We start from the raw sequence: 144,179 nt of genomic DNA, 5'->3' as shown, positions 1-144,179 counted from the left end.
ATTCATGTACATTCCCCCGGTTCCTATCTTCACGGTTAGAGCTCGACCTATAAAACAGGTTATTACATTACAGGGGGCAACCCTGAGTGCTTGAAAGGGAGAGCTTCCCCCGCCCTTCCCCCCTAGCCCCTCCTGTGCCACCAGGGAACCTCAAGTTTGTCAGATGGAAACGAAAACGCGAATGGGGTTGGGGAGTGGGGGGCTGGGGGAGGGTGGTGGCGGGCAGGGCTGCGTAGAAAAATATTTAGCCAATCCCATATGTGCTACCGCTATCTGGGCTGTTTTGGAGGCCCAGAGTTCTCAGTGGCTCTGAAAAAACCTAGTACAGTGTGCAAAGACTGCGGGCAACCTGGGAACGCGAGTGGAGGGCGGGAGCAAGCCGCAGCACCCCCTCCCCAAGCTCCTGGGAGGCGGGAGCCTCCACCCAGCGGTGTGGAAGGGGGTGCTTAAGGGTGGAGGACAGGGGTGACCGCAGGCGGATCCGCCGGCGTGGCGCGCTTCCCAGAGATGCGGGAGGGCGTCTGCCCTCAGGGCGTGCCTCCGGGCAGGGCCGGGGAGTTCGGGGTTGGCGAGATCCCAGTGGTCAGTGGGAGGTTCGCGATCCAAGGGGTTGCGGGGATGGGGGCAGGAAGGTGGTGGTGGTTGGGTAGCCCCCAAAGTCCCTATCCTAGAATAAAAGGAAGCGGGGGCAGGGGGGCAGGGGGGCAATGTTCCAGAAGGCATTCCTTGCGCTTCGGGCTGGGGAGCTCAGGAAACCAAGTGGTGTCAAAGCCCGAGTAAGTTGTAGGGCGCGCCTGGAGGAGGCGAGCGCGGCCTGCCCTTGGCGCGCAGTGGGCGACTCCCAGGACGGCGCGGCCAGGACGCCGCGAGCCGTGGGGCGTCCGGTGGGATCAAAGGAGCCAAAGGAGGCCAGCCGGCGCGTCTGGGATTGTGGGATAAGGGGCGGGAAAGAGAAGATTGGTATAGGCGGGGAGATCGTGGCCTGGCCTGTGTCCCCAGGAGAGGGTGTGTTCGTGTGCGGGTCAGCACGCTCCTGTACAAGGCCGAGCCCTGGGTGGATCCGAGTGTGGGTGGAAAGGCTCCCGGGTGGGTGACCCAAAGAGAAGGGGAGAGAGTGAGCGAGATCAAGGGCATAGAGGTCTGCGGGTTCCTCTGTGTGTGTCTCAGGCCCTGTGGCTCAGCACTGGAGCCGCCTGGCACCCACAGGAATGCGGCTTCTCTCGGCTGCCCAGGCCGCCCCCTGTTCCACTAGGAGGTGGCCGCCAGGAAAAAGGGGGGGGGCAGAAATCTGCTTAGCCCAACAGGAGCCTCAAACAAAGGCTAATTTATCTGATCTTTTACAGGAGGGCCCAGGAAGGCCAGCATATTCTGAGCCTCTTGGGCTTGGTGAGGGGGTCTGAAGATGGGGGTGGGGAGTTGGGAGTGTGAGGGTGTGTGAAGAGGCCCACGGAAAAAGAAAATGAACTCTTTGAGTGGGCTTGACATATTGGGAGCACTAGACTAAGAGCTAGGCAAGTGGGGGCCGAAGAGGGGGGTCAGGCAGACCAAGGAATGTGCTGGGGAGTGGTATACGTTTTATTAGATATAGGAATAAACAATGGAGAGAAAAGGGAGGGTGGGAGGGAGTGCAAGGGAGAGGAACATCACACAGATATGTATTTTTAGACTTTGCTGAGGATCTGTTATTTTTACATCCTTGGGCGCAGGGCTGCAGGGAGTTAAATTCCCTGGGGAGAATCCCCATGGTGCCAGGGAAAACCCGCTGCAGACTGGTTTGGCAGAATATTTTTGTCCAAGGCTCCCAGACCAAGTTAAAAAAAAAAACACAACAAAACAAAAAACCGCGCGAGAGAAGAGGCCATTGCGAGTGGAAGAAGTTAGGTTAGCACAAGGGAAGGAATCCTGACACCAAGTCTGCACGCGGCGTTCTGCCTGTCCGCGGGGCAACGGGGCTTGAGTGTCCTTAACAACAGGCAGAGTCGAGGCTGGGGGGTGGAGGGGTGAAAGAGTGGTCTTTAAAGAAGACTTCCCCTCTCCTTTCCTGGGAAGAATTCACATTCACCCTTCCCTCAGCTTGACCGCACCGGGTGATTCGAGGTGATAGTGAAGGAGGATCCCCTTTCCAAAGCCAGGAATGAAGGTGGGGAGACGACAAGACGGCTGGAAATTGCCTGCTCTAAGTGCAGAAAGGGAGAGAGCCTGTTCCAGGTACATTCTTCCCACTCTCAGGCAGCCAGTGGGTAGGAAGTGTTTGAGGTGTGCAATGGGTGCGCCCCCTCCAAATTTCCCACACCCCACCCACCCACCCAGGGGCGGAGAGAGGCACCCGGAGCAGGGGGGACGCTGACGCTGGCAAACCGCGGGCGCGGGGTTTCTCCCAGCCCGATTCCCTAGATAGAAAACTCTGCCTGTCGGTGTAATGGGAACTCCCGAAATTCTTACAGGCAAAGAAAGAAAAGCAGGAAACAGATCCCTCCACTTCTTCCCCTCATCCTACTAGTCTCTGCCAGCGCAGAAAACAAAGTGAGGTTTCAGATGGACTCACCCCCCAGCGCGTAGCCACCCAGAACTTCTTCCGAGAAAGGAGAGCTGGAGAGAAATGAAGAGGGGGACAGCTTCAGAAAAGAAGTGGCTGCCCAGGCTTTAGAGGTGGGAGGGAAGGAGGGGGTCCACAGCCCTGGCTGCTTTCGGCGAGTTGCCCTGGGACCAGGTAAGGTGTTGCCTAAGGACTCGCCAAAACTCTGAATCCCCTTAAGGCCCAAGCCGCCCAAACTGGCAGGCTGGAAAGGGGAAGAAAGGAAGGAATCGAGGAAATGGAGAAAGGAGGGAAGGAGAGGGGGAGAAAAGGGGGGGAAGAGAGCGAGAGAGCGAGAGGAAGAGAGAGAGGTAAATTCCCCCGCGGGGCACGCAGCGTGCCTTTTCAGGTCTCTCCTCCTAACCCTGGAAGAATGGTCTCAGAAATCCTCACATGACAGGATGTAATTTTTATGTTCTAATCTCCAACCGCTCCCCCCTTTAAGAAGACTCTTTTGTCACATTTATTGCTGCCGACTTCCTAGCTGTAAAATATATCTCCTGCATCTTGTAATTTCCAACATACGATTTCCCTTGGTATCCCAAGGAAACAGAGGCAGGCGGACTAAATGACAGTTTAAAAAAAAAAACCCGCCTTCAATCCAGGCCGGGGAGAACAGCTGTAGACCGGGCTGAGCTCTGGTCCCACTGTTGATGTCTGTGCGCAGGGGTGCAGGGAGAAGGACGGGACTCAGGCCAAGGTTGCAGCAAGTCCTTCCTCTCCGCCCCAAAGAAGGCTTCACAAAGGAGAAATCCCTGCAAACAGATTCAATTTCCCATCGTTTGAAATCTGCTTTGCCACTGTTTTATGTAAAAGCAAAGCAGAAGGAGCTCCTTCCTGAAAAAAACCAGAGAGTGGTAAAGGGAATGGAAAGAAAAGATTTATATTTAGAGTACTATCTCGCACGAAATGAAATCAACATGGGGCCACGATGCTTTCACTCCTTTCCTCCACCCCACAATTCCCTCTTGGCAGAAGAAGAATGCCCCCCACATTCGTTGCTTGGCCTGCTGATTCAAGACCATCATTGTCTTCAAATCCTGTGATCCTTTCCTTTCTCTGAAAGAGCTCAGATAAATTTATAATCATACACTAAGGAGTCCAAGGCACTACTGTTTGCCATGCTGCAAACATTTCAGATTTTTAAAAAATGTAATATGAGGGAAAGTCCCCTCTCCTTTTTTTTTTTTCTTCTAATTTCTGGAAGCTCCTTTTGAAAGGAGTGTAATTTGTCTAATTGCTCTGGCAATACACAGAGGCTGATGGTGGGGTGGGGGTGGGGGGGGGGTCAGCTCGCCACCATAATTGCTTTGAGCGTAGAATCAGAGTGGTTATTGAGGGATTTCAGCTCCTTTCTTACTTACACCCTGGGTAGGAGGGCCCTATTTAGATTCCAGCATTATTTCTACCTGAAAAAAATTGGGGGTTAAATTTAAAATTATCTAAACATTTTTGTGGTTAAGCAAAACAAAAACAAAAACAAAACAAACAAATGAAAACCCTCCCAACACCTAAATATATATTATACAGCAGTACTATAAACAGGCCACATATGCATATAGACAAATAAAGCAGCATCCAACATATAACATGTAAAGTTCTGCATCCATGCAGCTCCCAATTTCTATTTTCTCTTTTGCCTTATTGGATCTCTGCAGACCTTTTTTTTTTTTAACTGCCTGCGTAAAACATCAGTAGCCCATTATAAGGGTAGGGCAAAGAAGTATTTTTTTTAGAAACATTTTGCTTTCATGGTCGAAATAATTTTATTTATCCAGAATATACAGTTTAACTCCTCTATCTACACTTATTTACATGGTTAAAACAACATTGAAAAAAGTCTTTTGAAAAGTTGAGGTCATAGATTGCAAGGCACCATTGATAGTGTCCACAGTTGCGCAAAAAAGTGTCTGTAAAAAAAGGGGGTTACAGGGGTCCTTTGAAATGCAATAACTTACATGCAAAAAAAAAAAAAGCTTTACACATTAATCTTTTTTGTTTCCGTTTTCCAAACTTCCCCATATGAATTCCTTTCTTTATGATTTTCTAAAACAGCAAAACACAGTAGTCCCAAAAAAGAGAGCAAGAGAAAGCGGCTGGTCTAATAGAGTGTCCCGGAGGCCAGCGCCAGCGGGTGCTGTAAGGAGCCAGGCGGCGGCAGGTGGGAATTGATTGAGCTGGCTGCGCTCGGGTACCAGGAAGCTGAGTTCTCCAGGTAGCTGGACGCAGGGGACTGGTTGGAGGTCGGAGGGTGGGCATGAGGGTGGTGGCTGAGCGAGCGGGACGAGCCCTGAGGCTCCCACACCGCTGGAGATTGCGGCGAATTACACGCCATGGGGTCGCTGGAGCTGGGGCTGTGCTCCGGGGGCATCTCCCCGTTTTTCATGATCTTCTTGATCTTGGATCTTTTGTTCTGAAACCAGATTTTCACCTGGGTGGGGGAACAAAGGCACAGGTTACCGGAACACTCAGAGGCATCTTCGGCCCCCCGCGGCTCGGCCCTGGCGTCTCCCTGCAGCTCGCGGCCTAAGGTCCAGAGACTGAGGCAGAACCTGGAATTCAGGCCCCAGAGGGCGCCCGGGCGAGGCCACGACCCCGAGGCTGTTGTCTTTTGTTTGGGCTGGAGGGTAGGGGCAGGGGGGCGAGCATCCCAAGCGGCGTGCACACAAGGGTAGGCCCACGCAGCACACACGGAACGCGGCGCTGCCGAGGTCTGCAAAACAATGGCGGGGCCCCGCACGCGCGGGCAGTGGGGCCGACACCGCGAACGAGAGTCATGCAGGTCGAGCAGTGATCCCCCCAATCCGCCGCTCCCTTCCCTTCACTCCCTCCTCAGCTCCGAGAAAGGTCAGAATCTGCCTGCAGCTCTGGGCGGTGACTCAGACATTCTTTACTTCCATAGGGGTTGGAGTGGGAGCGAAGGGAATGGGACCTTCCAGGGAAGATTTCCCCTTACAACAGCGCCCCCGTCTCGCGACCCTCAGGCTGCTGTGGCCCGGCCGCTGCAGCAGGGAGTGACCCGCTCAGCTTCTCGGGCCCGAGGAGACGTCCTCGGCCTTCCCTCGGCCTGAGACCACCGCGAGGCCGACGGGCCCTGCTGGCCCGAGAGGTGCAGCATTGTGCACAACAATAGACAATTTCTCCAGGCTGCGAGCGCGTCCTACAAGTAACCCTCCCCTTGTTTCCACTCCTAGATGTTGGCCCCTCGCCCCCGGAGGCCTGAAGCGGGGACATCCCGGGATAAGCGACGTCTCCATCCCGACCCCACGGTCGCAGGGCGGCGACACCAGATCTGACATATGGAGGGAAGGACGCGAGGTGGTTGTCTGTCTGTGAGTGTCCCGCAGGTGCTATCCGATCGGTTCCAGCCCGCGGGGACGGAACCGCGTGGCCCAGCCAGGCATGCAGCCGAGGCGGGGCTCTTGCCCGGCCGAGGCCGGAATTTACCTGTGTTTGCGTCAGTCCCAGCGAGGCGGCCAGCTCGGCGCGTTCGGGCAGGGCGAGGTACTGAGTCTTCTGAAACCTTCTCTGTAACGCGGCCAGCTGAAAGCTGGAATAAATAGTCCTGGGTTTACGAACTTTCTTTGGTTTGCCATTCACCATCCTCACCTCGGGCTCGGCCACTTCTTTCTCTAAATAATCAAAACAGAACCGGTTAGAGCTTGTCGGCAGACAATGGCGCTTTGGCAGAACTCTCTAATACAGTCCTGGGGTTTCTTACCAGGCAGTCTTCACTGTTTCCCCATATCACCACCTTTGCTTCACAAGACCCAAAGACATGTGCCCCTCTCCATAATCATGGGAAGGCCAGGTAGCCAGTTTCAGATTAATTCCCTAATCTGTTCATTCAGGTTCTCGAGGGCTTGTGTAAATAAAGCGCGTTGGATATCACAGCTCCTTTCTTGGCGTCTTGGATCTTGCCCTTGTAGCGGTTTCTGCTTCACCCGGATTTGTTTTTACGCCCACCATGTGCTCACGCGCCATTTCTGGGGTGGTCATGGCCAGCCCCTCCCTGGGCTTCAAGGGCCGTGACCCCCCTTCTGTCAGCGTCTGTTCAGGCGCCTGCAGAGACCAGACCCACGGGCAGGGAAGACGCTAGCCAAGGTCTCCAAAGTTCAAAGACCCACAAGCAAACTATGGTACTTCAATTCAGCAGCAAGCGGTCCGGGCGGCCGCAGACAGAGGACCGATTATGCAGCCCCCATAATCTCTCTGCAGATCTGTGAGGGCACAGATGTGTCTGGTTTCCTTTACAAATAGACTTAATAAGTTCTTGGCCAAAAGAAAAAAATCTTTCACTTATGCAGGAAATACAGAGACACTGAAAGGAACGAAGACATCCCACCCCCCGGGCTCTCTTTTAAAAAGTTTAACAAGAGTCACACATTGAAAAGGAATCCGTGGTTGGGGGGTTTCGTAGGAAAGGGGCGGCAGGTCAGGACGAATTTCTCAAAATCCTGAGTATAGACGGGGGGGAAAAGACTTTCTGAACGCGCGTTTTGCAAAGGTGCCCTGGAGCCACAAGTCCCCTTTCCCACCTTATCAAAAGTGCCCATCTCTGGAAGGGGCGGAGAACTTCTCCTTGGGCTGTGTGTGTGTGTGTGTGTGTGTGTGTGTGTGTGGCGAGCTTCTGTGAGAGGAAGGGTGGAGGATGAGGGCTGTGGTCTGGATTCTGCCAGAGTATGGGGATGCTAATATTAGCAGGATTATTAATGTGCTGGTGGGAAGAGATCAAACCTAACCAGCAAAACCTCTCCAAGGACCTCATGCCTCTCTCTTACCGCCCAAACTCACGAACCCTCTTAAACTCTCCATCTAACTTTTCAGGCAGTTGAAAAAGGAGGAGGTGGGGAGGAAGAAGACAAATTTTAGGCACCCACGGATGAAAAAACAAACAAACAAAAAAACCCTTTGCTCCAATAATGTGACCCATCAGCAACCCTCCTCCACGTTTAAACGGCTTTTTGTTTTTTGGCAATGCCTTGGATAAACCGCAAGGCTCTGGTTGCGCTCTTCCTCTGGCGGGCTGCAGCTCCCCAGCCCCCACTCCGCCCAGAGCGCTCGGAGCTCCGACGCGACGCTGGCTCGTGGCTGCTCTCAGACTAATCCCGACAGCGCCTTTGAGGCAGCCCTGCACTCCCACTCGCACCAACCAAACACGCTTACCAAAAATTCCAACTAACCTACCCTTTATTACGCAAACGCCCCTGGGGCTGCTAGGTTCTTTCTTCTCTCCACCCCTATCCCCTCTCCAGCCTAGCTGGCTTCCTGACTAGGCAAGCTGGGGGTCCAGCGACAGAGCCCCCCATCCCCCACACCCGCCCCGAGGTGCCGGAGAGGAGAGCCGCTGGTCCGAACTCCCGCAGGCTTCTCCTACTTGAATCCCTCAAGTGCTGGCCCGGGTAACCTCTCCTGGTTGTACAGTCCAGGACCCCACTCCCTTCTGCCAGATGCGCCCCCAGTGCAATGGACGGCGGAGCCCCAATCTCCCACCTCATCTCGCCTCTCCGGAACCCTGGCTCCCCCTGGATCTGGCCCCCGCCCTCATACCTGGCTGGCTGGTCGCGCTCGGGACGCGGTTGTAGGCGCCGCCGTACTGGTGGTAGGGACTGGCGTAGCTGTAGTCGGCGTAAGCTTTGGCGGGGTAGCTGCCGGCAGAACTGTTCACGCCGTGGTACTGGTACTGGTAGGGGTTGAGCGCTTTGCCATAGGAAGCCGAGGTAGGAGAGCAGTAGCCATGCGGGGCTGCCCCCGTGGGGCTGTAGTAGTCGGAATCGGTGGCCGACGACTCCGGCAAAGTTGGCGATTCCTGAGACGGATGGTGCATGGCTGCGGACGTCTGGAACGGAGCTTGGAAGTCGCCGGATCGGATGCTAGGGACCCTTCTGTCAAACACTCCTGTCATCGCTCCCAGGCTGCTGCTGCTGTCCTTGCTGCTGAGGCGGCTGCTGCCCGAGTTTGGCTGTGGAGCTGCCCTGGTCTAAGCAGACATGGCTGTGGGAGCGAGGGAGGAGGAGGAAGAGGAGGAGGAGAGAAGGAGGAGGAGGCGGCGGCGGCGAGGAGGAGGCTGGGAGTCGTGGAGGCTCTGTCTCCGGCAGGCTGACTGCTGACTGAGGCGCAGCACAGCCTTGGTTAAATCCTTAATTGCGCGCTTACGCACAGCGGGGTGGATCGGGTTCCATTGGCCAGGGCCTCGGGAGCAGCAGCAACACCCTAACTCGTCCAACTAGTTTTAACACAACAAAGCATTGCTTAAAAAAAGAGGGAGAAAAATGGAGAGATGAGGGAAGTATGTGTGTGTGTGTGTGTGTGTGTGTGTGTGTGTGTGTGTACACGCTTGCGTGTATGTCTTTTCCTTGTTGGGGGAGGGGGGTGTCTCAGTTAATATGTTTTCAGTGAATACCAAAGAAACGCAGAAGCCCCAACACCAGCTTTGTGATGTCTGGAGACAATGTGTTCCAATCAGCAGCTTCGGAAAGTGCACATGTTTTGGGGATGAGGTCGGCGACCGTCTTTCCTTGCTCCCCACCTCCCCGCCCCCGTGGGCTTCATAAGGGGCGAATGTGAAATTGAACAGTGATATTGAAATGAGGAATCAGGGTTGTGGAGCGATGGCGAAAAGGAACTGAGAACACTTTTTATTGGGGTTCTGGGAGTCAAGTTGTAATTTACATGTGTTGAAAATGTGCAATTTGGGGAAAGACAAATTTGCAGCAAGCGCTTCCTTTGCATGAGATGACTATTTCTCAGAAAAGGGCTGGATATGGATGCTAATGAATGCATGCTGTCCATTCAGAGGTTGGTGGCAGAGAGAGAGTCCTGAACCCTAAATCCCTACAATGAATTAAAAATATTACTGTTGTAAGCACAAATAACTTAATGATATCCAAATTGCTGGTCCCAAAGAAGAACCAGCAGCCCCACATTTTGTTCAATATTCCTGTCTGTTTGATTGTCATTAGAATAGAGGGTCTGTAACTCGACGTTCAATAGTTAAAAGACTCCTGCATCGCAACAGACCAAATGGGAACCCCAAGAAGACTGAGAAATAGACGGAAATAAAAGCCCTTTTGGGAGGTTGGGTGAAGCCCACCGATTCCCCCCTCCTGGCTTTATAGATGTGGCACCTGAAGGCCTGTCTTTCCATTCCACAGGTCTGGGTTCCTGTACCTTATGTCCCCTTATTTTCTGCCTCGAAGACATCTTAGGTCATATGCAAAGGGACAAAAGGCTCAGGAACCAACCACTGTGTATTCACGTCCCTGAGAGATTGCTTTCATGACGTGTCACTCTTGCTCTAGTGGTGATCCAGCTGGGGGCACAGATTTAACGTAAGTCAATCTACTCCTCATTTCCACTCCGCGAAATGGGCAACTCCAGAAGCTGGATCTTGATTTGGGCCTTTTCAGCATCTTCCTCCAGAGTGTCTGAGGTCAGGAACCTGGGAGCTCCCCGAGACATCCAGGCTGGGGCGGTCTGGCCTCTCTTCATTCCCTCCACCCCAACCAAAAAGGGGGGAGTCTGCATTAGTTGTGTCTAGTGTTAGATTAGCCTTACTTTGGTTGTGCGGCTACTCCAGCCCAAAACAGGCCGGCAGGGAGAGTTGGGGGTCTGGAACTCGGGGCAGGGTGCCAGCCTCGTTTCGGAACACCAAAGCAGAGCCGCCACACGTGCACCAGCTCCCCGCCTCTGCCTTCTGGGCGCCGTAAAACCACGGCAATCCTCGCATTGCCTTTGGGGACAACATCAGCGCGAAGGCGTATAGGGCAAAGGGAGGGTTGTGTCACAGGGTCCCTCAGCGCTCACCCCTACCCCGCCCGACTCTTCTGCTTGAGGCCTGCGCCGCCCTCGACTTCTCTTGAGACTGACTCCAGGAAAACAGAGCCTTGGCTGCCCGCCCGTCCTTATCCGACGCTGTCGACTTTGACACTGCTGTTCACCCCCTAGATTTAGAGCTACAGGGCATTGGGCAGCCCTGACAATCCCGTCGAGCGTGCAGTTCTCGATGCCCTTGGAGCCACCTTCCGCACGTCCTGCTATTTAATTACACGAATCGCATCCCTAAGGCAATGCCGGGGAGAGTTCAAAGCGCCCCCAGGCAAAGGCGAGCGGCGCGGGGAGCCGGGCGATCTTCCGCTGGTCCCTCCACCTCTGGAACTTTTTATTTCTTACCGATTTAAAAGTGACTATGAAGGGACTAACTAGGGTGTTCCTAGCAATGTGTTTAGACCTTGCTGAGAAGGCAGATTCCAACCACGGTGAGATTGGAAGCTGCAGACTTTGGGCAAAATTGAGAAGTTTGGGTTGTGGTGGAGTCCACAGTGTTACAATGTTCAGTTAGTCTCCACTCTGCTAAATTTCACTTTTGCCCCCGTCAATAAAAGATATTCTCCCCCACGTTTTGCACAGGACAGAAAGGAGTGGGACGGAGGCGAAGGATTTAGTCAGCTTCTTTGTTTCCATTCCTGAAGTGCTGGCCCTCAAGCCAGACGAGCCACTTGTGCGAAGGCCGCTGCTGGGTGAGACTTTCAAATCTGGATGTGTCTCTGAAGGCCCAGAGCCTCGGCTTTCTCGACTTAGTTCTGCTTCATTACTAAGTCGACCCCACTTTCCCGTACACCTTCCTTAAAGGAGAGCGCTAAGTTAAAAGGAGCTGGAGTCTGATCACAATACAGTCCCATTTCATTTCACCTTACAGTCACCCCGGCCTGCCGGCCGCTGCGGACCCCGCTCTGGGCGCACGCGCGCTGGGTGTCGTGGCTCTCAGGGTAGCGACTTTTGCTGGTACTGTGGGTGGTTCTGACACCAAGGCCTGGAACTTTGTCTTAAGGCCAGTGGGCCGCACGCTGCTACCACTTTCAAAGCCCACTGAAGGGCTCAACCGTGGAGAAACAGCCCCACGGCATCGAACTTCTCCAGGAGTGCGCTCCCCACCGCGACACGTAGGAAGAATGTGAGTAATTTCATCTCCTAGCAGTCGAAATTTGCAAGGGGCGGGGATGGGGTGGGTGGTGGGGGTGGTGGAGAAACGGACCCTAAGAGAAGCGCAAGTCTTTACTACGAGCGCCACCTAGTGTCCGCGAGGAACAGCGCGCAAATGGCAAACGTTTCCCAAGCTCGGAGTCACTGGCGTGACGACACCCGCAGAACCTCGAAGTTTGAGTCCACTACTGCGTGGTTTTCCTTCTCTCTGCTTCCAGCAGATCGTTCTCTCCACTCCCATGCCCTTTTCTTCCTTTCGCTTACTCCTTATCTATTGATATTCTTCCTCCCCCGCCCACGAGATCACCTTTTTCTTGGTCTCAGCTGAAATCCAGCGATTTGGGCGAGTCACGCGCGCTGTTCAATCTCTTGTGGTGACTGGAAACAGCCTAGGGTGACTCTTCAGGGAGAATACCTTGGAAAGTGGTGAGGGGAGATAATTTTAATAACTGCATTAACTCAGTTTGCTCCCTCATAGGTGTGCCAAAAGTAGAACAGCCTTTCCTTTGGGCTTGAAGCTCAGACAAATCAGTGCACCTGAAAATATTTAATTTATGAGCTTCAGATCTTTTTGATATGGAAACTATCCCTTTGTTTATTTAAAACACTGTACACATCAATTCTATGCACATAAGTTAGATAAAGGACCCCACAACATGATTCTAGTATTATATATGCAAACCTGATATAAATAATGCTTCTTGGCTTTAGATTTCTAAAAAAAAAAAAAAAAAAAAAATTATTTAAAGAGGGAAGCAGGGAGAAAGAGAGAGGGAAAAACATTTGTGTGTGAGAGAAACATCCATCAGTTACCTCCAGTGTGCTACTCAACAGGGGATCTAAATAGCAACCTAGGTATGTGCCCTTTTGGGAATTGAACCCTGGACCTCTCAGTGCATCGGACATGGCTCCAGCCAACTGAGCTACACCAGCCAGGGCTTAGCTTTAGAATTTTTATCACTGGGCTACCTTTCTTTTAAAAGTCCTGTTCTTGGGCTAAGGTTTACTTTACTTTTTACTTGCAGTGCTTTATTCATTTCTTTTCCTTATCTATCCAATGAAAAAATGCTCTCAGAGCACTTTGCTGTTATTATGTCCTTATTGATCACGATCCATTTAGAGCCCTTTTTTTTTTTTAATCCTCACCCAAGGACATTTTTCCATTTTTTGTTCAGATAGAGTGGGAGGGAGAGAGAGAGAGAGAAACATCGACGTGAAAGGGACACATCGAGTGGTTGCCACCCGCACGACCCAACCAGGGCCGGGGACAAACTGCAACCAAGTTACATGCCCTTAGCGGGAACTGAACCCAGGTCTCTCCGGACCGCAGGCTAACGCTCTAACCGCTGAGCCAAACCGGCCAGGGCTAGAGCCCTTTTCATCCTAGAGCTCAAACACTCACAAAGTGGGTTTTGTCATACAGTTTGTGGATATAAAGCTTAGTAATTATTTTATTTACAATAAAACTTCATTTTTCTTTGAGCTAGGGCACTAAGACCATTTAATAACTTAAGGTAACAGCCCTGAAATATTCAATTTTATGTTTTTCTAGAAGAAACACATTTTCGTGAATTGGGATGAGATGAAAAGATAGGAGTGATGATTACAAAAAGTGGTGAAGGCTTTCAAAAATATCACACATTGTTGGTTCATTGGTTTTGGCAACTCAGCTGAATGGCCTTTGATATCTTCCAACAGAGAGGAAGGTGCACTGGCTTGGAACTGATATTCAGAGGTGGGTTCATCTACTGATCACACAATTCTTTAATTCCTCACCTAGGTTTAAAGTTCTCCCCGTGCACTTGAGGCTGAACTAACTTAGGCCCAAGTCAGATGTTTTGGAGCCCATATAAACTGACAATGAGCTCACCCAGGGAGGGAGGTAAAGGAAAGGGTAAGTAGAAAGAAGGATTCCTTCCATGCTGAAATTAATGGCAGTGCCCTCTTGCCCTCAAGAAATATGTGTTTGGAGTTAAAGAGCTTCGCCAATAAAATAATCTCAAAAGATTCACTAGCGGGCAATTATATCTATATATTCTGAATAAATTAAAAATCCCCAGAGGGGGAAACTATTTTCCACTTCATTCCAACCTAACAGGATTTTTCAATTCATTTCCAAATGATAGAGTAGATTATAGACTTCTGCACATTTTGTTTTCATAATTAAAACATTGAAATGTGTTTATTCATTTAACTTAAACATAACTGGCTAGGAAAAAGCCTAAAGTATCCACTCAAATCTATTCTCTATGAGACGAATTTAGTATGCCACAGCTGAAAACACTTCAAGTTCATGTAAGTAGGAAGTAATAGGAATATATTATTATATGTCTTTGCAAACTGAAATTGAGGCATATTCTTCATCCTAAACTCAGATTTCATCTTCTTCTTCTTTTTTTTTTAATTTTTTTTTTTTTTTATTGATTTTAGAGAGAGAGGAAGGGAGAGGGAGAGAGAGATAGAAACGTCGATGAGAAAGAACATCGATTGTCCTCCTCCTGCATGCCCCCACTGGGGATTTGGCCCACAACCTGGGCATATGCTCTGACCGGGAATCAAACTGGTGACCTCTTGGTGCGTGGGTTGACGCTCAACCAGTGAGCCACACCGGCTGGGAGATTTCATCTTCTTGAAAGGAAAGTTTGGCTGTGATACTATTTAAAAAACCTTTATTCTTCTTAAATATATATAAATATTCCAATTAAAAAATACCCCTTATGGAGTTAAAAGAAAAGTAATCAGTAGACAGGAATTCAGAGCAGTGATTCAACTCTGGCCAGGAAATAGCAAGAGCAAAGCTTAAATCATCTTTAGCAACATCCTAGTTACAAGATCAATTTAGAATTTTAAAATTCATTGATCCTAGTCCACTCCATTTTTATGATCTGACAACACTGTATGCAAGGATGTAAACAACACTTCTAAAGTCAAATCCATTCAGATTATTCAAATACTGTGAGCTGAGTGAAACTTGGCCCACAACATAAATGCACACAGTCAGTTAGTATAATTGTATAGACATGTATGCATTCTGCCTTAATTATATTATTTTATTTTATTTATTTATTTATTTATCCTCACCCAAGGACATTTTTCCATTTTTTGTTCAGATAGAGGGGGCAAGGGGGAGAGAGGAAGAGAGAGAGAGAGAGAGAGAGAGAAACATTGATGTGAAAAGGACACATCGAGTGGCTGCCATCTGCACGACCCAACCAGGGCCGAGACAAACTGCAACGGAGGTACATGCCCTTAGCGGAAACCGAACCAGGGTCTCTCTGGATCGCAGGCCGACACTCTCCAACTGCTGAGCCAAATCGGCCAAGGCCATTTATTTACTTTTTAAATCCTCATCCGAGGATATTTTTCCATTGATTTTTTTTTAGATAGAGTGGGAGGGTGTGAGGGGGAGAGAGAGAGAGAAACATGGATGAGAGAGAGACACATTGATTGGTTGCCTCCTGCGTAACCCCACTGGACCTGGGATTGAACTTGCAACTGAGTTACATGCTCTTGACTGGGAATCGAACCCGAGACTCTTCAGTCTTCGGGCCAATGCTCTAACAGCAGAGCTAAATCGGCCAGAGCAATTATATCTTTTTTTTTTTTTTTAATCCTCACCCGAGGACATTTTTCCATTTTTTTGTTCAGGTAGAGTGGGAGGGAGAGAGAGGAACAGAGAGAGAGAGAGAGAAACATCGATGTGAAAGGGACACATCGAGTGGCTGCCACCCGCACGACCGACCAGGGCCGGGGACAAGCTGCAACCGAGGTACGTGCCCTTAGCGGGAACCGAACCCGGGTCTCTCAGGACCGCAGGTCGACGCTCTAATCGCTGAGCCAAACCGGCCAGGGCAGCAATTATATCATTTTAATAGATTAAAACAAACGCAAGAAAATACAAAACCTTTTCTATACCTGTTTACTACCTTATATCTTTTATAAAGAAAATGATTCTTAAGCAGGCAACCCCAGCCTGAGATAAGAGGTTCCCTGCTGTGTCGCACAGAGTGATCAGTCAAAGGCACAGTGCCCACCTGAACTCACAGCCCTCTGTGCTCCTGCAGAAGAAAATTAAGGCAACAGAAAGGAGAAGTCAACAGCTTTCCAAGTGAAGTGTAGCTGACATGGCCATGGAGTCACTTTTTAAAATCATGGGCAGCAAATATTCACGACTCTGCTTGCACCCAGGATCTTCCTAGTAGTCAATTTATATAGCCCATGGGCAGTTATGGCAAATATTGCTTCTGCAACATGAAATCTTTGGTTTTACTTCACTGTCTCAACATAGCAGGCTCTTGGAGAGTGTCTTTAGCAAAGTATTATACATATGTACATTCATATAATTTATTACTGCATCCTGGTTTACAATTTTGGGTATTGACTACATGTCCCCAGGGTTTGAGTGCATTATCACAGTTTTACAACTGAATCTGTACATTTTGATTGGTTACTTAGGAAATCAAGAAACACTGGTTGCCGCTGCAACTTTGCAACAGACCTCCCTGTGCAGGCAACATACTATGTGTCTACACACACTGTTGTTCATCTAAAATGGGCTTGGGGGTGCGGGTGTGGATGAAATGATGAAGGGGATCAAAAGGTACAAAGTTCTGGTTTTAAAAAAAATAAGTCACGGAGGCCTGGCTGGTGTGGCTCAGTGGTTGAGCATCAGCCCATGCACCAAGAGGTCGCTGGTTTGATTCCCAGACGGGACACATACCAGGTTGTGGGCCAAATCCCCAGTGGGGGATATGCAGGAGGCGGCCAACCATGTTCTCTCTCATCGATGTTTCTATCTCTCCCTCTCACTTCCTCTCTCTCTCTGCAATCAATAAAGGAAAAAAAATTACAAAAAAAAAAAAAAAAAAATTAAGTCATGGAGATGTAATGTATAGCATGGTGACTATAGTTAATACTGTATTGCATATTTGAAAGTTGTAAGAGAGTAGATCTTTAAAGTTATCACAAGAAAAAAATTGATAACTATGTGTGGTGATAGATGTTAACTAGACTTGTGAATTATCACTGCACACTATATAATAATATCAAATGATTATGTTGTACATCTGAAACTAATAAAATACTTTATATCAGTTGTACCTCAATAGAAACACTAAAATAAAATGGGTTTAAGGGATATCTGGAATTTTTCTTACAACTTTCAGGAATCCTTAGTACTATAGAGGTAAAAGATACTTCTTTTTTATGAAACACTGGCCTTCAGCTAGCCACAGAATATATACAAACATCACATTGAATCCTCTCAAAGGGAAAAAAAAAGCAAACATGGAAAGTAGCAAACTAAGTAAATGATGATAGAGGCAAGAGTAGCTGTATTCATACATGGAAAACTTCGAATGCTCTATGGATGCACTGTTCTCTCCCCATCGTCTCCACTGTCTCCCTTGTCATTTGAGCCTCTCACTGCTTCAGGGTGTACTGTTTTACAGCCTTTTCACACTTGCTGTTTAAGAGTCTCAGACACTTTCAGAGTCATGTTACAGAGTGACTGTGCCAGGTCACTGGTAGTTAACCTGCACAGTAAACTCAGAGGAGATAGAGATAATTTTTTAACATTGGGAAAAAGAGATGAACCAAAAAGATCATCTTTGCTACAGTGATCATATTTTTTTCTCTATTGATTTTAGAGAGAGAGGAAGGGACAGGGAGAGAGAGAGAGAAACATTGATGAAAGAGAACATCGATTGGCCGCCTCCTGCATGCCCCCCACTGGAGATTTGGCTCACAACCTGGGCATGTGCCCTGACTGGGAATCAAACTGGCGACCTCTTGGTGCATGGGTCGACGTTCAACCACTGAGCCACACAAGCTGGGCCAGTGATAATATTTTTAATTGAATTATTCCTGAAGTCAGTCAGTTCAGTGTAAAACAGGGCGGGGGGTTATCTAGTAATTAAAATCACCTGGTAAAATGTCCCTAACTTACAAGAATAATGGAAGAGATTAGAAGAGCAATAGAAGAATGGAAAGAAACAGATAGAAACAACCAGGCATGAATAACTGCCCTACTCTTCAAGTTAGAATAATCACTGGGGTGGCATTTAGGAAAAAGCACTTGTCCACCCAGGGAATGTGTTTTGGGGAGCAGTTCCCAGAGACGTTGGAATGAATGGGGTAGAGGTGCTGATGACAGTTCTCTTCCCTGTGACTTTCTTTTACTGGGATCATTAAAATCCAACGTGGCCCTAACTATCCCAGTTCAGGGGGAAAATGTTCTCTAAGTTTTTCTAATATGTTGTTGGGCTCCATTCCATTGCACAGTCTCACGGTGAACATTTGGCATGTCTTTTGCAAAGTTTATAGACCTTTTAAATGTTTTTTTCCCAAAGGGATTTCGTATATAATTCACTTCTACTTTCACAGTAGCCTTGAGAAGTGGCTATGTCAGGCTGTCATGGGTGGTCTTCAACTTTTATATATCTGCTCTTTATTTAATTTGAACTTGCTCATATTCCACATTGGCCCTCCTACCCCACCCTCTATTGGAGGTTTGTGAGGCATGCTGTGCCAGCCAGCCACTACTGTTTGGAGGAAAGCACCTGACCTTTGAGGGCTGGTGTGAACAGTGCCCAGGGAGTGTCCCTTCATCCTGCACTATGCCTAGGAGTATCCAGGCATGGAATTGCTGGCTTATGCAGAGTTGCCATCTCTCCCTGTCTGGCTGACTCCTTCTTTCCCTGCTAACGGCCATCCTTACCATCTTTATTCTCTCCATGGGCATGGCAGGCTGAACGCTGGCTTGTCTGAGCTCTGCCCCAGTCCCTGCAGGTCACTGGGCACCTGAGAGAGGGAGATGCCTGGCTCAGCTCTCCCGCGCCCACGGAAGACCAGCTGCCGCCTCCTTGGCACTCCAGGTGGTCCAACCAGAGGAAGGCAGCACTGGGAGGAACCACAGTTAGCGACTATGTTTAGATCTTTAGAAATAATATCCACTTTCAAACACATTTATTTTGAATCCAAGGTACTCCTTGAATAGCTATATGATACACTGATGCTCAGAGAGTCCACTTTCATGATAATAATACCTTGAATTTGCTTAGAGTTTTAAACTTTTTCAAAAATCCCAAAGTGTTCTCATATAATTTAATGCATCCCCTCGCAATATTCTTGAGAGGTAGGAAGGCAGTGAGAAACCCGACTTCCCACCTTCCTGTTTGACATACACTGCATAACGCTGTACCGTTACCTAAGCATCGTCGAAATTTCCCATAGCTGAAGTGCTGTCAGTATGCACACACACCAACGTTGGTCAGAGACTTGAAACAAATTTGCTACTCTTTTAAAATAAAAAAATACCATTTATTAGCCATTTACTATGTGCTAATTGTTCTGTGTATATTATTTATTTTCATCTTTACAACAGCCTGTGTGTGGAGGTACCATTGTTATCCCATTTACTCTGAGGACTGTGAGACAGAGCGGTTAGAATGGTAATTATGTGGCTAGTCGGTTTATTGCGTGGGGAAGCTCCAAAAACTGGAAATTCTGTGCCCCGTGGAAAATAAAAGCAAAGAATTGTGGCTTTGTAGATACCAGAATAACATTCATTTGGCTCCTCTCCTTTTCTTTGTATTCTGAGACCTAAAGACACGTGCAATACAGCTTTTCCTTGCAAGGGTTAATCTTCCTTCCCTTTAGTGAATCTCACTTTTCTTTGGGATCCAGTTGCTGGATATTAGCATTTACAACTTAGGAAAGTTCATTAAGATGTGATGTATATCTAGGGGATCCTTGGCATTGGAGCTGAGAAAATTCAAGGGAAGTTGTTCTTTAAAAAAAGCTTAATTTAATAATTGATGTTAAAATGAACAAGTGGGCCCTGAAACTAACTAATGACCAAATCACATAAAACTGAGCCAGAGATCCTATTCCACCATTTCCACTTGCCCCCACACTCCACCCCACTTTTACATTCACATATGTATCTCACACATGTATCTATAGACTATTCGGCAGCATTTTCAGTTTCTTATCGAGGGTATGTATAGGATGACCATACACTGTGTCATTTAAACCGGGACACTTTGAAACCGAGATACGTGCCCTTTGTGGGAACCGAACCTGGGTCTCTCTGGACCGCAGGCCGACGCTCTAACCGCTGAACCAAACCAGCCAGGGCTTGACTCTATATCGCTTATTTCATTTTGATTATTATCTTTTTAATAGTATTGGCAGAAATCACGCCTCTATATTTTTTAAATGATTGAATCTGAATCCCCCACATAACAGAAAACCTCAGAGAACTGAGATCCAAGGCTCCCAAATGCACAAAAGTATACTGAAAGGTTTGTTTTCTTTTTAGCTTGGACCTTCCTAAAACTTTTCAAAATCTGGTACATGGAGAGGACAATTGCTTGTGCCTACTGACTGTGCGTTAAAGGGCTGTATTTTTTTCTTCTGTGCCATGTGCCATGTGTAACAGAGATATCACTCTTATTGCCAAGGTTTCTTCAAAGAGTGAAACTTCGAGAACCATTACCATTTACAAAACTTGTTAAATGTACTCCCCATCCCTGCAAAAGAAAAGGCTCTCAGGTGCAATTAATGTTGGACCATAGACCCACAGAACAATGACTATTGCAAACACAAATTACTTTTGCAAATCATAGTCCTATACTGGGCTTGAAGACATTTACGTAGGAAATTAACAGAGAATTTTAATAAAAAGTCTCTGGATAAAAATTGGATGAGGAGTGCCAGTTTGTCTTATAAGTTGCTTGAGCACATTTGTCATAATAGATGTTGCCCCAGATTGTGGAACCTTCCCTTCTAACATCTTTTAATGGTAGTAGAACTCACAGTGCCATATTTTCTTTCATTTTTGACAGTGTTATACTATCTTTATAGACTTACACTGACAGCATTTCATCTTGACATCATTAGATCATCTCTCCTGACTTTTGCATGGTGCACATCATTACATTATGATGGTGCTATACAATTACCAGTGAAATGAATAGGATATTAGCATGATTATTGAAAAAAAAAGTTAGCGCATACAGACATAGAATTCTGCATTTGAAAGCATTTTCTAACTATTAGTCTGCCTAATGCTCTTGGGACCCAGTGAAACTTAGTATCCTTTTTTTTTTTTTTTTTTTTTACCAAGTAGGATAGCAAAAGAGTGACTTAGACAATGTTATAGGGCCAGACAGTGGCTGAACTTTTCTTAAGTTCTTTGACTTTTTTAAGCTTAAAAAATTTGGGTATAAAGATTAATAGTAACTAATCACTGTCTTGGGAGGACAGACACGTAAGAAAATTCCACTTCTCCTTTTTTTATTTACATAATTATGATGGCAATTAATAAGAATCAACTCTTCTATGTTTGTTGATACATAATCTGGAGTTCTTTAAAGCCTCCATCTTTAAAAAGTGGAAGTGATTTGGTCTAAGGACAATTACCTAATTTTTAATCAGGAAGTCATGTGATCAAAGGATGAGAAATAAACAACTTTAGGACTATACAAATCTTGATACTTGAAAAGCCTTGATATTTCCCCCATATTTTTTCTAAAACATCTCATAAAGATAATGCCTTACCAATGACATCCCAAACTTGGGAGAGTCCATGCTGTCTGGGTAGGAGAAGATGAGCCAATTGTCTTCTCTTAAATTCCACAATTCACCCTGATTTCCAGTTTTAAGGGAGGAAATTCATTGGTTTTATGAATAGGTCAAATTTTTTGTAAGGTTTCTGAACCTCAATTTGCTCACATGTGTAGTTATGGAGAAAATATGTATTCCAGAGATGATCCGAACGGTAAAATGAGACGACAGATGTAACTATCTCGGCTCAGTGCGTGGGCATAGAAGACACTCAATAAAGAGGGACAGACAATTCCTCGGACTTGAGAGATCGTGACTGGCCTGGGAACTAGGGCAGAGACTTTGGTGGCTTGGGAGCGGGACTTCTCAGGGGACGTTTCTTCACTCTTGGCCTTTCTTCTGTGAGGTTTATATTGCCAGGAGAGGGCAAAATTCCAGAATCTCAGGGATTAATATTTTACTTGGACACTCTCTGCAGTGATTCAGCAGTGAAAGCGAGCAGTGTCAGCGGACAGAGCCTGTAGATGGATCAAAAACAGTTTGTCTAACTTTGACTAATATTATTTCACCAGATCTTCCCCACCCGTCTGTAAGAGGAAGAAACCAGAGGAGAATACAGATTTTCACTTTTATGGAATAAAGTCAGAAGTCCTGGAATCATCCATGTGTTCATAAATATTGACCTATTTACAGCCACCTGTTTTGTAACAAAGTAGTATTTTTAATCAACTGAGCTCTGGAGGTCAGGAATATTGCATCTTTTGCACAACTTTCAGTCTTTCCTCATATCCTTGTATTAAATTTTCCTTCTCACTCCCAGCTGCTCTGCCTTATTCTAGAGCCTCCTCATCTCGGGCCCTCCAATGAGTCTTCCTATTTCCAGTCTCTCCATGTTCCACTCGGTCATTCTGCCTCACCAGCGATAGCTACGCCCTGGGAGATGGAGTCTGAACTCCACACTGTGGCCTGAAAGCCTTCCAGAATCTGTCTCTGACCCATTAACCCAGTACATCTCCATCTCCACGAGCTCCCAAAATAGTCCCATTTCTTCAGTCAAGCTAAATTCCTCCTTGTTCCCTGATCATACCAAACGGGTTTCCACCTCTGCATCTTTGACTATTCTGCCCCTAGTCTGAGGTTCAGTGTGGAAAACAGAAGTCACTCTAGATGTTTTAGGCAGCAAGGGATTTGATCCAGGCAGCTGGGAGTTTACAATAGCGTCAGAAGGGCTGGATGAAGGATCCAGGTGAGCCTCCAAGGACAACTCCCGGGATGCTGCTAACAGACAGGTTTAATTAAAAAAATATATTGTGACAATCCAGGGATCAGAAGATGCTGCTATGAATGCTGCTGTAATTAATTTCCTCTCAACCAAAGAAGTTGGAGGAAAAAACACCAGAATGTGATTGACTGGGGGGAGGGGGGAGGGGGTAGAGGGGCAAAAATATTTATATATCCTGTAGCTAGCAGTAAGAAGCCAAAAGGGGTATGAAATTGCATCCAGAATCCTAGTTGCAAAGAAGTCTTGGTATACATGAAGACAACTAGAAAGGAGGTGAATGGAGGTTGAGAGAGCTGGGCCGTGGGTTTTTTTTTTTTTTTTTTTTTATCCTCAGAAACATCGACATGAAAGGGACACATCAAGTGGCTGCCACCCGCACAACCCAACCAGGGCCGGGGACAAACCGCAACCAAGGTATATGCCCTTAGCAGGAACCGAACCTGGGTCTCTCTGGACTGCAGGCCAATGCTCTAACCATTGAGCCAAACTGGCCAGGGCTGGGCTGTGGTTTTAACACCAGTCCTTGCTCATCTCTCCTATACATTTACCATATGTATGTAATAGGGTCTGCTTTCTTCCTTCTCTACCAAAATGTATCCATTTCAAAGCTCTGTTCAAAGGACATACAAATGGCCTCCAGGAAATGGCTAGCAATGTCAATGGTAAATCTTCTACCTCCTCGTCATTCTTACCCCACATTGCAGAGATGGTACATATGTGGTTCACATAGCCACACCCCGCCTCCTTAACCCCTGACAGTCACTTGAATAGCAATATTAAAACACAAGATTTAGCCTGAAATTAGCCTCAGAATCCTTCTTTTTAAGAAAAAAAATTTTTCTTTATTGATTTGAGAGAGAGAGGAAGGGAGAGGTAGAGAGAAAGAGAAACATCGATGAGAGAGAACATCGATTGGCCGCCTGCTGCATGCCTCCCACTGGGGATTTGGCCCACAACGGGCATGTGCCCTGACCGGGAATCGAACCGGCAACCTCTTGGTGCATGGGTTGATGCTCAGCCACTGAGCCCTCTCAGAATCCTTCTTATCACAGTACTCCAGTCAGCCGCAATCTACTGACAATGCCAACTTTGACAAGTGACAGTGATGCTTCGGGTGAACCCTGTTTGCTTGCTATCTCTAATGTCTGGGCTGCAGGCATCTGAACAGCCTTTGATTATATTGGATTGCAATTCTGACTTAATTGTTCCCTAATCTCGAAGTAGGATGGCCTGCAGTAAGATCCCTGTGGATGTGTTGGGAAAAGTAACAGTCATAGATTTTTTTTTTTAATCCTCACCTGAGGATATTTTTCCATTGATTTTTTTAGATAGAGTAGAAGGGAGAGAGGAAGAGAGTGAAAGAGAAAAAGAGAGAGAGAGAGAGAGAGGGAGGGAGAAAAACATTGATGTGAGAGAGACGTATTGATTAGTTGCCTCCTGCACAACCCTGACCAGGACTGGGGATCGAACCTGAAATCCAGGTATGTGCTCTTGACTAGGAATCAAACCTGTGACCCTTCTGTCCAAGGACCAAAGCTCTAACCCATGAGCCAAACCGGCCAGGGCTGAATCATAGATTTTTGACCTGACAAAAAGCTTCGAGAAATAATCTGGTGTAGCTCTTTGTCTAAAAGCAGGAAAGGTATTATATCTCGTTTATAAAAATGAGTAAACTGAGGCCCAGAAAAATTTAGTTTCTAAGATTATACAGATAAGTTATATAGTGTATCTGATCACAAAACATCATGCTTCAAGATGGAATTATAAATGAATCGCTTCTCCCGATTTTTATACTTCTTATTATTTATAATTCATTATCATGTATAAAATATAACCTTAGTAACTGAAGCAGCACAATTTACCTTACAGTTCTGTAGGAAAGAAGTCTGGTGCCAGCTTCACCAGACTAAAATTAAGGTGTCTGCAGACTGCATTCTTTTCTGGAGACTCTAGGGGAGAATTCATTTCCTGTTTGTGGGGTTGGTGGTTGGTTGACCAACAGTTCCTTGTGGTTGTGCGGCTGAGGTCCAAGCTTTCCTGCAGGCTATAGCAACAGTGAATGGAGTCCTTCTCAAGCTCTGTCTCTCTGATCCACTCTTCTACTTTAAAGGGCTCATGTCATTAGACTGGACTCACTCAGGTAATCCAGGATAATCTTCACGTTGCTGAGTTGTAACCTTTGTCCCTTTTCCCATGTAAGGTGACACATTTGTAGGTTTCAGGGACTAAGACATGGACATCTTTGGGTGGCATTATTTTGTCGGCCACACCTGGCTTTCATGGCAATACCCTGTCTTGATCCAGTCTTCCCTCTTTGTTTCCTGCCTGCCTTCCTTTTTCCCATTCATTCTTTCTTCTAAACACACGATTGGGCATCTACTACATGGTAGGTACTTATAGGCATTAGCAATACAAAGATGAGAAAGACAGGGCCCCTGCCCTCAGGTTACTATCTGGTGGTTCTTCTGTTATTCTTCTGATGGCTGCTTTTTATTTATTTTTATTTTTTTAATCCTCACCTGAGCATCTCTTTCTATTTATCTTCAGATAGAGTGGGAGGGAGGGAGGGAGAGAGACATATCTATATGAAAGAGATACATTGACTGGTTGCCTCCTGCAGGACCCCGACCAGGGCGGGGGACAAACTGCAACCTCGGACCCGAGACTCCTTGGTCTGTGGGCCAATGCTCTAACTACTGAGCCAAACCAGCCTGGGCTGATGGCTGCTTTTTAAAAATCATCCATCTCTCTGACCTCCCCACACGTGGAGCCTGTCTGGGTCCTATTTCTGGGACATCCCATTCAGTGCTGAGCTTTTCTGCACATGAGCCCCGAGTCTACTTCTTCTTTTTCAAACCTCTCCCATAAATTCTACTCTCACGTGAACATTTCCATTGACTTCATCGTTACCTCCAACTTAGACAGGATAGACTCCCAAACTCTCCCAGTCTTTGTGGTAGAACACTTTGGAATCAACCTTAATTACCCGTTTATCTTATTTTTAAATTTGGGGGGGGGGCGCTATTAAACAGATGTCTTTCATTTGTGACAATCCCCAATTCCTAGTCATCCAGCAACTCTCACAACCAAGTCTGGCCAACTTATACATAAGAGTTTTCTCCATGGTATGAAGAAAATTTACCCTCTGGCTTTGAAATTCTATCCTGGGGTAGAAAAGAGATACAATATAGAAGAGTTTGAACTGAGAGAGAGAGGAAAAGCTCTTTAAAAAAAAATTTTTTTTTTCTTAATTGATTTTTAGAGAGAGGGAGAGAAAGAGAAACATTGATGAGAGAGAACATCAATTGGCCGCCTCCTGCATGCTCCCCACTGGGGATTTGGCCCACAACCTGGGCATGTGTCCTGACCAGGAATTGAACCTGTGACCTCTTAGAGCATGGATCAATGCTCAACTGCTGAGCCACACCAGCCGGGCAAAAAGCTCTTGTTAAAGGCAGAATAATATTACATTGTGTGTGTGTGTGTGTGTACCACATTTCTTTATTCATTCGTCAATGACATATAGGTTGTTTCCACAGCTTGACTCTAAGTCTTCTCTACCCCATTGCCGTGATGTCACCTGAGCCTTGCTAACAATGAGATGCCACTTTGAGGAGGAGCAGGGAGAGAGACTCTGAAGGATGAAGCAGCTTTCAAAATGAGAGTGAGTTACTGCAAAGTGACTTTGAAACAGGGAGACTAAGACATTTGAAATTTAAGTTTTCTTGACCCTAGATTTATACTTAAGGCAGGAGTCTCATGGGGAAGATAAGATGGGTTATAAAACATGAAGAAGCACAGTTTTTTTCCTTGCACATATAATTTGCAAATTTGAAGCCTTGCTACATTTCTCCTGTGGAAAATAGCTCGCAAAGATGGCTCAAATTTTCCATTCCTCTTTGTATTCACTTCCTTTGTAATGTAAACTTGCCGCTCCTTCCGTCAAGAAGTAGAGTCTATTTTTTGAATGTGGGCTGGACTTGTGCCTTTCTTTGTCCATAAGAACATGGTAGAAATCATGACATGCCAGTTTCAAGCCTAGGCCTCAAGAAACCTTTCATTGCTTCTGTTTACTCTCCTGGACCTCTGTCACCATGAGACAACACTGACTAGCTTGCTAGAGAGAAAACCACATGTAGACCCGAGTCATCTCAGAAGATGTCATCCTACATCAGCCAGCCCCCAGCTGACGTAATAAATGGCTCATAAGCGAGCCCAGCTGAGATCAGCCAAGCCTGGCCCAGCTGAGCAGAATCCCCCAGCCAACTCATACATTCACAAGAAATAATATATTGCTATTTTATGCCACTAAATTTTGGGCTGGTTTGTTATGCAGCAGTAGCTAACTGATACACCTATATAAGTAATAATATGTCCTATTGCCTCTTTTCTTTCCATCACCATGTCACAATAATCACCTTATCTTCTTGGAAGTCTAAGCTGGGTCAAGCCTTCTGCATGCTTCTTTTGTCCCTCTTGAGACCTAGGGATCAAAGTAATAGTGGTATTTGACACCACATCACTCCCTGATTTTATTTCCAGGGATACGATTCCTTCTCCTTGTTGCAACCCTGAGTACTTCTTGGCCTTCCTCAGTCATTGCAGTAGCTGCTCCCCTGCAGCTCTTCTGGGAGCAGCTTCTCCACCTGAATCCAGGGGTGCAGTTTTCCGGTCTGGCATGCTTTCTGTGCTCTGCTCTGAAAGGGAGTTTTCTTGACAGTCTGTACATCCACCCTTGTTAGAGGATCTTCTCAGTGACCATAGCTCAACCTGGAGTAATCTGGTCTCGCCGTGACTATAGTATTCTAAGGCCTTTGAAAGTAGGCCTGTCTTTACTTTTAGTCTCTCAGCTTCAGTTATCAAGAAAGTTGGAACAAGAAGCAAGGGCTTGATACAATGGAATATCATTCAGCCTTAAAAAGCAGTGAATTTCTGACACATGCTACAACATGGATGAACCTTGAAGACATGATACTGAATGAAATAAGCTAGACACAAATATTGCATGATTCCACTTGTATGAGGTGCCTAAAACAGTCAAATACGTGGAGGCAATGAGGAGCAGTGGTTAGCAGGGTTTGGGAGAAGGGGGAAGGGCCAGTTATTATTGTATGGGTAGAGTGTTTCGGTATGGAGATGGATGGTTGGAATGGTGGCACAACAATGTAAATGCACAGAATGCCGATGAACTGCACTTTTAAAAATGAGTAGAATGGTAAATTTTATATTGTGTATATTTTACTAAATAAAAAATGTCAAAAAAACAACACACACACCCGGCTGGTGTGGTTCAGTGGTTGAGCGTCGACCTATGCACCAAGAGGTTGCTGGTTTGATTCCCAGTCAGGGCACACGCCCAGGTTGTGGGCTTGATCCCTGGTAGAAGGTGTCCAGAAGGTGTCCAGGAGGCGGCCGATTGATGCTGATGCTTCTCTCTCTCATCAATGTTTCTCTTTCTCTCTCCCTCTCCCTTCCTCTCTCTCTCTCTAAAAAATCAATAAAAAACCCAAGATGCCACTTCACATGCACTAAGATTGCTATCATAAAATTTTTTAATGGAAAAAAAAGAGAAGAAGGTCCCAATGCAACCATCAAACTGCAAAAACTTGGCATAGGTCTCTAAACTCTCTCCTCGATCCTTTGAGACTTTATTTCTCATTCTGTGCTTCAAAGTCTTACTCTGTGCTCTGATGTAAGTCCTCAGGCCCAAAGCCACTTTCTTGTTTGGGTATTTTTCCATCTCTTCTCTATTGAGTCAAACCCTTCCCATCTTTTAGGGTTCCGCTCAAATCCCATTTGCTGTATGAAACCCTCCCTGATCACCACCCTAATCTTCCTTGTCTTTGACTTTATAGTTTGTACAACTGTTTAGCCCTTTTCATAAACTGCTTCACACTATTAAAATACTATTTTAAAGAGTTCTTTGTATATTCAGATGTTGCTGTCCATGTCAGCAACTATTTATTCTGTGTGAGATTCTCTTTATTCAACTAATCTATATACATACTTCAAAAGAAGGAACCACATCTTGTATCCCTTTGGTCCTCTGATAGTAGCTGGCATAGAATGCTGCGTAATCTGTTGCTCAGTCATTTGATTCTGTGTTGTTACTGACAGTATAATCTTGATAGAGCTTTTCTGAGGAAAATGCCTGAATCTGATGTTTTTTATTATTGTACCCCCCAACCCTTCTCCCAGGAACCTTTACAGACAACTTTTCCTAGTCTCCTTCCCCCATGGAATTTTTTTTTTTTTTTTTTTTATCCTCACCCGAGGATATTTTTCCATTTTTTGTTCAGATAGAGTGGGAGGGAGGGAGAGGAAGGGAGAGAGAGAGACAGAAACATCAATGTGAAGGGACACATCGAGTGGCTGCCACCCGCACGACCAACCAGGGCCGGGGACAAACTGCAACCAAAGTTACGTGCCCTTAGCGGGAACCGAACCCGGGTCTCTCCGGACCGCAGGCCGACGCTCTAACCGCTGAGCCAAACCGGCCAGGGCCCCCCATGGGATGTTAATACCATAATCCACAGACTACTTCTTTATGGAATAGATACCTGTATAGTACATAGTGATTTTTATTTTCTGTCCCCATGACCTAGTGTTTGCTCTCTTGGGGGCAGTGGCACTTACATTGAGAATGTAGGTCTTAGCCCGGGGGGAGGTGGACTCCTAATGCTGTGCATTGAGGCAGCGGAGACGTTCATTCAGGCCTTCCAGGGTCCTCCGAGCCCAGCTTCACGGAGTTCTCCTCCCCCAGCCCCTGAGAGCTTAAGAGCCCAGCCCTTTCTGGCCTCTGTGATCCTCGCCTTGATCCTCGTCAACCTGCATGCACAGTGGAGGACCGGGCCTGACACTATCCTCTCCAGAGTGTGCAGATTTCTCTATCTCCCAGAGTTGTTCAATGACTAACTTATTCACTTAGAAGTATAATTTAATAAATTATCGACTTGCTCATTCCGCCAAATGTCTGATTTGGGGGGAAATAAGTTTTTGGAGTTTACACAAGGAAATATGCAACGTTGCCTCCCCTCTTGCGGCGCGCGGGCCGAATGAGAAGGGACGGAGCAGCCAGGGCTGGACGGCTGCCACCCGCACACAGAGCGCCGTCTTTGAATGGGAGCGAGGAGCCCCTTCCGCCAGGGCCCACAGCCTGCTCACACTTGAGCACACTTGTCTGGGTATCTTTACGGAGGGGAACCACCTGCACACCCTCCAGTAACACCTGAAAGGATAAACAGATGTAAATGTAGCAGTTAATATATTTAAAACATGTTTTAAATGCCGTGACACAGTTTATGAGACGTGCTTTGTGTAGCCACCAGCTCCTTCTCCCCTCCTACGGACAGTGCAGAGCGTGGAAAGCCAAGCCAAGCCAAGCTCTCGATTTCACATCCCTTCTCTGCTCGGATGTGGTGCGCAGCTGGCGCAGGGCCCACAGTGGAGTGTGGGAGCATCCGGAGAGAGAGCATTTCCAAAGGGAACTCCAGACAAGTCATCGTGAGGAGCACGTATCTCCCCAGACGCCTTGCCCAGAGTTTTACTTGCTTTTCGCCCTTCAGTCTGAGCTTCGCATCTGAACTGTTATATTTTAGTTTAGGTGAAGACATTCTGTCAACTTCATTACCAATAAAAAATTGCTAATTGGCAAAGACATTTTAATATAACTAAACACAAAGTTTGGGGTTTCTTTTCCAAGTTACCAGTGATCAAAAAGTTCTTCTGTTTCTTTAAGCTTAACCCTGGGATTTCCGCCAAATGTTGAATTTTCTATTGTTACCACATTTTGACCTCAAGTGGAAATAACCATCTACATTACAAATATTATTGCATCATATAAATTAGGAAAAATTTGCATGGCTTCTGACAGAATAGAGGACTACAAGTAGTTTCTTTTGGTTGCTCTGAAGTAGCCTTTGTAGAATTAACAAACTCCTGAAAGTATTGCTAACATGATTCCTAATGGAAAATATGTAAACTCTCTTTGTAAGTAAACATTTTACTTTATAAAAATTATAGACTCCACAGTATCAGTGGATAGATATTTTATTTTTTAAAATATAGATCCCACAATATCAATTATTTTTTAGATTGCTTAATGTTTCTGGCTTGTTGCTACAAAAGAAATGATGAAAATAACTGAATTATTATAAGCTTATTTCGAGATTTATAACTCATTGATTTATGGACAGCTACATGCAAAAAAATGAAGCTAGACCACCAATTTACACCCTACTCATGAATAATCTCACAATGGATAACAGACTTAAATGTGACTCACGAATCCATAAAAATCCTAGAAGAAAATGCAGGCAACAAAATTTCAGACATAATATGCAGCAGAATTTTCACTGATACTACGCCTAAGGCAAGAGGAACAAAGGAAAAAGGAACACATGGGACTACATCAAACTAAAAAGCTTCTGCACAACAAAAGAAACAAGCATCAAAATGGAAAGGGAACCCACTATATGGGAGAGCATAACTGCCAACAATACATCAGATAAGGGGCTAGTTTCCAAAATATATAAAGTACTCATACAACTCAATCAAAGGAAGACAAAGAACCCAACTGAAAAATGGGCAGAGGACCTAAATAGAAACCTCTCCAAAAAGGACATACAAATGGCCAAAAGACATATGAAAAAATGCTCAATGTCACTAATCATCAGAGAGATGCAAATTAAAACAACTGTGAGGTATCACCTCACACCTGCCAGAATGGCTGCCATCAACAAATCATCAAACAACAAGTGTTGGCGAGGGTATGGAGAAAAGGGGACTCTAGTACACTATTGGTGGGAATGCAGACAGGTACAGCCACTATGGAAAACAATATGGTGTTTCCTTAAAAAATTAAAACTTGAACTTCCATTTGACCCAATGATCCCACTTCTAGGAATATACTCTAAGAAGCCTGAAACGCCAATCAGAAAGAACATATGCACCACTATATTCATAGCAGCACTATCTACAATAGCTAAGATCTGGAAACAGCCCAAGTATCCATCAATAGATGAGTGGATAGTCCAGCTGGTATGGCTCAGTGGTTGAGCATCGACTCATGCACTAAGAGGTTGCCGGTTCGATTCCTGGTCAGTCAACATGCCCAGGTTATGGGCCTGATCCCCAGTGGGGGGCATGCAGGAGGTGGCCAATCAATGTTCTCTCTCATCGATGTTTCTATTTCTCCCTCTCCCTCTAAAATCAATAAAGAAAAAAAAAATTTTTAAGTTAAAAAAAAAAAGAAAGATCTCTTATCCTTTGAGATGACATGGATGGACCTGGAGAGTATTGCCCTGAGCGAAATAAGCCAATCAGAGAAAGAAAAATATCATATGATCTTACTTATTTATGGAATATAATGAACAAAACAAGCTGAGGAACAAAATAGACCCAGAGACATGGAAATGGAGTGTGGACTGACAAACTTCTGAAGAAGTGGACGTGGGGGGAGGGAAGAGATAAACCACAGAACTTATACTCATGTATGTGCAACCAAGTATATAGACAATAATGCTGGGGTGGTGGTGTGAGATTGGAAGGAGGGTGTCAATGGGGGAAAAAGCAGAAACATCTGTAACAAAAATAAATGAATAAACATTAAAAAAAAGCAGCATTTATCAAATTTAAAATCAAAATGAGCATTTTGTGCCCTAGGTTTAGAAAATACTTTAAGTGCAACTTGACCGTGGGTTCTACTAATTCACTTCTTTGACTGTTCTGAATTCAGATTGTAGACAACACAGGCCAAAAATATTGTCTTGTTAATAAATTATTCAGAAACTAAAAAAAAAAAACAAAAAAAACTCATTGATATCTATATAATTCATGACAACCAGAATAATCTTATTTTTCCTTCAGTATCAAAAGTTATTTTTAAGTTATTCATCTTGCTTCCAAGTTTCATTTTATTTCACCTATATAAATACTTCTTTCTTTACTTCTTGAATGTCCATTTTTACTTACAAAAAGAAATATATGTTCAAGCTTTGAAATTAAACCAATGTATAAAAATCTGAAGATAGCCCTGGCCAGTTTGGCTCAGCGGTTAAAGCGTCGACCTGCGGTCCGGAGAGACCCGGGTTCGGTTCCCGCTAAGGGCACGTACTTTGGTTGCAGTTTGTCCCCGGCCCTGGTTGGTCGTGCGGGTGGCAGCCACTCGATGTGTCCCTTCACATCGATGTTTCTCTCTCTCTCTCTCCCTTCCTCCCTCTCCCTCCCACTCTATCTGAACAAAAAATGGAAAAATGTCCTCGGAAGATTAAAAAAAAAAAAATCTGAACATAAAAATCAAACGAGAACTCATCACAGTGCAAACAGAGTGTTTCGGAGCAGTATACTTCTGTAAGGCATTTAACACAGACACTGAGTACTTCTGCACATTTTCTTGGTACGGACAGAGAGGTACATTTTTTTGCTCATTTGGTTCCCTGTTGCACGGATGCTGCTCAAGAAATTTGTCAGCCTGAATCCGCCCTTGTGGCGAGTTAGATCAGATGGAAAGAAAAGAAGGTTTTCTTTGGAGGGCATGAGGGGAGGAGAAAGAATATCTTCCTCTTGTATATCACAGGCTGGCTGCTTGCGTCCTGCTCAGCTGGCACATCATGTCTGGACCTGTGCAGGTCTTTGCCCGAGAATCTTCTGAATTCCCGACATTGTTCTGCCCCCGGAATGTCCAGTGTGCTGAAATCACAGTACGAGATGGGTTCGAGCAGGCTGTGAGGTCAGGCTCTGCCTGTGCACCTAGGAGTGCAGCTGAGGATGTGACCACGTAGTTCTCCAGAGATTCGTATGCCTGGAAAAACAGATACTTTTTTCTACGGCTTGGAGACCTGGCTGCATATGCCTTCCAAAGTTCCAAAAAAAAAAAAAAAAAAAATCAGGTTTGGAAGCATCAAAAAACAAACAAAAAACAATACAACTTTCTGGTAAAAAATATCTATACTTACTCTCATGAATTTGAAGAAAAATTATTCATCTCTATCTTTAATCACCTGAGTTCAATGAAACTGGAGTTTGGGATATCCCATCTTTAGCTTCTTTATGGAATTACAGTCAGAGATAGAAACAGGAGCTGAAATCACACGTATCAGCCCCAAGAAAACAGGAGATGACAAAAAATCCAGACACTTAAGACGGCTTCCACTTCAGGGTACGGCTGGCGTCCCACCACCTTAATTTAAATAGTATCTTTGAAGGGTAGAAAAGACCCCAAGAATTTGGGTTTAAATACAATTCATTAACATAGGGGATGGTCATTAAATATTTCATAAGGTATTTAATGTAGAATCTATTTACAAAAAGTACATACAGTGCTACTTAAGGGCCTTTATTATGTACACAAAACATATTGTTAAATTGTTCAGAACATAAGCTGCAGCCTAAATATGTAGAACAATTTAAATATCCCAAAATATTGTTAAAGTTCAGTAGTGAGGACTATGTAAACCAGGAGGACGTGTACTTGGAGCTTCCAAATTGCCCACTGTAGCAAACAAAAGCCACAGTATAAAACAGTGACCCAGAGACCTCTGGGGTTCAGCAGTAGCAATGAACCTGAGGCACATGCAATGAAACGGAACATTCCAAGTCGGATATTAAGTGATTAAAATTTTAAAAATCACTTGAAAAAGAACTAATCCACGAAGTCACTATGGCTGGTCACTATGCTGCTTTAAAAATGACAGCCCAGCCCTACACACAACACTGCGGAGTACCCCGTGCTAAGGAAGGAAGCTGTATTAAACGTAAGTGCAACAATTGCAGCCACTTTATTGTAGAATTTATAATATGCCTTCAGATGGATAGTATCAATTTGCCTCTTGGGCAGAAGATTGTATGTGGGGGAGAGCTGGGTTGGGGAGTATTTTGTCTGTGAGTATTACGATTTACAATTTTTCTCTTGCCTTGAACTCTGTTGAAGCCCCCTGAGGTAGGTTACCAAGAGTGACATCTAGTGGTCACAGCTCCCTCTGCCTCGGCCTCTCCCTCTCTCTGTCCCTCTCTCTCCTCCCCACCCCAGCCCCTTTTCTCGCTCTCTCCAAAGAAAGAGTGTTATCAGAGTCAAGCATTTAAAGTTGAATCTCTATTAATATCCACACTTTAATGGTCTCTCTGGGTCTCTAAGTTGCTTCAAATACATGTGTTGATGGATTAAGACTGAAATGTTTAACTCCGACTATTTTTCTGACTTGAATGAAAGTCACCTAGCAGTACAGCAAAGGGAGAATAATTGGGCTCAAATATTTAACAGGACAGATTTGACAGCCCCAAGCGCCTGGTGATGGATAGAATGCTCACAGGTGCTCCCTTTGCTTCAGCACGGCCCCCGCCCGCTTCGTCCCATCCGCACAGGAGGCTGCCACCAGACCAGTCTTCCCCAAGAGGGCCGCTCATCAATCCTTCAGCGGCCCCAGCTGTCCACCACGCTGAATTCAGACGCCCATCCGAATCGTCCACTTCACTTATTTCTCACCGTCTCTCAACTCACTTCTCTATGCCAGTCAAGTCAGTTTCCTCTTTGTCCTCTGGACCCATCATATTATTTTCTCTCCTCCTGCCTGTTTCTCCTCTTCTGTCTCCCTTTCTTTTCTGCTGCCCATTTTTCAAGGTCCACTGTAAGCCCCCCTCTTCATAAAGCCATCTCTTCTTCATTCTTTCAGTCTACACTGACCTTTCTGTCCTCTGAATTACTGTTTTATTTATACTTAGAACCACGCAGTGAAGCATTAAACTGCTTTCTAGTACTTTGTGCTTCTTTGTCTAGTCTCATCTGCTAGAGTCAAATCCTACGAAGCAAGGGTTGATGCCTTATATGTCTTTTTGTATCTTCCTTAGAGTTTTTCTTTCTTTCTTTACTCTTTTCTTTTTTTTTTTGATGGAGTTACTAAATCACATAATTTGATGGAATGGTACAAATGAAACAACGTAAGTGGATATTTTGGTACAATCTTAGTTTTTTAATGGTGTACAAATGTGATTCTAAACGCTTCCTTAATCCTTTCTCATGTTTTCGTGGAAAAGTTCTGTCTCCTTTTGTCCAACCAGCTGATGGACTATAGTTTTTGGTAACTATTAGTATAACCTGAAGCTGTGATGCAAATCAACAAAGTTGTGATACGAATCAATCAGCTTGAGGTATGAGGGTTTACTTACTCTTGGGGGATTCCCCAGCAGCATAAACGTAGAATACAGTCTTCTACAAACATTTGATCCTACACGACAGAGCCGAATGACAGACTTTTGTGGAAATCTTTCTTCGTATTTGAAAAGCTCTATTTGTTTTCCTTTAGGAAGCTCATCGCCTCTAAAAATGTAATCTTGTATCTCTAACTCAAGTTTTACTCACTGTTGTTTGATATCTCATGGCTTTTCAAATACTGGGGGTGTACTATTATGCGGGCTATTTAAAGAACACTGAGTGTCAAATTAACTTTTCTATTACTGTTTAAGCAAAGGGAACGTCCATACCAGAATTTGGATAAATAATATTTAAGATTCTATTACACATTCATGAAGCATTGGCCAGGTTAATACCATATCAGTTAAGATTCATCTGAAGGATTGAATTCTCTCCTGGGCACCACGTTTTGAAAGAGACAGACAAATTGGAGAGAGTTCAGAGGGGAAGAACAAAAATGATCAAAGGTTTGGAAAATCAGCCCTGTGAGGAAAGGTTAAGAGAATCAGGCCTGTTCTGCCTAGAGAAGAGAGGGCTGAAAAGGGCCATAATAACTCTCCAAAATACATAAAAGGATGTTTTCAGGAGGAAAGGGACCAATTATCCTCATTAGTCAACAAGGACAGGACCAGGAGTAATGGGACTTAAGCTACAGCAAAGAAAGAAAAAAAAGATTAAATATTATGAAAACCTTCATTTCAAGGCTAGGCCTAATGCTTTTTCTGAGTTAGGAATAAAGAAATCAGCCCTGCTATGATGGTAGGGGAATATTAGAAAATTGCCAGAGAAAACCTTGACAACTCAATAATTCTAAGTGGGGGGAGGGGAGATTTTGATGTTACTTTTAAAATTTGCATAATGTCCAACAGATTACCCCAATGAGGGAGTTTTATTAACCAAAAGTCATACAAACATGCACATATATACACACAAAGATAAATTGAAACACAAATCACAGAAGAGAGAAGACAATTTATTACCCATTCCTGTACCATCTTGGCTCATTCTATCTCAAAATTAACACATTAAAAATAGGTTATATCTAAAAATCATATACTTTAATGCCCAGTGTTCCTGGGCATTGTTTCTGTATTACATAATTTTGTAACCATATTAAGTGATGTCAGGACTGATAGTACAGATACATCACGTATGAATACAATGAAAAGAGATCGAAAGGAAACACAACAGATCTGAAAAGAGTCAAAATGTGTTTGTCTGCAATCCATTTTTATTGTTTGTCATTTCCTCTCCTCACTGTGTCCTTGACCTCCTACTTCACTGAGAAAGTAAGGGTCCGCCAGCTTGAGTGCTTTATATTTATTTCACTCTACTTGCTGTTCAACTCTGATTCCACACCTCCCTTTCTTCATGCCTTCCTTCTCTCAACACATATATATTGTATCTGCTTTACAAGAACTAAGAACTAGGGCAGTGCTTTTACACAGTTGTATTCAATCTCTCACTCGACTGCTTATTCAACAAATGTCTATTGAACACCTTCCATATCCTGGGCACTACGCTAAATACTCTGGCTGTAGCCAAGGGCAGGACATATTTTGTCCTTGCACTCATGGAGTGTACAGTCTAGGCAGAAACACATATCTGTCATGTGTGGGGAGTCTTGAGAAGGGAGTATAGCGGCTGTGAGAGCACAGAGAGCAGGAAAACCAAAATTAGTCTGCCTTTCAAAGACAGCGAGATCTGAAATACAAATAAAAGTCAGCAGGTGCCCTGGCCGGTTTGGCTCAGCGGTCGTTTGGAGCGTCGGCCCACAGACCCAAGAGTCCAGGGTTCGGTTCCCGCTGGGGGCGTGCACCTCGGTGGCAGTGTGTCCCCTGCACCGGTTGGGGTTGTGTGGGTGGCGACCGGTCGATGTGTCTCTCTCACATTGATGTTTCTCTCTCTCTCTCTCTTTCTCCCTCCCCACTCTATCTGAGGATAAATGCAAAAAAATAAAAAATAAAATAAATAAATAAATAAATAAATAAAAGTCAGCAGGTAAGTGTAGGAGGCAGGGCTGGGAGTGGGGGTTGGAGAAGACCAGGCAAGTATTTCAAGTAGAGCGAATAGCATGTGCAGAATTTCAGAAAAAGGACAGTGATGAATTTATATATTTTATGAAACTGCCTTAATGGGCCTTTTAAAAAAGAATTAGGAAGTAACTGCTTCTATACTTTTTACCATTTGTAAGAGTCGCCCCATAGACATTTGTGGACTTCCAAAAGAGAGATACTTACCTCCACAGAAAAAAACTCATCTTTACACTCACCCACAAGCTTCATCTACTTGTCTTTTTAAAAACCTTTTATTATTGTATTACATCTATAAATGTAGAGAGATTAGCCTTATGAATTTATCACCTCGTGTAGTGATTATCGACCCTTGTCCGATCTGTTTCATCTACACAGCCCGCTCTCCCAAGTCTTTCAGCCATGTCATACTTGTTTTGAAGTAAATAAATGGCTTTATTTTTTTGATATGAAATAATGTGAGTCTGCCACGGAGCAAAGGGTATTCTGCAACGCATTTTAGAAATGCTGAGTTTTCTTCTAGCAACTAGGGAGAGAGGCTTAAGGTGCCCCCTCAGACCTGAAAGATAAGAAACTGGAAAGAGATGTGTGCATCACAGAGAAATAGATCCTCCAAAACATGGGGGACAGGGGAGCCCAGGGAGGAAACCGCCATGGAGAAGTTCCCTAGGACTGGGATGGCAAAGAATAGCCATTAATAAATTTATAAAATTCTGTTAAATGTTATTTACTATTTTGTGCTGACCTATAATGTCTTTGTTTCCCTCAAATTCTAGTAAGAGTGTGAATTTCTGCAAAGCTTTGTGTTAACGATGTTTTGAAATGAAGACAGTTAACAGAGCAGAAGCACCTGAAGTACAGAAAGAAGGGCGAGATGGTGAATGTAGGTTGAAAATAGCCAGAGCTAAGTGTCCATGATAGACAGACAGATAAAGATGATGTGGTGTGTATATTCAATGGAATATTACTCAGCCATTAAAAAAGTGAAATGTTACCATTTATGACAAAATGGATGGACCTAGAGGGTATTATGCTAAGTGAAATAAGTTGGAGAAAGACAGATACCATATGATTTCACTTACATGTAGAATCTAAAAAGAAAAGCGAACAGCCTGGCCAATGTAGCTCAGTGGTTGAGCATCAACCCATGCACCAAGAGGTCACCAGTTTGATTCCTGGTCAGGGCACATGCCCAGGTTGTGGGTCCAATCCCCAGTGGGGGGCATGCAGGCAGCAGCCAGTCGATGTTCTCTTTCATCTATGTTTCTATCTCTTTCTCCTTCTCCCTTCCTCTCTCTCTAAAATCAATAAAGAAAAAGAATTTAAAAAAAAGAACAACCAAAATGAAAACAAGTGAACAAACAAAATAGAAAAAAAACTCACAGAAACGGAGAACAAATTGGGGGTCCCCAGATGGAAGGTGGGTTGAGGGGATGGGTGAAAAGATGAAAGGGATTATGAAGTATAAATTGCCAGTTACAAAAACAGTCACAGAGATGTAAAGTACAGCACAGTCAATAATATTTTAATAACTATGTATGGTGTCAGATGGGTACTAGACTATCGAGATGATTGCTTCATAAGGTATATAAATGTCTAAACACTGTGTTGTACACCTGAAACTAGTATAATATTGTATGTCAACTGTAATTCAAAAATAAAAGTTTAAAAATAGCTGGAGCTCCCCAGAAGAGGGGAAGGTGCGGGAGAGATAAACCACAGAACTTTTATGCATGTGTGCATGAACAGTGGACATGGATAACAAAGCTGGGGACAGGGCGGGGAGGGAGGGTAGGGGGTATCAGTGGGGGAAAAAGGAGAAACATCTGTCACAAAAATAAATTAATTAAAAAAAATGGCTGGAGCAGCTATTAAGACCGAGAGATAATGACATGGGCCCTAAGGAATCTTAGGACATTTTGAAATGGGTGCTAGATACTACAGAAATTGGATAGAAATTTGAGTCACTTGATTTGATATTCATAGCAAGGAATATTAAAGTAGGATGGACAACTTGTGGACATTTGGACTATCTATAATATTTTTCATTTCTCAGATACCAATAATTGTATGATGAACAATGATTTTATTTTATTGTTTATTTATTTTATTTTTTTAAATCATTTTTTTATTTTTCTATTACAGTTGACATACAATACTATATTAGTGTCAGGTGTATATCCCAGTGATTAGACATTATAAAACTTAGGTGATCATCCCCCAAAATCTCATATCCATCTGGCATCATAAATAGTTATTAGAATATTATTGACTATACTCCTTATGCTATACTTTACACCCCTATGACTCTACACTATAACTTCTTAACTACTGATTTGTACTTCTAAATCCCTTCACCTTTTTCTTTTCTTTTTTAAAAAAAGATTTTTTTAAAAAAATTGATTTTAGAGAAAGAGGAAGGGAGAAGGAGAGAGAGATAGAAACATCATTGAGAGAGAACATCAGTTGGCCACCTCCTGCATGCCCCCAATGGGGATCGGGCTCACAACCTGGGCATGTACCCTGACTGGGAATCGAACTGGCAACCTCTTGGTGCATGGGTCAATGCTCAACCACTGAGCCATACTGGCCAGGCTCCCTTTACCTTTTTCACCCATGCCCCCAAATTCCTCCCATCTGGCTACCATCAAAATGTTCTCTGTATCTATGAGTCTGTTCTGTTCTGACTTGTTTATTTTGATTTTTAGATTTAATTGTTGATAGATATGTATTTGTTGACATTTTAGTGTTTGTATTTTTTATCTTTTTTTCCTTCTTCTTCTAAAAGGAGACCCTTTGACATTTCATGTAATACTGGTTTGGTAGTGAACCATGATTTTAATAATAGCTTTTGGAAATGAAAAATGCTACATTAAAATGGGAAAATAAATGTGTCTTGAGCATATTTGTATTTGTTTTTGTAAAATGAGATCTTACTAAACATGTTGCTCTGCAATTTTGGCTATTCTTTGTAAAATGACCATATTTTCGTTCTTTGGGGGTAAACTTGATTTTCAGATATAAAAAAAAATAATATGGCACTATGTATTTTGATGGTCAAAAAAATAATGAGCCCTGGCTGGTTTGGCTCAGCGGTTGGAGCATCGGCCTGTGGACCAGAGAGTCCTGGGTTTGGTTCCCGCTAGAGGCACATACCAAAAAATAAATAAATAAATAAATAATAATAATAATGAGACTGATTTTAACACAGGTTTTACAAAAACATATTTTTGTCTGTTCACAAAATGTATAGCATCTTAAAATGCCTACTTAAATAGTATTGTTTTGGATCTATGCATTTGTTATTGCTTACTTTTCAAAGCCTCATTATGTTATGAAAAGACAGTTGATTGAGTAGCAGCTGAGCTTAACTATGGCCACTGTTTTATTACCCCAAGTCTCTCCTGCCCCTCTCCATCTGAAGGCCTTGTGGTGACTTGGCGGGAGGCATTCAGACACTTACTTATGGGAAGAGTTGTAAGGTGAAATCTTAGCACACTGAAACTACTGGAGAGTAGCCAGGAAGCCTTGGTTGTAGATATTCTTTTTTTATATATAATTTTTTTTTATTTATTGGTTTTAGAGAGAGAGGAAGGGAGAGAGAGAGAGAAACATCCATGAGCGAGAACATTAATTGGCTGCCTCCTGCATGCCCCCCAGTGGGGATTTGGTCTACAACTTGAGCATTTGCCTTGACCGGGAATCGAACCGGTGACCTTCTGGTGCATGGGTCGATGCTCAACCACTGAGCAACACTGGCTGGGCTAGATATTCTTAATATCAGAGAGAAATGTGTTTGAGCTGCCTCACTTTGGACTAATAGCAAGTTCAATGACTACTCAAATGATATGTGTGTGTGTGTTTAAAAGAAACTTGGAATATTCTTAGTACCATTTGCTATCTAAAAACACATAACTTGAAGCCTATAAAATTTTAACCAATGTCACCCCAATAAATTTAATAAAAAATAAAAAAAGACAAAAAGAAAGAAGTGACCAGGACTACATGTGTTACAGATTTTCTCTTTTTAAATTACATTATTTTATAACTTTGTTATGAAGTTAAGGTCACAGTACTATTTAGGTATTATGTAGGTAAACTAGCTTAGTGTTTAGACGAAAAAGTGTGGCAGCTGTATTAAGTAGAGTTCTCTGGGTGCAAGTAGCAAACAAAAACCAACTCTGGCTAATTTAAACAAAAAAAGGAAATTAGTGGAAGGGTATTATTGCCAGAACTCAAAGAACCTAGCCTCCAAAGAATGGGAATTAAAGTATCCCCAGGAATACAGGTAGCAAGAATCAATAGACAGCTCTTAAGATCACTGCCATCAGGATGAATAAATTTGAGTTTATTTTAGTCGTTGTCACTTGCTCAAGGTTCAGATTCCAGGAAGAGAGCTTCTGATTGGTGTAGCCTGGATCACATGCTCATTTCCTTAAGTTCTCTCAATGGCATCTCCAATGGGTGAGGCTTGGTCCCCAAGAACAGTCAGTGGATGCTGAGTGGGCAAAAACAACAGATGTGTGCTTTTCAAAAGCATTTTCTCTTGCAAAAATATCAAGTGCCACATAAGTTGCATTTCCGCTGTATTGTGCACAGCGATTCTTGAACTTGAAATTTTGATTAAGATTTATGACTGTGAAACTATGGTCTTCATGGCTTTTTTACTCATCAGAACTTAGTTCTAGATTCTAATTGACATGCTCCAGAATGCAGACACCTGCACACAGAGACACTGTTGTATTAAACAATAGTCTTATGTAAATATAAGTCACTTTATTTATTTATTTATTTATTTATTTTTAATCGTCACCCAAGGACATTTTTCCATTTTTTGTTCAGGTAGAGTGGGAGGGAGAGAGAGAGAGAGAAACATCGATGTGAAAGGGACACATCGAGTGGTTGCCACCTGCACGACCCAATCAGAGCCAGGGACAAACTGCAACCGAGGTACGTGCCCTTAGCGAGAACCGAACCTGGGTCTCTCTGGACCATAGGCCGATGCTCTAACTGCTGAGCCAAACGGGCCAGGGCTATAAGTCACATTCTTACCTTGAAGACCAGAGTCATAAGAAAGGAGGCAGGGATAAGAGTGGGAAGAAGGCTGAAGCAGTCTTGATAGGAGATCCTGTGATTTTACATTAGGGTAATGATGACAGAAATAAAGACAAATATGTAGATTCAAGAGATTTTTACAAAAGTGGGATTTATATGGTTCCATACTGTAAATAATTTTACAAGTGAGAATCTTGTATTAATACTACTAAGTATTTGCCTTTAAAATTCTCTTTCCCAGTAACCATAAAATGTCCCTGAGTCTGAGTAGCATTAATAGTATTCCAACTTTGCAAATACAAAGACTGTCTGTACATATTTAGTGATTTATCCAAGATGAAAAGCGAATCCTGTTACCTTGTTGATTCTCAACTTGTTTTATATTATATTATAGCACAGGTGGCATCTCATTTTCCTGCATTTTTCTTAACTATAGGTTTTCAAGGGACTTCCAGGTACCCTGCTATTTTCAAAATCAAGAGATATGTGTTCAGCCATCTGTCTACCGCCCCCCCCCCCCCATTTTTATGTTGTTCATGTTGGGATGGGCGGTAACTGGATATGCATTTTAAATGAGGAAACGGACAGCATACCCCAGAAATCAGGACTTTTTCAGAAACCTACTTGGAAATTCTACTCCTTTTTATCTATTTTGTTCGTTCTGACAGTAGTTAAGATGCTGACAATTTTCATAAAAAATGTTTGTCAGGGAAGAAAACAATCATGGTTCCTTTTACCACATCTACTGCGTGGAGACTGCAATTGCAAAAAAGACAGATGGCAAGAACCTCGTCTGCTCCACTAAAAACATGAGGTTTCTTAGCATTTGTTTAATTAACTACGGCTGCTTCCACAGCTTCTGAACCGATGTTTTGGAGAAATAAACTCTCTTAAAAGAAAAACTTATTCATTTCACTTTATTTGCACAGTTGCTGCCAAGTTTTCCAACCAACTCTCTTTCCAGAGCTATAATAATATCCAGGAGAACTCAGGAAAATATGTGAAAAATGGACTGACTGCAGAGCGTTCAGGGTAAGGACTTGGGTTCAGCTCTGGGTGCGCACTAGTTCATATTTAGTGCCTGCCGGTGGCATGTACAGTTTGCCTGGTTTTTAGCCATTGGAATGCACACCCAGAAAATCCAATTGCTGAGGTTTATGATGCTTCTTGGAGGGATTTAGTGGATTAGGCTAGAGGAAACAGGATTTGGGTTTTTGGCTCTGTTAGTAGCGGTGTGACTTCAGACAAGTTACTTAGCTTCTTTGTGCATCCCCTGCCCCCCCACTTTTTATTTTTATTTATTGTTAGCAATGAAAAGGAGCAGTGAAAAATATAATAATAACATACATTTCAGGGCTGACATAAGTAAATGCGGATTGATGTTTTGTGACATGGTCTCTTTGTAATCAAAATATAAGTGAAAAAGAGTGTGATTAAGAAGACCAAATAACTAAGATATAATCTTATGTAATGTTGTCCTTTCGTTTACACCTTCAGAGAAGTCTTTTATTGTATACTTCTCCGCAGTGTTGAACTTTAAGATTTCAAAATTCATTTCATTCAGCTTCTCATGGTTTATATCCATCTGAACCCTATAAGCCAAAAGTGTATCTCTTTAAAGAGATACTTTTCCTTTATTATTTTTTTACAAAGGTTTTTATTGTTCTATTTCACTCCACACAAACTTCACTCAGAAGAAAAAAATCATAATGACTAAAATGTCAAGAGAAGGTTTGTTTGGACATGCATTAAGGATACAAGTTGATGTTTTCATAAAATACTGTGTACAGTACATCTAGTCCAATCCTTGTAGCAGATGTTTGGTTCTAAAAGGGAGTATTCATTTCTGTCTATGGAAAGTTAAGTACTTAATCATTGATCCCTTGCAAGTACTTTCTGCTTTTCACTTTGTGATTGTTTGTTCCTCAATTCCCTTTAGCCCAGCAGCATCTACACTGAACAGAAGGTGTGGAAATACACTTATACCATGCCATCCTGTCTAAAGTTAGAGACTGTATTGTTTTCCTTGGTCCGTCTCGGAGACTTATACTGAACAATGATGTTTGATGCTCTCAGCACAGCTGAGCTGACTCCATGCCCTCACAGATGAAGGTACTGCCCTGTCCTTTACCTGTGGTGACTGGTTCAGGTGTGTGTGTTATCCTACCCAGACCAGGTATAGTTAGTGTGAGAAAGAGAATTTCTTTTTCCTGGCATTGCCTTGCTGGTAGGATGTAAGCCCAGAGCTAATATTGCCCATCTTTGCCATCATAGCCTTTTTATTCTTGAAGACGGACATAAAGACAGTCTGTCAAAGAGGTATTAAGCATGACTAATAAATATTCACTTATTAGTAGCAAAGCAATGCAAATTAAAACAATGAGGTTATGATTTACTTTTAAATTGGAAAATGACTAATGAATTGATGAATTAGATGATAAATCTAAGTGTTGGAAAGAATGCTGTAAAATGCTCAAGTTTGTAGAAGTAGGAATTTCTATAACGTTTTTCAAAAGCAATTTGAAAATATTTATCAATATTCTATTTTTTATCTCAACAATTGGGAATCTATTCTACAGAACTAAATCCAGAAGAGTTTTGGGCACAAAACAAGAAACAAATCATATCCAAAGCAAAGAAAATATCAAGTAAATTAGAGCAGATACAGTTGACATTGTAAGGTCAGGTGAAGAAAGCAGAATACAAAATTGTCAGCTCATAGTCCCTTAACATGATCTCTAGATAACGTAATTATAATTGATTTATTGAATATAATCTGTCTTTACACATTTTTCTTTAAAAGTATATATTAAACAATGACTATTGTGCTTATTTTAGTCTTTTCCCCGCATGCCCAGGGCGATGCCACTGTCTCAGCCAGGGTGACCTGGGCTCAGCTCTCCGCATTGGGTGTCTCGCCTCAGTTCCTGCCATTTAGCTGATACTTAGTGAGTAGTTTCACCTCAAAATGACTGATAAACATGTGCAAATAGTGGTGGAGCAACTGTTTCCAAGCCTCGGATTTTAAAACTCAAGTTTACTGGAAGTTTGAAGAGTCTTCAAGGAAATAGCAGAGGCAATAATAAATCAAAATCAAATAAAATAAATAAGAGGATCAGGAGAGTAGGGATTGGGGGAATCCTTTAACCTTCTGAATGTACATACATGTGACTACAACTCAGTAAACATTTTTAGGCTGGGATTCCTCTTTCTGTTTGCAGGAAAACAACTCTGTGACTACACAATTTGTAACACATAATAAAAAACTCCACACAATACATTCATCGTGTATTACACTCTACATGATACAAGCCCTTCCTGAGTACACACTCTGCAAGGCCCAGTGCTGAACAAGCATGCGGAGCCCTGGTTTAAACAGCGGGGGAAGTGCACTCAAAGGTACCCTGGCAGCTCTCTCCTTTGGCCCGTGGTCTTTCTCTTGACCTTGTCATAGTGTTTTCTTATTTGCTACTTAATGTAATTTTAAATAAAATAAAATTGAGATATTGAATGTTTAGCATGAACTTTCTCATTTATTTTTATATTGTGCTATGCCGATTTTAAATGCAAACGTTCATTTGCATTTAAAAATAAAGGGGAAGTTTCCTACCTCCAGGGGACCAGAAAGGGCAAATATAAGCCTACTCAGGCAGGGTGGGAGGAGGAAGAGAGGACCCCCTCCTAATCCTTCCCCATCCCCCATGCTCCCCACCCCTGCTCACAGGGGCAGGTACAAGGCAGACCCTCCCAGCTGCCCAAGGGCCTAGGTGCTGGTGGCCAGACAGTTGCTGTCTCTGCTCCTGCCAACCACTGAGCCCAGGCAAGGTGCCTCCGTGGGGGGCACCGCCCCAATCTACCGCAGATGGGTGACTCCCAAGAATTTTTCAACTTCTGGGCCAGAATGTGTTCAGGGTCTGGATGGGAGGTGGGAGAGACGCTCCCCCCTCTCAGATGAATGCAACGTGGTGCTGTCAGCCCAGGGCTGGGTGGTGGCTCCGGCTCATTCCTCCTCTCCCACCCCAGCGGAGGGGGAGACGGGCTGGTGTGTGGAGAGCTGGAGAGTGGGGGAGCAAGCCACTGAGCACCAACCTGGGGGATGGAGGAAGACAGGGAAGGAAGAACTACGTGGGAGCTGAGGGCCACGATCCTGGCTCATGTTCCATTGCCCGATTCCACTTCACTCACAACATTTAAATCCAATGATAATATTATAAAGCATTCTAAGACAGCAACCACAGAGCACCAAACCCCAACTGTGGGGCCCGTCTGAGCACCGGGCCCTGACCACACTGGTTTCACTGGCTTTGTCTGTCTGAAGGAGACACCTAGGCTGGTTGAATTGTAGCAGTCTTCCAGTTTCAGGATATGTGGTTCTAGTCTAGGTCACATTTCTCTCTCTCTGCCCGAATATGGAGTTTGAGGTTATATAACTCAATGTAGTGCTTATTAAAAACTATCACCCAAATAAAACCAACTGGACACCAATCAGATCCTCAACATAGACAAGATCCATGTGAAATTACTTGTCTTATGAGGGTTCTGTCTCCCCACCTGGTTTGTTAAAGCCTTCCAGGTGGGGAGACAGATCCCTGTTTTATATTTCTGTAATCCTGATGCCCCCCATCATCACCTTTTCATTGCCCAGCATGTGACTTGAGTCTTCTATCTGTGATGGTGATAACATGGTATGTTAAGCCTGCTCTCTCCAAATGAGGTGGTCACCTTCTTCAGAACAATACACATGGTACTGACCAATATTTACGTGTGAATTCATTAAGAAGGGAACTGAGGCATGATGTTAAAGCTGGAATGAAGGTGGGAATCATCAGCGGGGTTGCAGAACTGGTCTGAAGTCACACAGCTTATTTATTATTATTATTTTTTTAAAGTACCTTCGCTTTATTTTATTTATTTATTTATTTTTTATCCTCACCTGAGGACATTTTTCCATTTTTTTTTTTTGTTCAGATAGAGTGGGAGGGAGACAGAGAGAGAGAGAGAGAGAGAGAGAGAGAGAAACATCGACATGAAGGGACACATCGAGTGGCTGCCACCTGCACAACCCAACCAGGGCCGGGGACAAACTGCAACCCAGTTATGTGCCCTTAGCGGGAACCGAACCCAGGTCTCTCTGGACCGCAGGCCGAAGCTCTAACTGCTGAGCCAAACTGGCCAGAGCCACACAGCTTATTACTGACAAGTCCAGGGCTACACCACCCCTCCAAATTCTCAGTTCTAACGCTCTATAACCCACGATACTCCTACTGCTAACATTCTAATCAGCACCAGTTTTGAATCCTCATCAGCTCAGAGCTAGTTGTAATCCACACTTTGGGGAGAAGACTTAAGTTGTAGCTGAGACAGAAGAACATTGTGAGAGAGTTATACATGTTAGAATACCACTCATTAGCAACTTGAGGATAATGAGAAAAAGAAATGACTAATTCCCATAATATAAATAATACTGCTATTTGTATTTTCCTGTTAAGTCTGTACTGACTCGGTGTAATCTATTATTTGTGGCATAGACATGGAAAATGTAAATTCCAGACTGGCTTCCCCCACCATGCCCCGCTGGCCGGCAGTCTCCTTTCCCTGTCCATATGCTCACAGGGACGTCGATCTGCTGCTCCCCTACAGACAGACCAGGGAGCTCCCCCTGGATTCAGTGCGTTTAACTCAACACCTTCCTCCTGAAAACCTACACTGTGTTAAATACTGCAGAGGATATAAAGATAATTAAATAAGCAACAAAACAAAACAACCTCGTTTTCAAGGAGCCCAGGCACAGGGAAAGGGGACACCATGTTTATTTGCTGTTTTGTTTAATCCAGGTCATGGCTGCCTCTTATTATGACTAATCAAAAGTTGAGGTGTAATAGAAAAAACAAACACCAGATGGGGAAGCTGGAGACTGGAATCTAGTTCTTACTCAGCTTTTAATTAGCTGTATGACCTTGGGCAGGTCACTTAATCACACTGAATCTTCATTTTTTTTTTTTTTTTTCCATCTCTAAAATGAGAGGTTTAGATGGGAAATAATTTCAAACCCCCCTTCAAAGTCTAAAATCCCAATTTATGATTATAATATATTTATGTGAACGAAGCAATCATGTAATTCTTTCCAGATTATGCCAAAATTAACTTATAATTAACTGATAGTACCCCCCACTTTAATTCAGAGCACTGAATAGAATTGAAATTGCAAATTGAAATAAAAATGAAACAAAGCTTTTAGTGTTTGATGATGTTGGCAAGAAAGTCAGTAGTTCAGGTTCAGATGACTACTCTGTATTCTTTTTGTTCAGCTCTTACCTGATCCATAGTGGCTGAGGTATGTCCTTTTATCCTGTTTAAGGTATAAAGCACGCATGCATGCATGCATGCACACATGTGCACGGGCATGGGCGTGCTCAGGTAAACACACACACACACACACACACACACACACACACACACACATTCTATTTAAGGAAGGAGGAAGGTAAAAGAAGGTATTTTGACCCAGGGCTCACAATTCACCTATTCTTTGCACCAAACGAGGGTTTCCTCTTTCAGCTGTGGTTAGTCTTGATTTCTGTGTGGAGCACAGGGCAGGCGGGTCCATATGTGTATACAACTTAGCCACAGATCATGCCCACAAGCCCCAACAGCAAAAACCTGTGCATTGGTGGTCCTGACCCTTAGCACCCGATTTGACAGGGTGCAGTATAGGAGAACTCACATTCTTGTAAGTGTCCTTAAGGTGGTTGTTGTTGTTGTTGTTTTTCCTCTTTAACATTTCAGCATATCTTTGCTTTCCTTTGATTCTTCTGAGGTTTAAGGGTGGTCACTGGCAGAATTATACAAATAGAGTGTTCACAGCTCAGCAGTCCTTGGATCCACATTTGGAGTTCTACGTGGGTGGCACAGGAATAAATGCCAATAAGGAGCCAGGGCAGATCTGTTAACAAATTAAATGGCTTAGGATGCAGCTCTGAAAGCTTCCATTAAAAGGCCCGAATCACTTAAAAATTATAATAGTAGAAAAGAGTAATTTCAAAGTTGTTAATAGTTTGACTCTATTAATCTTTTGAAAAATGTATCTTTTTATATGTTCAACAATTTGTGTTTTTAATACGTCTAAAACTAGAGGCAAAGTAGCCTTTAGAACTGAGTTTTGTTTTACATTAGATTTTTAAAAATTGAAGCCAGAAACAAAATTTCTTTGTGTTCCCACTCTGGCTTGGGGTTGTGGAAACAGATCGGAAGATGAAATATCACACAGAACACAGCCTAGGAAATACAACCTATTCTTCTAAATTTATATCTTTCTGTTATCTTGATGCAATCAAAACCAGTTTCACTGAATTCAGCATCTCAATGTAATTACATTTCCAGAATCTAACTAGTGCAATATCAATGATCAGTGCCCATCTTTCTTTTTTCCCAAAACATTGAGATTGGCTGGTCTTACTATTAATGAGTAGCTTGCTGAAGATTTTCACTCAAAACAATGATTGAACAATTCATATTGCATATATGTAAAAGTATAGACATATTTTTACAGAAAATAGTCTTAATTAGAGCTCTTAGGTAGCAGCTATTTCAGATTCCGCTTCTGTCTGGTTAGAGGCTACATAAATATCGGAATATACAGTAAAAGAATAAATTTTCAGTATTTTCCTTTAACCATTGAACATTAGCAGTAACCTAGGTTAAGAACTGCCCCACCTGGTCGCCAGGCCACCCAGGCTGAGCAGCCGCAGGGCCCGATCTCTACAGCAAAGCAATGTTTCTCTTCGTACCCTCCCAGGATCCCTCCCAGGATTGGCATTAAATGATGGCCTCAGACAAGGCTCTCCTGGGACACAGTTCTGTGTTCTCCCCTGCCTCGTTGCCAGGGCGATTATTCTCAGGGGAAAGCTATTTCCAGAGGGATTGTAGGAGACTCGCTGGCTGCCAAAGGAGGAGTTTTGAAAAGAGGTGTGGTGCTGGAAGAGGTGATCCTGACCGCGTGTGTTCCTGAGATCTCACAGGGAGCACAGCTCATAAAAGAGGCCCTTTGGAGAGAAGACGTTTGCTCCTGTTTCTCCTGTCGAAAAGCAGTGGGGCTGTCCCTGCGGAGTTACAGACGAGACACAGGGTGGGAAGTACCAGTTCCCTCCACAAATCATGGAAGGGGGTGGGGGGCGGGCCTTTCATCTGCTCTTTAACAAGTCAGAAGGTAACTGACATTTAACTGGAATCAAGTGACTTCATTGAGTCTGTTGGAGTTTAACTAGAGGAAAGTCGACTCTTTGAATGATCATCCCTTTCAAGGAACTTCAACTTGATAAAAGACCTTCATGATGATGAGCGGGCATGAGGAAATCAAGCCACAGGTGACGTTTACTGAGCACTTCCCTTGGGAGAATTGTTCCAACTGTGTCCTGTTGACCCTCACAGCCTTCCTAAGAGACACATAGGCTCGTTATAGAGGTGGAGACTGAAAAAGTCAAGTGAATAGCTTAACGTCATCCCTTACCAGCAAGTTGGAGCAAGGGGTCAAGTCTAAGACTCTTGACTCCAAATCCTGTGGTCTGTCCACTAAAATTTTGGGGCAGTAAAGTCTCTTGTCAGAAATACTCCCTTTCCCTCAGGGCCCCAGCAAAGTGGGTAGTGGGCTCTGTACTTTTATTTATTTATTTATTTATTTATTTATTTATTTATTTATTTATTTATTTTTAGCGAGAGAGGAAGGGCGAGAGATAGAGATAGAAACGTTGATGAGAGAGAACATCGATTGGCCACCTCCTGCATGCCCTCCACTGGGGATTTGGCTTACAACCTAGGCATGTGCGCTGACCAGGAATCAAACCAGCGACTTCTTGGTGCATGGGCTGATGCTCAACCACTGAACCACACTGGTTGGGCAGGGCACTGTACTTTTGGTAACTGATCTAGTTATCTGTTCTGTGTAATAAACTACCTCAAGACTAGCAGCTAAAGATTACAACACACTTTGTAATATTTCCTGGTTTCTATGGGATAGCAATTCAAGAAGGGCTAGTTGGGTAGTGCTGGCTCAGAATTTCTCATCTGGTTGTAGTCAGACAGTGATCGGAGCTGGAATAGTAGGTGGCAAGAACATCTGGAAGCTGACCAGCCACCCCTGTCCTTATCTGGTTTCAGAGGCGTCTCCCTGGCCTCTGTGTGTAGGTTTAGTCTGGGCTCCCTCATAGCATGGCAGGCCTCAGGGCAGGACTTCCTAACGTGCCATCTCAGGGCCCAGCACAAGGGTCTCAGCAAACTAGGTGGAAGCTGCATCTGAGATTTGAAGTAAGAGACATGCAACTTCCGACAAAATTGGTGCCTTGGACTACTGGGACATTGGTGGAAAACATCAGATGTATGCATTCGTATGGTAAAAAGTAACATTTAAGTCTCTGATGGCAAAAGAAAGACAAAATGAATAAAGCTCACAATCTGGTAGTACCTATCCTAGAGAAACCATACTCTGTAACTCAAATAAGGCTCTGGTGGGTGAAGGTGATGCACCGTGTCTACACTGTTATTATAGCCTTCAACGGTGTCATACAGTGAAATAAATCCAGAAAGAAGGCAGATTCTGTGCAAAAGCTTCTGAAAAGTAAAGCACGTGGTATTGTCAAGGGAGAGAGGTTGCTCTTAACAAGTCCCATTTATTTGGAAAATATCCACGTTAATTAGGGTACAGGCTAAGTTACTCACACGAAGAGATTTGAAAGCACAGGGTTTCAAATGAGATAAAATTTTATATTTCCCTTATGTATCAGTCAAGCATTAATTGGCAATTTAGGTGCGTAGGTTGTTCTGCTTCATGAAATGATTCAAGGGCTCAGGGTTCCTTCTATCCTGTTGTTAGGCCATCCTTTAGGGTGTCGTCATCTTCAACATAGGCTCAACGGCTTTATGCTGTGCATTTGAGCCTGGGCAAGGGAAAGAGAGATCGACTAGGTAGAAAGGAATTCATCACTTTTGTTCACATCTCCCCGGCTGGAAGTTAGTCATACGCCTCTCTCTGCCTAGATACAAGGAAGGCTAGACAACATGATATTAGTCTGGCAGCCACATGTTCAGTCAAAATGTGAGCTTTCTATTTCTAAAAGGGCAAGTGAGGATAGTATCAGGCGGCAATAAACAGTCTGTCACAGAATTTTCACGGAGCTACAGAATCTACAGAGAAATGCTAGTAGGAGGGATAATTACGCCGAAGACATTATGCTCTCTCTTCACTTTCCCTTCTCTCGTCTGAGCCACTGCAACCGATCTAGCTCGAGTGTCGTTGAAGAATGCCCAGCCTATAAAAGGGGTCCAGCTGAGGGTCCAGAAGGAATGGAGCCAGAGAGCTCATCAGCTCCAGATTTACAAGGAACATTTTTTACTTTGTGGTATTCCTATGGGACAACTTTGTCACGGATAGTGTTGAATAAGAAATCAAGAAACACATCTCTGTTGGTCACTTAACATATGCAAAGCATTGCCTTGGGAATCTGAGAGATAAAAGGAACGTTGGGATGATCTTTGCCTCCTAAGAGCACAAAGTCTACTTCGGCGGACTCAATCTTGAAAAGTTAAAGAGCAATGAGATCATAAAATAACAAGTTAACATTTCTTGGATTACTTGTCTTGTGCTCTGTAACACAAGAGGATCCTATGACCACTGACGGTCCACCTAAGCTCTCTGTTAGATGGGTGGCCTTATGCAGGCAAAGGGTAAGGAAAGTCAAAGTAGTGCTGAATGCTAAGGAGCTGGAGAGAGAAGATGCTCTAAGAGTGTGTGGACTGGAACTGACAGCCCCACCCAATCCAAACCATCTTCCCCCTTACATTCACTCATGGCCTAATGAGTTTTATAGAGAGAAGCGCACATAGTCCAAGGATGCAAGGCATTCTGGGAATTTTCTAAAGACGTATATGTCACCGATCATTGGAGGATGGATAAAATGGAGAAAAGAAAGGAGAGCTTTGGGATAAAGAGACCAAAAAAAAAAAAAAATGGGACAGTGAGAGGTATATCTTAGGACCAGCAAGTTAGGCCAATTGACTGGACTAAAAGTTTGTGCAGAAACAAGAGTGGGAGGAACAAGGGCTAGGGTCCGTGTTGGAAGGCCCTTGAATGGGCAGTCCAGAAATCTCTGTGATGTGCTATTTATTGTGGAAAGCAGCAGGGTGGGCTTGGCAGCAGACGTTTTCAAATAACATGCTATACCTAGACAATGCAGGAGCACCCCTTAGCTACATTAGAATTTAAATGATAGCTGGAAGTTGATAATCACAGCGGTTCCTTCTGGAACCTGGGGCTTACACAAAAGTTCTATTTTGAAGATCTGTATTTAACTAGCTAAGCATCTTTTACAGACTTTGGTCTTTGAGTGTTTGATCAGTCCTTGTTTATTGTGTTTGATGAGCCTGGTCTCACACAGTTTTCTTTGGTGCTTCCTAAATATAAGTGTCTTCAAAAGGGAGAGAAGTAGGGGTCCACTGATGCCTTCCCTGGCCTGCCCCTACCATTACTGGTTTTTGGCACAAAGTCACAAAAAGATGACCACAAGGCCTGTACCCGTGTGTTTTCATGGCTGAAGGCGGTTATGCTGTAACGCCAGGTGACATTACTGTGACAAGATCAAAGCAAAGGGGAGAAGAGCTTGCTGAGCATAATTCTACCCCTCATGACATTCAGGAAAGGTGGAGAATAAAGAGAAGTTTAGTAAAGGAGCAGGGGTCACAGGGAGCCTGCATTTCTAGTACCTTCCATAGGTCAATGAAGAACATTTGGCTACATGTTTAATAAAAACATGTATGTATATTAGTATATTACCAATGCCATGCACAGGGCCTGGTACATAGGAGATTCTTAATAAATTATGCTGAATGATTGGATTAAGTAATTTATGTAAAATAGTTGTGGAATAAATACCAACAAAAAACGATTAATTACGCTTCTGCTTGTAGTGCAGTCTTTTTTGTTTGATTTCCCCCCCCCCCCCTGGTACGTGCCCCTAGCAGGAACCAAACCCAGGACTCTCTGGTCTGCAGGCTGATGCTCCAACTGCTGAGCCAAACCAGCCAGGGCTGTTTGATTTTGTTTTAAAGGGCTCAGAAATTCTGAGGTGAAGGGAAAAGAAAAAAATAAAAAATAAAAAGTCACCTCTAGTTTCACTTTTCAGAGATAATCACGTCTAACATTTAGGTGTATTTCTTACAGTCTTTTTCTCTGTGTAAATCTTTGTTCATATATATATTTTTAAATTTATTTAGGCCAAGTACATAATCTGGAGAACAGACGCATAAATGAAAGAGTACTACATGGACTCATGAAGCTTTATTCTCTGGTGTAGTCTTAAGACATGAAAAGGGTATGCAAATGTATACCTGTCTCTTATGGGAGTCACCATGAGCTTAATCACACATATTTAAAGCCTCTGTACCAATACACACACTTCATATTATGCTCGTGCTCCTTTTTACTCTCCATATTTAGCACCATTCAATTAAGGTCTAATAAATGTTCAACTAAAACCGGACAAAAAGGCAGACAAAACTCACGAGGTTTTGAGGTCGTTCAGCTTTCTAATCTACATAGCCTTCAGCAGGAGGCGCCCATCAGTCAGACCTCGCCTTCTTCACCGAGGCCTGAACAAGACCCAGAGAAGTTAGAGGCCTGCACACTGATTGCCCCGTACTGGTTATTTTGCTAAGACATGACTGCAGCCTCTGAAATCAGCTTGTAGAGGAGACTCCAGTCCAGAGATCTATGGTGAAGATAGCAATCGGGCCAGCAAAATATTTTAATACATTGGCAACGTATAATTGGACGCTCTCTTTGTTTTCCCTGAGCCGTGGAAGGCTGTCCACGTACTGGAAGGGTTTTGAGTATCCCTCGCTCTGACACTATGCTGGGAAAATGATGACTTTTCTTTAGCATGCTATACGGGGGTTCCCATGAAAGGCGCTTATTGTGCATTTGGGATGTTTCCTCCTCATTTTCTTCTGCTTTCCTATCTCCTGCACAGGAGGCAGGACCAGGCGCCCGGGAGGGGTAGGGGAGGCTGGTATGCGTTCTCCCCAACCCTCGCCGCAAGCCCGGCTGCCTAAGCTGAAGCAGCCACACAGAGAGCTAAGGAAACTTTAAAAACTTAATTAAGGGAAAAAAAGCAAACAAAATAATATTATAGTGGATTTACTGAGTGCTGCAGCCTTGCCAGGGAAACCGCGGAGTCTGCATTTATGTTTCTTATATAAGACATATCTAATTAAAACAGGAGACAGGACAACAAGCTTTCTTCTAAGTTCATTTAAATACATGTTTATGTTGTGTTTAAATTCCCTGTGGGGTAATGTAACGCTGATCCAAAAGCATAGAAGCAATTTGATTAAGCAACTGTAGGCCTTCGTGAATACTTTCAGCCTTAAGTACTTAAGACTTAATCCCCCCACCACCACCCCACACAACATCTATCTACTGAGGCCGGGCAAGCCCTGGACCTGAAGGCAACCCTTCCCCTGCGGGACTGATTCTCCCTCACTCCTGTGCCTGGGCTCTGCCACTCAAAAGTTATCATACTCCAGCCTTATTTTTGCTTTTCTCTGCTCTCGATAGTTTATTATCTTTTAAGGTGATGTTTTTATTTAAAGAATAGTAATTCTCTTGACACTTCTCATACTACTTTTTTTTTTAATTAATTAATTAATTTATTTATTTTTGTTATAGATGTTTCTCCTTTCCCCCCCACTGATTCCACCTCCCCCACCCTCCCTGCCCTGTCCCCAGCTTTGTTGTCCATGTCCATTGTTCATGCATACATGCATATAAGTTCTGTGGTTTATCTCTTCCCCAACATCCCCTCTTCTGGGGATTGTCAGTCTGTACCCCACTTCTATGTCTCTGGGACTACCCCATTCCTCAGACTGTTAATGTTTATTATATTCCACAAATAAGGGAGATCATATGATACTTGTCTTTCTCTGTTTGGCTTGTTTCGCTTAAGATAATACTTTCCAGGTCCCTCCATGTAGTCTCAAAGGATAAGAGATCTTTCTTTCTTACAGCTACATAGTACTCCATTGTGTATATGTACCACTGCTTTTTTATCCATTCGTCTACTGATGGACATTTGGGTTGTTTCCAGATCTGAGCTATTGTAAATAGTGCTGCTACAAACATGGGGTACATATATTCTTTCTGATTGGTGTTTCAGGATTCTTAGGGTATATTCCTAGAAGTGGGATCACTGGGTCAAATGGAAGTTCAATTTTTAATTTTTTGAGGTTACACCATATTGTTTTCCATAGTGGCTGCACCAGTCTGCATTCCCACCAGCAGTGTACTAGAGTCCCCTTTTCTTCACCCCCTCGCCAACACTTGTTGCTTGATGATTTGTTGATGGCGGCCATTCTGACAGGTGTGAGGTGATACCTCATTGTTGTTTTAATTTGCCTCTCTCTGATGATTAGTGATGTTGAGCATTTCTTCATATGTCTCTTAGCCATTTGTCATACTACTTCTTTTTGACAGTAATGAAAATATTTTAAATTGGACTTGAATTTGGAGAAACTGAAATCGTTTACAAGTCACCCCAAATATCCACATTATACATATCTGAATAAGAAGGCTGGGGAAGGAAATGTGCTTCTCTGTTAGCTTATGCTACGGATTGTATTTTAGGACCTTGCTTAAAGTGCGTGCTGTGGTGCAGCAGCATCAGCATCGCCTGGGAGCTTGTTAGAGATGCAGAAGCTCAGGGCCCTCCCCAGACCACGGAATCAGAATCTGCATTTTAATAAGATAACCAGATGATCAATGAGCACATTCCAGTGTGAGGAGCACCTATTTAGGATAAATTTGCCTTCTGGACAGATCATTCTTGGATTTGAGGCCCATCATTCTGAGACGTTGTATAGGTTCTCCAGTAGGAAGAATCCTTCCTTAGGCACCTTCAGCAGCCTTTTATGGACTCATTAGGAGCTTGCTGAGTAGAATACAAATGAAGAATCACTGCACATGTTTCTAAGCCTCTCCATTAATTTGGTCTAAATTTAATTCTGGACTAAAGCTAGATATCATAAAAATGGATTTATTTTACATTTATAAACACATTTCAATTGTGTATTTGTGAACGAAGAATTTTCTTTAATAGCATACACTGATATGGCAATATAGATTCTCTATAGAATGTTTATTCTGCCACAGTTCTTGAGAACGTATATATATCCAGAAAGGAAGACTAGACTTAGGTTCTTCTTTTTAAAAATTTTGTTAATATAGATCCTATTTGACCTGACTTCGAAAAGCATATTTCATTGCTGGCTGCATGTTGTGACATTCTTGAGAAAGGCTATAATTCCATCATATATCCATTTACAAATAATCTCATTTGCTTAAGAACATTATTGGACTATCCAAAAGGCCATTTGGGGGGTTCAACTAAATAAAGTAATTAAAGTAAATTCATAATTTTTTCTAAAACTCAAGCTTAATTCTAAGATCACGGTGATATTTGCTGTTATATTTTAAAAGAAATACTGTAACCATTCATTGCCAAAGTCTTATTTTATGGAGGAAGAACAAATGCTTCTTTGTTTAAACACTCTTAAGGGGACCTTAAAAATAATTTCTAAGAAGTTACTGGTTCAGAATAATGTAGTTTCCAGAATTACCCAGGTTCCACTCTTCATTCCATAGATAAATGACCCTCCGTCCTCATTGTCATGGCTACGGTGTAGTAGACAGAGACTCAACACAAATTTTCACTTTATTTGTCAAAGTCGTTCTCAGCCAGCATAAGTAATAGCAATTCAAGTGATTTCACAACACAAGTCCAAGACTGAAAAGTTCTGTTCCCACCATCTATCCTGAGAATCTAACAGACACTATAGGGTTTATTTTGAATCAGTAAACTCAGTCCAGATTTACAAGAGATTGTTACTTCTAGAACATCTGTTTTGGTTGCTCAAAGGAAAGCCATCATGCTTGTATACAGTAGAGGCTCAGGTATGAACTCTGGTTAAATTTAGGCAGTTACAGTGGAATTGCATTATATCATTTCAGTTAATTTAAGATTCACACACCTAAGATTAATGGTATGTTCCAAAGTGGGGAAAAGCTAAACAAATAAACAAACAAAAAACAAACAAAAAAGCCAAAACCTTACTTCTTAAAATAAGAAACATGTTTTCTACCAGCTATCAATTTACATCATCACCATCATTGCTAAAACTAATCGGCACTTCCTATGTGCTATAGACTAACTAGTCTGAATCCTTTTTACATATTAAATCATTAAAATGAACCAGAAGCTTTTCAGGTACATAATATTATTCTCATTTTAAGAGGAGAAAACTTCAACCAGAGAGCTTAAACAACTAGTCCAGGTCATGTAGTGGAAAAATAGCAGCACTGGAATGTAGCTGAATATTAATACGATTTGGTCACCTTAAATCTGTGAGCATTAAACTTATTCTAATTTGTGGAGGGTGAAGGAATGACTTCTCTTATCAATTCTTTTTTGCATTTGTTTATATATTTACCTACGTTTTCTTTCTGTGGGTTAAAAATATGACATTATGAAGTTGAAATATCTATTTTTGAATTTATCATTTAGATTTACCCTTCAATTAAAAACGTATATAATATACAATTGTATATTATGATAAAAACATACTTTTATATATGTATAATGTAATAAAAAAGTGAGTTGATACTAGCTCAGCTGCGTCTTGCTTTTAGTTGTAATGTAATTTTTTTTTATCCTCACCCGAGGACATTTTTCCATTTTTTTTTTTGTTCAGATAGAGTGGGGGGGTGGGGGAGAAACATCGATGTGAAAGGGACACATCGAGTAGCTGCCACCCGCACAACCCAACCAGGACCAGGGACAAACTGCAACCAAGGTACATGCCCTTAGCATGGGAACCGAACCCGGGTCTCTTGGGACCGCAGGCCGATGCTCTAACCACTGAACCAAACCAGCCAGGGCGTAATGTAATTTTTTTTATCCAGTTTTATATACTGGGGAAGCCGACTTTACCCTGAAGACAATGGGAAAGCTTTGGAAGGTTTTGAAGAAAGGGATTCCAATTAGAAGTCAGTTGTAATAATTTAAACGGGGCAGGTGGGTCAATGACATGGGGAAAAAGCGACTAATTTGCAAAAGAAGTCTCAATAAAGATGCCTCAATAACAAGACATCTGAAGAGAATGGAAGATGTTATAAATGTCTCTTAAATCCCGAGTCCAGGTAAATTGAAAATTGGTGGAGAGAGAAAGGTCTTTGGAGAAAGGTCTTTGATGAGTTTAATGTGGAACATAGACTCCGAAGGGATTCAGAACATCAATTTGAACTTGTCCAGTGCTTAGATAGAGAGGAAGGCTGAAACTTGGAGGGGTCAGGAGTGTCCGTGAGATTTGGTAAAATGTCTTGGCACTTTTCCAGGGAAGGACTTCTGAAGTGGTTAGAATGGGCTTGGCCAGGTGGGGGCAGCAGAGCATCACCAATGGCTGGGGACAGGGAGCCAGGACAAGGACACTGACAGAGCTAATGTTTGGGTTGAGCCTTTGGATGTGTTCATATTTGGAGGCAGGTAGAACTAAAGCCAGCTGGGGACACAGAGGTAAGGGGACCCTAGAGTTGGGATCACCTGGACAGCACAAATGCATGAAAACCAAAACATGACAAGATTTCTAGAGGCCAGGAGAGAGCAGATGTGTGAATGGGCGCAAGTGACTAGTGACTTTGAAGAAAGGGATTTTAGAGGGGTAGTGAGGACAATAATAGATTAAAAGAGAATAAGTGGGGAATGAGAATGAAGATGGAGAAATTATTGTTTTTTTCAAGTCCGCCAATGAAGGACGCGTAGAAATAGGATGGTAGTTTGAGGGGAGGCAGAATAGAGGGAGGGATCTTTTTTCACTGTGAATTATTCTTATAAATTTTTATGAGCTGAATGGGACACTCTCATGAAGAGGGTAACTGGAGGTGCCAGTGAGGGAAAAAATGAAGGGATCATTATGAAGCCACCTCTCAGAAGAGTTGGGATATAATCAAGAGTTGGGTTGGAGGAGGTTAGGAAGGAAGAAGATACAGGTAACAGATTTTATGGACCTTCACTGAGAGTGCCAACTTTGTGTAAGCAAGCTGTGTTCTGAATGTTCATACGTGGTTTGGAAAGCTCAAATCATTCCTCAAACACCGTGCTCTCGTGGACGTGACCTTGGGGAGCGGGATGAGTCTGCTTGAGCTCCTTAGACAGCCCTGAAGTCGTGAATCGCCTCTCTCTTTACAAATGTGAATATAACCCTGAGGTATAGCATGCCTCTCTTCACTCTTACATTCTCTGCCTCGGAGATAATTTTTACTTTAATGGTTTGAAATGTTAGCTATGTAAAAATCTTTATCCTCATTCTTATAGGAACTCTTCAGTGTTGAAGTTCTGGGTATTTAGCAGCCAGTTTTTAACACAGTGCCTTAATATCTCGGGTACTTTTCCCAGAACCCAAGGGTCTTTAAGTTGGAAATTTAGACCATTGGTTCTCAATCCTGGCTGCGTATTAGAATCGCCTGGGGGAGCTTCTGAGCGCTAGCCATGCCTCGCCCCACTCTCAGAGATCCAGATTCAAGTGGCTTGGAATGCAATCTGATTGCAGTGTCAGTATTTTTTTTTTTTTTCCAGTTTCTCAGGTGATTGAAATATATAGCCCAGGTTGAGAACCACTGATTTAGACCAGTAGCAAATTACATTAATACTATTAGGCAACTTTTTAGAAAAATATATGTTTTTACTGAGGAAGGGAGAGGGAGACAGAAACTCCATGTGAAAAACATTGATCAGCTGCCTCCTGCACGCCTCCTACTGGAGATCAAGCCTGCAACCTGGGCATGTGCCCTGACCTGGAATCCAACCAGGACCTCTCAGTCCATTGGCCCACACTCAATGCACTGAGCCACACCGGCCAGGCATATTAGACAACTTTTATTTATTTATTTAAAAAATTTTAAATATTTTTTCTTTATTGATTTTAGAGAGAGAGGAAAGGAGAGAGAACATTGATTGGCTGCCTCCTGCATGCCCCCCCACTGGGGATTGGGCTCACAACCTGGGCATGTGCCCTGACTGGGAAGCCAACTGGCGACCTCTTAGTACATGGGTGGATGCTCAACCAGTGAGCCACATCGGCTGGGCTATATTAGGCATCTTTTAAATGCAACATTTAGTGTAGCCTGTCCTTTCAGACTTAGTATGACTCAAGTAAAATGCATTTCCCAAAGCAGTTTTCCCTCCTGACTTTTAGTCTTTGTCAATTGCCCCTCCATAAAGGAAAGTATGGATACCTCTTTGCTTTGGACATTTCCCCATTTCCCTGTGTCTGTTTAGTCCTTGAATCCAGTGTCCTTCAGAGTCTCGGGCCTGTAGTACCCCCAGACTCTGCCTACTTCCAGGTCATCAGCTTTAGGCAATCTCTGGCCCTTCTTGACTCAAGTGCGGAAGTTGAGTTAATCATATTATTTCAAGCACATTGTAGTCATGGTTTGTCTGTTTTGCACAATGAAGGAAATATATACATTCTTTTCCCATTCCCCTTTTACACAGAAGCTTGCCTATGCTGTCAGATCTTTTCCCATTGATTAAGGTGCTGGCTTTTGTCTTAAGGAAGCCATTGACTTCCATTTTATTACAATTGTTTTAAAATCAAGAATGGGTGGTGAATTTGTCAAATGATTTTCAGCTTCTGTGATAATTAATGGTCAGTATTTTCCTCCTTAGGAGAAAAGTATTGCTAGTACTTAAAAAAATGTTTTATTGATTTATTTCTTTTTTAGAGAGAGGAAGGCAGAGAGAGAGAGAGAGAGAGAGAGAGAGAGAGAGAGAGAGAGAAACATTGATGTGAGAGAGAAACATCAATAGGTTGCCTCCCACTTGTGCCCGAACCAGGGACTGAACCTGAAACTTTGGCATGTGCTCTGACTGAGAAACGAACCAGCCACCTTTCAGTTCACAGGCCGATGCTCCAACCACCTGAGCCACACAGGCCAGGGCAATATCATTAACACTTCAAATGATCAAACCTGACAATTTATATGGAGTTTGGCTGATCCTTGTTTATCAACAACAGTAAACATTTAAGACATCCCTTAGAGTTGGATGTTCCTCTCCAGGTACAAACACATTTAGTTCCTCTTTGATATTTTTTATGTAACATGTTTCAGGAATTCATGAATATACTGACTTTTCCAAACTGACTTTAAAAAAATAGACTTTCCACAAATTTGTTTGCTTGAAATTCTGGCTTTCAAGACTATCTGCTTTCTTACCATTGCATTTCTATAATTCAGATACCAAATAAATGTGTTTTTTTTTTTTATCCTTACCCGAGGACATTTTTGCATCTATCTTCAGATAGAACAGGAGGGAGGGAGGAAGAGAGAGAGAGAGAAACATCAATGTGAGAGAGACACATCGAGTGGTTGCCACCCACACGACCCCAACCGGGGTGGCCAGGGCCAAACTGCAACCAAGGTACATGCCCTTAGCGGAAACCGAACCAGGGACTCTCTGGTCTGCAGACCGACGCTCTAACCGCTGAGCCAAACTGGCCAGGGCCCAAGCAAACATGTTTAAATAAGTCTTTCCTATTTACATGTTCACCTCCACTCAGTGATGTTTCTATTTGGGATTCCAAGGTAAGGTGGAAAACGACAGACCGTTTCTGGTGTTGTTGGGGTGACCACACATAAATTACCACGGTTAAATCAGGCACCTCTGTAGTCCTCTAAGCATGCGAAGGTTGTTTGGGTCAAAGATGTATCTTGTCCCAGGCCATTTTCATTATTTTTGGTGATTTCGAATTTGGAATTTAATAACCATAAATTCAAAACTGAGCCACTTGTGCCACCAAAGCCAAGCCTGTGGGCACATTGTTTCCACCTAAAGACAAAGTAGTTTCCAAATCTCACCGCCAGCCTCTCCCATTCATCAGTCCTTCCTCTGCTGCAGAGGGAAAGGCTTTAATGCTATTTGCAAGCAAGACTCTCCCATATTAATGCAGAGACTAAGGCGTAACCCGAAGAAACAATTAACTATGTTCCACACAAGCGTTTTCTTTCTCCTCCTTTCAGCTTTTCTTCGTATTCACTGATTTCTATCTCCTTTGACCTCGAAGTTCTCTCTCTGGTTGTTAAAAACACTTTTCTAGCAGCCTCTTCCATCTCCAGTTGTCAGTGCTGTGCTGGTCTTCCCTATGGGTGTGGCTTGCTATATTGTGGGGGTTATATTTTGTGTGCCCTGAGAGGCTTTGGTGATGTGCTCCACAGAAAGGTTTGAGAGGTTCCCCTTTCTTCTTAAACAAAATCTTTCAAAGCAGTTATTTCAGAGTGGATATGTATCTGGTTCCACTTTCAAAGAAAAATTTGAAGGGAATCTGGGAGAAATCATGATTACACTGGTAGAGTTGGAAGGCAGGAGATTTACCTAACCCAGCTCATGTGAGAAAACCCAGGCACAGAGTGGTTGAGTGACTTGTTGAATTACACAGAGGGAAAGGAAACATATAGAAGAAGGATAAAGGAAAGGCCCACGTGAAGTGTACTGACCTCGATTAGTGGCAAGGAATAGAAATCAGATCTTATTTTCAGTTCACGGCTCTTTTGACCACAAGACAAAAACTGGTCAGCCTAAATTGGAAGGTCAGTGGAAAGTTTTGGCAAAGAGAAAGTTTTGTCTACAAGGCATAACTCACTGTCCAGCCCATTGAAAAAAATAATAAAGGTCACCTATTATTATTCTTACCATTATTACTTGATTTTTTACCTCAAGGCATAACCACACCACTATGTCTTGGCTTCTCTCTCACCCATCATTTGCCATTTCTGAGCATTGATTGCCCAATGCTCTGTGGACCTTCTCTGCTCCTTTTGGGCTGAATTACTCCTTTTATTGTTACTTTTTTATTAATTCATTGGCAGAATGTTTTTTCCACATTTTTATAAGAACTTTGGCTCTAAAAGAAGTATTTATTATACATGTACTTTAACCCCAAAGGAAACCAGAAAAAAGTAAACTGGAACAAGAAATTAATTTTCAATTTACAGGGATATTAAGAGATGAAGTATGGTTAGAAAAAATTTCCTGAAGTAAATAACCGCACTGCCATTCAACCCTTGCCATTAATGTGGTTTGTCATAATACCAAATTAAATTCATTTTTTAAAAATGTTCTGTGTTCTTTTAAATAAATATTTTTCCTAAATTTAAGCAAAATGAAAAAGTCCATTCAAGGTAATAAATATTAGAGTGCTTACTATTTGTAAGGCACTGTGGTAGGCCCTGAATAGGATAATAAAATGAGTAAGTCCTTGGTAGAAGGGTATGTATCTTTGTCTTTCAAAAGGTTTGCAGACAAGTCTAGTGTCTGGGAGAGAATCTCAGATATTCCCATTCTTTTGTCCGTTCATCACCAATAGGTCACCTGAAATCACAAAATCTCTATCCCCATGAAATGTTTATTCTGTGGTGGAAAGGAACAGATAAAAAGCAAATAAGTAAAATATGTGTTAGAAAGATAAAGCAAAGAAGGGGGTTAGGGGCTCTTGGCACAATGATGTTGCAATTTCAAATGCACTTGCCAGGGAGGGTGTCAAAAGGAGGAGGCCTGAAGTAATGAGCTGAGTGAAATAAAGCAGTTAGCCCAGGAGATATATGAGGCAGAGGATCCCAAGCAGAACAGCAAGTACCAAGGCCCTCAGCTGGGAGTGTGTGCCTGGGCTGTTCAAAGATGAGCTAGGAACTAGAAGGCCAGAACTGCCTAACTAGGAACAACACACTGGGAGAAAATTTACAGACCTAAGAGGTGGAGAGACTTTGGGTTTTACTCTGATGAGAAACCACTGGAGGATTTTGTTGAGCAGAGGAGTGACACCTGATTTACAGTTTAGGTGGATAATGACCCACGTTGGTCCTGGCCGGAAGCAGGCACCCAACAATATCCAGTTAGAGAGACAATTGTGGTGGAGGAAGTGGTGAGAAATGGTCGAATTCTGCTTATCTTTTGTTAGTGGAGCCATCAGGATTTGCTGAAGGACCAAAAGTGCGATGGGAAAGAACTAGACCACGTTGCTGTCAACTTTGGAAACTGGTCACACTCGCATCACCACCTTCGCAAAAGGTGGAGATTTGTAAACGTTCTGCTTCTACCTTTTCATCTCAGACTAATCAGAATCTCCAGCGTCCAGGCCCTGGAAACAGCACTTTAAAAGGACTTCCTAATGATTTTTTTTTTTTGCAGCCAATTTGACTTGAACTAACGAAACTGACTCAGGGCTCATTTGAATTACATGAAAAGGGCCACACCTTCGGGAGACGAATTAGGAGCAGAGCACTGTGCAAAGTAGTGGGTCGGTGGCTCTGGATGGAGAGATTAATTCCACTCTGCTCCCTCTGGCAGAGTGCAGGCACACGGTCAGAAACCTGAGATTGGCCGAGCTGAGCATGGAAGGCTTCCTGGAGGAGGCTGATCTCGACGAACGATTTCTCACGCCTGGGCAAGGAGAGAAGGGAGGAAGATACGGGTAAAAGACGACGGAGTGTGACTGTGGGGTGACAACCAGCCCACGCCAGTCCGCTGGCTGGGGCGCTCTGGCCCGGACGCGGCCACGACAGCCGCGCTCCGCCCGCCGCCGCGCGGGTTTCCGGATGGTCCCGCTTTCAGAGCGCACCAAACCGGAGGAAGCTCGCGCGCCCACTTCCGCCCGTGTTCCGGTTCACGGACGCCCGGCGTGGAGCCGGCACGCGCCGTCCCTGTGCGCAGGCGCGGCCTGCGGCCCACGCGCGCGATGCCGGCCGCGCACGTCTCGCGGGTCCGGGCCCTGTATCGGCGCATCTTGCTGCTGCACCGGGCGCTGCCCCCGGACCTCAAGGCCCTGGGCGACCAGTACGTGAAGGACGAGTTCCGGAGACACCGGGCGGTTGGTCCCGACGAGGCCCGGCGTTTCTTGCAGGAATGGGAGGCAAGTGGCTGCCCCCTTGGCTTTGCGACCCCCTGGGGCCCTCGGAGGGGTCCCGGCCGGCCCCTGGGAGAGGCCGCCCGCCGCGCCGGTTCTCCCGGGGCCCACGCCGCGGCCGCTGCTCCGTTTGCACGAGCCGGAGCGGAGCTGTTCGGAAGTCCTGCCCGAAGTTACCCCGGAGCCCGCTGTTTCTCCCCCGGCTCCTCGTCCCCGTTGCATCCGCCTCAGCGTTCATTTCACCTGCGCCCCTGCCCCGCCGGCGCCGCGGGGTGAGGACGGAGGCCCCAAAACAGCCCATCGCCGCAGGTGCTCAGAGCTCCGTCCCCTCCTGGGCCTGCGAGCAAGCGCCTCTAAACCATTCTCATTACCTCTGTGTTTTCAGACTTAGAGGCTTGTTTTCATAATTACTATTTAAAAACAACAAAACAAAACCAAACCTCATGCTTTTTTGTTGGGTCTTAATGTTCTCAGTTGACTGATAAATCACTTAAGCCGGGGGTGACTACACGCGTTGAAAGAGGAAAAATGCTGGTCAGTGAAGTCAGGTGAAAAAGTTGCTTTGTTACGTTGCCCTGCATCATTGCACTACATTTAAAACAGACACGTGCATTAGGGATTAGCACCGTGACTGCCCCCACCATTTGTTTTGAGTGAAGAAAAAGATACTCTGAGTATTTTGTGGGGGTGGAGCCGTGCAGGGTTTCCCCTGGTTCTGATTTGCAAATATCAAGAAAGGAGTGGAATTGGAGATTAGAACGACATTTCTCAGGTGTTTGAAAGCACGAAGCAGTGTTTGTTTAAGAACAAAGGCAAGCGGTTCTTCAGCCTAAAGTGTTAATGGCTGAAGAGATGACTGAAGTCTGTATTTAGAAAATCATAAAGGTTAGGGTAAACACAGACCCTTGTCACCGAATCCCAGAATTCTTGATTGTAGAATCATTGAAGCTTGTAAGAGGGGCCCTAGGACCATGGTGAAATTTTGAACTTTCCTAAATATCGTGCATCAGAAGTAATCAGCCTGCCTGGGGCTATGGAAGTTGAATATTTTTAAATGCAGACTGATGTCTTTTAATAGGGTAACTTGGTCTTGGAGTTAGAAAAACTGGATTCAGATTCAGGTTCTGGCATTTATTAAATATCAGCTCACTTAATTTTTCTTGTCTTATTTTCTTATCTGTGAAGTAATAACAGTATTTACAATATACACCTCTAAATTTTTGTATTAAATGTATTTAAAAGCACTTCGTAAATTGTTCATCGCAATAATACTATAAGATATTAAGGTGTTTAAGTGACGTCTTTTAAGCCATGTCAGTTTATGGCAGGACAGGAAGGAGAGTCAGTCTAGCTCTGTGTTGGGAAGAAATAAAGGCACTTTGAAAGGTCCTAAAGTATAAGAACTTGGAAGCTTTTGGGGGAAAGAATAGGAACTCAGTATATGTTATTGGTAGGCTGGAGGAGAGGCTAAATTAAAAAACTGACTAAATAAAAAATGTGTTGTTAGACCTAGGAGGTTTGGTATCAGGAATTAAGGGTTTTTTTTCTTTCTTTTTTTTTCTGAACTCTCTTTAAATAATGTTAGACTTAACAGAAGTTATAAAGACAGTGCAGAGTTCCCATACATCCTACTCTCAGCTTCTCCTTATGTTAACATTTTATATAACCAATTATCAAAACTAAGAAATTAACATTGCTACAGAGCTATTAACCACAGCCATTATTCACGTTTTGCCCATATCTCCACTAATGTTCTTAATGTGTTCCAGGACCCAATCCAGGATCCTAGTCATTTTGTCTTCTTAATTTCTTCTAGTCTATGACAGTTCCTCGGTCTCTTATCGTTCATGTCCTTGACACTTTTTTGAAAAGTTTTGGTCAGTTTGTAGAATGCCTTTCAATTTGGGTTTATATGATGTGTTCTCTTGATTAGATTGGTGTTAGGTATTATTGGAAAGGATACCAGGCACATGATATCAGTGACTCATTATTACTGTTGATGTTAACTGATCACCTGGTTAAGGTGATATATGCCAAGTTTCTCCGCTATAAAGTTACTATTTTCCCTTTTGACATTAATACATATTTGGGGGGAAATACTGTGAGGCTATACAGATACCCTGTTTCTCCTTCAACTTTGCCAACCAATTTTAGCATTGATTGTTGGAACTTGCCCGTTGTGTTTCAGTGGTGACTGTTTCCCTCCTTCCTCCTGTATTAGTTGGCGATGTTTCTGTAGGGAAGCATTGTCCTTTCTTCCCTGTTAATTGATAACAGCATTTTTACTTATTTTTTTTGTAACGAAGAAAAGTGTGCTCCGTGGGGCTAGGGTCCTGTAGTTAATGAGTTGGCAACTGGGTAAAGATAAATTTAAACCTATTTGGATAAAATAATTCTTGTGGTTGCAAGGCTGTTCAGTCTAAGCCTGGGAATTAGAAGAAGTAGGGTGGATTCTACCAAGAGAGCCAGTTTATTATTTTCTAAGGACGAGGGCTAGCGAAGACTTTAGTGACTTGGAGGGGAGAAAAACCTGGCTGGAGCAGGGATACCAAAGAGTGGTGTCCCTTGTTCAGCCTTCTAAGTCGTTTTCCCCCATTTGTTCTTCAGAACATCTGATTTATGATTGTTATACTTGATGCTACTAGTTATGGCATGGGTTTCTATTGTTTTTGGTTCATGATGACTATAGACCTGGTACACGTTATCTGAGTATTGTTACAGACTTCATGCTTATGTTTATATCAAGGTAACTGAGAGCGACACAACTGATGATTGCAAACTTGGTACATGTTATCTGAGTTACAGGTACATAAGCTTGATACTTATGTTTATAGCATACTGGTTGGGAGGGACATAATTGTGGACTTACTATGCTACATGGAGTTTGGTTTCCAGGATTCTCTCACACCCTTCTAAAACTACTTATGAATTGGTGGATTCTGAATTTGTTTTAATTAAAGGGCAAAGTTAGGTACCCCTGGAGAAAAGGAAGGGGAAGGATTGGGAATGTCAGAGGCCTCAGTATTAGGAGTAGAGTTTTCTATTCCATTCCTTTGTGATCATGGACAACTGTGGCAAATAGAGGGAATTCAGCTGGGGAAGTTTCTGTTCAAGGACCAGTTGGAGTAGGTAGGAGGAAAGTAATTTTATCTTTAGGATAAAAATGTAGATGCACATTTACAGAGTGAATCATGATTTTATATAATTCCTTACCACAAGAGAAGGATTGTAAATTCAGGATATTGGGAATCTGTTAGGAAGAATGTTTGATAACTGGTTGGTAAAATATCCATTGTCATCTTGCTCTCAAGTCTTTTATGAGGCAACTTTTAGAAGTGGAATTGGGCTTGGGTACCTCAGGAGTCTTACTGTGGCATTTTTAAAGTTTAACTATGCTCAGTTGTGAAGCATAGCTGATTTAGGTAATGCTTGCAATTTTTCTTTCTGTGTCTACCCAGTTGTGGAGAGAAGAACTTCTCACCGCTTATTTTCTGGGAGATCAGAATAAGCATTGAAAATCAAATAGCAAGTAAAACATATTTGTGATAGAATGTGAGACACAGAGTAGAAAACAGTGAGCTCCCAGGAGCTGCTCTGAAGAGACACCATGTGTTTAATTTTCCCTCTTCTGTCCTATTTGTTTATGTCTATTCCTTTCTTCACTGGTTTCTGTTATTTTTCTTAAGTAGCTGCTTTGCTCCGTGTCTGTTGGGGGATGTTTATAGTGGAAGTTATGTTTCTGAAAAAACCAAAAAAGCTTAAATAGTCTATAAGTAGTTATTTATCACTTAATATTGCCAGGTAAAGTGCTACTCGTGTGGGACACAAAAGTGAATAGTAACTGTCTTTTATTTTCATAGTGTTCAAAATGTAGTAGAATAGAACCCAGCATTATAATGTAGTATGAACGGGTGTCTGTTAACTGCTGAGGGAGCAAGGAGGGAATGGAGAAAGTTGAAGGCCATGTGCAATATCCGAGATGAGGCTTAGCAAGTCAAAGTAACTTGAAAGTGTTTAGAAAAAGACTTTCTAGAAAGAGGGAATAACATATTCTGAGGCTATTGAGGTAAGAAACAGTATGATTTTTTCTCCCCCAGGATCTGCAGTGATGTGTTTGGAACTTAGTATGTTATATGGGAAATTAGGAAGAGACAAAGCTAAAGAGGTAGTAAGAGACAGGATATTCTGCAAAGGATTAAGTTTTTATTTTGGATCATTGAAAGATTTTAAGCAGGGGTGGAAATTATTCATATTATATTCTAGAAAGATTACTTTAGCAGCAATATAAAGGAATGATGGAAGAATGAGCCAGACTGAAGGTAGGGAGAACTCTTAGGAGAGAATCCAAAATGTATTTGTTCCTGAACCAAGGCAGAGGTATTGGGAATGGAGTGTATGGATTTTGATGTTATCCTTTTTAAGGTAGAATAGGACTTGACTTTGTGACTGATAAAGGATTAGTGAGGGGAGAGGAAATAGAGTGGGTATCTCTCAGGTTTTAGAACATGATACCAATAACCAGAGTAGGTATACAGGAGGAGCAGATGGGAGTAGTGCATTTTATGTTTAAAATTCTAGTGCTGCAGTCAAGTAGAGATGTCCTGAGATATATAGTGGTCTTATACCCAGGAGAGAGACTGTGGCTGGAGATAGAGATTTGGAATTAATTATCTGTAGCTAGTGGTCCACAGGTGTGGGTGGAAGTGCCCAGGTTGGGTATAGCACAGGGGAAGGTGGTTAGAGATAGGCCACTAACATGTATGAGTGAGGAGAATGAAGGTGGTAGTATGAAGCTGGAACTGTTCTGTTCTGTATTCAGTTGTTCCTAACTACTTCTCCAAGGGAGCATACTTTTCTCCGCTTTGATTATGTTTAATTCTTAGATTTGTATGATAGTTTAGATCTCATACAGTTGCTTTTTTGTTTCATTTTGTATTTGTTTTAGAGAGGAGGAAGTGCTTCAAATTTAATGTAACCATCCATTTGTAACTCACATGGGACATCTTTTTCTTATTTATGACTTTGAAGTGGATCATCAGATAAAAAAATGTATGATTAAGTCGCATGTCACCTATATTTAGAGTTTTTTAAACTTAGTATAATTAGAGTTGGATGGGTATTTTGCAGTTTTTATAATTGTATGCCTCTCTTACCTAATTTGGGGACCTCATTTTGTTGCTTTTGAACATCATGATTTGTAGTTTGTATTTTAGCTTGGGGGAGAAAAGGAATGAATTACCTCTCTGTTCAGTAGATGGATCAAGTGTGTGGGGGATATATCTACCAAGTATGAGCGAGTCATTTGGGGACCTCTCAGTTGTACTGTTTATTCTGCTTGTTACTCAGTGTAGTGTTTTTGTGACGGTTTATTGAATGGTGATGTGTCACACATGTATGTTTTCCACATTAAACTTTACCATTCAAATTTTTTTAACCATATTGTGGTCCTTAACCAATGGTTGGAAAGAAATAAAGGAGACAACGTGAAACAGTGTATCCTTAGAACATAGTATGTTTCTTTTTCCCCCCACTTCTGAAGCATTTGGATTTTTAAAAAAACTTTTATTTATTTAATTAATTTTTGTTACACATTTCTCTTTTACCCTCATTGACACCCTCTTCCCGCTCCCGCCTTGCCCTGAATTGTTGTCTATGTCCTTTGGTTATGCTTATATGCATAAGTTCTGTGGTTTATCTCTCCCCTGCCCTGAAGTTTGTCAGTGTGAACCCCACTTCTGTGTCTCTGGGTCTGTTTTGTTCATCACCTTGTTTTGTTCACTATACTTCACAAATAAAGTGAGATCACTGGATTTTTAGTGAAGCTTTTAAGATGTTTTTATTTAGGAACACGTAACTTTTATTGGTGTCATGAGATATAGTATAATAATGCTTATGTATAAAATAACTAAAGGTGTTTTTTTTTTTTTTTAATCCTCACCTGAGGACATTTTTTCCAATTTTTTGTTCAGGTAGAGTGGGAGGGAGAGAGAGAGAGAGAGAGAGAGAGAAACATCGATGTGAAAGGGACACATCGAGTGGCTGCCACCCGCACGACCAACCAGGGCCGGGGACAAACTGCAACCGAGGTACATGCCCTTAGTGGGAACTGAACCCGGGTCTCTTGGGACCACAGGCTGATGCTCTAACCGCTGAGCCAAACCGGCCAGGGCCTAAAGGTGTTTTTTAAAAATCATCAATATTTGATCAATATTGAATCATTATTGATTATCAATATTGAATATATTTAATTTATGTACTGTGTTACTAAAACATAGAGGTATGTTCCTTTTATTTAAATGATTTAAAATTTATTGGAATTTACAGATTTAAAATAATGGTAATAGCATGACAATATCAATATGACAATATCAATATCAATGTGATTGTGGTTCTAAAACAGATCTGTATGTGTGTATAGGGGTGTGTGTATGTATATATAACACGTCTTAACATTTTGAAGTAAATTTTTGCACAGAATTTAAGAAGATAAAAGATTATGTATAATGTTGATTTTACTTTTTTATGAAATAAATATATTGTTTGGTTGCATAATAAGAATAAATGTCTGAAATTTTACATAGGGAGTACTAGAATTGATTGAAAGGGAGCTTTACATTGCTTTAGTAAACTTATTTTTTTTAGTTAATTCACTTAAACTTAAAGTTATGTATATAGAGGGGTTAAAAATTAATTGATATAGGAGGGCTTATAATAAAGAGCAATATAGTCTTTATTTCTTAATTTATCTTTTCTTTTGGAGACATTTACATTTTTATTTTGGTCTCTTTTATGTTTCAAATATCTTGTGAATTTGGTTTTCTGTCCATATTTCCAAGTAAAGCAGTAAGAACTGACTGAGAACTCTGCCTAGAGGTAGGCTTGTTGATTGACAAATTACTTTTAGGATTACAGAGTTCCAATGAATCTCCCTTGGATTTGCTTTTCACTTCTGATTTCTTACCTGCCTGGTGTTTGTGTTCACTTGGTTCTGCCAGTTTGGCTTTATCTTCAGCTAAATTCTGTTTTGTATTTTAAACTGGCTTCCTCTTTCTGAGCTGTTTTGTTACATTCCTCTTTCCATCTTAAAACATTGGTTAAACGATCTTGGCTGCTAATCCTTCTATTTACCCCTTTAACAAATTTCTTTAGTATCAATTCAGTGGGGTTTGGGAAGGGAGAGGAAATAAGAAGATCCTGTGATTTCTTCAGTCTGCCATCTTGGGCTGGAGATCTGCAGTTCTTTCATTTAAAATATGAGGAAACTAAGGCCTATACAAATAAAATGACTTGTTTAGTGTCACATAGCTAGATAGACAAAAATCTTGTGCTCTTACCTCATGAAAGTCTAGTTAAGGTTTTTGGAAATTAAATGTCCAAAAGCTATTAACTTTTTACAGTGTAAAATGATTAAAGGTTTTTTCTTTGAATTATGTTTGTTTGCTTGCTATAGTTTATTTGTATATTTGATTTTTTATTTTTTATTTTTTTGGGTACTTTTTTTAAAGGGAAAGGTCAGCTTCTTAATCAAATTTTTATCTCTCACATCTCTTGCATTATAAATGTTTAAGTTATGGTTTATTTTTGTTTATTAACCCAAGATGCTAATTGGCACACATTTCTCTCTCAAAGATTTTTTTCCCCCCAATAATGAAATAAGAATGGAAGTTGTGATATAACTGTTAAACTCTTGTACTAGTCTGGCACATATATGTTTTCTGTGTAATTTTTGGAAGGTTTCTGTGGGCCGCAGTTGTCTTAGTAGGGGAAATAATATTTTACCCTTCATGAAATTAGGGATAGACCAAAACGTTCTCTTTTACCTGCAAGATATAATTTTATTAGGAGGTGAGTTAAAATTATCAAATGGCACCCTGGCCAGTTTGGCTCAGCAGTTAGAGCGTAGGCCCATGGACCAGAGTCCCAGGTTTGGTTCCCGCTAAGACCATGTACCTCAGTTGCAGTTTGTCCTCGCCCTGGTTGGGGTCGTGTAAGTGGCGATCACTCGATGTGTCTCTCTCACATCGATGTTTCTCTCTTTCTCTTACCCCCTTCCTCCCTCCCACTCTATCTGAAGATAAATGCAAAAAAAGGTCCTCAGGTGAGGATAAAAAAAAAAATTATCAAATGGCTTAACCCAATTTACACTTTTCATAGGCACCACTGATTTTTCTCTTTAATCTTTTCTGTTAGTTTTAGGGTTATGTGTTACAATACTAATAGAATGGGTAATAAAAATACAGCACATTTTATTTATCTTTATAATAGTTATAATTTACATAAAATCCATGTCTTCTGAATTAAAGTTAAATAAAATAAAATAAAAACAGTTAAAATAAAAAGGCAAATAGCGTATATTTGGGATTAATATGATATGTGATTGATCGCCTTAGTATAAAAAGAACTTATTTTGCTTGGATAGGGGAAACACTAATAGCTTTAATAAAAGAAGGGGCAAAAGGACCCCTTGTAAGAGGTCATGCTCTGATTTATATACAAAAGTGTTAATTGCTGTGCTTCATGTGTGTGGCCATAGTGAAAAATTTAAAGCAGTATAGATGTCCAATGATGGAATAAGAAAGAAATAACATAGCCATATGATGGGTGGGTTAATATACAGCTATTAGAAATGGTGTTTAATATATTGTTGGCAATTAACCCCTTATCTGATAATTGCCAACGATATATCAGATAAGGGGTTAATTTTCAAAATATATAGAGTGCTCATGCAACTCAACAAAAGGAAGACAAAGAACCTAATTAAAAAATGGGCAGAGGAACTAAATAGACACGTCTCCAAACAAGACACACAAATGGCTAAGAGACATATAAAGAAGTGCTCAACATCACTAATCATCAGAGAGATGCAAATTAAAATAACAATGAGGTATCACCTCACACCTGTCAGAATGGCTGCCATCAATAAATCATCCAACAAGTGTTAGTGAGGGTGTGGAGAAGAGGAGACTCTAGTGCACTGCTGGTGGGAATGCAGACTGGTGCAGCCACTATGGAAAACAATATGGTGTTTCCTCAAAAAATTAAAAATTGAACTTCCATTTGACCCAATGATCCCACTTCTAGGAATATACCCTAAGAAACCTGAAACACTAATCAGAAAGAATATATGTACCCCATGTAGCAGCACTATTTGCAATAGCTAAGATCTGGAAACAGCCCAAATGTCCATCAGTAGACGAATAGATAAAAAAGCAGTGGTACATATACACAGTGGAGTACTATGCAGCTATAAGAAAGAAAGATCTCTTATCCTTTGAGATGACATGAAGGGACCTGGAAAGTATTCTAAGCAAAACAAGCCAAACAGAGAAAGACAAGTATCATATGATCTCACTTATTTGTGGAATATAATGAACATGACAGTCTGAGGAATGGGGTAGTCCCAGAGACATGGAAGTGGGGTACAGAGTGACAATCCCCAGATAAGGGGGTGGTGGGGGAGAGATAAACCACAGAACTTATATGCATGTATGCATGAACAATGGACATGGACAACAAAGCTGGGGAAAGGGTGGGGAGGGAGGAGTAGGGAGGAATCAGTAGGGGGAAAAGGAGAAGCATCTGTAACAAAAATAAATAAATTAAAAAAAAAAGAAATGGTGTTTTAGATGAATTCATGATATGGAAAACTGTTGCTGATACAATGAAATGTAAACAGTGTCTATCTTTGGGTGATAGGATTAAATATAAAATTGTCTTCCTTGTACCTCAAAATTTCCAGATTCTCTGCAAAGGTTATGTGTTCCTTTAGTAATTATAAGAAAGCCAGTAGACGTTATTTTGAAAGTGCAGTTGGATATACTCAGTATTTTTGTTACCAGTCTTGTGTCACAAAACACTTGAAGCAGACACATTCAGAGAGTCATATCCTAGTACCTTATATATTTCTTAATTTTGCCCTTTAAATTTTGTCAGTTAAACTTAGACTTCTTCATGTTTAATAAATGATGTCAGCCATATATTTGATATGATTTCTTTGTAAATGGTCACTGAAATAAGATAAGAAAGCAATAAAAGGCATCCAGATTGGAAATAGGGAAATAAAACTATCTTTACTCACAGACAATGTGATTATCTATGCAGAAAATCTTATTGAATCCACACAAAAATATCTGTAATTAGTAAATCAGTTTAACAAGTTGTATGATACATGATTAATATACAAAAAATAACTGTATTTTTGTATACTTGCTATGAGAGAAATAAAATCATCTTTATTCACAGACAATATGATTATCTATGTAGAAAATCTGATGGAATCCACACAAAAATATCTATAATTAGAAAGTCAGTTTAACAAGTTGTATGATACATGATTAATATACAAAAATTAACTATTTTTGTATACTTGCAATGAAAACTTGGAAATTAAAATTTAAAAATACCATAAAAAATATGAAATACTTAGGGATAATTCAGACAAAGGATGTACAAAACTGTACATTGAAAACTATAAATATTGCTGAAAAAAATGTGTAGACTCAAAAGTAAACTTTATTCCTTTTTACCTAACCACTAGAAGACATATTTAGAATCTTTAGGGCTCTAAACTGAGATCAGAAAAGAACCATCTGGGCCATCCATCTGGTATAGGATTGTCTTTTTAAGTAACTTAAAGAATCTTATGTTTAATTTCTTAGAGGTCATACTTAAATACTATTCACTCATTCTCCAATAACTTAATTTGATCAAAATTAAGTTGTTACTTAATAACTGTTAAAAATCGATTGCATTTTAATTTTTCATCTTTTTCTAAATGTTATACAAGGTTGCATGAAGGCTGACAGGGAGGGAGGGAGGGTTGGGAGGGGAGATTGGTTAACTGTTGGTTTGCCTTCTGGCAGGTCAGTCAGAGAAGATGAAGACTGGTAAACAGGCTCACTTGGTGGCTTGGAAATCAGTAGGCGTAGGAAAGAAATTCTAGGTCGATGTGTGCCACTCAGGATAGTGATGATAAATCCTGGTCATTGATCTTGTAGGTCTGGAATTCGACTTTACCTGTACCCAGAGACAATCGGACATTGGCATCAGATATACACTAACTACATTTATTTATTCTATTAAAGTATAAATCAGAATGCTGATTTACTCATTTCTGTGGGTGGGGGTTGGGGCTGGAGAAGAGGGCTCTCCTTTTCCAGGAGTCAGAATATTTACATTTGGACCCAGAAAACCCTCCTTCATATGTCTCAAAATTCAGAATTTTTTAGATTTTAGAAAGGCAATAAGGCATATTACTGCAGTTTAAGAAACACCCAGTGGAATCCAGGGTGGTATACCCCGTAATAAAATACATTAATATTTCTGCAGTGAAACATTTGCCTCTTCATATTAAGTACAGCAAATAAAGGCTTCATGTCTATTTTAGGTCAGGATTTGCTGCCAGATAAGTTCTGAAAGAGCTTTTGTTTGTTTGTTTGTTTTTTTGAAACTTCTTTGACTTCAGAATTGTAACTAAGGAATTGAGGACTACTATTAAGCGTTCTGGGAAGCTGAATTAGTGTTTAGAAGGTTGCCTGGTAAACATGGAATTAAAATAACAGAAAATGGTAGGCATGAGAGATTTTCATCAGGCCTCACTGTGTCTACAGTAGAAAACGTCGCGGGTCCTCCTGCTTCTCTGCTCCTTTTTCTTGGAGGCTGCCGAACGCATATTAGCGATATGCCCGTTCGTACTCCTTTATTTTTATTTTAAGCACCTTCTATCTGTCAAAGTATTATTAATGTGTTAATTGATTAAGCTACTTAATTTGTCTTCAGGGCCTGAGAGAACTCTGATACTTCTCATTGTGTGTAGATTTAACTAGCTTAATTCCCAAGAGAGGATTATATTTATCTTATTTACACGGTTTTGCTCTTTACTCCTAAATCACTAGGACTTGAAGCATTTCTAAAACTTGCATTTTGATTTCTAAGCTCTCAAACAGTAAAATATTTATGCTTTTTTTGAATAGATTTAAAATATATATGTATATATATGTGGTTTATTTTCTTTAAAAAAGCAGTTCATCATTATAAACATACAATATGCAACATTCTGCTATTTTTTTTTTTTTTTTTTGTATGTTTAAGTAGCAGAGTTTTTCTGGACTTCGATGTGGTGACTCTTTTCTGAAGATGAAGAGATCTGTAGTTTGTTTTTTTAAAAAAAGTATCCTGTTGAGTAAAAAAAATCTATACACGTCTCACAGGAACCCCTCTCCACCAAAACTAAGATTGGCAGCAGATGGCACAGCAAATACGTATATGCATGTATGTATACAAAACCACCCAGCATGGGCTCGCAGCGTCCGTGGGCCTGGCCTCAGCACTCAGTCTAAACTACGACCCTTCCTAAGGCACCTTATCACTGCCTCACACTTCCCAGGTCCGGCCTTGATAGTTTACCTGTTGCTTATTCATTTTATAAGCTGTAGATATGTGCAACTGAGAATTCAGAATTTCTAACTAATAATCCTAGTTAACACCACTTAAAAAAATGCTATGAATGGGAGGAGGGTGTCTATGGGGGGAAAAGGAGAAACATCTGTTAACAAAAATAAATTAATAAAAAAATGCAATGAACATGTTTACATGCCTTTGCAAGGCTAAGAGCAAGATGCACAGAGGAAGAAACTTATTTTACATGTTTGGAAATATGTACAAGTTTCACATAGTTTCAGGGTGCTTGTAACATCCTTGGCTATTCATGTAAATTATTTCAAATTTCTTAGGTGCTTTTGGAAACTGCAATATGATTATATTCTGATTTTGTAATTTAATGAAGTCAGAGATACCTCAAAGAGGTATATTATGGTGCTTTCCCTACTCTGGAATTAATTTTGGGATAGATATTTTGTTTTATTTTTCCATTCACCTCTCTTCCTTAAACTGTTCTCTCTCTTCTTTTCTAAACTGTCATCCCCTTCCCCTCCTCCTGTCCTTTTTTTCCAGGCGACACTGTCTGATTTGTACCATCAGATTTCCTGACTTAGCTAAATCCTTTTTATATGTCTCCTTCAGCCTCACTACCTTACATTGTAAGGCTACATTTTTACTATCAGATGACTCCCTATCTGTTCGGTCAGTGGACATGCCGGGTTTGTGAGTTTGATCTTAGGTGGAACTCTGAACAGAACAGGAAGATGTCCCCCAGTAATGGCCACCTGGCACCGTCAGGCTCCTCCCTGCTTCCCTTAGTTGGTCCAGAATGCTCTGGTTCTAGATCATCAGATTGGGATTTTCTTTTCCCAGACACTGTCTTCTCCATCTCAGAGACTTGTTAGAAAACTACAAGCCCTGCAACACTGATGGTCGGAACCTCTGGACTCTCCTTCCTCTGTACTGCTTGTCTCCACAGAGAAGGCAAAGCAGGTTCTGGGCTCTTTGGTTCTTGGGTTTCATGATTATTATTAGGATAGTTACAAAAGTATATATTTAAAAACAATTATACGTTTCTTTAAAAAAAATTGATTTTAGAGGAAGGAAGAGACAGAGTGAGAGCAAGAAAGGCATTGATGTGAGGGGGGAACATCGATCAGTGACCTCCCACATGTGCCCTGACCAGGGATTGAACCTGCAACCTGGGTATGTGCCCTGCCAGGAGGATGCTTCAACCAACTGAGCCACACTGGCCAGGGCTATAATATGCACTTCTACGCCATTTTCAGCTATGGTAGTTAATCTATTAGTTTCATCTGCTGGATTTGTCAGGCTATTGGGACAAAGATTGTAATAGTAGAAGCTTTTGAAGCTTGGTAGTTTTGTAACTACTTTTATACTGAGTTTATTTCTGAAAAGTTGCTTATAAATTGATTTTTAAAAATTTAACAGTATTTTAAGGATAGTAGGAGGCTTACTATTTAAAGAAATTCTTTAGTGAATCCTTTTGTAAAGGGAATATTCAGCCCATAATTTGTTTCTTTGTGTAAACCTGCATTTGCATACATCAAATTTGTTTTAAATAGGGTTTGCCTACAAATGTCAATGCATGTGTCTGAAAAGAAGAAAATTTAATTTCTGTTTAATGTGAAGAACAAATTCAGATTTGGCACTTTTGATAGATAAGACAAGCCAGATTATTTTAGTTCTATTCTGTTCAATTAAATGCTATCAAAATATGCTCAACACTCTAAATTAAAGGGTGGCAAGAGTTCATATGTTAAGGGTGAAGCACAGTATATTTTTAAACTGTTTTTTCTTAGTAACAAAGCTAGTGCGAAGTTATACAAAGTTTAAAAATTTAGTAGTTTTTCCTTTTCTGAAAGCATAACTGGAATCCCAAATCTTAATGATTTGGTATGTGTTCCTTTTTAAATTTTTACTTTATCTTTGTGTGTAGCTGTAGAAGGAGATATGTGTTGCTTTTAATTATGTGTTTGTTAGCTTTCTACTTACTGTACTTTGATGATCCCCACCAGTTTATTAAGTTCTGTTTAATACTGAGAAGATACTAGTGATAATTCACCTTTCTTTTAGTTTGCATTCTGAAACATTGTTAACTAGAACTAACCATAAACAGACATTTAGTTCATAATATAACATAAATGTGGTAGATTTATAATGAAAACATAAAATGTAATTGTCACTGTGTAATACTTTAACTGCACTGTGGTTAAATAGACTTTTTTGTGCAGGGCTGTCTGGGAGCTAATTACTATTTGTTACATTGTTTCTCTGGGAAAGTATATACAAATTAAAGCTGACAGCATTGGGAACTTGACCCCATCTCTCAGACCTTCTGTGCAGCCTGCTGGATAGTCGGTCAAAGGAGAACCCTCTGGTGATTCAACATGGGTACTGTCAGAGCCCATGGAAACCAAAGCCTTTCCTTGATAACTGAGGAAGAAGTCAGTGGGGTAGAGAGCCCTTGGAAATGTACTAGGATCCAGGAGAAATACTTCTTTTAATATATGTAGGGCCAGCCATTTGTCCATGGCCTTCACAATTGAGTGTCAGGAATAATTCAGAAGACATTGTTAAGATCAAAAATTGGAAAGGAAGCAAAGAATCAGGAGCAGAGGTTTCAGTGATGAGTTCAAGGTGGCACATGGAGGTATTGTTCCAAATGTAGGCCTTGACCTGGTGAGGATTTTGGTCACACTATGCCAGGGAGGACCAGACAGAAGCAGCCCAACTGAGTTTATTTGTTCACTCATTCATTCAGTGCCTACTGTTTTTCAGGGGATGCAGAGATTAACACAGGGTCAGTGTTGTTAAGGAGTTTATAAGTGGGCTACAAGTCTGTATAAGATAGAATGAGACTCGTACCCTAAAGAGCAGTAGTTGAGAACGCTGATCTTTTGGCAGTGGGGCAGGTGATGAGCAGTGTGGATACAGGGGAATGCTTCTCTTTCCCTTAGCCATTGAGTTTACCATGATTGGGCAGTTCTCTACCTGATACAGCTATTCTGTCACTTGCCGTTCCTTTTGAGAATCCTTTTTAGCTCCTTTTAAAAAAAAAAAGTTTTTTTATTGATTTTTTTTTTTTTTTAAGAGAGAGAGAGAGAAACATCAGTGTAAGAGGGAAACATTGATTGGCTGCCTCCTGCATGCTCCCTACTGGAAATTGAGCCCCAACCTGGGCATTTGCCCTGATGGGATCTGACTGGCAACCGAACCGGGACCTCTCAGTCCATGGGATGATGCTCAGTCCCCTGAACCACACCTGCCACACCTGCTAATTTCTTTTTAAAATATTATCCCTATGAGAGATTCAATTTTAAACTATTATCAGCTAACACTTTAATAATTATCTGACATTGGTTAGTATCCAGCCACTTACTATGTGACCTTGCATAATTTGATTAACCACTCCAGACCTCAGTTTCCTCATCAGTAAAATGGGAATGAATACCAACAATACTTACCTCTAAGATTAAGGATTAAATAATATACACATAATTGTTGCCTTGCACGTAGTAACTTCACAATAAATGTTAGCTGTTTTAGCTCTCTGTGGGAGAGGAAGGAGGCATGAATTCTAGAAAAGAGCTTGGAGGGTGCTGAAAACAAATTCTGTAATTTCATTATTCTTAAATCTTCCTTCACTTATCTTCCATATCCAAATAGTTGCTAAATTCTGTTGATTGTTTCCTTTTATGTATCAGAATTGTGACCTGTTGTCTCCATTACTTTTCCATGTTTGCAGTAATTTCATAAATAATCTTGCCTTTAGTCTCTTTTAACTGTCAGTTTATAAAGCACAACTTTGCTCATATTATTATTGCCCTGTCAAAAACCATCACTGTTTTCACATTAACTTGTCTTTAATCTGGAGTTTGAAATTGTGCAAAATATGACTCGAATGTATTTTTCCTATTCTAAATCTCAACATTCTTTGTCACATCTTCCGTGTTCCAGTCACATTCAACTGAGCGTTCTTCTCGGAATGTGGCCTTAAATTGTTTTGACTCTCATTTGGCTTAAATGTTTTCCTGTCTTTTTCTGTATGGCTAAATCCTAACATGTCTTTCAAAACAGCTCCGATCCTTTACTATCAACTCTTTATTTTATTTTTTTCATCACCATGTATGCGCTCCGTGCTCTCTCCCACCCCACCCCTACCCCGCAGCAAAGGCTTATAGTGAATAGTAAAACTTGATGTCATCTACTTTCCTAAAATTATTTTTGTACTTAATGCTTTCTACATTGTCTTCTGGGTATTTATGTACATCCTTTTTGGCACAAGTAGAGATGGTAAGTTTCTTGACGACAAAAACTATGTTTTACCTATCTTCTTGGTGCACTTTGAAGCTCCTTAGACAGTGTTTTGCTTATAATAGATACTCAGTAAATCTTTTATTCCTAAAAAAAAAAAAAATGTGTGAATATTTTTCGGTTGAAGACCAAACATGCTGATGACCACAGTTGAATTAAAGAAGTTAACCAATCAAATGTGTGAATTATAATTTTTATAAAGATTAATAGTTTAGCCCTGGCCAGTATAGCTCAGCAGTTAGAGCATTGGCCTGTGGACCAAAGAGTCCTGGGTTCAGTTCTGGCCAAGGGCACATACCTCAGTTGTGGTTTGTCCCTGGCCCCAGTTGGTGTCGTGCATGTGGCAACCAATTGATGTGTCTCTCTCACATGGATGTTTCTCTCTGTCTCTCTCTCCCTCCTACTCTGTCTGAAGATAAATGTAAAAATGTCCTCAGGTGAGGATAAAAAATAAGATAATAGTTTAAGCAAAAGTATTTACCCTAATTAAGGGAATTCTTAAATAGTATTTCATAAATATATGAGAATTCAGTGTATTTCATAGGCTACTAGGCTTATCCCAATCACTTTAACTCATGTTTTTATCTATCAAGTCACCAGGCATGTGAATGTATGAATAACTGTTTTAGTTTATTATTATTATTATTATTATTATTATTATTATGCTATGTAGCTATTAATAAGCTTTTGGTCTTTATAAAAAGCATCTGTGGTTCCTAAGTACTCAGAACAAGTTAAAACAACTTCATATTATTGCTTCTTTTTCATTTAATAGAGTGTTTTAAGTGCCTAAGGTGGGGGAGAGATAAAGAAAGAGTATTTAGGGAATTTAAGTTCCTAACCTGGTAGAGACTCAGAATAGTCATAACTGCTAAGTCTTGAACACAAAAAAGTAAATGAGTGTTGTGCTGTTTCCTTACGCTATAAAGAACACCGTTTTTCTGTTAGAAAGACGAGAGAAGCTAAGAGCAACTGTGCATGATCATTTTTACCAAATTCTACGAATGTTTACCTTGTTTACAACTGGATTCATCCTTTCTAATATTGGGAAACAAATAAGTCAGGTACAGGAAGTTTTTGTGTGTAAGTGTAATTTCAAAACTTTCCACATGATGGCAGAAGATCCTTGTATCTGGAAAGACGAAAGAAAACTATTTCAGTTTCATCTGAAATAGTGTCTGTCTTTTCAAACTAGTAATATTCATGTTTGTATTATCTGATATAGATATATTGTTGCCATTTTAAATGTTTTCACTAATTTTTAAATAGAGTACCATTTTTTCTCTATTTCTTATATGCAATTTTAACCCACTTTTGAAAGTTTTATGTATTTCCCCTGAATAGTGTTCTACGTAATTGTTTTGGTAAGTGTATTTTTTCTTAAATAAGTCAGTTTAGGGGAAATTTAGGGCACTTAATTTATTATTTATAAATAAATGTATGAAACCCAACATGCGGACTTTGTACTTTATTTTAGAAATTAAGGAATTGATATAACATACATTCTTTGCATTAATTTACCTATAATTTTGAGTGGCCATCTCATGCTCTCCTGAATGTCCATGGCCTGCTTTATCACTGTCAAGTCTTCTCTGGAATTGTCTGTCCTTATTCAAGAAATTCATTCATTCTGTATATATTTATTGAATACTTACCATGTTTCATATACCACCCTAGACACTGAAGATTGATAGTGGTAAAAAAAATTCACAAGGTATAATCTCTGTTTTTCAGAGTTCACAATATTGCAAGGCAGATAGCTACCAAATGCATTGTTGTGTTTGTGGTTCTTATTAAAACAAATATACTTTTCATGAAATTTTAAAGCGTATACAACTTTTACATAGGTACAGTAGATTAATTGTGAAAATACTGAATTATATGAGTGATGACCTGGAAAAGATCAAAATAAAGATTTGGAAATTTTGTGAAAACTTAAATAGTCCAAGTTTTTTCTTCCTTTTTTAAACACTAGATGTTAGATTAGCTAGTTAAGAAAAGAAAGGGGGTATAACATGACATTTTTAACTTTTAACTAGTGACATTTTAGCCTTTTTCAATGTTCACATGATTTTTCTTATATATTGTTAGTTTGTATAATTTGTTGTCAAAACTGGAACACTTGGGAGTAAAGAAGTACTAAAATAAAATCATAGCATGTACACATATATACTTGAAATGTACATTTGTTGACTTATACATTTGGTTTATTGATAGAACTATAAAATAGTTCCTTATGAAAATGGTCTTCAGAAATAAGTTTCAAATCCCCACCAGTGTTGCTCAGTGGATAGAGCGTTGTCCCATAGATTGAGAGGTCCTGATTCAGTTCCAGGTCAGGGCACATGTCTGGGTTGCAGGCTCGATCCCCAGTAGGGGGCGTGCAGGAGGCAGCTGATCAATGTATCTGTCTCACGTTGATGTTTCACTCTCTCCCTCTCTCTCTAAAAAAATCAATAGAAACATATTTTAAAAAGTTAAAAAAAATGTAACATATATCTGTCACTTTAAAGCAATGACACCTACTTTACAGTAATTATATGAATATTACTAAAAGAAAGTAAACAGAAATAATTGTTCTTGGGCTATATTAATGTGTACTTTCTTTTTTAGCTGTTTATAATACTGTGCTACAATATGGTATTGTTATTTAATTTTTTCTTTAAATTGCCTCTAGGCTTTTTCAAAGTTATATTTTGTAGTTAATAGGCTTGAATTGCTGACTTCTTTAACTGAGAAAACTTTTTTGAGTTAGTGCTTTGGATTTCTTTGGATAAGTACCCAGATGTGGAGTTGCTGGGTCATATAGTAGTTCTATATTTTAGTTTTTGAAGATCCTTTATACTTTTTTTCCATAGTGGCTGAAACAATTTAGAATCCGACCAACAGTGCACAAGGGTTCCCTTTTCTTTACATCCTTAGAAGCACTTATGTATGTTGACTTATTGATGATAGCCATTCTGATATATGTGAGGTGATATCTCATTGTGTTTTTAATTTGCGTTTCCCAGATGAGTACTTATGTTGAGTGTCTTTCAGTAGGTCTACTGGCCATCTGTATGTCCTCTTTGGAGAAGTGCCTATTCAGGCCCTCTGCTCATTTTTTAATTAATTAATTTATTTTAAATCTTTTTTTTTCCCTTTATTGTGTTTAGAGAGAGAGGAAGTGAGAGGGAGAGAGATAGAAACATTGATGAGAGAGATCATCGATTGGCCGCCTCCTGCATGCTCCACACTGGGGATCAGGCCCACAACCTGGACATATGTCCTGACCAGGAATCGAACCGGCAACCTCTTGGTGCATGGATTGACACTCAACCACTGAGCCACACTGGCTAGAAATCTGCCATTTGGAACTTGCCAGAAATGAGCACCCAAGGGTGCTAAGGAAAGCTGTTCATAGGCAGGCGTCTCACTGGAGACATCACGGGGGGTGAAGAGGGGAGCTGTTGGCTGCTGGGCTTTGGGCACAGAGGGAGCTGAGTGCTGCAGGAGCCGTGCTGGAGAAAGCTCTGCACACCTCAGCACACCAGAATGAGGCGGCAGAACCCTTTCCTGCTGCAGCGTCTCTCCTGTGCCCTCTACTGACAAAGCTTAACATGTGCCAGCTGGCAACGAAAAAATACTTAAAGGGCCCAGGTCCATTTTGCGGGCTTTGGGTGAATCTGGAGCTGAGTGGCTATACATTAATGATGAATACAAAAACAAACAGCCTTCTTAGCTCCCTGTGCCCGATGAAACTGCAGATATTTAATGTGAAATTTGTGATACCTCCTTCCAGTCTTTCAATATTTTGGTCATAATACTAGCTTTTACATCTACTCCTTTCTGTACCAATAATATACCTTTCTTTTGCATTTAAAAATTTGTTCAAACATATTTTTAAACTTAAGTTTAATTATAATTTCAAAAATAAGTATTTTGACCTAATTGCCAATTAATAGGTATCTGTCTTGCATGAAGTATTCTAATACACATTACATTACTGCTTAGAAAAACATCCAAGCTGTGTCCATCATCGACAATAACTAGATTGGTAATATTGTGTGTAATTCTAGAAGTAATGTTTGTACTCCCCTCCTCCAGTACAATACAACAATACCTTTCACAATACAACTATTAATGTTCAATGTTTCCTGTTCAAACAATAAAGTATTTACTGGGAAAATGTTTTATGCTGGTTCCATTTCTCTTTTAAAAAGTTTACTTTGACTTCATTATAGATATATAGGAAATTGGAAAGAAATGTACAAGAGGGTCTTAACCCAACTTTGTTCAATGTTTATATTTTGTATAACTAGAGTACAAAGTCAAAGCCAAGTAATTGGCATTGTTTAAGATCCACAAAGCATATTCATATTTCACTAGTTATAAACACACTTGTGTGTGTATGTGCATACATCTATGTAATATATGTGTAGCTTGTGTGAGCACCACCACAATGAAGGTACAGATCTATACCATTACCTCAAGGCTCTTTGGTGCTACCCCTTTGTAGCCAACCTCACCCCTAACCCCCACCCCTATCCCTAATCCTTGGCAGCCACTTATCTCTTGTCCATTATTCAGCCCTGGCCGGTGTGGCTTAGTTGATTGAAGCATTGTCCTGTGCACTGAGGGGTCATGGGTTTGATTCCCAGTCAGGGCTCAAACCCAGGTTTCGGGTCTGTTGGGAAACATGGGAGGCAGCCAATTAATGTTTCTCTCTCACATCGATGTCTCTCTCTCTCTCTCTACCTCTCTCTAAAATCAATAGAAAGATATCCTCCAGTGAGGATTAGGAAAAAAAATCCATTATTTACAATTTATATAATTATAAATAAAATACAATTTGTAACATTTTGACATTTGTTTTTACACTTAGCATAATTCCCTTGAGGTTCATCCAAATTGCTTTTGTATCAACAATTTATTCCTCTTTATTGCTGAGTAGTATTCCATGGTATAGATGTACCAAGTTGGTGTAACCATTGTTAAACATTATCCATTGAAGGACATTCGGGTAATTTGTAGTTTTGAGCTATTATAAATAAAATTATGAACATTTGTATACAAGCTTCTATATGAAAATGTCTTATTTTTTCTGGGATAAATCCCTGAGAGTGCAGTTGCTAGGGTATTTGGTAAAGTCATTTAAAAGGAATTGCCAAACTGTATTTCAGAGTAACTACCATTTTACATACCTACTCATAATGTATGATTGATCCAGTTTTCTACATCCTCACCAGCATTTATTGTCACTATTTTTTATTTTAGCTATTTGAAAAGTGTGTAGTGATATTGTGTAATAAGTTGCATTTTCCTAATGACTACTGATGAACATGTTTTCATGTGCTTATTTGCCATCTGTATGCTGTATTTGGTGAAATGTCCGTTCATGCCTTTTGCATATTTTCAAATTGGATTTTTCTGTTTTGAGAATTCTTTCTATGTTCTAGAAACTAGTGTTTTGTCAGATATGTGGTTTGCACATATTTCTCTTACTCTGTACTTTTTCATTCTCTTAACAGGATCTTTTTCAGAGCAAAAGTTTTAATTTTAATTAAGTCCAGTTTATTTTTTCCTTTTATGGATCATGCTTTTGGTGTCAAGTCTAAGAACTCATCACCTACTCCTAGGTCCTGAAGATTTTCTCCTATTTTTTTGTTTTTCTGAAAGTTTTATAGTTTTACATTTTACATTTAAGCTCATTATCTGTTTTGAATTAATGTGAGGATTAGCTCAAATTTCTTTTTTCTTTTTTTGGCCTATCGGTGTCCACTTGCTTCAGCACCATTTGTTAAAAAGGCTGTTTCTCTTCCTTTTTATTTCTTTTGCGCCTTCCTAAAAATCAATTAGACATGTTTGTATGAGTCCGTTTCTGGATTTTCTGTTCTGTTCCATTGGTCTATGTGTCTATTTCTCCAACACGCTGTCTCATTTGCTGTAGCTGTAAAAGTCCTAGCATCAGGGAGAGTGATTCTTCTGAAACTTAGGGAGACCAGCTTCAGGAGAAATGACATCTTAACTATGCTGAACTGCTTCCATTTTTAAATTTAAATGTAAATAAAACAAAAATGAAGAACTTGTATTCTACGGTAATTATATTTCAGTGCCCAGGTCACATTGGCTTGTGACGACTCTGTTGGATTATGTAGCTCCAGACGACTGTACATACTGATCCCTTTGTCTACAACACCTTCCTCCTGTTTAGCTTGACTAACTTCTAATCCCTTTAGACTCTGCTTAGGTGGCACCTTGTCCTAGATACCTTCTCTGCTCCGTGTCTCTTTCTCAGCCCTAGTGCTGCCATGGGACTCTGTTAGTTTCTGTCTATGGCAGTTTGTATGCATTCACCCCTCTTCATTATTACACGGAGTGCTAATTACCCTTTCACTTGTCTGCTTCACCTCTACATTATAAGCTCCTTTGAATAAGAAAGTGTGCGATTATACTTGTATCTCTAGCACCTGACATTTAGTGTGTTCAATAAGTAATTGGTGATGTATGAACAGTATATCACATCTAGCTAATTTACTCATCATTTTTTAGAATTGTGGTATCTAAGCTTTGGGTGCATATTTCACCCATGTAATACATGTTTATCATTTTATAAATTCTGAACATGTCTTATTAGCTAATATCTGAAGCATTATATATACACTTAGGGTGGAGTGTTCATCATCAACAGTGAATGTAAATATGTATTTCAAGTGGTCTTGATACCATTACACATTTTGAGCTGAACTATTTTATACCTGATTATATTGCTATTTTTTTTTAGAAGTATGGTACCTTTTCACACTAATGAACGAATATTAATACACTGTTACTAACTAAAGTCTATTCTTCATTCATATTTCCTTAGTTTTTACCTAATGACCTTTTTTCTATCTAGGGTCCCATCAAGGAGACATTATATTTATTGTCTTGCCTCCTTAGTCTCCTCTAGAGTGTGACAGTTTTTCAGGCTGTCCTGTTTTGATAGCCATAACAGTTTTGAGGAGTACAAGTCAAGTATTTTGTAGACTGTCCTCCAGTTGGAATTTGTCTGATGTTTTCCTCATGAATAAAGTGGGGTTATGGGTTTGGGGAAGAAAGTCCACAGAAGTAAATGCCATTGTCATCACTTCATATCAAGGGCACATTATTGCCTTTGTTTTGATATCATTAATGTGTCTGATAATGTGTACTAGTCATTGAAAAATTATCTGTTCACTAGTATCTTCATTGCTTGTGCTTGTATTATTAATATTGTTTCAACCAGAAGACTCTTAATAAGCATCTTTTAAATTCTCCTGTCACTTTTGATAAGACTTTAATTAGACTAGATAACATAAATGGAAATCCACTTAACTGTCCTAAGCAACTATATCATGTCTGGATAGCATGCTCCAGGAGCAGAGAGGGGTTGTAGGGAGAGGCCTCTCTCAGTTCAGTGGCATGGGGAACTGGGGAACTGGGGAACTGACCTTATATTACTTATTGCCTGAATCCTACATGACTTTCATTATGTTACACAGTTATGAGGGTGGACGTGACACCCTGCAATTTAAATGCCAGGAAAACAAAATTCCCCTTATTTTTTAAACAAATAAACCTAAATAGAAATTCCGATATTTTCTTGCCTTGCCCTAGTGGATTGCCTTGCTGTCATTTTTGTGTCCCCAAGGTACGCACATCTGACTGGAGACTGATAGTCTAGAGAGCTAAAAAAATGTCAAAGATAATTTTTCTGCCTCCTAAATTGATTCTTTCCTATAGTCCCCACGCTTCTTCAAGTGATTATTTCTTTGTGCGTGGTATGCTGGTTATGACAGTTCCCTTTTATTTCCTGATAACAAGACTGTATATATACTGGTTCTTACATCCATTTAGTAAGAACATGGGAATTCATATAGAAATCCAAGCCATTGCTAGATTACTTGTCTTAAAACATTATTTTTTAGGGGCTGGTTAATTAGGGGAATACTTCTAGGAGACTGACATTTATATTCTCTTGGAATATAGGATTTGAATGCTTATACTCTTTTGTGTTAAAAAAACAAAAAACAAAACTTTGTTCTTTTCCTCTTATAAACACTTTCTAGTTTCCCTATATTTATGAGTAATTCTTTGAAATGGGAAAATACATGTGCTGTAATACTAGAAAGAAATAATTAGAAAAGAATATAGACCGGGATTATTTTAAGGAAACCCAGTATACAGAATATGAACCTAAACTGTGATTAATTAAGATTGATTTTTTTTTCCCAAAGGGAATTTTAAATGTTAACAAAGTTTTTAGGAATAAACCCTTTTATTCTGTTTATTGACCATAATTCAATGTATAAAAATTTGATTCATGCAACTTTTAAAATATTGTTTGTTATAAAGTGAGGTGTATATACATCTTGGGGCATTTTGGGGCAGATTCCAGTGAATAGATTCTGTATGAAACAATACTTGGACAATCTATGCTACCACATATTATTCAAATATAATAGTAAATTATGTATTGCTTTGTTGGGGTGGGTGGGCACATATAATCCTATTAAACAAAACATGTACCTTATTTAGGCTATAATATATTCTGTTTTACTTTATACAATATTATATATTATATACATATATGTTATATATGTACATACTATATAGTATAATATTTCTATTTTACTTATACTTATTTCAGCATTTATGGACTATATTAATCAGAAAATTGGATGTATATTAAATAATGGTAAATGCTAAATTTTTTAGAGTGGTAAATTGCAAAATTGAGTAACAGGGATTTTGATGCTACTGTAAGAAGAAATTCATAATACTTTTAAGTATGGTATATGGCAATATGCTCAGGGAAGTTAATATTTTATGTCTATTTAACACTTTTTGAGATGCTGCCTTCTGAATTCTTTTTTGGCTGTGTATGTTTTAGTTCATTTTGTGACACTATCATTAATTTTTTGGTTTAAAAGTATGTATCTAAGATGAATTCAGGTTTAGGGCTTTGGTTATTCCAGGTAAACATAACAATTGCATGTTTTTCCATTTTTTACTTTGCTTTCTCATTGTTTCAAATGGTTCTCTTTTTTTTCTTTCTTTTTTCTTTTTTTTTTTATTCCTCACCTGAGGACATTTTTCCATTTTTTATTCAGATAGAATGGGAGGGAGAGAGAGGAAGAGAGAGAGAAACATCGACGTGAAAGGGACACATCCATTGGCCCAACGCACGACCCAACCATGGCCAGGGACAAACTGCAGCTGAGGTACATGCCCTTAGCGGGAACTGAATCCGGGTCTCTGTGGACTGCAGGCTGATGCTCTAACCGCTGAGCCAAACTGGCCAGGGCATTTTTTTTTTTTCATTTTTTATTAATTTATTTTTGTTACAGATGTTTCTCCTTTTGCCCCCTAGACACCCTCCTCCCCATCCCGCCCCCCAGCATTGTTGTCTATGTCCATCGGTTATGCCTACATGCATATAAGTTCTTTGGTTTATCTCATCCATCTCTCCCATCCCCCTCCTCTGAGGTTTGTCAGTCTGAACTGTACTCCTTTTTATGTCTCTGGGTCTATTTTGTTCATCAGCTTATTTTATTCATTATAGTCACAAATACATGAGATCATGTGGTATTTGTTTTTCTCTGATTGGCTTATTTTACTTAGCATAATATTCTCCAGGTCCCTCCATGTTGTCCCAAAGGATAAAAGATCTTTCTTTCTTATAGCTACATAGTATTCCATTGTGTATATGTACCACAGCTTTTTTATCCACTCATCTGCTGATGGACACTTGGGCTGTTTCTAGATCTTAGCTATTGTAACTAGTAGCTGCTATGCACATAGGGGTACCTATATTCTTTCTGATTGGTGTTTCAGGCTTCTTAGGGTATATTCCTAGAAGTGGGATCACTGGGTCAAATGGCAGATCAATTTTTAATTTTTTGAGGAAACACCTTATTGTTTTTCATAGTAGTTGTACCAGTCTGCATTCCCACCAGCAGTGTACTAGAGTCCCCTTTTCTCCACACCCTCGCCAGCACTTGTTGTTTGAGGATTTGTTGATGGCAGCCATTCTGGCAGGTTTGAGGAGATACCTCATTGTGGTGTTGTTTTTTTATCCTCACTCGAGGACATTTTGCATTTATCTTTAGATAGAGCGGGAGGGAGAGAGGGAGGAAGAGAGAGAGAGAAACATCAACTTGAGAGACACACATTGATTGGTCGCCACCCACACGACCCCAACCGGGGCCGGGGACAAACTGCAACTGAGGTGCGTGGACTTAGCGGGAACCAAACCTGGGACTCTCTGGTCGGTGGGCCGACGCTCTAACCACTGAGCCAAACCTGCCAGGGCCTCATAGTCATTTTAATTTGCATCTCTCTGATGATTAGTGACACTGAGCATTTTTTCATGTCTCTTGGTCATTTGTATGTCCTGTTTGGAGAGGTGTCTATTTAGGTCCTCTGTCCATTTTTTAATTGTCTTCCTCTTGTTGAGTTGTATGAGGACTCTATATATTGGTTCTCCTTCTTTTATTCAGATCTGTCCTATTGTCATAGATTCCTCATCTTCAGTGTGATAATTCAGGAGAATAATTGCATGGTGTTGAATACAATTTGAATAGATTTCTATTGACTATGTTACTCTTCATTTTTAGCTTGAAAGTAATCCATAGTTATTCTCACAGTTACTGCTCCCAGATGTTAATGCTAAAACTCTTTGACTCAGGAGAAATTCTCCTTATAAGACAAATGTATTGTAGCAAAGTTAAATTTGAGTATATGTAATTCCACTTACCTAATAATTTGTATTATGAAATGGAAGATTTGGAGGAGGGGATGGCCAAGATGTACCACTCCAAATAACTTGCTGAAATATATTTATATACATATATGGAAACAGGCTACATTTGTGCCTTTTTTAATCTTCTTGTTAATGACAGTGATATAAAGAAAATATAATTGCTGAGAGTCTAATTGAATGGAACATAGTGTAAATAAGTCATTTTTCTTTAATAAGTTCTTTTTATAGCAAAATAACATGCCTGTGTCCTAGGTTTCTTAGATTCTAGGTCTGTATTATTCATATAATTAATGCCAACTTCTGTAACAAATAGTCCTAAAATATCAGTGGCTTAATATGCAAATGTATGTCTTGCTCTTGAAGTGTGTGTGCAGATGTTCCTGTTCAGGCAGTGACCCCGGAATCTAAACTCTCTCAACATTGTAGGTATGTGTCCATGTGTGTGAACTTTTAAATGCCCAAAAATATGTGGATGCTTTCCCAAACTCTAAATCTTCAAAGCATCTCGTTCACCAGCCTGTCCGTCCAAGATTTTTGGGTAGTCTGTTGTTTGCCCAACCGTTATTTGTTGTCCTAGGCATCAGTGACATGTACATTTTCCTTACATGTATTTTTTTAAAAATATTTTTTCTTTATTGATTTTAGAGAGAGAGGTAGGGAGAGGGAGAGCGAGACAGAATCATCGATGAGAGAGAACATCGATTGGCCACCTCCTGCATGCTCCCCACTGGGGATCGGGCTCACAACCTGGGCATGTGCCCTGACTGGGAATCAAACCAGTGACCTCTTGGTGCATGGGTTGACGCTCAACCAATGAGCCACACCGGCCGAGCTCCTTACATGTATTTTTTATTTATTTATTTTCTCACCAGAGGACACTTTTGCATTCTTTTTCAGATAGAGAGAGGGAGAGAAGGAAGGAGAGAGAGAGAGAGAGAGAAACATCAATGCGAGAGGGACACATCAACTGGCTGCCACCCATACAACCCCATCTGGGGCTGGGGACAAACTGCAACCAAGGTACATGCCCTTAGTGGGAACTGAACCCGCTGATACTGGGTACTATTCCCTATGATACTGGGTACCTATACTGGGAACATGAGCTGTTGTCTTTATTTGTTATTTTTTTAAAATATGTTTTTATGTATTTTCTAGAGAGAGAGGAAGGGAGAGAGAGTTAGAAACATCGATGTGAGAGAGAAACATCAATTGGCTGCCTCCACATGCCCCCCAGTGGGGGATCAATCAAGCCTGAAACCTGGGCATTGAACCTGGGCCTCTATGGGACGACGCTCAATCCACTGATCCACACCGGCCTGGCATGGGCTGTTGTCTTTGAAACCACTGCCCACCCGGAGAGCATGGGACAGGACCAGAGTGAATTAAAATACCACAGCGCTCTCTGAGATTCAGCTCTTTTTTTCCTGACTAAATGTTTGTTGCAAGCTTTCTGTTGTTTTCCAGAGTTCTGAAAAAGTTGGTTTTGACAGTGGATTTATTGCTTTTGTGGAGAGTTGAACCACTGGAGTGCCCTACTTTCCTATTTTTGCTGACGTCTGGTTCTAAGATTTTTAATGTTTGAGAATGATTTTATCCCGAGAGCATTGGGAAAGGAGAGATGATATGACAAGGACATGTTACCATTGGATACCAGTGGGAGAGGATCCAAATGGAGGTGCACTGCAGCTGGCTGAGGTGTGGGACTGGAGGGAAAGGCCGAGGTGTCAGGGATTGAGCTCAGGCTTTGGATCTGGTACTGTTGTCTCTCTGGAGTTTAGAAGTGAATTTGTAAGAAGAGGGAAGAGCTGCCGAGGGCCTAGGTTTGGAGCGCAGTCTACCGTCACTGGGTAAAAGAAAACCTATGGAATTAGTGCCGTAGGACTTTCTTTTCCTTTTTCAAATGGGAAAATTATTTTTAGAATTTGGTATAAAATAACACATCTACTCGTGCCTATTTCTCTGTCAGCTCTTAAAAAAATACTGTGTAGTCTGGGGCACTCCACAGTTAGCGGTGTTGGTTGGGATTGGAAGAAGGGATGATTGCAATAGCAGTGTGTCTCTGCTTAGTTTTTATCAGAAAATTACTAATTTGTCTTGAAAGAAATAAAGACCCAAACACACAGTGTCTTCTTTACGTTGCCTTTTTTTCACATTTCCAATTTCTTTCCACTCCCCAAACTCAGGTAGCTTATTTCTAGTTTCCATTAAACTGGAGCAGAGATTTTCAACCTTTTTCATCTCATGGCACATATAAACTAATTATAAAAATTCTGTGGTACACCAAAAGTTATATTGTTTGCCAATCTGACAAAAAATATGTATAATATAGATTCGTTCACACTGAATGGCTATTGTTGTGTTGGCTGTTGTCATTTTATTATTTGACAATCTAAGGGAAAAGAGGTCAGCTTAATAGTTAGGTATTGCATGTTTTAAAAATTCTTGGGGCATACCAGTGTGTCGAGGCACACTGGTTGAAAATCTTTGAACTAGAGCTTTTATCTCTGCTAAATCAGCTTGAACAACAGTGTCTTCTCATTCTCCTGTCCCTTTCAGTCTTTACTTCTCTCGTACGTACCACTGTTTATTACAGGCCTGCAGGCATGTATGAAAAGGCAATGAAATGCAGTGTATCAAAAAAACTAATGTACCTTGCCAGTTTCCAGGATGGAATATCAGAGGCTTTAATTATTTGGAACTGACAAAAATCACATTAAATTTCAAAAATGTAGTCTATAATACAGATGGAATCATAACCTCCTGGGAATTTCAAAATAATTTCTCTCTAGTGACTTACAAGTTATTTGTCTTTTAAAAATCAATCGATAATTAGACTGGAAAAGAAAGGATATGATCATGAAAGTTTTAATTGCTCCCTAAGTGTATTTTACCAAAGTAGTAACATTTTTTAATTGGAAAAAGAGAGCACTGTACTATAAGACTGTATTACTGAAAGTAGAAACTCCAAAAGCATTTCTCCTGGCATATTGGTTTGGATTACGTTAACACTTTGTCTACTAATGAAGTATAGAGATTGTGAGAAAATTATATTTAGAGTAGAATACTCAATTTTGTGAGTATGTATTCTTTAAAACATTCTTATTACATTATTGTGTGAGGATATAGTATAAAAACGTATACTATCCAAATGTCCTGGAGATGATATACACACCTTGAAAGCCGGTCTCATTACAAAGCCAGGGCCTACCCCGGGGAAATGGGAAACTTGTTAAGGGATAGGAGAGCATGAGCCCTAGGAGTGCAGCACCCCCACTTCTCTGCATGTTCTTAATGTCTTCACATAACCTTACAAAACTGGGCAATGAGGGAGGTGAGAATTAGGCATGCTGTAGGTTCCTCCTTACTCAGTCCGGCCTGCGCAGTCACGGTCTCATTCTTGGAAACTAGTGACTAAGATTTTTCGTAGCTACAGTGGTTCTGATCTGAACTTGCTTAAAACTGAAGGTAGTCAGTCAGATTACCTTTGGACAAAGAGCCTAAGGTCCAGGTCAGCTGAGTGGAGTGTACATTAAGTTTAACCATGTGTGGCCTGTATATCTCTTCATTATTATGATAGTTGGGAATTGTTTGTTATGGAAATGAATGATTTTTACATTTTGTTGAGATTGTATAGTTAAATTATATGTATGATCCCTTTAAAGATAGGTTCCTAATTGTGTTTGAGAAATTATTTTATTTAGAAAGAATAAATAAGACTGTATATGAAACTTGTTTTGTAAAATTATTTTTCATAAGCTGGTATCACTACAGTGTGGTATATAATGAGGAGACATAAGCCAGAGCTCACAGTTGGGCTTGAGACCTGCTATGTAGGCAGCTACATTATAAAGAATCAGAAGTTATATTTGCATAGTTTTAATTTGAGTTGTTTTAGGGATTGGCCATCATGGATATGTGTCCAGTTTTTTTTTATTTTGAATAAAGTCTAGAATTTTTACTTATCATGGTAAAACTACTGTAACATAATATGCACCTTTTTGTTTCTAATAAATCTTGGTTCATGTGTTTATGTTCATGAATTTCTCAGAAACCTTACTATGCTAAATATGATATCTATAAAACTGTATACTGTAGAACAATTACCATAACAAACAATTTTCAGTTATCATAATAATGAAGAGACACACAGGTCACACATGGTTACATTTGATGTACACTCCACTTAGCTGACCTGGACCTTAGGATCATTTTCTAAAAGGTGGACTGACTGACTGACTAGACTGTAGTTCTGAGATCAGAACCACTGTAGCTACTGACAGTCTTAGTCACTACAGGTTCCAGGAAGGAGACCGTAGGCTGGACCTGTCGCTAACGCTGCCCACCCAGTAAAGAGGACCTACAGCAGCCTTAATTCTCACGTTCATAATGAATTAGAGGTCTCTTATTTTCCTCCTGAGATCATATTGACTACATTACATTTTCATTAGAACCTAATTAGTAAATATTTTATTGAGGAAAGGAACCCTCCTCCAAGCCTCTTATACTGTCTGAATATGTTAATATTTTTGTTTAAAAGTTTTTTGAAATTTAAGATATACCAAAGTTGAATACAATTACATAAAATCTTGCTAATGCATGAATCTTTACAGTCACTTTAATTTTATTCTGATAATGTTTTAGAAAATGTAACTGTAAATTATGATTACTCCATTGAAATTTACTTCGGTGCTAAGGTAAGCTCCATTTAACTACATTGCTTTCTTCTCCAAAAGGCATTCAGTTGATTTCAGTAATGTTTCAAGGTTCATGTTAGCTTTTTCTCTTTGAATGGGAATGGACTTTTGCAGATATTTACTGGTATGAAGTATTTCATACACATTATATGTGACATTAAAAATATTAATATTTTTATTTGAATCCTTTCTTACATCTTAAGCTGTCTTTCTGGGCTATTATAAAGTTATTTAACCTTAATTTAAAAATAATCCTTAGTAGTTTTTTATGTTATAGTACTTGCTCTTTGTAACTTACAGTTAAGAAAGATACTTTTATTTGGTGAAAAGTTCTCCAGGGCATCCCTTTCATACTATTTCTTTTCATGAAACACTTGAAATATTTCATACTTATTATTAAATGCCTCTCAGTTCCTGGACATTAGACGACAGAATAAAGAGCAGCAGTGTTTAGAATAATTGGCCCCTTCTCCCCAGGTGGTCATGTTAAGTGGAAAAGTCCTTCTGCGCGGGCTGCGCACTTACAACCTGTTTGTCCAGAGATTGACAGGATGCACACTTTGTGAAGGAAGGAGCCAGGAAACGGGAATGTTGAACCTTTATTGTGGTGGTTCTCAAACTTCAGGAAGCATACGAACCACTGGAGGGCTTCTTAAAACACAGATTGCTGGATCCATTTGAAGTTTCTGATTCTGTAGATCTGGGATAAAACTGAGAATTTGAATATTTAACAAGTTCCCAGATGATGTTCATGCTGGCTATTTTCTGTTTTAGAGACTTAAGACAGAGAAGGCTGACAGGAAAACCAGAAGGAACACTTCACTTTAGGAAATAAAGGCAGATTAGAAATCTAAGAAGCAGTTAGGGAATAAGGTCTAGTTCAGGAATACCTGCACTACCAGCCAGAAAGACAATCATTCAACATCCTTTTAATTTGCTTAACATTTTAAGTTTACATGATTTCAATAGTCAAGTAATACCAAAGCATTTACAATAAAAAACATCATCATCCTATCCTATTCCTCCTTACTCCTACATCTGTGTGTTCCAGAGGCGATCACTGTTAATTCTTCAGTCTTAAGTCACATGATCAGTGGTTCAGCTGATAGATCTCTCACACAAAATGCCTTTTAGTAGATGCATATTACCTATAACAAAGCGAAACAAATTCGTGAGCCTAGGGCTGAAGTACAGAAAAGGGAAAGCTTAAAAATTTCTAATATGCAGATAAGTAGAATTGAATAAATCATTTTGATATAATATTTGTAAAATATCATTGATATTGACCTTACTCAATTTGCTGTCTAATATTGTTTTTTTTAATGTGAATCTCAAAATATTAAGGGTTTTTATAGCTGCAGTTTCCATCTTAGCCTCCCTATCTTCCCTGTAAAGTTTTATATTGCTAAACAACACAAAAGAGAGCATTCAGGTGGAGAGAACAGCTGGAGTGGAAGTTTAGAGTCAGGATAAAGCAGATACAGAGATGGATCTAATGAGAAAGGTGGTTTGGTGTTGACTCACTTCATTCATTGATTGTTCATTGAATGTTATGTGACTAAAATATCTTCCCTGCCTCATAGGGCTTCACATTTAGTGGCTGTGGTAGAGATACAAGTAAAAAAAATTAATAAGACGGTGGTAAATGTCAGAGCAGAGTTGGTTATAAATATGTAGAGTAGGGAATACTTATTAAATTTAAATAGAAAATAATTTTGGACTACCTGGGGCTGGTTGATAGAAATTAAATTTGATCCAGTGGGAAATAGGACACCATTGTGGTTTCTAACATAAGACAGTGACTGAGTGATAATGTCATTGTTTCTGGCATAGTGGCAAGGTAATAATTGTCTCCAGCCTAAATCAGAGCTGTGTTGATTCATGGTTCTTTTATAAAGCTATGACAGTGATACCACTAGTCATCTTAATTACTGGGTTGAGTTGTTCACAGTGAATAACAGTGAAGTTTAGGAGTGAAATCAGTCTTCTACAAATTTGAAGATGGAGGCAAGACAGACTAATATAATTTCTCATAATTTGCTGTGTACTGAAGCAATATTTTATCTCCTTAAACAGTTATATAGTGAACTTAAACTATAGGAATGATGGTAAAATAAATGTATTAGTGAATATAGTTTAAAATGATGTATCATGCATTTCAGTGAGGAAACTGAAGGAAAACAATAGCTTGGAGTTCTTTGACCTGTGATGGAGTAACTCACTTTTTAAAAGATTAAACTATGACTGGCTGAAAAGCAGAGAGTGTCTCCATGAAAATCATCCTTTGAAAACAGTGAAGCAGTATTTATATTTACCATTATCTGAGAAAGTTTATACATATGCAAATAAAATAGCTGCATTTTATTTTATAGAAATAAAATAAAAGCTACCTGATAAATTATTTATAGGTTTTACATATATACAGAGGAAGGAAAAGAGGAAGGCATGGACAACCTTAGAACTCCTTTTAGGTTGATTTTTTTTTTTTTTAATCCTCACCTGAAGACATTTTTCCATTTTTTGTTCAGATAGAGTGGGAGGGAGAGAGAGAGAGAGAGAGACATCGATGTGAAAGGGACACATTGAGTGGTTGCCACCCACACGACCCAACCAGGGCTGGGGACAAACTGCAACCCAGGTGCGTGCCCTTACTGGGAACCGAGCCTGGGTCTCTCTGGACCACAGGCTGATGCTCTAACCACTGAGAAAACCGGCCAGGGTTTAGGTTGAATTTTTAAGAGACCAGATTAAACTTGTATTTATATTCTGGCAAAATACATTTCTTGACTTTACATGAGGATATCTGAAAGAAATTTTCCTGCTTTTTTGTTTTTGTTTTATTGCTTGTTTGTTTTCATTTTAGTTGCCATTTAGTATTGCATTATTGTGGTTTTTTTTTAAAGTATTTTTAAAATATATTTTATTGATTTCGGAGAGATTAAAGGAGAAAGAGATTGAAACATCAGTGAGAGAAAAACAATGATTGGCTGCCTCCTACACACCCCCTACTGGTGATAGAGCCTGAAACCTTGGGCATGTGTACTGACTGGGAATCAAACTGGCGACCTCCTGGTACATGGGTAGATGCTCAACCACTGAGCCACACCAACTGGGCTGCATTAGTGTGTTTTTAAAAAATATTTTATTTATTTGAAAATTAATATTTGACTTTCAAATATGGTATTAAGGAGACTTTGCTGCCTTTTGAATAATTTTTTGATTAAAAATTTAAATGATCATAGGGGAGATTTTGTAAACAGTGTGAAGGAAAAATGAAAATCACCCTCAAATAACCATGTTTATATTAATTCTCACTGTATATTCTCATTTTATTTATTTATTATGTTTTTTATTGATTTTTTTAGAGGGAGTGGAAGGGAGAGAGAGATAGAAACATGGATGTGAGAAAGAAACATCGATCAACTGCCTCCTGCATGCCCCCTACTGAGGTTTGAGCCCACCTGAGCATGTACCTGGATCGGGAATTGAACCAGGACCTCTCAGTCTTGGGACGGTGCTCAATCCACTGAGACACACTGGCCGGGCCAGAATATCCTCATTTTATAGGATAAATCAGGATCCGAATCCTGATGTTTAGATTTGCAAGCTCATCCAATCAAATGTCAAGTTCTGTGTGCGTTTGTTAAATGTGAGAGGTAATATACAGACTGCAATGCTAAATTGGCAGTTTCCCTTGTGAAACAAAGTCTGTCAGGTAAACATGGGTTTTGGTTGGCCCACACATTGTACAGTACACATTTTATTCCCTTTCCCACCCCACCCCCCTCTGGTCAATAAATATATATTAAAGCTTGGTAATACCAGACTCTGAAGGCACATGAGTGTCTAGGCATGTCCCTTTGCCTGCTGGTCTTTGCCTTCAAAATATAGCATAAATAGCCTGCCATAAGATGGGTGCTATGAGAAATGTGTACAGAGTACCAGAGGGAGCACCAGAAGCAAACGTGGGGCAGGGGACAGGTGTCATGGAGAAGAAAGTGCCATTGGAGCTGAATTTTGAAGTCTTATGCCATGAAGTGAATAAGGACATTCCCAGTATTCAGAATATATGCCTGTTGATGTGTGAACAAGCATGGGATATATTTGGGAACTATAGGTAGTTTGTAGTGAGGTTGGAGACATAAGCAGGGGCCAGATTATGGACTGTGTAGAATAGTAGAAATGACAGTCACCATCCTTGCAATTTGAAGAACTAAATGCATGTCTAAAAGTTATTTATTAAGCATACTCAGAACAATGTATAAGGGCTTTTATGACTAAGCTTTTGTTATAATGTACCTTTCTCCACTATAAGGTCATGCTTAGAGGATCAAAATATTCCTTTGACTGTCCAGGCCCTCTCTCGCTTGAAAATGCTTGACATTTTACAACATCCAGTGCCTTTTTTATGCCAAGACAGTTAGAGGAATGTGTGGAGGATGGATTTACACTTTGACATTGTTTTCCCACGTCTTTGACTTTTTTTATTGTGGTGTTCTATAAACTGATTTTTGTTCCTTCTTCCTGTTACTTCTTTTATTTATTTATTTTTTAAAATCCTCACCTGAGGACATTTTTCTATTTATCTTCAGATAGAGTGGGTGGGAGGGAGAAAGAGGGGAAGAGAGGAGGAGAGAGGGGAACATCGATGTGAGAGACACATCGACTGGTTGCCTCTTGCACGATCCTGACCAAGGTCAGGGACGAACTGCAACCAAGGTATATGCCCTTGGCCAGAATCAAACCTGTGACTCATTGGTCCACAGGCCAATGCTCCAACCACTGAGCCAGACTGTCCAGGGCCTGTTTTTTCCTTTTTTTGAATCTAAGAGTAAATATCCTAAGTGCATTTTTAAAATATTGAGTTATTTTTTGTTTGATTAAAAATAAATGACACTACAGCCTTGACAAAGTGATTCCCTATCATTTCAAATCAGCATAGAAAAGTACAACCCCTGTCCAGTTGGTGAGGCTCAGTGGATTGAGTGTCAACCCATGCACTGAGAGGTCACTGGTTCGATTCCTGGTCAGGGCACATGCCCAGGTTGCAGGCTCGATCTCCAATGGGGGGTGGGCAGGAAGCGACTGATTGATGTTTTTTTCTCATGAATGTTTCTATCTCGCTCTCCCTCTCCCTCTCCCCTCCTCTCTCTCTAAAATCAATAAAAACATATTTTAAAAAAAAGTTAAACCTTTTTCCTCACCTCGTTCTCTCTCCTGAGGTTAGGACTTTTTTAGTGTATTTGTATAAATTTCTATTTTTAAAAGACAACTATGCTAATATCTGCTTGTAAAAAAAAAATCCAAATGTTTTGTTAAAAATTGGTTCATATTAACACCACCCCTCCCACTAGTGGCTGTCATGAACATACTTGAGTGAATCCAGACATTTTCTGAAATACAATCTATAGTTTTTAAAAATATGTTTTTATTGCTTTTAAGAGAAAGAAGAAGGGTGAGGGAGAGAGAGAGAAACAGTGATCGGTTGCCTCCTGCATGCCCCCCACTGGCATCGAGCCCACAACCTGGGCATGTGCTCTGACCAGTGACCTGGTACATGGGTCGATGCTCAACCAACTGAGCCACACCAGCCTGAGCCACTTTGGTGCTTTTAAAACCTTAATATACTTATGAATAGAATGAATCTGTGAGATAGGATATAGTATGCAGTACTTCCAAATATGCCTAAGCAGAGAATTCTCTTTCCCAAGGAAGAGCATGTAGTGGGATTAGGGGGCTGTGCAAGATCTTTGTAAAAGATTGTGCTCCGAACGTGCAGCTGCCTGAGCAAACCAAGGGCTGTAAGGCTGCTGGAACCTGAGCTCCGATGGAGCCACAGGCATAGTATTGCATCGTCACTGCCTGGCGTTTACTTGTTTTGTTGTTGTTGTTCAGCCTACTGTAAGAATGCCCTCAATGAAACAGTAAACATTATTAATTTTATTACATCTTGGCCTTTGTGTACATGTCTTTTTAGTATTCTGTGTGAAGAAATGGGCAGTACTCCTAGGCACTGTGGCTTCATACCGAGGTATGATGATTGTCTTGAGGAAAAGCACCTGTGCAATGTTTGAATCGCTAAATTGGTCACTTAAACTGTACACCATATTTACCTAAAAGAACAACTGACAGATGATTGTTATTGGACTTGGGTATTTATAGACATTTTCTCAAAAATGAGTGGAGTGAGCTTGTCACTTCACTGCAAATAACTGAAATTTATTGCCAAAGATAAAATTTGAGCTGTAAAGCAAAATTTAGGATTTTAGAAAACTTGTATTCACCATTGTAAATGGACAGTTCCCAATACTTTAATATCTTCCTCATTTTATCAGTGGTCATATTTACAAGTGTAATTAAAAAAAATATTGTATATTGTCAGTATTTGGAAGATTGGCATAACCCCAGTGAGCTGGTATTTTTCAAATGACCAGTGCATAATGTTACAGAATTATGTGTGAGTAAAATATTCATTCAAAGAATAAAATAGAGCAATGAATTTTAATGTAATAGACTAGGAAAAGTTCATTGATATGGTGCATTGCAGCTAACCTTTCAGAAACTACCACTTGTCCATTTTGGTGTAGTGTCAAAGAATAATATCCACAATTCTCAGAAAAAGTATTAAAATACTACTCCCTTTTTCTTCTATTGTATCAGTGTAAGGCTATATTTTCTTCATGTACTTCAACCAAAATTATCACAACAGATATGAGAATCAAGCTATCATTTTAGCAAGCCAGAATTAGATTTGTAGAACTAGCAAACAATACTACTCTTCTTTTATTAAAAAGTTAAAATTTTAAAAATTAATTGTTTTAGAGCTACATTGGTTAATAACATTATAGAAGTACAATTCTGTAATACATCGTCTGTATATTGCATTGTGTGCTCATTACCCAAAGTCTAGTGTCCTTCTGTCACCATATATTTGACCCCTTATACCCTCTTCATCCTCCACCTACCCCCCCTTCCCTTCTGATAATCACCATATTGTCTGTGTCTATGAGTTTGATTTGTTTGTTCATTTGTTGCTTTCTGTTTTATATCCCATATCATATATGAGTCAAATCATATGGTTCTTGTCCTTTGATTTATTTTACTTAACATGATACTATCAATATCCATCCATGTTGTTGCAAATGGCAATATTTTATCATTTTTTATGGCTTAGTATTCCATTGCATATATGTACCAAATCTTTATCAAGTCATCTGTTGAAGGACACTTAAGTTATTTTCGTATCTTGGCTAATGATGCAGTGAACATAGTGGTACATATCTTTATGAATCAGCATTTTAAATTTTTTCAGGTAGATACCCAGAAGAGGGATTGCTTGGTTATATGGTAGATCTATTCTTAATTTTTTGAGGAGACTCCATACTGTTTTTCATAGAGCCTGCATTGATTTACATTTTCACCAGCAACATACAAAGGTTCCTTTTTCTTCACATTCTCTCCGACACCTGTTATTTCTTGTCTTACTGATAATAACCATTCTCACAAATGTGAGGTGGTATCTCACTGTGATTTTGCATTTCCTTTATAGCTTGTGAACTTGAGCATCTTTTCTTGTATCTGTTGGCCATCTGTATGTCTTTTTAGAAAAAGTGTTCAGTTTTCTGCCCATTTTTTAGATTGTTGTCGTTGAGTTGTATGAACTCTTTAAATATGTTGGATATTAGCCCCTTGTCAGGTATCATTTGCAAATCTCTCATTCAGTTGATTGTCTTTTTGTTTTATTGGTTTCTTTTGCTGTGTATAAGCTTTTTAGTTTGATGAAGTCCTATTCGTGTGTTTTTTCTTTTACTTCCCTTCAAGGCCACTCTTCTAAGAGGCTTTTTATTTTTTAAAACAAAGTTATTTTTCATAAAGATGTGCTTTTCCTTTATGAGTTTTATCAAGTTTATGAGGTCATAGTAATCCATATATTATTTTTAATGAATTAATAATTTAAAAAATCTGTTTAATTTCTAATATGGTGAATGTTGGTAGATATAACCCATATAAACAAAAACATTGTTTGTTTTTTCCTAAGTATAAAGGAGTTCTGAGACCAAAGAGCTTGACAACCACTGAGCAGAGAACATACCCTATGAAAATGTCATCAGTACAAAATAAGACATTGAAGGGAGTATATGGCTGTTTTTATAAGGTGAAAATATCAAAATTTTAAATTATAAATCCTTAAAAAAACTAGATTAGAAAGCAGGTGTATTTGAAGATTAGGCATTTGATATTGTGTCTATAGTAATACCCTGAGAGAGTGGTTTTTTTGGAGTTGTTCGGACAACATCCGTTTATTCTTCATTAAGATGAACATTACTGAGCATTTTCTTTGAGCAGGCACCATGTTAGATGAAGGAAATTCAGTACTGAAAATGTTAGGTGTGTCCATGTTTTTCATGAGCTTTTTATTCTAGTAGGGGATATAAAATAATACCAGATTAGGACAAGTAGCAAGCAGGAGATTTAGGGTACTGAGAAAGAGTAACAGAGCTATGTAGGTGAGTCAAGAAGGCCTTTCTAAGCAAGAGAGATTTAAACTGTGATCTCAGGGATGAGCCTGCTATGAGAAGAACATTGTGGTGAGTACGCACCAAGACGCATAACCACCGAGAGAATTCTGCAGTATTGTACAGCCTGTGTACCAGGACCTTTAAAAAATATTAACTGCTTACAGTTTAATTCTCACAACAAGCCTTTACTATACATATTTGGTAGGTTTAATAAAGATGCCCAGTTAATTAGAATGCTTGAATACACAGTTTATTATTTTTCAGTACCCTGTGTTAATGCATCCTAGTACGATAGGTTTGATTCTATGTCTGTAACATAATGAAGTATTGTAAAACTTATTGAGGCAAATTATATCACAAAAGAATAAATTAAAGTTACTCTTTTGTACATATAGTCCATTTACCTCCATCTTTTTTTCTTTTACCTGAGGATATTTTTTCATTGATTTTTATTTTATTTTATTTTTTTAGATAGAGTGGGAGAGAGAGAGACAGACAGGCAGACAGACAGACATTGATTGGTTGCCTCATGCATGACCCTGACTGGGGCCAGAGATCGAACCCGCAGCTGAGGTATGTGCCCTTGACTGGGGATCAAACCATGATTCTTTGGTTCGAGGGCCAGTCCTCTAACCGCTGAGCCAAACTGGCCAGGGCTAGCTCTGTAGTTTTTGAGAGGATCAGGACAATATATTTTGAAATTACATTTATGAATATATTTTTAGGTGGGGAAGAGTGCCTTCAAGTAAAATAAGTTACATACTGTTATTTATTTTAAGTACAATGCTATTATTATTAAGCTTCTAGGAATCTTTGGATGGATTTCATAAATAAGAATGTGTTTTTTATTTGCACTGACTTCTCATTTCTGCCATCATGACATTTGATTTGTATGTGTTTAATGTCAAGGACATACAGAATTTATAGTAAATAAATGTAAAGAGCATTTGTGAACCAAATTGTGTCTTCATTTCCTTACTACTTCCCTAACTAAGAATACTAAGAATCTTCCATGTTCTGTTTTTAGTACATGACCCCCCCTCCCCCCACCTTTTTTTTTTTTTGCCTTGCTTTGCTGTAAATAGCAACTAACACTTTTGCTCATCCCTGGAGTCACACGCGCGTCCTGAGTGTGGTTTACTTCCCTGGAGAACTGGATTCCCGTGAGGCCCTGCTTCATAAGAAATACACTTATTGGTGACACTAGTGCTACTTTGTATTCTTGTTTGTTTTCTGTGAATCAGTGTGATGCATTGAAGTATTTGGAGCTAAGAAGTAACATAGGTTATCCTTTGATGATATAAAAATGGAAATTCTATCACCAGTGACTTGAAAATCATAAAACTTGGTCAGAGAGAGCAAAGAAATCAGATTTATTACCATTGCCAACATAGGTTTCTCCTTTCTGTAATATAAAATATTTTGTATTAATGACTTGAGCAGCTGTACTTCAAATCCCTAAGGTGCCTTTGAATTTAGTTTTTGGAATTTAGGTAGCTTTCAGGTTTTATGGAGGGGGATGTTTTTGTTCCTTGAGAGGCATGGCATTTTTAATCAGTTCTCCAGGGAAAGCTTTACTAAATGCTCTGAACTTAAGTTTGTTGGTTCAATGTTTCTAATAAAATCTTACAATAATTGAATAATTGTGGGAGAAAGGTAACTTTTTTTCTTCTAGATCTAATAGTTATCCTTCTCTTTGGGAATTTATGTTGAAGGAGTACAAATAATTTAATTAACCCAAACTGAAAAATTACTGTCATTTTAGTTTTCCAGGAAAGTATGGGCATAGCAGCACCATAGATGCCTCTCTTGGAAGGGGATTTATCATGTGATTTATATAGTTCAAAAGAAGGAGGCTTCTTAAACCATTTAGTAGCCTATGATAAATGCTTTTTTAAATATGAATATCCTTTTCTAAAGCAGTCGTCTTTGTATTTACAGAGTTTGACAGTTTGGATTTTCATATATCATCATTTCTTAAAGAATCAAAAATATTTCTAACTGTACTTTTGGGTATTTAGTTGCAATTTTGTTTTAAAGAAAAAAGAAGGGCAAATAGTAGGTATGTGATTAAACAAAGTAATGAGAATTTGCATTTTCTTCTGTTAATCTTTATAGCCAAATTAATTACAATAGGCAAATTAATTTGGTCTTTCTAGTAGGACATATCATGAAAAACCAGACTTATAGCTTTACTCCATTCCAAAATTTCTTCTAATTTTTTTCCTCCTTGCTTTCTTTTTCTCCCATTTAATTACTTAAATATTAATTATTTAAATATTTACAATGAGATCAAAACAGTATAGATGTGCAGAACAAAATGTTAATGACTGTTCCCCAAATTTTATGGGCATCCTTTTAACTTTTCTAGTTATATATATGTATAATTATGTAAACATTCTATTACATGGATACATTTGTGCATATTTTTAAAACATATACAAATAGCATTGTATTTGTATATTGTTCTGCGAGTTGCTTTTTTTTACTTATCTTGGGAAACTTTTTACATCAGTCCATGTTTGACTCTCTTCTTTTTAACTGTTACATACTAATCTATACTGTAGTGTACCGTAGTTAATTTGAACAATCCTTTCCTTCCTTCTATGTATACATGTATTGGGTCCAGTAGCTTTTCTGCCCTGATATTCCTGTTACTCACATTTATAGTCTTAACTCTCTAAAATTCATACATCTGTTTTCTTGATTCTTGGCTTTCTATGACTCTATTACCATCCCATTCTCTTCACTTCTTGGCAACTCTGCTCCTTATTGCCATGTTAAAAAATTGTGGCCCATATTTGTTCATAAGAAATATTCAGTCTCAATTTTTGTATGACATCTGTATAAGGAATTTTATTCCACTTTGATGCTAGCCTGTGAGGCAGGTAGCATAAATCCAATGATTCACTTTATCAATGCATACTTAATAGCACATGAAATGAATTTTTTCAGTTCACAAAGTATCAATTCCAAATTGTATTCTTTGGGTGAGGAAACCTTGAAACCTATTTGAAAATTATTTTGGTGTGTTTTACTTAGACTTTTAAAATGTGTATGGCTTTGCCCTGGCCAGTTTGGCTCAGTGGTATGAGTGAGGACCAAAGGGTCATGGGTTTGATTCCCAGTCAAGGACATGTACCTGGGTTGCAGGTTTGATCTCCCGCCCCAATTGGGATTGTGCAGGAGGAAACCAATGGATGTGTCTCTCTCATATCGATGTCTCTCTCTCCCCCCCCCCCCTGCCCTTCCTGCCTCCCACTACATCTAAAAAAGTCAATGGAAAAATATCCTCGGATCAGGATTAACAAAAAATAAAAATAAAATGTGTATGGCTTTAAAAGTTATAATTAAGGTATTTAAGAAATATTTCCAGAAACAGAAAGAAGAAAACCACTGGTAAATGTAGGCTTTTTTCATTAAAGAACCTTATGTTCTCAAATGAACACTTACTAGAAAAGATGGAGACACTTAAAGAAATAGTTAGTTGGCAGCAGGAGAGAATCAGGATCAAAGAAGATGAACAGCAAGAACTAAAAGGGACAAAACTTCGTTACCCATGTAATCATTATGACCTTAATGGAAATGAAGATCTCAGAATTGAGAAAAGATACCCTTAAAGCTAACAAATTTTCTTCTTTGAATCCTGATGAATATATAAGAAAAAATTCTCAAGGATATTATGGAAGTTGAGATGGCAAAAGAACAGATGATATTTGAATCTGAATAAAATTTGTTTGCTTTTTCTTTGCTCACTCACAAAAATTAAATTTAGCCTTGAAGACACTTGAAATCCCTCACTCACTGAAACAAAAAGAATTGAGAACTCTTATTTTTGTTTGAGAAGTTAAAACAATATGAGAGAACACGCTAGACTTACAAGTTTGTGGATAGACTTGGCAAAAGGTAGCTTTTCAGTGCCTGGAAAGCTTTGTAGATAAATTAAATTCAAATCCATGACTGAAATACATTTAGTTATACATAGTTAATTCTGTTTATTTTAAAATTACATGTTGTGTGTGTGTGTGTGTGTGTGTATTTTAGTTACTGGAAAAAATTTCAAACATACAAATGTAAAGAGAATATAATGAACTATCATATACCCATCACTTGGCTTCAACATTTATCAACTCAGCCAATCTTGTTTTATCTATACCTCCAGCTGCATCCCCCCTCACCTTCAAATTATTTAAAAGGAAATCACAAGTATATAATTTTATTCAAAAAGACTCTTACAGTAATTCTTAATATCATTAAAAATCCAATCAGTGTTTAAGATTTCCTGATTCTCTTTTAATTTATTTTTTAAATTATTTTTATTAATTTATTTTTGCTACAGATGTTTCTCCTTTCCCCCTCATTGACATCCAACTCCCCATTCCCCCCCCCCAACCCCGTCCCCAGCTTTGTTGTCCATGTCCATTGGTTATGCATACATGCATAACAGTTCTGTGGCTCATTTCTCCCCTCCCCCCTCTAAGGTTTGTCAGTCTGTATCCCACTTCTATGTCTCTGGGTCTATTTTGTTCCTCTGTTTAGTTCATCATATTCCACAAATAAGTGAGAGCATGTGATATTTGTCTTTCTCTGCTTGGCTTGTTTCATTTAGCATAATACCCTCCAGGTCCCTCCATGTCATCTCAAAGGATAAGAGATCTTTCTTTCTTACAGCTGCATAGTACTCCATTGTGTATATATACCACAGATTTTTTATCCATTCGTCTACTGATGGACACTTGGGCTGTTTCCAGATCTTAGCTATTGCAAATAGTGCTGCTACAAACATGGGGGTACATATATTCTTTCTGATTGGTGTTTCAGGCTTCTTAGGGTATATTCCTAGAAGTGGGATCACTGGGTCAAATGGAAGTTCAATTTTTAATTTTTTTAGGTAACACCATATTGTTTTCCATACTGGTTGCACCAGTCTGCATTCCCACCAGCAGTGTATTAGAGTCCCCTTTTCTCCACACCCTCGCCAACACTTGTTGTTTGATGATTTGTTGATGGCGGCCATTCTGACAGGTGTGAGGTGATACCTCATTGTTGTTTTAATTTGCATCTCTCTGATGATTAGTGATGCTGAGCATTTCTTCATATGTCTCTTAGCCATTTGTATGTCCTATTTGGAGAGGTGTCTCTTTAGGTCCTCTGCCCATTTTTTAATTGGGTTCTTTGTCTTTGTCTTCCTTTCATTGAGTTGTATGAGCACTCTATATATTTTGGAAATTAACCCCTTATCTGATGTATCATTGGCAATTATCGTCTCCCATCCAGTGGGTTCCCTTTCCATTTTGATGGTTGTTTCTTTTACTGTGCAGAAGCTTTTGAGTTTGATGTAGTCCCATGTGTTCATTTTTTTCTTTGTTTCTCTTGCCTTAGGCATTGTATCAGTGAAAATTCTGCTGCATATGATGTCCGAAATCTGATTATCTTTTTACAAGCATTTTTGTTTGAGTAAGAATTCAAATAAATTGATACAATTATAAGTAGTTGCCTGTTAAATCTTTTTACTATGAATTAATTTCAGACTTATAGAAGAATTGCAAAAATAGTCCAGCTTCCCTACATATTAACATGTTATATAATTATAGTACAATCATCAGACCTAAGACATTAACATTGGCACAATAATATTAACAACTTTAGTATATTCAACTTTACCTTTTTTACACTAATGTTCTTTTATCTGTTCTAGGGCCTGATTCAGTATTCCAACATTTCATGGGATTGTCAGGTTTCCGTAGTTTCCTCTGGTTTGTGACAGTTCATTAGTCTTTTCTTATTTTTGTGACATTAAATCTTTTGAAGACTACTGCTCAGTGATCTTGTAGTGTCCCTTTATCGAGGTTGGGCATTTTGGGGAAGAACATTACAGAGGTGATGTACCATTCTGAGTGCATAAGTATGCTGTCAATATCACTTACTTCTAGTGATGTAACCTTCATCATTTGGTTAAGGTGGTCTCTTCTGGGTTTCTGCACTGTAAAGTGGTTATTTTTTTCTTTATTGGCTCTAAGACTGAAGTTTTTTCTGTAGTTGTTCATAGTCTGGGTTTTGTTGATTGTATTCCCATAGTGAGATTTAACACACAAATGTTCCTTGACCCAGTAAACCCACTGTAGGTTGGAAATATTGTTGTGGAAAATGAATCCAGTCCAGCTATTCTACTGAACATCATAGTGTAGCCTAACCTAAATATGCTCAGGACACTTACATTCGCCTGCAGATGGGCGAAATAGTCTAACAGTCTATTTTAGAATAAAGTGTTCATATCTCCTATAAGTTATGTAATTATGACTTGCTGCCTCATGCTGGGCAATTACTCTTGAGGTGAAACTTGAGAGTAATTGCCTTCTCCTTCTCATCAGAAGCAGGAGACACAGATGGGTGTTTTGTGCAGTAGACATGATGGGATGAGAAAACACAAAATGCAGTATCCAAAAAACACTGGCAACAGGCATACTGTAGAGTATTGGTTGTTTACTCTTGTGATCGGGTGACCGACAGGGAACTGTGGCTTGCTGTTGTTGCTCCTCAGCATCATGACAGTATTATTAGCCCAGGAAAAATTCAAAATTTGAAGTACGGTTTCTACTGAATGCATATTGCTTTCATACTATGGTAAAGTCGAAAAATTGTAAGTTGGCGACTGTCCGTATTACATTTATTTCCCCTCTGATCTTTGTTATTTCTTTCCTTCTACTAACATTGTTCTTTTTTTTTTAATAGTTCATTCAGATATCAAGTTAGGTATTTTTATTTGAGATGTTTCTTACTAATGTAGTTGTTTATTGCTATGAACTTCTCTCTTAGAACTGATTCTGCTGCGTATGTTTTGGTGTGTTGTATTTCCATTTGTCTCAATATATATTTTTTAAGTTTATCTTTTGATTTGTCCTTTGACCCATGGGTTATTCAGTTGTATGTTGTTTACTGTCCACATATTTGTGAATTTTTCAGTTTTCTTCTTGGAATTGATTTAAACTTTAATACCACTGTAGCATGTCTGTCTCCTCCCTCTGTATTAAGTCCTGGGGTGAGAGCCTGTTAAGAACTATTTCTTTTTGAACTTGTGAACACAAGACTTCCGTCTATGAGAGCCAGGTTACCAGAGGGTGTGTCCTGTTGGCAGCAGCCGCCAGGTGCAGGGCGTCCGACAGGTGTACATGTGCCTTACACGGGGGCAGTGAGAGAGTGCTCAGGTCTCCCCATCTCTGGAGAGCGCTGCCAGCCCCTGGCTGAGTGTTAACTTAGAAGCCTGCCCTCAAGCCACAGCTTTAAGATCTGCAAATGAGTCTCTTTCATGGAATTAAGCAGTGTCTCAGTCTGCTGTCTCCAGGTGGGAGAAGAGCCACAGTGAATCTGTAGGAGCCTGTTAAGAAGTGTTTCTTTCTTTCTTACCGCTGCATAGTACTCCATTGTGTATATGTACCACAGCTTTTTTATCCATTCGTCTACTGATGGACACTTGGGCTGTTTCCAGATCTTAGCTATTGTAAATAGTGCTGCTATGAACACAGGGGTACATATATTCTTCCTGATTGGTGTTTCAGGCTTCTTAGGGTATATTCCTAGAAGTGGGATCACTGGGTCAAATGGAAGTTCAATTTTTAATTTTTTTAGGTAACACCATATTGTTTTCCACAGCGGCTGCACCAGTCTGCATTCCCACCAGCAGTGTATTAGAGTCCCCTTTTCTCCACACCCTTGCCAACACTTGTTGTTTGATGATTTGTTGATGGCGGCCATTCTGACAGGTGTGAGGTGATACTTCATTGTTGTTTTAATTTGCATCTCTCTGATGATTAGTGATGTTGAGCATTTCTTCATATGTCTCTTGGCCATTTGTATGTCCTGTTTGGAGAGGTGTCTATTCAGCTCCTCTGCCCATTTTTTAATTGGGTTCTTTGTCTTCCTTTCATTGAGTTGTATGAGCACTCTATATATTTTGGAAATTAACCCCTTATCTGATGTATCATTGGCAATTATCGTCTCCCATCCAGTGGGTTCCCTTTCCATTTTGATGGTTGTTTCTTTTGCTGTGCAGAAGCTTTTTAGTTTGATGTAGTCCCATGTGTTCATTTTTTCCTTTGTTTCTGTTGCCTTAGGTGATGTATCAGTGAAAATTCTGCTCCGTATGATGTCCGAAATTTTGTTGCCTACATTTTCTTCTAGAATTTTTATGGATTCACGCGTCACATTTAAGTCTTTTATCCATTTTGAGTTTATTTTTGTGTGTGGTGTAAGTTGATGATCTAGTTTCATTTTTTTGCATGTAGCTGTCCAATTTTCCCAACACCATTTATTAAAGAGGCTGTCTTTACTCCACTGTATGCTCTTGCCACCTTTGTCAAATATTAATTGAGCGTATTGCTTTGGGTCCATTTCTGGGTTTTCAGTTCTGTTCCACTGGTCTGTATGCCTGTTCTTGTGCCAGTACCAGGCTGTTTTGGTTATAGTCGCTTTGTAGTATAACCTGATATCTGGTATTGTGACCCCACCTACTTTGTTCTTCTTTTTCAAGATTGCTGTGGCTATTCGGGGTCTTTTTTGGTTCCATATGAACTTTTGAAGTATTTGTTCTAGTTCTATGAAATATGTCATTGGTATTTTGATGGGGATTGCATTGAATCTATAGATTGCTTTGGGTAGTATGGACATTTTAATGATGTTAATTCTTCCAATCCATGAACAGGGTATGTGCTTCCACTTTTTTATATTTTCCTCTATTTCTTTTTTCAATGTCCTGTAGTTTTCTGCAAATAGGTCCTTTACTTCTTTGGTCAAGTTTATTCCTAGGTATCGTAATTTTTTTGGCGCGATGGTAAATGGGATTGTTTTTTCAGTTTCTCTTTCTGTGAGTTCATCATTGGTGTACAAGAATGCCATCGATTTCTTGACGTTAATTTTGTATCCTGCTACTTTGCCAAATTCGTTTATTAAGTCTAGTAGATTTTTGATGGAGTCTTTAGGGTTTTCTATGTATAATATCATGTCATCTGCAAATAATGACAGTTTCACTTCCTCCTTTCCAATTTGGATCCCTTTTATTTTTTCTTCCTGTCTGATTGCTGTTGCTAAGACTTCCAGTACAATATTAAATAAGAGTGGCGAAAGTGGACATCCCTGTCTTGTTCCTGTTCTTAATGGAAATGTTTTTAGTTTCTGTCCATTGAGTATGATGTTGGCTGTAGGTCTGTCATATATGGCCTTTATTATGTCGAGATATGTTCCCTCTATTCCCACACTGCTGAGCGTTTTTATCAGAAATGGATGCTGGATTTTGTCGAATGCTTTTTCAGCATCTCTTATCCTTTGAGACGACATGGAGGGAACTGGAAAGTATTATCCTACGTGAAATAAGCCAAGCAGAAAAAGACAAATACCACATGATCTCACTTATATACGGAATATAATGAACATAACAGTCTGAGGAATACAGTAGACCCAGAAACATGGAAGTAGGGCACAGACTGACATCCCTCGGAAGAGGGGGTGGGGAGGGTGGGACGAGATAAACCACAGAACTTATATGCATGTATGCATGATCAATGGACTTGGACAACTAAGCCAGGTACGGGGCGGGGTGGGGGTGGGGAGGCGGGTGCCAATGGAGTAAAAAAGGTAAAATATCTGTAACAAAAATAAATAAATAAAAACAGGATTGAAGAAAAAAAAAAAAGAAGTGTTTCTTAGTTCATTATACCCTGTGGGTCTCCTGCATGCAAGCCCAGTTAGCTTACAGAGCTAGATGTTTTGGGACCCTCTCTCTCAGGTGGAAGTTTTAATAGTTGGGAGGTCCAAAGCCTTTGTTCCTCTGGCAGAAGCTGGAAGTTGTGAGTTCCTTCCTGGTTGTGTGTTGGTTGCTGCATTGGGTTTATGGCAGGATTGTATCTCAGCCTCTCTTACCTGTTTTGATGTGGGTTTTTTCTTATTTGCTCAATAGGTAGGAGCTGCTCAGCTAGTTTCTGGATTTCTTTAAGAGGGAATTGTTTCCACTGTAGCTGTAGATTCAATGTGTCTGTGGGAAGAGGGGAGTTCAGTAGCCTCCTGCATTGCCATCTTGAACTGGAGCCTCCTCACACTTCTATGAGAAATGTATTTCTGGTTTCCTCCAGAAACAGAAGTTTAAGATAAGCATTAGATTGTTACCTTAATTATTTTAAATTATACCCCAATGAAATATTTTGAAATTCTATCAGTGTAAAATTAGGAAAAATTTCAAAATACAGCCCTGGCCAGTTTGGCTCAGCGGTTAGAGCGTCGACCTGCGGTCCTGAGAGACCCGGGTTCGGTTGCCGCTAAGGGCGCGTACCTCGGTTGCAGTTTGTCCCCGGCCCTGGTCGGTTGTGTGGGTGGCAGCCACTCGATGTGTTCCTTTCACATCGATGTTTCTCTCTCTCTCTCTCTGTTCCTCTCTCTCCCTCCCACTCTACCTGAACAAAAAAATGGGAAAATGTCCTCGGGTGAGGATAAAAAAAAAAAAAAAAATTCAAAATACAGGACAAAAGAAAATGATGTAAAATAAACTTATGGATACACCACCCAGATTGAATAAATATCGAAATTTTATGGTATTTGCTTTAGATCAGTCTTTTAAAAAGTAAGTAAAATATTGATAATACAGCCAAAACTTTACCCTAGTCTTTTCCCTCTTCCTTTTCATCAGAGGCAATTAGTATCCTGACATTGGTGTGTGTTGTTTCCATGTTTGCTTTTATATAAAGATGTCCCCCAAAAATGTGTACAGGGTGTCTGTAGATTCTATTACATTTTAAAAATGAAATGTACTTTAATAAACACTGGCTTTATAATTATTCAAAGTGGTGTATACATTTTTGGGGAAATACCCTATATTTAGCACATATGTATGTATCTGTAAATAATGTTATTTTATATTTTTAAATCTATGCAGCAGGTCATATTGTTTATACATTTCTCTTAAGATTTTAGCTTTATTGGCCTTTTAAAATAATTTTACCCTGCTATGCCCTGGCATGGCTTCGTTTTGTATTTATCTTGCCTGGTGCCTGTTAAGCTTTTTGAACCTATACATTTATTTTTCAGATATTTTTTTCTGCCTCATTCTCTTCTTCTGGGATTCTATTTAAACATATGATAGATATTTTGACATTGTACCTCAGATCATTGATTTTAAATTCATTTTAAAATAGATTTTCTCTTTCAGATTAGATAATTTCTATGGATATAATTTCAAGTTCTTTGAGTCTTTCTTCTTTTCAACTCTAATATGCTGTTAAGTCTATTCATAGTTTTTAAAAAATTCCAGATATTGCATTTTAGAGTTCTAGTGCTTTCATTTGGTTCTTAGTTTCTTCTTCTGTGGTGAGATTTCTCATCAATGCATTCATTATGACTATATTTATAATAGCTGCTTTACAGCACTATTTACAATAGCTAAGATCTGGAAACAGCCCAAATGCCCATCAGTAGATGAATGGATGAAAAAAATGTGGTACATATACACAATGGAGTACTATGCAGCTGTAAGAAAGAATGATCTCTTATCCTTTGAGACAACATGGAGGGAACTGGAAAGTATTATCCTAAGTGAAACAAGCCAAGCAGAAAAAGACAAATACCACATGATCTCACTTATTAGTAGAATATAATGAACATAACAGTGTGAGGAATAGGGTAGACCCAGAAACATGGAAGTAGGGTACAGACTGACAACCCTCAGAAGAGGCGGTGGTGAGGGGAAGGAAGAGATAAACCACAGAACTTATATGCATGTACACATAACCAATGGACACGGACAGCAAAACTGGGGACGGGGTGGGGGGGTGGGGAGGAGGGTGTCAATGGGATAAAAAAGGAGAAACATCTATAACAAAAATAATTAAAAAAATAAAAATAAAATAAAATTGGATGAGTATAATAGCTGCTTTAAAATCCCTGTTTTTGCTAATTCTAATGCATTGCCTTTTCTCTTGATTATGGGTCACATTTACTGTTTCTTCATGTTGATAGTAATTTTGGAATTTTTTGCCCCTAGACACTGAATGATAGATACATTGTAGAGACATCAGTATCCCACTATGTTTTCTCAAAATATAGTGATTTTATTGTGTCTTTCTCAAGCTGTTAGTTTGACATAACTTAGATTCCAAACTCTCTGTCTCCTTTGACATGAAGCAGCTGAAACATCTATTCAGTTCTTTCTACCTTAGCTGGGCTGCCTAAATCTGGCCTTGTTCAGCTAAAGTGGTGAGCCAGAGATTTTGGCAGAGTTTATTTGCACCATTTGGGGTTCCCCTTCTGTAGCTCTTTTTCCCCCCCTCACTTTCCAGCCACTGTGGTTGTCCCACACTGTCCTCTGATTCCCCAGTCACCGCTCACCACCAACTGAGATCTTCCCTCAGACAAAAAAACGATAAAAATAGGAATCTAACCCAGGGTCTCTGCCATTCCCTTAAGAGTCGGCTCCTTTCTGCTTTGGTTTGACTTTGGTTGTTCTCCAGTGCTTTGGGGTTGCTGTTCGATTATATTTTGTCCAGAATTTATACCCCAAACTCTTTCTTACCAAACAAACTTCGTGCTCACTAAGAAATAAACCCTCATTTCCCTAGCCCCTGGAAATCTCCATTGTACTTTTGGTCTCTCTAAATTTGCCTATTCTACACATTTCATATAAGTAGAATCCTATACTATTCGTTCTTTTGTGTCTGGTTTATTTCCCTTAGCATAATGTGTTCCAGGTTCATCCACACTGTAGAATGTGTCAGACCTTCATTCCTTTTTAAGGGTGAACAATATTCCATTGTATATATCTGTACCATATCTTGTTGATGGACCCTTGGATTTCCACATAATTGGCCATTGCGAATAGTGCTGTTATGAACATGGGTGTTCACTTTCTGCTTCCATTTATTTTGGGTATATACCTGTGATGGAATTGGTGGGTCAATCATATGGTAATTCTTTAACTTTTTGAGGAATTGCCAAACTTATATTGCAGAGTGGCTACATACCACTTTATATTCCCACCAACAATGGATAAGGGTTTCAATCCCTTCTAATTCTTTTCAGCACTTCTTTTCTTTTTATTGTCTTTATTATTATTACAGCCATCCTGGTGGGTAGGAAGGGTTATCTCATTGTGGTTTTTATCTGAATTTCCTTAATAACTAATGACATTAAGTGTCTTTTCTTGTGCTTGTTGACTGTTTGCATATCTTCTTCGGAGAAAAGTTTACTTAACTGTTTTTGCCCATTTTTAAATTGTTTTTTGTTGTTGAGTTGTGGTTCTTTATATGTTCTAGATATTAAAACCCTCGTCAGACACATAGTTTGCAAATGTTTTTCCCCATTCTGTCTTGTTTTTTTTCTTTTCCCTTTCTCAATAGTGTCCTCTGATACAAAAAAGTTTAAAATTTTGAAGAAACTGTTAATCTAGATTTTCTCTTGTTGCTCATTTTTGGGGGTTTATATCTAAGAATCAATTGCCAAACCCAGATTCCTAAAGATTTACTATTGTCTTCTTTTATGGTTTTAGCTCTTATCTTTAGATCTTTTCATCCATTTAAGTGTTAATTATGTGTGTGGTGGGAGTTAGAGATCCAACTTCACTCTTTGCATGTGGGGATTCAGATTTCCCAGCACTTGCTGTTGGAGGCTGATCTTTACCCCATCAAGTTGACTTGACACCCTTAGTGAAAATCAGTTGCTCTATATGTAAGGATTTGTTTTTGGATTCTCAATTCTGATCCATTGACCTGTAGCTGTCTCTCCTAGAGCCAGTACCACACTGTTGTAATAACTTACTGTAGCTTTGTGGTAAGTTTTGAAATTAGGAACTGTGTATGCTCCAACTTTGTTCTGGCTATTTAGGGCCTCTCAAATTTCCATATGAACGTATGTACTGGTTTTTCCATTTCTACAAAAGAATTCCTTTTGTAAAACCTGCTTTTTGGATTCTGTTTGCTTTGGAGATTCATTCATGTTTATACGTAGACATTTAATTCATCTACTATAATGGATTACAAAGAAGTATCTGAATAAACCTCAGTATAATTATCCTTTCTTCTACTGAAGTACAATTAGATAGCTTCCAATTTTTTGCTTTAATGAGCAATGTCACAATAAATATTCTTGTGCATGCTATTTGTTTACATGTTTGAAAGTTTTAGGACAGTCGTTTTCAACCTGGGACAATTTTTGCCTGACAGGGATCATTTGACAATGTTTGGAGACATTTTTGATTCTCAAGACTGAGGGCAGGGGTGCTACTGACATCTTGTGGGTAGAGACCAGAGATGCTGTCAAACATCCTATAATGCAAGAATGGCCTCCCACCACTCCCTACAAAGTATTGAAATTGTCCAGTTTGTTAATAATGTCAAAGTTGGGAAACCGTGCTCCGGGGCATTTATTTATTAGTATTGGTTTTTTTAGAGAGAGAGGAAGGGAGAGAGAGATACATGGATTGGCTGCCTCCCACAAGCCCCCCGACTGGGGATTGAGCCGGGACCACTCAGTCCACTGAGCCACACTGGCTGGGCCCTGTGGCATATATTTAGAAGTGGGATTCATAAAGTTTAAGATGTGTGCAGTTTTATGGGTTTTTTTGTTTTTGGTTATTATATGAAAATGATTTCTGTAAACATGTATTGGAAATCATATTTTCTTTAAGTAAAGGTTTGGCATATAGTCAGAGAAGCCCAAACACTAATTTGAAAAATATATGCAGCACTGTGTTTGTTCATTGCAGCATTGTTTACAGTAGCCAAGATTTGGAAGCAGGGCAGCCCAAGTGCCCCTCAGTGGATGAGGCGATAAAAGAATTGTGGTACATTTACACAATGGAATATTACTCAGCTGTAAAAAGAAGGAGATCTTATCTTTTGCAACAGCATGGATGGACTTAGAGAATATTATGCTAAGTAAAATAAGCCAGTCAGAGAAAGACAAGTATCACATGATTTCACGTATATGTGTAATTTAATGAACAAAATAAACTAACAAAGTGGAGACAGAGTCATGGTTACAGAGAACAGACTGACAGCTGTCAGAGGAAATTGGGTGAGAAGGGGGAATGGATTAAGCAAAAAAAACAAAACAAAACAAAAAAAACTCATGGACACCAACAACAGTATGGTGATAGAAGGAGACTTGACTTGGGGTGCTAAACACAATATAATATACAGATAATGTATTGTAGAATTGTATGCCTGAAACCTATATAATTAACTAAAGTCATCCCAATAAATTCAATTAAAAAATCTCAACATGGGGTTAGGTAAAATTGTTTCCATTTTCATGCTTGGATTAAGTATGCATTGCTGAAAAGTGGGTATTTCAGGATAAGAGTGGTATTTTCTTCCATGTTTAAAGCCACTTCAGTACTGTATGCTGATGAAATACAAACCAGTTACAACTTCCAAACCAAACAAAAGAGGAATGTCTGGAATTACAGTTTCTTTGGTGATGCTGACAGCTATAAGCAATCTGATGATCTTAAACCACATAGAGAAGCAACATTATCTAGAGTTAATGAATTCACTCACTTAACCCTGTAATCTTTAACTTCATGAACTGAAATACAGTCGTATTTCCCACCTGATGAAAAGATTGATTTTAGAGTGAAAATCTGCTCCCAAAAAGCGTCACTTGTGTAAGACAATGGTGGTTGGAATATTAGGCTGAAGATGCTGACTGAATGAGAAAAAAATGTAGAATTTTTTCCTGACAAAAGCGGTTGTTAAATATTGAAGGCTTGAAGGTTTGAAAAGTTTTTTTTTCCCCTCTAGTGTGATATAAATTAGTTTTAAAGTTGAAGATGGGGGGGGGAGGGGGGATGAACTTAATACATTTTGAGACCCAATTAAACACCTGTTAAGACCCATGGCTATCCCTTTGAAAATCTAATGAAAGTTATCACTCCAGAACAGTGTCATGCTTGTGTACATACACTTTTGCACATGATATTTGGGTGGCTTATATGCATTTCTGAAGCCCATCATCCATGGACTATTCTCAACCTCCTCAGTCACCCCCAAACCTTGCAGCTCTCCAGGTTAAGAACTTTTAGCGGAGTTTATTAAATCTCTTAAAATACTAAAAATAAGATACTTGAAATTATCACTGAATATTAAAGACACAGCTATAGTATTGTTGTATCTTTCATCAAAGGCAGAAGACTCAGTGATGGAGAAAAACAGGTACTTGGAATTAGAATTCAAGTCCTCCAATACAGATCTTATTTTGATTTTATATCTACAACCTTCATTTTTCTCTCTTTTTACTAGGCATATGCAGCAGTGCTATGGCAACAAGCTAATGAAAACAGCCAAAATTCAACTGAAAAAGCATGTTTTGGAGCTGCCCTACCAGAAGAGAAGCTTCATGACTTTCGTGACGAACAAATAGGACAGTTGCAGGAGCTGATGCAAGAAGCCACTAAGCCCAACAGGCAATTTAGTATTACCGAATCCAGGAAACCCAAGTGTTAGTCTGTGCAATAAAGCTTAACCAAGCGTTCACAGTTCAGAACCCCTTATTTTAACCATCATTGGTTTTTAAATTTTTTTTACGCTTTTAGGTTTTGAGAATGTCTGTTGTCAATGAAATATATAAATATGTATATGTGTGTGTGTGTATTTGGCGATGTTGTGAATGATCTTTGCAATGTATAGATCAGACCACCAGTGGATGGAATTTTACACTATTGAGCTAAGTAACAGTGCTGGCAGGGTGGGATTCCATTTTTGGACTAAACAAGTTTGTCTAACTTGTGGAATTTTGGTAAAAAAATGTTAATGCTACTCTTGTTCAAGCATTAGCTTAGGTTTATCAGATAAATACATCATGATAATACAGAAATAGAATTTCAACAAGGTTTTTATTTAAATACATTGTCATCTTGAATTTCATCATTCCTACTTCCATAATACATATGATTATTCTTTTAAATGTCCTTGAGTCATGGTGTATTTACAATGAAAGGTTAAGAAGAAGCCTTAAGGTTCAGTATTATATGTTGTATAATACATCTCTCTCTACAGTGTTTGTTAATAACTGATGACCCCTGAAATAATTTGTAGTTATCTTGAGAATCTCACTGATTGCCTAATGGTTGGGGAATTCAAAACATTTTTATAAACTGAAAAAATCAAAGAGTAATCCCATTCATATCCTAAAATGGTTATGTATTTAAAAAAGATTACAAACTAAAACAACTGGTATTTCTATTTCATGTTTGCCCTGAGATCTCTGAAGTGACCATTTTCAGGTGCAATTGCACTTGTATCAGGTCTTCCCCCTCCCCAGTTTTATTGAGAAGTAACTGACAAACATCACTGTATAAGTTTAAGGCGTACAGCATATATCAGCTCTTTATAAATTGGTTGCTATTTGCTCCTGTGAGGCTTGATAGTGTTAACTCTTCTTTACTGCTTTTAAGCCATCCTACTTGGTTTATGCACTCCCTAACTCTCCTTTAGGTTATACTTTTTCTCTTTTCTTTAAAAAAAAAAAAATGTTCTCTGGGATTTCATCTCTAGAAATCTTATTTGACCTTACTTGATGCATCCATTGCTTCAAATATTAGTTGTACTCTTAAATCCAGAATCTAAATCTCATTTCTGAACTTCAGATCCCTGTTGGAAAATCCTCATTTGAAATCAAATTTACTCTTCTTCCATTTTCAGTGGATGCATGATATTAACTTATACCCAGTTTACCAGTTCAGAATCCTATAGGATGTCATAATTTCTCTAGAGGCCTCCTCATTTTATAGCAATTCTGACAACTCCATGGGGTGGATTGCAAAAGGGCCACAGTTCCCTACCACTCCTGGTACCCATGCCCTTTGTGTCTCCTCCCATTTTCCAATTCTTCAAACCTGGACTGGCCTTGTTTCTTGATCTGCTCAAAAGAATGTGAGTGGTGACATCATGCAGACTGGGGTTCTAGGCCTCAGAGCCTGGACACTTCCACCTGCCCCACTGGAAACCTACCAGCTGCCATGTGAACACACTTTGGGGGATGCTAGGGTCACAGTTCCCCTAGGAAGTGAATGACTCAAGTTTAAATAAACTCTACAAGGAAGACTAGCACCATGAGTGCAAGGCAGCCGAGGCCACCAGAAGACAGCTTTGGAGTCAGCACATGCATGATGTAAACATTTCTGAAAATATCTACAGGAAACAGGGCATTATACAAACTGACTTAGCATATTTGAAAAAGAACCAAATAGAAGTCTAAATATAAATCAATGGGCAGGTTTAACAAAAGATTAGATGAGCCTGGTAAGAAATTGATGACTGCACAAAGGACAGCAGAAATTATCCAGAATGGATGTAGCAAAGGGTCTGATGTACAGCCAATGACAGTTTCAAATAGATAATGGGACAGAAACTATCTGAAGTGATTATTGCTGAGAATTTTTCAAATCAGGTAAAAATACCAGTCTCCAAATGTATCCGAAGCAGGAAAAATGTGAAACCCTCACTTAGATAAAGCGTAGTGAAACAGGATGCTGAAGACAAAAACTTGTAAACACAGCCAAAACAAAAGTCACAGCTAACCTCAAAGCATTATCAGCTCGACTTTTCTGTAGCTGACTTCTCAACAGCAATAATGAAAGCCAGAAACCAGCTGAATGACCATCTCTAATGTGTGAGGGAAAAATAACTTCCAACTTAAAATTCTATACTCACCAAATACATTTCAAGAATGACGGTGGATCCTTCGCCAGTTTTGCTCAGTGGTTAGAGAGGGGTTTTGGGTTTGATTCTCAGTCAAGGGCATGCACCTGGGTTGCAGGTTTGATCCCCGGCCCTGGTTGGGGTCATTTGTCTCTCCCTCACTCCCATTCTATCTGGAAGTCAATGGAAAAATATCCTCTGGTGAGGACTAAAAAAAATGATGGTGGACTAAAGACAGTTTCAGACAACATACATGAGCAAGGTTGCCACCTGCGGGTTGTGACAGAAGGAAATTCTAAAGGATGCGCTGGATGGAGCAGGAAGGTGGTAAAAGAAAGAACAAACCAAAATGCTGGTCAAAATCTATCTAAAGGGACACGTACCATATAGAACAATAATGATTTTTCATGGGGTTAAACAAATGAGGGATTTAAAGATACACAGGAATAATGATATATGTTTGTAGGGTAGTGTCTGGGGTTAAGTGCCCTAAGTGTGGATGGTCTGAGAAGAGAATGAAGAAACTGATTAAGTATAAATGTGATTCCTAGTGTATAACTCATTTCTCTATAAAAAATGAGGTAATAGATATAGCCCAATTATGCCAGAAATGACATTTCATGTAATTATCCAGTTAAAGGCCGATAGTTAAAATGATTGAAAAAAATGAAAGCAATTACATGTTATTGTAAGAGACCAAACCTATGGCATAAAACACAGAAAGTGAAATGATGGCAAATGTTATACCAACCAGAAGTAAGCTAATATAGATATATTAATATCTGAAAAAAATTGTTTAGGCAGAAACATTGCTAGAAATAAATTAAGTTCACATAATGAGAGTTCAATTCACTAGGAGGATAATTTAAAATTATTACTGTGGAAGTGATTAAGCAGCCCCATATTTTAAGAAGTTAACAAAGTTCCAAATAACCCATGAATCAATCATGAAATCCTAGTGGATCCTAGAATTTAAGTGGAACTGAACATTAGTGAACTACTTAATAAAATTAATGGGTTGTAGCTAAAACAGTAGTGGGGGGGGGGAATTGATAGCCTTAAATGTGTCTAGAAGGAAAAAAGGCTGAATATTAATGAGAAAAGCATCTAAATATATTAGAAATAAATATATTAGGAAAACAGCACAAAACAATCTCAAAGGAGATAAAGATTAGAGAGAAAGTAATAAAAAGAAAAGTTTATTCTTGGAAAAATACTTAAGAAAAAAAGAGCAGGTGCACGTTAACCAATGTCAGGAGTGAAAGAACAGAACTCTGTTGTGACATCAGGTATGTTATGAACAACTTAAAGCCAATACATTTGTAACGTGTGCAAGAAATGGACACATTTTGAGAAACACATAGCTTACCAAAATAGACAAAAGAATGATTCTATAGCCATTAAATTGATTGACTCAATAGTCCTAGAAAGAAAATTCTAGGTCTAAACAACTTATTTGGTGAATACTGCCAAACATTCAAGAAATAAATAATTCCAAATTTAAGCCCTTCCAGTGAATAGAAAAAGAGAGATACTCCCTAACTCATTTTATGAGAACAGCAAATAAATAACCTGATAACCAAATGATGAAATGAGCAACGAAAATTACAGGCCAGTTTCACTCAGGAACATAGACACCAAATCCTAAGTAATAAGTAAGAGAAATCCAGCAAAGGATGACTGTCATGACCTAGGCAGATTTATGCCGGGACTCAAAAGTTGTTTTTACATCAGAAAAAACTATGATCCCTGTCATAATGATCTCATTAGATGTAGAAAAAAGCATTTGCTAAACATTCAATATCCATTCATGATAAAAAAAACACTCTTAACAAAGTAGGTATGAAGAGCACTTTATCAATCCAATTAAAGACTTTCTACCAAACACCTGCAGCAAACATAGTGCTGAATCTTTGAAAGCTTTCCCTTTGAGACTGGGAATAAGACAAGAATGTTTGTCATCACTGCTTTTCAAGTCAAAACTGTTAGCCTCAGATAATGTATATGTAGAGAATCTAAAAGAATCTACAAATCATTAAAATGAATAAGAGAGTTTAATAAGTTTGTTAGATGCAAAAATTGCAATTCAAAAATTAATTACATTTCTATATAGCAGTAACAAACAACACGAAAATCTATAAAAGTAATATCAACAAATACTAAATACTTAGAAAGCAGTTTCACACAAGATGTTCAAAACTCTGGAGAAAATTATGAAATTTTGAAGACACTCCAGAAGACTTAAAGTAGTATTCCCTGCTCAAAGATTGGAAGACTTAATAATGTTATTATCTTAATTATCCCCAAATGGTTTGTAATTTCAATGCAATCTTCATCAAAATTCCAAGTGGCTTTTGTAATTGACAAGCATATTTTAAAGTTTATGCAGAAGTGCAAAGGACCAAGAATAGCCAGGCACTCTCTAAGAAGAATGATGTAATAGAACTTACCTTGCCTACCAGATATCAAAATATAATTATAGTTTTTAAGATAGTGTAGCATTTTGCCCAGCTGGTGTGGCTCAGTGCTTGAGCATCAGCCAAGTGCTCATGCACTTGGTGAGCATGCACCAAGAGGTCATGGGTTTGATTCCCAGTCAGGGCACATGCCCAGGTTGTGGGCCTGATCCCCAGTGAGGGGCATGCAGGAGGCGGCCAGTCGATGTTCTAGCTCATCAATGTTCCTATCTCTCTCTCCCCACCTCTCCCTTTTTCTCTCTCTAAATCAAAGGAAAAAAAAAGTGTAGCATTTTATTATATGGAGGCTGGTTTACGGCAACAGTGGTGCTATCCTACTGGGGAGAAAGGACTGCTTTTCAATAAGTGGTTCTAGGACAGTTGGTTGTGTTGTACCTAGAACTGGTTGTAGGTTTCTTAAAGATTGAAATGTTGGCCCTGGCCGGATTGGCTCAGCGGTTGGAGCGTCAGCCTGCGGTCCAGAGAGACCCGGGTTTGGTTCCCGCTAAGGGCACGTACCTCGGTTGCAGTTTGTCCTCGGCCCGAGTTGGGTCGTGCGGGTGGCAGGCAACCACTCGATGTGTCCCTTTCATGTCGATGTTTCTCTCTCTGCCTCTCTCTCCCTCTCACACTAACTGAACAAAATAAACGAAAAAAAAAAATTGAAATGTTGAAGGGAAATTATAACACAATCTAATATATGAGAATACTGTGTAGAGAATAATTTCAAAATATTGGGGTAGGGAGAGGATTTTTTAAAATAAGACACAGCTCTAACTGCAAGGGAAAAACATGAATAAATATGAATACATTAACATGTCACCTTTTCCATCAAAAGCAGTAAAGTGTATAAACAGCCTCAGTATGAAGAGAGAGTTGCACTACATATCGTGGCCAAAGAAACCGTCATCCCTTGGTATCTGTGGGAGTGGATTCCAGAACGCCCTCTGTATACCACGGATACTCAAGTCCTTCATATAAAATGGCGTAGTATTTGCATATAATCTGCACACATCCTCCTATACCCTTTAAATCATCTCTAGATTACTTATAATGCCTAATAAAATACAAATGCTTTGTAAATATTTATTTGTACTGTTTAGAGAATAACAAGAAAGGTCTGTACATGTTCAGTATAGACACCGCCATTGTAGGCCTAGCTACACAGTACACATCAGCAACAACATAACTTTTTTCCATAATATGTTTATTTACAGTTGTTGAGTCTACAGATGCAGAACCCACAGATGTGAAGGGCTGACTGTATCAGAACATCAAAAGAATGCCTATATGTCAGTGAGAAAGATGTAAAATCTAGTAGAAAATAGGCAACAGACTTGAACAAGAAATTCACAAATAAGGAAATCCACTTGGTCAGGAAACAAAAAAATCCTTTGCCTCATTTGCAAGAGAGAAACAACTATAAATCACAGTGAGACTGCAGCACACAACTTCCAGATTGACTAAAATAAGGTGACAATAAGAAGTGTTGACAAAGACAGGATGTAATGGAAAGTCTCTTATCCTGCTAGGGGGAGTATAATCAGTACAACCTCTTTGGGAAACAGTTTGACATTCTCCAATGCATTTGAAGACGTTTATCCTCTAGAAGTACTGTTGCATACAGATTCTACGAACTATAAGTCACTTAATGACCCTCATAGGCTCTGTGACTTTAAGCAAAACAACATATAATGAAACTAACTTTACCATAGGCTAATCAATATAAACAAGAGTTAAGTTTCTGTGGCATGAAACAACACTGAATGAAACAGTGTTATTTGTGGACCTGCTGTAAATGGATTTGAATCCTATCATTTTAGTTCTATGACCTTGAGCATGTGACTTTATACATAAAAAGTAAGACGTAGTCTCCCCACCCCATCCAAGAACCAATTTTTGCCCTCATCGGACATTTGTGAGCATTAAATGAGTTAATCTATGTGAAATGCTCAGTGCCTGGAACATAATAAACACTGTAAAGTATATGTTATTGCTATTCCTATTATTGTTAATATTCACAACCCACAAACTTACTCCTAGATGATCTTGTATACTTGTGGAAAATTAGGATACAAGAGTGCTCATGTAGGGATTATTTTAGCAGCCCCAAACCAGAAACATCCCAATGTTCCTCCACAGTAGAACTAACAGTTACAGTATAGTCCTATAGCAATGACCCTGAATGAACTGCAGCTTCTATAACTCTAACACTGATTGGAAGAAAGTGGTCAAGTACAAACCCAGTATGAATCCATTAGTACAAAGTTCAGAATCAGGCACAAACAGTATGGTAAGGGATGCAGATATTCACGGTCAAACCATAAAGAAAAGCAAGGAAGTAACAGCCACAAAAATTAGGAGGAGGATTACCTCCCGGGAGTGCAGAAGGTTGTGATTGGTGATGGATGCTTAGGGGTCTTCCAGGATCCTGGGGGCAATGTTTTATATTTTGACTGGGTGATATGTGAATGTTTATCATTATTCTAGACACACCCTCACAGCACATTGGGCCTTTTCAGAGAAGAGCATTCCCCATTGAGTGTGATGTTGGATTTTTAAAAATACAAATTACTGAGTACCCACCCTGAATATCCAATAAAGTAGGAAAGTAATAATTTTATTCCAATTAAGGATCAACCACAGCTTTTCTTTCATTTAGCATAATGAACTTCTCTTATTCTTTTAGCACGATCCAACCAGCCACGATTTCTACCCATAACATTTAATGAACTTGTGCAATATAACACAAGAGGGAGAATGAAGATGGTTAGGTTGGTGTTTGCACTGCTCGCTTCATGCTTATGACACCAATGTAACACTTTTTTTCTTTCTAGTCCTTGGCACCAATTTATGTTGATGTTTCAAAGAAAATTGATTTTGCAGTGAACAGCACTGAGAGTTGTTTACATTTTCTCTTTGGCTTCTAATTTATTTTGGTAAGAGACCTGATAGAGGAAAGACTACAGGACTTTTGTTATGTCAAATTCATATGAAATTACTGAATTTGAAGAGACTGGTAAGTATATCTAGTCTAACCACATTCTTCATCCTTTCCTTTTCAGAATTTATTTGATCAAGAAATGCATCTTGACTCTCAAGATTAGTGGATTTGAAACACAAATGTAATTATTCCCACTAATTTTGTGTTCTGCATAGCTCTAAGTCTGACAGAAACATACAGAAATGCTGGGCTCAACTGGCAATTATGGGCTTAAATAAATGTATTATTGCTATACAAATGTAAGATTAACTTGTGTTATTTTAGCAAAGAAATAATAGAGTTCAGTACTAGGTACCTGAAATAGTACACCCTTTTCACGGTTTCAAATCATCTCAGTGCAAAAGCTAAGAACTGAATGTTGAATAATTGTTGCTAAGCAACTTCACAATAATTAACTATCTGCATAGTAATGACATATCTGGTGAATACCGCCACTCACATTAGATGAAAAGAGGACCAAGCACCAGGATAGAAGAATAGTAAAATTCTAAATTCAGAGCTCACCAGAGAAGGTCTGGCTGCAGTCCACAGACAACTAAGATGTTTGGTGTTTGCTATGTTGTCCAGACTAGAGCTTGTCTGTCTTTGCTGGGCCAGCAGAAAGTACCCCTGGTAGGAGCACTGAGAGGGGTAGGCAGGCTTGCAGAGGGAGTTGGGGTACTGAGGTCCTGCTTACCTGTCGGGCAGGTTGCAGCCCGGGGAGTGCAGGCAGGCCCAGAGGGTCCTGGGAAACAACTGCGGGAGTGCAGGCAGGCCGGGGTTGGTGCCAAGCACACAGTGCGTCAGGGCATCGGAAACCAACTTGTGGACAGTGTGCCATGGGGTCTGGCACGATCACTGTCCATGTCAGGAGGGCTGTGTCAAGTGATCACCAGTCCAGGCTACAAGCTTGACAAGAGACTAGACATGCTGGGCGTGCGGCTGGGGAGAGTCCCACGGGACATCCTAGCACGCGTGCGGTGACAGCCATGCATCAGGAGCAAGACACAGAAACAGCAGCAAGAAATCCTCCTCCCGTAATAACCCTCTAGTGACAAAGCGCAATACTGTGTTCACTGCACAGGAGACATATTTAAACCTCCGCTGTCATACAGCTGGTAGTGCGGGGTGACTCGGAAAGGAGAGGCAATAACTGATACCCAGCACCCATAGCTAACACAATGCTTACTACGCGCCGGGCACTGGATTCTCTCATTTAAACCGCGACTTCCCCATGACTTGGGATGCTATTGTTTTCTCTGTTTTACAGGTGAATAATCGGAAGCTCCGAAAAATTAAATAACTTCCTTGAGGTCAAAGAGCTGAGATGCAAGAGCTCAGCTTTAACTTGTGCCTTAACCGCTGCACCATTATACTTCCTCCCAGAGGAACTGGTGGAAGTGATGATGGACCCCCTGTTGGGTCAGCACCTCTTGGTCCCAAACTCATCAAGTGGCCCTTCAGATACTTGCTTTCCAGTGGTCTTACCCTCGCAGAGGGTCTCATGTTGCTCACAGGTTCTCAGCGTGCCTCTGCATCAGTGCTCAGAAATGAGCGCCACACACTGATCACCTGGTCATCATCCCCACTTTAGTCCCTTATGCAGGGAGGGGCTGAGGTTTGATAGCAACTCTCCCAAAAGGAGGAGACTGGAGCAATTTCCCAAGGTTCTGGGCCCCAAATCTGAAAACTGATAGTACCTTTCAAATCCAGAACCCCATTTATTCTAATAACCACACCAAACATCCTCACATTTTGTTTTAGGATTTTGGCCTTCGACCTCTACCCAGCCCATTCTCTCCCTGGGAGCTCCATCCACTCAGGCTCTCTGCACCATGTATTGTGATGATTCCCAAATCTCTGTCTCCAACTCCGATCTCTTCCTCTTGACTTTCATATCTCTGAATCCAGCCACAGTTCACAGCTGGACTCATCGGATATCCCTAAGCCTGATTACCCTTCAGTGTTGGGCTTCTTTTTATGAATTCAGTCAGCCAGCTGGCGTTATCACAGACTGAGGATCATCCTTGATGGCTTCCTTCTCCTCATGTCCTGACTTGTGTTCTGGACACAATTCCGGGACACAATGTGCATCCCCCGCAACATACAATTCTCAGACACCAGCAGGGTGTCCAAAAGTTAAACTCAGCTCTGACACCATCTACCCGGAGAGAACAGTACATTCCACATGTTAAGGGTTCAGTCCTACATGACTCCCCCCGTTGTCACATACACACTTCAGATGCCAGCCCAAGCCCCGCCTCTTACTGGTGCTCCCGACCAACCAGCTGTAGGCGGGAGGCCGAATGGCACCCCCTCCCTTGGGTTCAATTAATTTGCTAGAGTGGCTCACAGAACTCAGGAATCCCCATGTACTCACTAAATCACTGATTTATTACAAAAGGGAGAACTCAGGAACAGCAGGTGAAAGAGATGCATGGGGCAGGTGTGTGGGAGGGGTGCGGAGCTCCGTGCCCTCTCCAGGCTCCCCACTGCCCCCACATCTCTGTGCTCCCCAACCTGGAAGCGCTCTGAACCCCCATCCTCAGGCGCATCCAAAGTCAGCCCATTCACAAAGACACTATTATCATTCCAAACCCTTAGGAAATTCAAGAGTTTGGGGTGCCGTGAACCAGGAACTGTGAACTAAGACCAAAGATAGATGAGAAATATATTTTGGTCACCCGAATGACTAAATATCTATTTCTTTTTATGATTTTTTTAGAGAGGAAGGGGAAGAGAAATTGAAACATCAATGTGAGAGAGACACATTGATCGGCTGCCTCCTGCCCGCCCCCTATTGGGGGTCAAGCTTGCAACCTGGGCATGTGCCCTGACCGGGAATCGAACCAGGATCTCACGACACTCAGTCCACTGAGCCACACCGGCTGGGCAAGTATCTATTTCTTATAAATCACAATATTACTCCTCCACATGAAATAAATTCCTTTCCCTACTTCTCCAGCTTTATGCAATCCATCACCAAGTCCTGTTGATTCTAACTACTTTATAGCTCTCTTACATCCTTTTTTAAATATCAACCCCTTTACTTCTTCAGTTATAGCCACCATCTCGTCTGTATTTCTACAAAACCTTCCTAAGGGCTTCCAGTATTGACCCCTTCAGCCCACTCTCCAGAGTGCAGCAAATCCCAATCTGATTATGTCCCTTTCCTGCTTTAAAAACCCTCAATGCCATCTTACTGAGGATAAGCCCAGAATTCTTAATGAGTATTGTTAAGATGCTTCATGGTCCTGCCTGTGTGCATCAGTGAGGGTCAGTCAGGGGACAGAACCTGCACCAGCCATTTTCATGGGGAGCAGTTAATCTAAGGAACTGTTAACTAGTTATTGAAGACTTGAGAAAGCACTACACGAGCACTAAGGTACTGCAGAGGCAGACATGTCAGGAAGCAGCTCTCAGTCTTAGGGCTGGGAGATTCCGGGAAGAGGTTGGAATTATTAAATGTTAGAAGCTTAGAGGTGGTGCCCCGAGCAGTGGGCGCTCCGACCTCTGAGGAGAGGGCAGTGCCCAGCCGGTGCCATGGCGCTGAGCCGGGGTGTGATGAGGCTGCCGCCGGGGTCTGGGCTGCCGCCGGGGCTGGGCTGCCACCTCACAGAGAAGTGAGGCTGGGGTGACGGAGAAGGAAACTCTAAGTAACAGGAAGGAGCCAGCCTCTTCCACCTGCTGCCTAGTAGTTTTCCTCCGGCACCCCCATGGCAGGGCCTAACTGAGCTGCCTGGGAAGCAGGAATGGGATCTGTAGGTCCCCGCTCTCACATCACAAAGGGGAATATAGACGGGTGGGCTTGAAGCTAAGAGACAAGAACCTAACAATGCAACAGTCATCCCTTTGGCTGCTCGGCACACACACAGCCTTTCTATTCCTATTTGTTTTCCAAATAATGACAAAAACAACTCTGTTTTCACCCACAGTTACAACTATCCTTTGCACAAATGAAGATGTTCTCCTGTTCTCAAAACGAGAAGCCCCTAGTCCAGCAGCAAGTGCATTCACTGTCATTAGTAGTCACACTACTAATGCGCTATAATAATAATTCCCCAAATTCAGTCCTCATTCCATCAGCATATTTGATCACCTAAAGACTAAATTGTAAACTTAACTACTAACAAAAGTTGTATAAAATAATTAGGGGGAGGACGTGAGGGAAAAATAAACCTGTATTTACAAATACACAGACATACACCTGTTTATACAATGAGCAAAGAAAAAAGGGGTCCTTGATTAGGAGCAATATTAGCATAATCCCAGGATGAACGAAGCGTTCCAGAGGTTCGCCAACGCGGTGCTGGTGGGCATGATGAGCAGGGGAGGCCAGTCCATACCCAGGATGCATGTCTGCTCCAGTGAGTGTGGATCCCTGCCTCCTCCATTCAGGGAAGAGACCAATGTAATCAGCACGCCACTGGGCAGCAATCTGGTCCCCTTGGGGGAACGCTGGCATGTCAGGGGGCTCAGTGTCGACCTCTGATGTTGGCAGATGAGGCACTCGACCATGGTGGTAGCCAGGCCAGTGCTGGTGAGGAAGGTCGATGTCATTGAGCCCACTTGTGGGCTCCAGTCCTGCCACTTTGTACTGGGGTGCTCAGGGAGAGGTGGACTGACATCCACACACCACGTCAATTTGCTCACCTGATTATTGAGAACCTCCTCTCCAACACATGTTTTTGGGGACCTATTACCTGGGATACAAATATTTCACACTCTTCCCTGGCCGGTTTGGCTCAGCGGTTGGAGTGTCGGCCTTTGGACTAGAGTCCCAGGTTCGGTTCCCACTAGGGGCACGTACCAAAAAAAAAAAAAAAAATTCACACTCTGTGCCCATTCTGAGGCTCATCCTCCTACTTCTTCCACGGATCTTCCTGTCTGGTGTCTTCCAATACTGTTCTCTCCAAGGACCTGATCATTCATATCAACTGTTAAAAACTGCCCATAAATCAATATAGGTACATACTGGTGTCTATCTTCTGGTGCAAAGTGGACAACTAAGTAAACCGCAGGAGGTTCTGCCCACCAGATAAATTCTCTTTACTGCCGCCCTTCCTTGCCAGTCCTGGGAAGGATAGGCATGCTGCAGCCATGTACTTCTGGTCGGTGCTAGAATACTGTGCAGGGGCATCTGCAAACCGGGACTGAGTTCTTTCCTCCTCAATCAACTGGTCGCAGGAACTCACTGGGCCATGTGTGTGTGTGGACCGAGGGATAAGAGGTGATGCAACCAAAGCAGGTGTCGAAGTCCGCGGCAGCCTCAGGGGACTTGCTGAGAGATGGCTGCTGCAGACACCCAACGTCTGGCCGAGTCAACGTCTGGCTGAGCGTGTCAGTCAGCACCCAGTTTGTTATGGCTGGCTCAGGTCACATGGTCGGCCACCTGACATCTCATGGTTAGGTAATTTAATCATTATCAGCCCAAATCTGTTTCTCAGAAAGAGCTGTCTGCAAAAGAGAGTGAGTTTGCTTCAAAACCCTCTAGCTCCGTGCTGTCATCCTCCTTAGGTTGCTTATCAGAGGGACATACATCAGCTTCAGTTGTCACAGACACTCTGGGTCTTGTCGGATCTGCTGAGTCATGGGCCCGGGAGCACTGAAGTCACGACTTGCTGCAGAGCCGATGGCTCCGGTGGCAGCCTTGTGGGTTGCTTGGTGATGGGTCAGAGTAGGAACTTCATCTTACACATGCCCCTTTCACACTTGAACTTTCTGGTGACCCTGGTGAACCTCACGTAGTCCCACTAATGTGACATGCTTGCTTTCTCACCCCGAGGACTTGACGTGAAATACCTCATCCTCTGGAACACCCCACCGCCCCGCTCTGGCCCTTACTGGCCTTTTCAGCCTCAGCTGAGATGCTGCCTCCCTGAACCCAGCCGAGGTGTTCCTGCAACGTGTCTTCACAGTCCACGTGGCTTACCTTGTCACAACAGGATCACACGGTGCTAAGATTTTGTGTTAAATAGTCTGTATCGGTGTTTCTCAACCCTTTTTTAAATTATCACCCCACTAAGGAACCTTTCTAGACATTTTGTTCCTAATCACCAACCCCCATGAAATGTTAACACCACATATATACTGCATACATGTTTATGTATTGCACATACAAAATGTGCATGGGCACAGAGTGTGAAAATATTTGGAACCCATGTGACCGCTCACCAAAAAATTCTGTGTTTAAAAAATGGTATGGTTTTCAGAAGGTAAGATTTTTTTTTTCACCCTCCCAAGAATGCATTTTACCCTGTTACTGGGTCAGAGTAGGAACTTGGTTTTACACTTGCCCTTTTCAGACTTGAATTTCTGGTGACGCTCATCACCTCCTCCTGAGCTTCCTTCCCGAGAAGGCCTGCTCGATGGGCACCCCCAGGGCAAAAGCGGTGTCTTGTTCTTTGTTGAACTGCCAGAACCTAACCTGGTCTTGGTTTGTAGTGAAGACGCAATAAATATTTTGTAATAAGTGAGTAAATGAATGATGCAGCCTACAAAGGAGATCAAAGACCATAAATCAAAGCAAATTGGTAGTCCTACTGTGTTTCAGCTTTGATTCACTCTTATCCAGTTTGCCAGGCTATAATTTCTACCTCTTTGTTATAATAATTATTATTATTTTTATTTTTATCCCTTTATTGATTTTAGAGAGAGAGGAAGGGAGGGGGAGAGAGAGATAGAAACATCAATGACAGAAAGCATGGACTGGCCACCTCCTGCATGCCCCCCACTGGGGATGTGGCCCACAACCTGGGCATGTGCCCTGACTGGGAATCAAACCTGTGACCTCTTGGTGCATGGCTCGATGCTCAATTGCTGAGCCACACCAGCCAGACTGTTATAATTCTTTATAACTTTTTTTCTTCCCAAATTATAAGCTTCCTGAAGGCCGGGACTATTCTTCATCACTGTGTCAACACCCTGGAAAACGATGGAGCACAGTGCTTTGCATGAAGTGTCCAGGAGCAGCTGCTGTAGTGTCGGAAGGTACAGAAGCTAAGAAAGTCACAACTTGTCAGAAAGCCCGGTTCCAGTCCAACCCTGAGGACTGGTGAGGAGGAGGGTAGACAGGGCTTCCTGGAGCTTGTGCCTCACAGACCACAGGAAACTTCTGCAAACTGGCACCTGTCGGGTTGTCTCTCCTTCTGTGCTCCCTTCGCATTGTTTATTTGCAGTGATTGTCTGTCAGGCTCCCAGATGGAGTGGGAGTTCCCCCAAGGCAAGGACTGTTTTCATCCGGTCTCTGTGCCTGCCCCTCCCACGATCTCAGACATTAAAGGAAGCAGATGTCATCTCCATGTTCAGTTCTCTCTTCGAGAAGAGACAAGAGACTAAAGGATGGAGAAAACCCCAGGGAAGGAGACGAGTAAAAGGAGGGATGTCTGTTGCTCACGTAAACACTCTGGTATGGACCGAGAAGTGCCTGATGGACACACACAGAAATTGCTTTTCCTTCTTTCTTGGACTCTGGGAATGAGCTTAACTGCCAGGTAGTAGGTTCATGGTTCATTCGCTCCTGTGTTGGTCTTGACGCTTCCTCTCTTCCCTGTGTTAAGGCCGTGGGGTGGTGAGGACTAAATGACACAGTGGGTTGTGTCAGTTAGGGACTGAGGTCAGCCTACTGAGGTCAGGTAAGTGGGCATTTATTGTTTGTCTGGTATAACGAGAAGAGAGGGAGGCAGCAGAGGCCTGGCACAGCTGCCTGGCACTGTCATCAGAGACCTGGGCCTCCCTCCCACCGTCACCAGGGCTGGCAGCTTATCCTTGTGCCAACATAATGCAGCGGGACGGGCTCCCCTGAGCGGCGCCGGTTTCAGGCAGCAGACAGGGGAAGGGTCAAGGGCTGAGGCTACAGGCCCTTTAAGGAGCCTTCCCCGAAGTCTGTATCCAACCACTCCTGGCCAGAGCTGTGTCCACACCGCATCCACAAAGAGGCTGGCAGACGTGGTCTCTCAGCGGGACTCACTGTCACCCCCAGTACAAAGGGCTCTGTTAGTGAGGAACCGGGGGGCGATGCTCCGTCTCTGCCGCAGATGGGGAAGCAACCAGACGGTAGCACGGACGTGCTCTTGTAAGACGCACGTAATTAGTGATTATTATCATTGGTACTCAGTGCTCATGAAATAAATGACAAATGGATGGGAACATTCTCCCACACACTGTCTTCTTTCAGGGGCTCCTGGCCTGTGCGTGTGCCTGGAGCCACGGGACGTGAGCCCTAGTGCAGACACAGGACAGATGGCCACACAGCCAACGGCCTCACGCTGGCCGCCCGTGGCCCTTCTCCACCGAGGAAGGAGCAGAAGTGGACTCCAGGCTTAGGATTCTGTCCGAGCCCTTCCCTGAGCCTCCGAAGGAACATAATTTTTCTGCTTTGTCCATGTGATTGTCTCCCTTGAAGCAAGGCAGTCCCCTTGCTGTCAGTGTCCTCTCCTATGTCCTCGGCCTTGTTCAGTCCATTTCCTCCCAGCTGGAAAGCGTTCTCCCTTTCTCCCCTTCTCTCAAAGGATGCCCCTCCGTTGTCCAGACCTTCACCTCCCTGGACCACCACTCCCCTCTCTCTGGCTCATCAGTCTCCACAGCGATCTGTCCCCCTCTGGGAATTCCTCCAAATGCGGCCAGAGAGACTGATACGCAGGCCTCCTGGGAGAGGAATCTTTCTCTGCAGCTTGCCAGACGTCTCCGGACCTGTTAGACGCCAGCGAACACGTTCTGCCTCCTCTTCCGACGTGGGAGCCGGGGCGCTGCTGCTGTGTTGGGCCGTGGTTGACAGGAGTCAAAGCCAAACACTCTCACCTGGCAAGGTGGGCGGGGACCGCCACGCAGCACGGTTTCCTGCCGCCTCTGTTGTGTGAGCCAGGCGGGCTGTCCGTACAGCCTCTGACTCCAAAGCCTCTTACCCTGGGCTGTTTGTTTGAAGGTTCACGAGGCCAAAGAGGCCTCCCAAACTATCCCAAACTCTCATGGCGTTGCAACCTGAGCAGAATGAGCCTCGGCCCCAGTGTCCCTTCCTCCCGCAGTGGCTGTCTGTCTGACTGACTGGAAAACCCTGGTGAGTGGTCAGGGAACCATGGCCAAGTCCTAGGCAGCACTGTGGGGCTTCCGGACGCCAGGCAAATGCCTGCAGAAGCGAATCTTGCCCCTTAGAGTCTGCGGGCGGGATGGCTTTCCTTTGGATCAGGGTTTCACACAGAGTTAAAGCCAAACTGGAATAAAATGCTTGGTACGACCCCTTCAACACAAAAGCAAAAACCCTAACTCTATTGATCGGGTTCTTAATGGCGGAAAAATAATCTCCTCTACCTAGCAGAAAGGTGCATATTAAAGGGTTTGGCCCACAGAATCTACACAGCCCCGAGTGAAGAGTCTAGAAACGCATCCCACCCCACCCGAGGTGGTCACGACGGAAAAGCCCCCTCTGCCACAGCTTACTGCTGCCCCTAGAGTCCACTCAGCAGAAAAACACGGGCGTTGCCCCAGACAAACTGGATACTCCTGCTGCTGTGCCCACGAGGAGCTTTGACGGCTTTGCACGTGGCCACAGTACCTGTGATCATTTCTGCCTCCAAGTCACTGCAGGGGGATGGCTGGGCGGACCTCAGCGCCAGGTCACCAGAGTGGTTTCTCGTGGACTGTCACTCAGATTTTCAAGGCACGGTGGGCGTAGACAGCACAAGGCTCACTCAGCCTCAGGGGATCTGGAGGAGAGAGCATCCAGGGCAGAGCCTCACGGAGGCCTTGGACTGCAGCTGCTGGTGTCCCCAGACACATGCACGGGGTATGTTTTGGTCACAAAAAAATGAAGAGAAACTGAGTGAATGTGATCATGTGAGCAGAGGGAAGACACAAGGGTTAGGATCCCTGAGTTTAAACACTATGCTAATCACCCTGTACCCCAAAGGTCACATGCCGAGCTGCCCCTATTATTGTAACCTCAGTCCATAAGTTACAGGTCATATAACAGTCCCAGCAACTGGGCACAGCATACCTGTGGATCCCTCATTTACCACATGGATATCTCAAAAAATTGACTGAAGATCAAACTCTGATTGCTACCATGTCCAGACGGTGACCTGCTAGAGTGGGAGGTGGACATTCATTCTCTGTCACCCTGCCCATTTCTGTTGACAACGGGCTGCTTTATACCTTTAAAAAATCCTTCTGAGACTAGATCAGCCTAAAACTTTGGGTGTAAAACACTGCTCAAATTTGAATGAATACTACTAAAATATTCAGTGATTGCATGCAACTTTTGTAACCTGTGGGGGCTCAAAACTAGTTTTTAAGATTTTGCCTGGAGACAAATTCTCTGTGAAATGCTGGAACAAAATTAAATACAAAGTTAAAATTTGTTTGGAAAAATAAAAATTAAAAAAATGAAAATAGCCCGGCGGGTGTGGCTCAGTAGTTGATCGTTGACCCCATGCACCAAGAGGTCACAGGTCAGGGCACATGCCCAGGTTGTGGGGGGCATGCAGGAGGCGGCCAATCGATGTTCCCTATCATGCATGTTTCTATCTCTCTCCCCCTCTTCCTTCTTCTTTCTCTAAAAGCAATAAAGAAAAGTAAATAAATAAAGATCAAACCCTACTCAAACATCTCTGAGGCTGGAATAAGATTTACAACCCAGCCGTTGGCATTCTTTGCTTTTACTAGGCCACGTGTCGAATCCTGGCCAAAAGCAAGCCTGGGATATGCAGTGTTTAGCTGCCCCGGCATCTGTGGTCCAGGAGGCCAAACAGGAAGATGATTGGAATAGATGCTCTGTGCACCAGAACAGCATTACTACACTGTATAACTGTGTGAAGGGAGTCTGGTGTGAGCCTCTAGAACCACCTGCCCTGACTTGTGACTTCGGACAAAGCACTCACTTTGGTTTTCACCTTCCTGTCTCCCACACGAGAGATTTAGACTGTATTGCTTCAGCAACTAGTTTAGCTGTAACATTACATAATTTCACAAGTTGGGGCAAATCTATTCCACATTCACCAGCTTCCGTACCACGAAGGACACATAAATAGGCTGTGCATAATGGATGCCTTTAAATTAAAAATCCATCCCATGTCAGAAGTTTTGCTCTTTGGCATCTTCGTATTATTTTCAGATTTGTGAAGTGTATCTCCTGCTCTTATGCTAATGGGACTTGTATAAAAGTCAGTTGACTTTAATTCACGTTCATAATATTCAATTGTACAAGCTTAGACTCTCTAAACATATTTTTAATTATCTGGATACATTTAATTTCTGGAAAAATAATAATTCTGATCAAGAAAATAGTGCTGCGTATAAAATATATTGTCTCAGGTGGCATTCGTCAACTTTTGAGGCACAGGTGAAACTGGGACCCCAATGGGACCTACAAGTCTGGTAAAGAGAACTGTTCAATGATCCACTCCCTCCAAGCCCCATCCCTGAAGGAACGTGGGAATACAAACAAAAACAAAGCGAACACATCAATGGCTGAATATCAATGATGTCAACATGTAAACATTTATTTACTATGTGGGGATCTTCCTATGTGGTTTAGCTTCCCTCAATAATGTGTCTCTTGATGCTTTGATTAAATTAATTAGAAATAATATCTCACTGACAAGTGATCTTCACCTCACTGCAAAGGACATCAACAAATAAAAAACAAAAAACACCCCAAATTGGTGAAGCATTTTTTTTTTTTTTATCCTCACCTGAGGACATTTTTCCATTTTTTGTTCAGGTAGAGTGGGAGGGAGAGAGAGGAACAGAGAGAGAGAGAGAGAAACATCGATGTGAAAGGAACACATCGAGTGGCTGCCACCCGCACAACCAACCAGGGCCGGGGACAAACTGCAACCGAGGTACGTGCCCTTAGCGGGAACCGAACCCGGGTCTCTCAGGACCGCAGGCCGACGCTCTAACCGCTGAACCAAACCGGCCAGGGCTGAAGCATTTTTTTTGACCAAATTTAATCTACTGAAATCCAACTGCATCAAGTCATTTGGTCCAGATCACAGGGATAACTAAGAAGAAATACAAAACCACAAATGCACTTTAGCAAATTCTTTTGGCTATTTCTCGGGGGCAGTTTACTTTCTGCCTTCGAGGGTGAGATTGATTTTAGAGACTCGTCGAGCGTGGCCAATTCAATGAACGACAGCATGCACACTTGCCATTCAAAGTGCTGGTGCTACACCGACGGATGTCCCGCACGGTTGAGACAGCTCTGCTGAGGAGTCAGACCGTGACCGACAAGCTCATATCCTGAGGTCTCTGTTCCGATTTTTGCTTTCACAGTTCTCTACGAGCCACCCTAACTCCCAGCTCTCCAGCTTTGAAATGCACAAACTAGGTTATAAGTCTTGAATTATCTAGTTCTCCAAATGACCTCTCGTTCTCTTGCCTTTTCCTCTTAGTTTTAAAGCAATGCGGTGATGGAAGACAGCAGCACATGCTTTTCCTGGAAGGTCTGAAGCCTTGACTCAGGTCATGGGGAGAGTGTGGGGACGCCAGAGGCCCCGGGCTCGGAAGAGCCATTGGAAACCGTCAGCAACCTCTAGGGAAAGTCCTTCCACAAACAAGTGCCTTCCTTTGTTGACCTCCGTGACATATAAACAAATCACAAACCTTCCTCGGGTCTATAGGTTTATTCCTTTTACACTCAGAACATGCTCATGGATCCCATTGTGGTGGCTTCCTCAAGGCTCGGGCTGAGCAAA

The 144,179-nt window shown here is 40.8% G+C and overlaps 2 protein-coding genes across 2 annotated transcripts; one reads left to right on the top strand and one right to left on the bottom strand.

Annotated features, from left to right (window-relative positions):
• Positions 1-4,322: 4,322 nt before the first annotated feature.
• Positions 4,323-8,683, bottom strand: DLX5 (distal-less homeobox 5). The gene is made up of 3 exons (XM_036247371.1): positions 8,126-8,683; positions 6,023-6,207; positions 4,323-5,006 (listed from the first exon to the last, which is right to left on the bottom strand). The coding sequence occupies exons 1-3, from the start codon at positions 8,478-8,480 to the stop codon at positions 4,677-4,679; spliced, it is 870 nt and encodes a 289-aa protein (XP_036103264.1). The 5' UTR covers positions 8,481-8,683; the 3' UTR covers positions 4,323-4,676.
• A 57,814-nt stretch (positions 8,684-66,497) lies between these two features.
• On the top strand, positions 66,498-124,204 carry SDHAF3 (succinate dehydrogenase complex assembly factor 3). Its single transcript, XM_036247076.1, has 2 exons — positions 66,498-66,683; positions 123,646-124,204. Exons 1-2 carry the CDS (start codon positions 66,510-66,512, stop codon positions 123,847-123,849), a joined length of 378 nt encoding a protein of 125 aa, XP_036102969.1. The 5' UTR covers positions 66,498-66,509; the 3' UTR covers positions 123,850-124,204.
• Positions 124,205-144,179: the final 19,975 nt, after the last annotated feature.

Source organism: Molossus molossus, unplaced genomic scaffold (genome assembly GCF_014108415.1).
Source record: "Molossus molossus isolate mMolMol1 unplaced genomic scaffold, mMolMol1.p scaffold_m16_p_7, whole genome shotgun sequence".
NCBI lineage: Eukaryota > Metazoa > Chordata > Mammalia > Chiroptera > Molossidae > Molossus > Molossus molossus.
The sequence above is the reverse complement of the archived record's forward strand: the minus strand, read 5'-3'. Positions and strand labels throughout refer to the sequence as shown.

Coding starts and splice junctions, on each gene's coding strand:
- SDHAF3 (XM_036247076.1), top strand. CDS start 66,510: ATGCCGGCCGCGCACGTCTCGCGGGTCCGGGCCCTGTATCGGCGCATC. Junction 66,684..123,645: donor GTTTCTTGCAGGAATGGGAG/GCAAGTGGCTGC, acceptor TCTTTTTACTAG/GCATATGCAGCAGTGCTATG.
- DLX5 (XM_036247371.1), bottom strand. CDS start 8,480: ATGACAGGAGTGTTTGACAGAAGGGTCCCTAGCATCCGATCCGGCGAC. Junction 6,208..8,125: donor GAGCGCGACCAGCCAGCCAG/GTATGAGGGCGG, acceptor TTGATTATTTAG/AGAAAGAAGTGGCCGAGCCC. Junction 5,007..6,022: donor TGGGACTGACGCAAACACAG/GTAAATTCCGGC, acceptor TCCCCCACCCAG/GTGAAAATCTGGTTTCAGAA.